The sequence below is a fragment of the Rhinatrema bivittatum genome, chromosome 1 (assembly GCF_901001135.1).
Source record: "Rhinatrema bivittatum chromosome 1, aRhiBiv1.1, whole genome shotgun sequence".
NCBI lineage: Eukaryota > Metazoa > Chordata > Amphibia > Gymnophiona > Rhinatrematidae > Rhinatrema > Rhinatrema bivittatum.
Genome location: NC_042615.1, coordinates 281428364 through 281572542, shown reverse-complemented (window position 1 = coordinate 281572542; position 144179 = coordinate 281428364). Strand labels below are relative to the sequence as shown.

The 144179-nt window shown below is 44.7% G+C and overlaps 1 protein-coding gene across 1 annotated transcript; it reads right to left on the bottom strand.

Annotated features, from left to right (window-relative positions):
* Positions 1-83149: 83149 nt before the first annotated feature.
* On the bottom strand, positions 83150-142369 carry LOC115094627 (kazal-type serine protease inhibitor domain-containing protein 1-like). The gene is made up of 6 exons (XM_029607881.1): positions 142192-142369; positions 135846-136010; positions 118584-119003; positions 112260-112420; positions 89177-89324; positions 83150-83730 (listed from the first exon to the last, which is right to left on the bottom strand). Exons 1-6 carry the CDS (start codon positions 142367-142369, stop codon positions 83612-83614), a joined length of 1191 nt encoding a protein of 396 aa, XP_029463741.1. The 3' UTR covers positions 83150-83611.
* Between the last annotated feature and the right edge of the window lie 1810 nt (positions 142370-144179).

The window sequence follows — 144179 nt, the reverse complement described above, 5'->3', positions numbered from 1 at the left end:
GCGCTTCTCTCCCTCCCCCCCCCCCCCCTAACTGATCAATGCCGGAAATGAATTTCACTTGAGGAGCCTGAATATTTTAACAGGTCTCTGTGCACAGTCATTAAAAGCCCCATTCTCCCAGGGCCCAGCGAAGGAGGCTTTCAAAGGCTAAATCAGGGCAGGAGCAGAGCTGCAACATGAATTATTTATTAAAGAAGGATAAATGAGGAGCTTCTGTAAGAATTAAGCAATCATTAATAAGGCCAGAATATGTTCCAGTTGCCCAACAAAATAAGCCTATTGGTCCAAGCTTGTTACTAGGTGCTCTTCTGCATTCTTTGTATTGTCTTTCCTTATTCAGGATTCATCCACGTTACCCTGCCTGTGACTGTCTCTGCTTACTCGAGGCCACTCCTTATTACGTGGGACTTTTTCTTCTTTCCTGAGAGTCTCCATAATTGGGGCTTTCCGGAGAATAAGTGCAATCTGTATTTCAAGCGGTTTCCCTGCTAATCTTGAATAAGTAAAGCCGTGGACATGTATTGAACAGTTATATATTAAATGTGCCACACATCCCTTTGGCCTGAAATTTATCTACATGTGTGTGTATTTTTACTCCGCGTTTGTGTGGTACTCTCCATAATTGCCCAGGACCCACCCTCCTATCTTGGGAGTCTTACTCATTGTGATTCCTGGTTGAAACCTTATCACCTGGCACCATTCTTCATTACATAAGACCCTCCCTCATTATCTGGACTCATCTTCCATTACCCAGGACTCATATCATCAGCCCTGGAATCATTACTGCTCCCCACTGAAACGCTCCCATTATATTGAAAAAGTTTGCTCTAGCTGGGATAGTCCCACATGACCTAGATTCCTGACCCATTACCTACTGCCACTCTTGGTTACCTGTTACTTCACTCATTATTGCCAGGGTAATATCCTTCATTTCCTGGGACCTACCTATGTTTTAGATTACAACGTCAATGCTTATATATAGAACAGGCAACTTCCCCTCTTAGTGCTGATCATAGGCTGGACATAGCTGGAATATATTCGAAGTGAAGGAGGAATAGGGACTCAATATTCCCGTCTGGGATTGTTTTGTTAAAATTCCAGCCCGGCCGCCTAATGGTCACTTTTCCCAGGTGACTGAGCCAGTTCAGTCTTTTCATAATGAACACTAGTGGAGCTGTATGTGAGGTCTCAGCACTGGAAGAAAAAGGGGAGTGCCGCAGGTCTTTATTGAGATGGTCAGATTGAGCGTAGGGCCTTGGTAAGTGGGACAACAGGAGGCGCTGAAGGTGACCGAGATGCACTGCCAAGACCAAGGTGTGCGGTTCAAACTTCAGAATGGAAAGTCAGCCTGCAGATCAGGAGTAAGATGAACTTCAAGAGCTGTGCCTCTGCAGGGAAGATGCACCTTTCTATGGGTAGCTCATATTTAAAATATTAGTCCCTCATTTTAATAAGCTGTAGGTAAACAAGGCTTTTGTAAGAAAAGATGGAACGAGTAACAAGAAACATGATCCCAGAGATTCTTAGAAATATTAATAAAAATGAGATTTAATAAACACTACAGTCCCTCTCTTTATGTTGGTATTAAAGGCTTTCTATGGATTTCCTGCTCAACGCTGTCATTATTAATCAATTCCTTTGATCCAGTGGACTTGAACTTCTGTAACGGTCAATACAAAATAACCAAGTCAAAATTGGAAACCATTTATTATTAATTAAAAACACTATAGAATAACTGTCCTGCACTTCCCTTTTCCAGATGTGAGGATTAAAGGGATTTGCTTTTCTGGAGGCTCCTATAGTTAGCAGATTATTGTTTGTTTCAATTCTTTATGTTCATCACATTTCACTAATGCAGAGGGACTTGCCAGAAGAAAAAAATAACTTTGCCAATCTAAGTGACTGCCTTGGTCTTTCCTGGAGGGTGCAGACTCTAAGCTGGTGACACATGATGCTCAAATAAGGTTGACTCAGCTCCAGTATATTCAGCGTTCTGATGTAGGACAAGTGGCAAATGACTGAATAAGTGACATTTTTGCGGGTATAAATAAATCAGTTTGAATAAGAGCAAAATTATATAGATAGATAGAGATATGTAGTTATCAAGTTGGAGTGTAACCTCGTGAATTATCTTCTACTGCACTGTGTTCCGAACACTGAAGGCCTTATTTAAATAAGAAATGGTAACAGTGCTGTAGTAAGAATTAAGTCAACTGTACTAGTATTAAAATTATCATTGCATAATGTTTGCATTTAGTACAATCATTTGTCATTCCTTTGGCAGGCGTTAATTTCTGAGAATAAAATGTGCAGCTTGGCCGCACATTTTACTTTCTGTATTGCGGGTGACTAACTAATAGGCACATCAACATGAATTCGCATGTGATGAGCACTATTAGTTTCGGGGGGGTTGGCCGCACGTTTTCCACGTGCTATTACCCCTTACGGTATAAGAGGTAATAATAGCGCATCAAAAACACACGGCCAAACAGGGGCTAAATGGTGCACTCGACTGAGCGCACCGTTCTGTATCAGCCTGTATGTAGAAAAGGTTCCTAGCTAGATCCTGGAGCTAGAATTTTGTAGTTTGCAGACAACCCCTGCAGGCACCTCCACAGCCCAACACGATCGCGTTTCGGACCCCCACCATCGGGGTCCTGCTTCAGGGGAAGAGTCCTTCGCGCTTATTCCGTGACATCCAAAGGGCATTCATCAAGCAAATATTCATAATCGCCAGCAGCAATAATGCAGACGCGGTCCTGATTTGGGACCGTGTCTGCATTGTTGGATTAAAATAGCTGCTGGTGGCGATTATGAATGTGACCTCATTTGTCATAAGCACACTATGTTCTCAGGCCCCCCCTGAAAGGAAGCTACATTTTCATGCTTTAGGGGTCTGATTTACTCCCATCCTGGGTCCATGGGAACAAACGCTTAGTAAATCATTCCTTTAATATAGTTTCTATAAAGGGACTGCAGTAAATTGCTAGCATGCTGATCACCGATTCAGTATAGCAACAGTTCACTAGTGGGGAGGAGGGCAGGAGGCCTTACCCCCTCCCCCATCAATAACAATAGTGTAAAATGTCCTCTTCCCACCCCACTGATCTCCCTACCACATGATCCAAAAAAAAATTGAACTTTCACCTCAATCCCCCATGCCACCCTCCTGATTCTGATGATCAGCTTAGTGGAGAACTAGAATGCCCTGTTTGGACAGCAGATCATACAGAGGTCCATAGCATTTAAGGACGCTACCTGGAGGGTCAATGCAAGGAGCATCTCTGCCTAGGGTTGCACTGGAGATCAGTGGATAATGTACAAAAGCAGATCTGGTACTGGAAGAGGGTTCTGAAAGAGAAAATGGTCCAGATTAGCTTGCACATGTCCCAGAGAGGAGGAGCACCAATAAGTTCCAGATATCTGACTCCAGCTGTGAAGCTGTGAAGGGCTTCCTTGGACCAGAGCGGGAAAAGGGACTTCCAGGAGACGTGGATGTGAGGAAAGGCCGGGTGAGAATGGCAGCTCATTGGTAGATTCTGTGGCAGGAGTTAAGAAATTCTTTAGCAAAGTTTCAGAGATGTTGTGCTATATGTCCATACAGTACATGGCATACATAAACATATTTAAAAATGGAACTTTTATTTTACCTTTTTTTTTCTCAGTCCGGCAGTTTCTGTCTGTTCCTTTGGGATTCCAGCTCAATCAGAAGCAGTTTTTATTGGGCTATGGTGTCATTAACCTTCATTCACAACTACCTGGTGGTTTTTTTTCCACAGTTTATGGCCCTGACCTTTGTCTTTAATGCGATAAATGGCCCAGGATCCTATTTATCTCCAGACCCACATGTATTTCACTCAATCAATAAGAATTTACTTTTCGTCCCATCAGTTAAAAGTGCAAGCATCTTGAGGAGCTTCCTCATGTGTTATGGTTGTGCTTTGCAATGCCTTCCCTGAAGCAGACTAGAGACAATTTCATGGGACAGTGAAAACCTGATTCGTTAAACAAGCCTCTCACTGGTTAACACGTGGAATATAACAATGGGACTTAATCTCATCAAATGCACAATATAATCTTTTATGGCTTTCCTTAGGACTGATGATGTTATATGTTTTGGCATGCATGTCGCGTTGTGATACAATATTTATCTCTGTTACCTGTACACTTTTCTGTGTATATTGTATTTCTATATTGCTTTTAAATATGGTATTTTAAATAATTTAATATGCAATATTTGTTATTGTATTTTTATATTGAATTTGTATCAGAAGAGGAAATAACTACAAGTTTGATCCAGGTAGCAAAAGTTGGGTGGAATATTCTGACTCCTAAGGGAGACAGAGGAAGCCCCTGCTTGTTTGTATGCTCATTGGTTTTGTGATTATATCGATTTTTGTTTCTGTCATGGATAGCACCAAAAGATGGTGAATATTTTGTCAGGTCATATACTTTACTCAAGTATCTCAGCGTAACCCTGTTTCGGTGGATTGACTGCATCCTTATGGTTATTGGTGTTTGGGGGTGGATCCTTGGATGCTGTGGCAGCTGACCACGCCCACAAGGGGCAGTCCCGTGAGGGACCATGGGGTCAGGCTAGACTCTGGGTACACAAACACAGATTGAATCTTTATTTAAACAGTTTTGGAAACCACCAGAGGTGGCAATAGTGAGTAGCAGATGTTGAGCCCGGCTGGGCAAGTATCCCACAGGACGCTGGAACAGCGGATCCTCTGCTTGGCTGTGCTGTAGTGGAAAGAGACTGAGAGTTATAAGTACACAGTGAGAAACATACAGAGTCCCAGGTAGAATTGGTGAAGCTCTGAGACAGGGAGAGCAGGCCCTCGAGGAGCGAGTACCTGATCCCTTAGAGCAGGGAGACTCAGTGGTATTGTACTCACAGAGCGGTTCCACTAGACGAGAGGTCTGGCACCGGAACAGAGGGCAGGCCCTCGAGGAGCGAGTACCTGGTTCCAGGGAAGCAGTACTGTGGAATAGATGGTAGCTGTACTCACAGATGGCTACTGTTAGTGAAATCTTCCAAGTAGAAAGGATTGTAGATGCAGGCAGCGACTCAGGGAACATGGGCCCTCGAGGAGCGAGTACCGGTTTCCTGATAGCACCTGAAAGAAGCAGAAGAGGCCCCCGAGGAGTGGGTATCCCGTTAGCAGTAAGAGTTCCAGATAACACTGGAGTGGCAGAGTAGCTTTGGTATGGAGAGCAAATCCCATCTGTAGTAATCCGAGTTGTTGCTAACTCGATTAGCTAGCAAAAGTTGTAGGCTTAAATATCCGGGCAGCGTGACATCATCTCAGGGGGACGCCCCTGACGTTCGCACCAATGAGGAAATAAAGATGAGGGCAGCGTGCGCGGCGCCCTATGGTACCTTGGAGGAGCATGGCGGGAAGCAGCACCAAAGCCGGTCTGGGGACGCCGGAGAGGTCAGCAGACAGATGTCGCGGCAGCCAGTAGTCCGAGGTGAGTGGGAGGAGCCACAAGAAGAGTAAGGTAGGCGAGGCGAAGCCTTCGTAGACCGACGGTCGCAACAGTCCTAAACGTAAACCGCCCTTCTGAGAAGGGATTTCCCTCCCGCTTTTTGAGGTCCGTAGCCAAGAATGAAATGCAGGGATTCCCTGACAGTGCCCAAAAGAGGTCACTGCAAGAAATGCCCTCTCCTATCGGGTTTGTATAAAAAGGGACCTGAAAACCACCCGATCAGGTTTACTGGTGGTAGGGAGGGAGAGTAGCAATAAAGAAAAGGAAATGGTAACTGGGTGTGTAAATTTATTTATTTATTTGATGAGTTTTATATACCGTTATTCGGGGAGCCATCATAATGGTTTACAAAAGTGTACAATATCTTGTAACTGAGGATTAGTAAGAACAGTAAACAGATTCTTAAATGGGTAATAGTATAGAAACATTTTGAACCATTAAACAGAATCAGGGAGTTGGATATCGAGTCCAGGAAGAAACAATATTAGGATAGAGGGGAGGGGAAGAAGGAAAAGGGAAAAAAAAGGTGAGTCATGGTAGAAAGCAAATCAATTTCTAAAACCAGATATTCTGTCAGTTATTAATTATTTTTATTATATAACTTGAACAATTTCTAATGCTTAACTTCTCTTTTTTTCTATCTCAGAACCTTATAAACTACAGTGGTGAAATTATCAGATAAGAACAACTTTTTGTTTAATGGGGGCCTCGAAAGGCCTTGCATTCTGTTATGTGAGGGGCCTCGAAAGGCCTTGCATTCTGTTAACTGGAGGTGTTTTAGTGTGCCCATGGGCCTCGAACCAACCCCAGGCGGATCCAGGACCGGACCGAGGGTTGACGGCGTGTTCCACCATGGCTGACGGTCTTACCCTCTGCCAGGCCGGCAAGCTCCCATGGCCAACAACATGATGATGTTGGAATGTGAATGGTCCTCCGACCATTCCGAGCCCTTTCGGACCTGCTGCATGGAACAGCATGGAGCAGCAGGCCTGGCCTGAGGTCGAGGGCAGATGGGCCTTGACACGAAGACATGACGGCAGACTCGATGCAACGGCATCGCGGATGAAGACATGACACCAGGATCGATGCAACAGCATCGCGGACGAAGACTTGACATCAAAGCTGATGCGAAGACATCACGGACCAGTGGTTGATGCGACAGCATCCCAGACCAGGGTCGATGCGACGACATCAGGAACAAGACATGATACCAAGAGTGATGCAACGGTATCCAGGACGGGATGAGGAACTGACGAAGTCCAGACGAGATGAGAAGCTGGGTGGAAGGACATTGGCACTGTCTCTCAGGGTGCCCTACTCAGCCCACCCACGGGACTGAGTCGCGGACCACCCTGTCCCACTGCGCGCTCTACACAGCCTGAGGAGGCTGGTCATGGACCACGCTGGGAGCAGGACAAGCGCAGGGAAGGATCCAGTCGAAGCAGAACTCCAATGACGGAGCCGATGTCGTCCGAAGCTCCACCAACGGCTGGCAGGACATGACGGCTCAAGAGCACAAGACACCAGTCCACCTGTAGGCTAGTTCACGCTCAGGCAAGACATCATCCGAGGGATCCCCAGCCTACAGGACCAAAAGGCTCAGGAGCGTTGATGAAACAGCAAAGGGCAGAACATCGAGGAACCAGGAACAACAGGAAGTGGAAGATCACAACAAGACACCAGGACACCTGGACGGGGACCTCAGGCACAAACATGACTTGACATGATGAGACGAAACAACAAGAACTCCATGGAGAAGATGAAGAAGACCTGACGGAGCTCTGGCAGGCAGGAGCCTCCAGGGTGAAGCAATTCCGATGCAAGGCGAAGACTGAATGACGGAGCAGCCCTTTTATAGGGCTTAGCAGGAAGTCTACTCCTGGTTCTAAAAATAGGACTCCTCCATTCCCTATTGCTTGCCTCCCACCCTTCTCCAGGATCTGCCCCCTGGGGGTGTGAGAGTTGGTGTATGGTGGGAGTCTGTGTGTGTGACACACTCTTTCTTAGAACTCATACAAGGGTATTAAATGCCCTAGACAAACCTTACAGCCTTTCAATCCCCTTTGGCCACCCCACCCCATTAAACATTTCTCCAGTGCCCCCTAATGCGGATCCTGAAGACTAAGAACAAAAAAAATAACAGGCTGAAGTACTGAGTGGTTAGAGCAGTGGGCTGCAGACAAGGGAAGCCAGGGTTCAAATCCTATTGGCATTCCTTGTGACTTTGGGCAAGTCACTTCACCCTCCATTGCCTTCCCCCTGCCCTGGCCCTCGGTGATTTCACCTGCACCATGTCATGGGAGGGGGTGCGCCATTTCATCCTTCGCCTCAGGCAGCAGATTGCCTTGAGCCGTCCCTGAGAAGACGGCCTCTCTGCTTCTGTGCGTTGCTGCCGGGAAGCTTCAGTATCTGTGCTTTGCCATGAAGTTTGTGTGGGTTGTCTTTCTGGCCTCCTTACCACATCGGGCATTAAATGAGCTTCATGGAAGGCGTCTGCCACTTCCAGAGCTCTTTTCAATGTGAGCCCTGTGTGTTGTTAGACCCAATTTCACTTAGGCTGGTCAAGCTCATCTAAGAATTGTTCTAGAAGAATTTGTCGGGCTACTCTGAAGTCAGTCTTTGCCTCTGGCTGTAGCCACTTCTAGCTGGCATCCTTCAGGTGATGAAACAGACTTGGGGGCTGTCCTTGGGCTGCAGGAATCCCCGTCAGAACTGCTACTAGTAGGTTTCTGAGGTATACCCAGCTCTCTCCAAGATAGCAGCCTTGCTTCCACATGAGTAGCCGTCCCATCTGGGTTGGCTGCTTGAAAGGCCACTTGACTTCTGCCTGTGTAAGTTAGCCAAATACATATTCCAATTGGCTTCAAGCCAAGCTGAAAAGCGGGCAGTCTTTCAAAGTTTCTCACCTGTCTTGATTTTAAACAGGATGTGAGGTAACAGATTTGCCTGTGTTAAATTGGCCACAGCGGTCTGCACAGCCTGTGCTACCTGAGTTAACACTGTGTTTTCCTGCACAAGTTGTTCTCGCAGTGACTGCTGCTCACCAAGTTCAGTTTGTATGGTGTTCTAAAATTGCTGCTGTCTTGTAGCAAGGATCTGAATCACATGCTCCATCTTCCCCGTTTTCTGAGCCATTTCCCCACTGGTTATCTCTCTGGACAGAAGAGTGAAAAAACAAAATTAGGCAGGGTTTTGTTTTGTTTTATTCTGTTGTGGTTGTGGGCTTTGCCTGTGCTTCTGGCTTAGACGAGTGATCCCACTGCTAACACCATATGTTATGCTGAGCGGTCATGACTGCCAGAAAACACACTCCATGCTGGATTCTGGCAACATTCTCTTCAATTAACTTTATTCTTAAGCAACAATAATCAAAACAGTCGCTGGTTTGAGCAGTTCAACAAAAATATCCTAATTTACAGTTCATATTCTTGAGCTTTCTGTTTCTCTCTCAAGGGACCTCCTGCACCGTTCTAGCCCTGGATTCTTATTCCCACTTGCAGTGCTCTACCCTATCCCAGAATCCCTTGCTGGGTTGGGTCTTAAGGATTACTGTACATATAGCTGTACCCAGTCCTTTAAGGTGTTCTGAGGGAGTTCCTTAGATGCTCCCTTACACTGGGGAAAAAAAAACCTTCTCTTTTCTCTTTGCTTTAGCACTGTAACCTCCTCTTGGTCTGAGCGAAAAAGTACACAGTTCCGCCTGAGCAGGTCAAAAATGTAAAAACCAGAAAAAAACAGCAAAAATCCATATATCACGCTTTCATTCCCTCAAACCCTGAAACAGGAACTGGTAGGGCAGTGTCTTTCCCTTTCTATACTAAGCTGGGGGCCTGACTTGGAAAGCACGCTCAAACAGCTCCTTCTCCTTCAAAATCAAACCTACACTGCTGCACTATAGCCAAGGTTACCCCTCCCCCTTGTGCCTCAGGGGTTCCAGCCTACTTCTGGGCGAGATTCTGTTATGAACGGTAGGCCCCATTTGCAGCTGTCTACCCAAGGGCAGGGAACTGGGCCATAGACCAGGTGGTCTCTACATTAGCAAACGTTTATTTTAGAACAACCCCAACCTTGTATGTTTATGTGATTAAGAACAAGTTGTTTAAGAACTGAAGAGCCCTAAGGGCCCTGGACACTTGTTTTTCAACCCTCCCCTTGCTGAAAGACCCTAGGAGTCTCAGGCCCTTTGCTGGGCCAAGAAGGACCCCAGCTGTCCAAGGGGATTGGGAAGGAGGAAAGAAGCCCTCAGATGACACGGGCAGCCAGCCTGGATTCCCCTCTGATGATGTGGAGCTTCAGAGAGTTCCTGCCGCTACGGCTTGTGGTAAGGACTGCTGGCGCCCCACCCCCCTGATGAAGCGTGCTGGTGCATTATGGGCTTGGTACCCTGGGCAGCTGCCCACCTTGCTTGCCCCTTCTGATGACCCTTGGGAGCCCCATGGGATATTAGATGGCCTCTCAGCTCCCAGTTATGCTTATGAGTCCTCTGAGCAAGTGGAACAAGACTTACACTAACATTTTGTCCATTGGGCAGCACTGTGAACTTTTGTGGGGGGAAAAAAAAAAGCCTGTGGGGTTAGAGTGGAGTAATCATTTGGTGCCAGGAACCTTCATCACTAAGGAACTGAATTCACACCATCACCACACATTCAGGTCCAATACCTCACATAGAAGCAAGTACAACCATTCAGTAATATCTTTTGGATGTGTATCTATGTGAAGTGGAACTCTATACTACCACTGTTACTATTATATTGACCATTATTATTATTACTGTGTTACAGTATAATACAGTCACACTTACAAGACAGACTCCAGATAATGTGATTTACAGCCTCTACAATGCCAAATGAGTGATGTTTACACAAAGAATGCAAATAAGTCATCTATATTCTTGACATACCATAATTCTGTTATGCTACAACATAGGAGGTGTTAGTACCTTTGTAGCCTTGAAAATGGAGGCAATGGCAATAATTTGAGGCATTGATAAGTCAAAAAGAGGAAGTGCCTCCAAATGGAGGTTAACATACCCTGGAGAGTGCAATTAAAGATGCACTTCCATGCTGTTCATACTACGATCACCATCATCATTCTTTTAAGAAATAAGTATAATGGATGCATAGCAGGAGACTGCAGTGACACAGAGGGCTCTGGTGATGTATGAAATGGTTTCTAGTACAGTATGCTTGTTGTAGCTGTGATTGAAATTTGTGCTGTTTAATATACTATAATTCAGATGGGAAGGAAACACCCCATCATTTTAGCATTTCACAATGCCTGGCTCCTCTCGTGTGGCGATGGTGCCGAGAATGAGCAGCTTGTAAGATACTTTCTAAGGACAATTCATATGCAGAGAAATGGAGCCATCTGGTTGGCTAATAGTTGCATTTGGAATGTTTAATTAGAAACATAAACACGACAGGTGCCCATTAAAGAAAATTAAAGAAGTAGAAATTGGATGTGAGCATGATTCATGTCACCTCCGAGTAGAGCGAGCAGTCATCTCCTCTGGTGCTGCTGGAGGTCAAGGATAGGAAAGGGGAAGATAAAGAATGAGTATATAGACTGTCAAAGCCTCTGACAGCTCACAGAATCAGTTCTTTCTCAGAGGATCCCTGACAAGGAAGAGAAGCACATGGAGGGATGGCTCCAGGCAGGGGAGATGCTGGGTAATTGTCAGACTGTGTTTCAATTAAAGATACAAAAGAAAACTGCTGGTGTTCTGCCCCTTCCCTTCACTGTCAGTATCAAAAGAGGCAAAGGAAAGCTTTCATATCTGCTAATTAAAGTCAACATTGCGAAGGGCTGCAGGGGAGGGAAGTAGGAAAGGAGTGGGGGTGATTGGAAGGGAAGGATTGGCAGGGGGTTCTGGAGGACAGCACTGCTGCCCCCAGGCTGCATCATTATTAGAGAAACCTGCTCTGTGAAATCCCTCCTCAGCTCGTCAGCCAGCCACTGCAGAGGGAAAGGAAAAGAGAGAGAGAGAGAGGAGGCAGAGTGGAGAGAAAGAGAGCAAAGCAACTATTCGATTTACTTGATGGGAGGGAGGTTTTTGAGCCAAAATGAACCATAACTAAGACTAGGGTCCTGCACTTCAGAAGGAGGAGTGATAGTGTTAAAAAGGCCCTGAAGAGTATGGAGAAACTTTGGTCAGCAATTAAAGGGAGCAGCAAGAAGGCAACAAATCTCCTTGTAAGGCTGGTTAAGAAATGGAAAAGGAAAAGGAGACAGACATGATTCTTCAAAAATGATCAGAGCAAACAGTGTAGTATTCAAAGCAGAAGCATTGCTAGCTACTTCGAAAGATCAGGGGCTCGGGCCCATTGGTCCTTCTCCCCCCTCCCCCATCCCAAAGTTGTCATCTTTTCCACAGACCACTACCAGACACTTGAACATAGGGCATGAGATACATGACCCTCCCCTCATTTGAATGAATTTGCCACTACTGCTCCGAACTCACCTTCTCTCTCTCTCTCTCATCCCTTTGTTCCTCTATTCTAGCATCCCCAGCACAGTAGCAGTGGACAATCTACCAATGGATCAATAGAACCAGCAGGTCCATCAATGATGCGTGATGCACTCATCAATCAATCTGAAACACTGTAGGAATAATGGAGCATGATCTGCATAGATTCATGCATTCCATTAATTGTGAGCATGCATATGTATTATGGGTGCACTGCTCATTTTTCCCAATGTTATGGAAATATTATGACTACATCCATCATCCATACCTTTCACTGATCTCTTTTCAAGATGCTTTCACAGCTGACTGAGGGAACCAGACACAGCACAGCACACCATACAGCCACATACTTACAGCAGTTGGGTTACAGTATTGTAGATATTTAAAAATTATGCTGTCTTTAATTTGATGTTGAAAACAAACTGACAACAAATCCTATGAAAAAAGTGAATTACAATTACAATATTCTAAACATCCCATATCAAAAGAGCAGTAACTGCTACCACTTAAACAGTAACAACCCTATCTTTGAAAAAGCAACACCACAAATATTTCATGAGGCCGTAAAACATCAATACACTTCCTATAAGGAAAATAGAAAAAGCCAAGTTGCCATAGATCTCTTCACAGAAACTACGTGCTAGCAGACTACCTCACCTCAGCCACACATGCAGAATACAGACAAACCCTCACCATCACAGAATGCAGACCATAAATAGAAACATGTAGACAAACTCAACTAGAAACAGCAGCAAGCCAGACTATAGGCACTGCAACAATGGAGAAAGAGAAACATGACCATTCCACATAATAGTAAAACTATATTCATAAATAGAAAAAATATTTCAAAACAACTGATGAAAAAACATATTCAATAATAAAAACTCATATAAACATTTTTTTCTCAAACACCAATAAAATATTTCAAAATACCAGACGCATCAAACAACACCCAATAATGAAAACAAATAAGGATAAATAAATCCCCTACGCTCCATACCTGGGAACTTTTGATTTTCAGTCACCCTGAGTTTGTTGTGGATTAGTGGGGGACGGGAGATGCATAAACCTTCTCCTGTCTCTCACATACACACATTCTCAAACATATACACACTTGCTTACTCACACATCCTCACACACACATACTCTCTCTTTCCCATATGCTCTCTCAAATATATACACACAGACACAGGCTCTCTCTCTCACACACACGCTCACACACTATCAGAGCACTGTGTGCCGGTAAGGGCAACCCCCAGAGCAGGAGTAGGCTAGATCCAGGAACAGCTGACTAGAGCAGGAACAGGCTGTGCAAGACAGGACTGGCTCGATGACCTAAAATGTTCTGGTGGCCATCAGGACCTCATAGGAAGTGCACTTAGGAACAGGGTACGAAAGGACACCCACTGAAGCCAAGCTGAGCTGCAGGATACTTAGAGATGTCCACAGAAGCCAAGGAACAGGGAGTACGCCACTGGACAGACAGGCAAACAGATAAAATAGAATAAAATCCAGAAGACAAAACTAGGGCCCAAAACAGGGCAATCAGAGGAAAATACAAAACAACAGCAGAAACAGAAAGAACACCAGAAGGCTAAAACTAAGGCCAAACAAGCAGGATACACAAGGCACAAAGACACGGGACAGACAGGAAGCCACGATAATCAGCCAACCACTCAAGCAAGAAAAAGGCAATAACAAGAACTAGGAGAATAAAGCCAGAGCTAGGGTCAAGGTTGACTCCATGCTGAGGCAAAGTACTGTGCGTGAGGCAGGATTTTAAGGATGTGGCAGTGCTGAGTCATGCTGTAAACATGGCTGCCAGCTTGACCTCCAAGTCATGGGGCTTGGAGGACTAACCAGCCAAGACCAAGGCCCACAGAGGGCACCTTGCTGGCAGGAGGGCAGTACCACACACTGATCCCTTACACACACACACACACAGATACACAAACACTCACATTCTCTCACTATCTCCACAGAATGTGCAGGGTGCAGGCAGCAGCAGCTTTCTTTCTTTGGCTGCATGGCTGGCCCACACAGCAGCTGCCTCCTTCCACTGCATGAGCCTGACTGATTGAGAACCAGTGTGAGAGAGAAAGGAGAAAGTTGCAAGCAAACCATCCCTCCTCCTGGTAATTCAAAACAATCTCAGGACACCTGGATATCAAACGTTCTCAGGTATGCAGAGCAAAACATTTTTTGTATCATTTTTCATTATTGGGCCTTTGTGTCTGCTATTTTGAAATATTTTATTGGTATCTAGAAATCTTTTATATGAGTCTTTAATTATTGGATATTCCATTCATCAGGTGTTTTGAAATAATCTGTTCTTTTTGTTAGTATGGTTTTTAGAGATGTGAATCGGAACCGGTATCGGTTCGGTTCCAGTTCCGATTCAAATCGTGCATTTTTTTTGTCCGGCCCGATCATTTTTTTTTTATCGGCTGCGCCCGATCCGATAAACAAGAAACCCACCCGACCCTTTAAAACCGCTCCCTTAGCCTCCACCACCCTCCCGACCCCCCCCCCCCCAAAAAACATTTTAAAATTACCTGGTGGTCCAGTGGGCCCCGGCAGCGATCTCCTGCTCTCGGGCCATTGGCTGCCACTAATAAAAATGGCGCCGGCTGTCCAGAGCTCCTACCATGTGACAGGGGCCGGCCAATGGCATGGTTACCCTGCCACATGGTAAGGGCAAAGGGCCATCGGCACCATTTTTATTAGTGGCAGCCGACGGCCCGAGAGCGGGAGATCGCTCCCGGGGCCCACTGGACCACCAGGTAATTTTAAAATGTTTTTGGGGGGGTCGGGAGGGTGGTGGAGGCTAAGGGAGCGGTTTTAAAGGGTTGGGGTGGGTTTTTAAGTTGTGTCCTAACTCCCGTTAGTGTGCACTAACCCGATTAATGATTTTTTTCACAATAAATCGGTGGAATTTCTATTGTATCGCACTCTTTAACGATTAATGACGATTTAAAAAATATCGGACGATATTTTAAATCATCAAAAAAGGATTCACATCCCTAATGGTTTTGCTGCTATTGATTTTATATTTCTTGATTTGTTTTATAAGGATGGGTGATGTTTCTTTTTTCTTTTGTTACACTGCATACAGAGACTCTGGCTTGTTGCAGTTTCCAATTCAGTTTTTGTCTGCATGCTTATAGTTATGCGTTTTGGTCTCTTTATTCTTTGCTAGGTGAGGGTTAGCACATGTGATTCAGGTGAGGTTTTCTGCTGGCGTGTAGTTTCTGTGTAGGGCTCTATAGTAGCCTGGCTTGTTCCGTTTTCCTAATATGAGGTGTATTGATGTCTTAAGGCCTGGTGTAATATTTTCAGTGTTGCCTTTTCTTAGGTAAGGTGTTTACTGTTTGAGCACTAGAAATTGGTGCTGTTTTGGTGTGGGATGTTTACTATTTATGCAATTTCTGTTCAGACAGAATACATATCTTTTCCTTGTGACATTCTTAACAATAAAAATAATACTGGACCTTTATTTTTTATTTCCGCCGTAACTTGTAATAAGCAGTGTGTCACACATGTGAACGTGGTCTGTCACGATGAGAAAAAGGTTGAGAACCACTGTCATAAGGAACTGGGGAACCTTTTGGGGAAGGGGGAGTCTCTTCCAAAGGGATGGGCTCCACCTTAACCAGGGTGGAACCAGACTGCTGGCGCTAACCTTTAAAAAGGAGATAGAGCAGTTTTTAAACTAGAACAAAGGGGAAAGCCAACAGTCGCTCAGCAGCGCATGGTTCGGAGGGAGATATCTTCAAAGGATACTAATGATGCATTAGAATTAGGGCATCCTGACAGTGAGGTTCCAATAATAAGAAAAGTAGTCCAAGTGCCTGTAACTAAAACATACTCACCTGAGCTAAAAAATTCTAACTTATCCCTATCAATTAAAAAGCAGAATGAAAATACAAACGAAAAACAAACTTTGAAATGTTTGTATGCTAATGCCAGAAGTCTAAGAAGAAAGATGGGAGAATTAGAATGTATAGCAGTGAATGATGGCATAGACTTAATTGGCATCTCAGAGACATGGTGGAAGGAGGATAACCAATAGGACAGTGCTATACCAGGGTACAAATTATATCGCAATGACAGAGAGGAGCACCCGGGAGGCGGTGTGGCGCTTTATATCCAGGATGGCATAGAGTCCAACAGGATAAATATCCTGCATGAGACTAAATGCACAATCGAATCTTTATGGGTAGAAATCCCTTGTGTGTTGGAAAAAAGTATAGTGATAGCATTATACTACCGTCTACCTCGCCAAGATAGTCTGTCAGGTGTGTCACGATAGGAAAAAGGTTGAGAACCACTGCTCTAAGGAATGCATCCTTAAGTTTCTGAAAGGCTAATATGGCCTCGGGTGACCACTGCAAGGGGTTGGCTCCCTTGCAGGTCATGGGTGTGAGAGGGGCAGTCAGTGTGGAATAATGTGGAATGAATGACTGTAGAAAATCCCAGGAATCTACAAAGCCCTTTGAGACCCATTGGTTGGGGCCAATCCTGGATGCTCTTGGTCTTTTGGGGATCCATCTGGAAGCCTTGGCTCAAGACCACGTAACCAAGAAAAGGAACAGTCTCTTGTTCGAAGGAACATTTCTCCAGCGTGGCATACAAATGATTGTCCCTTAGATGCTGAAGAAATTTGCAGACATCTCGGCGATGAATCTTGAGGTCTCATCAGAATACCAAGATGTCATCCAGATAGACTATGACACACTGGTAGAACATATCTCTGAATACCTCATTCATCATATTCTGGAACACTACTGGGGTGTTACAAAAGGCCGAAGGGCATTACCAGGTATTTGAAATGGCCGTCACGGGTGTTAAAAGTGGTTTTCCATTCATCGCCCTGGCATATCCAGACCAAATTGTAGGCCCCTCTCAGGTCCAACTTGGAGAATATTTTGGCCCCTTGGAGCCTGTCAAACAGTTCAGAGATTAGTGGCAAGGGGTATCAGTCCTTCTGGGTAATTTCGTTTAAACTGCAGTAATCTATACATGGCCAGAGGGAATCGTCCTTTTTCCCCATGAAAAAGAATCCCGCTCCAGTGGGAGACTTAGAAATTCGAATGAAGCCTTTTGCCAAATTCTCTTGTATGTAGTCTGACATAGCCTTAGTTTCTGTTAGCGAAAGTGGGTACACCCTTCCGCGAGGAGGCTCTGAATTCGGAAGTAAATTTATCGAACAATCAAATGAGCGATGAGGTGGTAAAGTGTCTGCAGCCTTCTTCGAAAATACATCAGCGTAAGTGGAGTACTGCAGCGGGAGACCAGGGAGAGACATCGTCATGGTTAAGCAAGGCAGGGGTGACACGACCTCCAAGCAATCCTTATGACAGGAGTTGCCCCATTGGGAAAGTTGCAAGGGGCCCCAGTCGAATTGTGGAGTGTGAAGTTTCAACCATGGTAGTCCAAGAACCGCCAGATGAATGGCCAGATGAATGGCCACAAGAAAGAAGATGGTCTCCGTGTGCATGGATCCAGTATGAAGTAGGATGGGAACTGTGGAGCAAGTAACTTCGCCAGGTAGCAGCTCACCATGGATGGAGGAGAGCAATAAAGGCATGGGGGTGTGGACCATGGGAATCCAGAGATGCTCAACCAGCTGTCGGAGGATAAAATTACCACCAGCCCCAGAATCCACTAAGGCTAAGGTGTGAAATTCCAGGGTACCTGAGTTGATGGAAACAAGTAACGTAAATGAAGGAGAGGATGATGTCAGGCCTAGGAGAAGTCCTCCGGCAGAGTGGGCAAGCAGGTACCGCATGTCCGGGTTGACCACAGTACATACATAGCCCTGAACATAGGCGATGACGTTTCTCATTCGAGGATAGGTGGCTGCGACCCATCTGCATAGGTTCCTCTTCATCGGTATTTTGCGGAGCAGCGGTCTTCATGGAAGGTGCTGGGTGGATGCGAAGTGTACCTGTAGCCACCCTCTTGGGTCCTCTGGTCTCTTGCGAGCATTCATGAAAATGGCAGTCAATGCGGCCTGTGAGGTCCACGAGAGTCTCTAGGGTGTCAGGAAGGTCTCGAGTTGCTAGCTCATTTTTGATGCGTGGACTCAGCCCTTCGAGGAAGATCGCACGCAGGCAGCCCAAATCCCAGTGCAGCTCAGACTCAAGAGTCTTAAACTCGATGACGTATTCCGTAAGGGATCTGGAACCTTGATAAAAGTGCAGTAGTGTGGAACCGGCGACAGCCTTATGAGCAGGGTCATCAAAGACAGAGCGGAAGAGGGCAAGGAAGCCCGGCAGATCTTGGAGGATCTGGAAAGAAATACGACGAGTGAGATAATCAAATCTGCAGATGATACAAAATTGTTCAGAGTAGTTAAATCACAAGCAGATTGTGATAAATTGCAGGAAGACCTTGTGAGACTGGAAAATTGGGCATCCAAATGGCAGATGAAATTTAATGTGGATAAGTGCAAGGTGATGCATATAGGGAAAAATAACCCATGCTATAATTACACAATGTTGGGTTCCATATTAGGTGCTACAACCCAAGAAAGAGATCTAGGCGTCATAGTGGATAACACATTGAAATCTTCGGTTCAGTCTGCTATGGCAGTCAAAAAAGCAAACAGAATGTTGGGAATTATTAGAAACGGAATGGTGAATAAAACGGAAACTATCATAATGCCTCTGTATCGCTCCATGGTGAGACCGCACATTGAATACTGTGTACAATTCTGGTCGCTGCATCTCAAAAAAGATATAATTGCGATGGAGAAGGTACAGAGAAGGGCTACCAAAATGATAAGGGGAATGGAACAGCTCCCCTATGAGTAAAGACTAAAGAGGTTAGGACTTTTCAGCTTGGAGAAGAGACGGCTGAGGGGGGATATGATAGAGATGTTTAAAATCATGAGAGGTCTAGAACGGGTAGATGCGAATCAATTATTTACTCTTTCAGATAATAGAAAGACTAGGGGGCACTCCATGAAGTTAGCATGTGGCACATTTAAAACTAATCGGAGAAAGTTCTTTTTCACACAACGCACAATTAAACTCTGGAATTTGTTGTCAGAGGATATGGTTAGTGCAGTTAGTATAGCTGTGTTTAAAAAAGGATTGGAAAAGTTCTTGGAGGAGAAGTCCATTACCTGCTATTAAGTTCACTTAGAGAATAGCCACTGCCATTAGCAATGGTAACATGGAATAGACTTAGTTTTTGGGTACTTGCCAGGTTCTTATTGCCTGGATTGGCCACTGTTGGAAACAGGATGCTGGGCTTGATGGACCCTTGGTCTGACCCAGTATGGCATTTTCTTATGTTTTTATGTCTTCCCCTTCGTGACCGCCCTCCTCAATTTCAATGGTTTAAATATATCAATATATATACACTTCTTGATGTTCCTCCTCAGCCCTCTGGGAATACCCTCTCATAACTCTGTCAATGCCACTAATGCAGAAAGTCCCATGTTCTGTCCAGGACCCTGCCCCGACACACTCTGCTCCTAATGTCGAATCACTGAGGAAGATGATGACGAGGAAGACAAAAAGGAAAAGAAGGATGCCACCACAGTATGCTCCCTGGTCCTCTTCCTCCTTCTGGTGCCCCCTGGTGCCTCACACCCACTTGTGCTCCTCCCCAACATCACCCCTAACAGTCTCACTCTCCACTGGCCTCTGCCTGTCCATCCAGGCTCTGGCATCCATAACAGTCTGCTGACTCTTGCTGCCATCCTTTGCAGCGCCCAGCTGACATTTGGTGTTGTGTGATATAGATGAGGTCCCTGGTGAGAACTCCTACATCCTCCAAGCCTCCTGCCAGGAGGTCCCTGGACATTCATCAACCTCGCTGGAACCTGCAACAACAGAAACAGAACATGTACCAGCACCAGGAGCTAATGCTTCCCTGCCCCTACCCATCCCTTACCTAAGAATCTGCCCCTAACCTCATTCCCTCTGACTCCAGCCTTCCCACCTCCCCTCCCTCAACTCCTCCCATCCTCATCCTCCCAGAGTCTCACATCCCCATCCCCCTAATTAGCCTCATCAACCCCTGCCTGCCACCCTCCCAAGCCCCCTCTCATCCCCAAAACCTCCTCCCCTTCTATTTCATCAGCCAGGGCCTTCAGTAAACCAATCAATGCTGCTCTTTCATGATGAGGGCTGAGGAGTCAAGGAGGATCAGTAGGAATTGTTCTTTGGATGCAAATTTTAGTTACCAATTTAACATTGTATCATTATGAAACTGCTCTTTGTTCCTGTTGTTTTCCATTCCATCCCAAATCATTCTGTTCTTCAAAGCTTTGCTTTTCTACTGCAATTTAGGCTAGAAGGATCAGAGAATATTGAGATGAAAGTTAGAATTAGAACTGGGTGGTTCCTATAGGTCGATGCTTCTAATAAAAACTGATGCTATTAGCAAAGCACTATCCTTCCTGACCTAGTTCACAGGGTCCACACTGAATTCACAAAGGGAATGCAGACCTTAGAAAATGTTTAGAGAGCACTAAAATATTTATCATTCTGCATCAAGTGATGCTCCCTCACTTTTACTTTCCCTAGATGCTGAAAAGGCTTCTAACAGGATAGGGATGGAATTTTTTATGTTATGTTATGTTATTTCATACTTATAGAATGCCTTCCTTGTATTGAAGAACAACTCAAAATGGTTTACAAAAATTAAAAATTCAATAGTCATTACATTAAATACAGTATAAAAAAGAGTATACAGCAAATAAAATACAATAATCAAAACATCAAATAAGTACTCAAATACATACATATTCTGTATTTTTGGAAGCCATATCTTATTCTCACCAGGGATGGGCAAAACCATGGCTCCGACAACTTAAATCTAACATAATATTACTATTCAGTTTATACAAAAGCAAGTCTATCAAATTTCCCCACCATACTATGTAGGAACCCACCTACTGCTATGCATTAAGTTCCCTTAAATCTCCTTTTCCTAGTCTCTCTTGAAGGGGTGGCGCCCTTCGGGAGTGACCCAACCCTCTGGTGGGGTTCAGGTCAATGGAGCCCTGTTAATGATATCAGCCGATCGGGTGGGGCTTCAAAGGCTAATGAGCAAACAGGAAGGCAGGGGCATCATTTGGCTGGGCAGAAAGCAGCCAGAGGACAGGGGGAGTGTTAGGTGGAAACAGTCCCTGTGAGCACCCACATATTCTTCCTCCTGTCTCCTTCAGTCTGTTCAAAACATTTTCAAAGTGCTTAAGAAACTGAATCTTGGCCCTTGGACTTTCAAGCTTGATTAATTTATTATATACAGTTCACCAGATATAGAATAAAATATAAATGGGACGCTCATGAAATCTTTCTCATTGCCCAGAGGCACCGGACAGGGTTGCCTGCTCTCTGCTTTACTATTTGCAAGCTCTCTGGAACCATTAGCTTAATTAATTAGAGATTGCTCAGAAATATTGGGAAAAACAATTAGCAATACAAACCACAAGATTGCCTTTGCATGCTACTGATATCCTGGTCTTTATTTTGTAACCCATCCTCTCTCCTCCCAATTTAATGCAATTATACAAATAATTTAGAACTTGCTTTTGGTTCCAAATTAATGATTCTAAATGAATTAATCTGCCCATAGTAGCACCATAAGACCTAGTAGTAAAACTGAAAGACTCTCTGTTGAAGTGATTGTCAGAGACATTAATCTAATTGGGTAACTAACTCCCATGTAAACTAGTTAATTTCCCCCAGTACAATTGCCCCAACATATTTTACCAGATTATAGAGGCTATATAGTGCTGTGGCGCCTCCATTCCTGTTCCTGCCTAGGCTCTATCAGTGCAAGGCAGATGAATATTTTATCCCATATTCTTTTTTATTTCCATAAGTTGCCTTGCCCTGTCCCAAATGATTCTTTTGCTGACCTGAATATGCAATAAGACAATAAGAGATAAAAGATCCAGATTCAATTATACCTCCTCCATATCCTTAATCTGTAGATAGTTTAGCTCTGTGTTGCGCTGGAGGTGGACCCTTGGCCTGATGCAAGTTTGGTATGGCCCTCTGGTCAGACCCAGAGTGCCTGCCACCAGGAGGCAGAGCACAGGAGGAGACAGAGGCTCGCTGGAGCTTCGCCAATAGCAACCCAGGATTCCCTCAGGTTGAGCCCTTGGTTACCCTGGCCTTCTGATCTTAGGTGGGCCTCTCAGGGTCTCCTAGAGAAGAAGCGCTGGGGAGTGCCCACCATGAACAAGGGTGCGTGGTGGATGTCCAAGCAAGAATATCCAGAGGTCACAGGAGGTCAGAAGAGAGTGTCCGAGTGGATAGCGAGGATCAAGGCCAGGGTATCAGTCCAGAATGGTCAGCCGAAGCAGGGGTCAGTACCTGTAGTCAATCCGGGAGTAGTCAGGTCAGGCAAATATCAAGTTCCAGGCAGTGGTCAGACGAGGTCAGTGGACAGGCAGAAGTCAGTTCCAGGCAGCGGTCAGATGAGGTCAGTGGACAGGCAGAGGTCAGTTCCAGGCAGCGGTCAGACATGGTCAAGAGAAAGCAAAGGCCAGTACCGTGAGATCAGTCTAAAGGGTACTACCAGGAATGGAGAGACGAAGGAACAGGAGATGCTGGAACAGGAGACACTGGAACAGGAGATGCTGGAACAGGAGACACTGGAACAGGAGACACTGGAACAGGCAAACTAGAGAACTCCGGAGTGTACGACCCGATTGCCAAGGCAATGAGCTAGTGCCTGAGCCCTGCATTTATACAGGGTTCAGGTGATGTCAGAGTCAGGCACTGCCCGAGGGTTTCCCGTGCTTGGCCCTTTAAGTTCGCCAGAGATCCGCGTGCGCACTAGGGGGCGGGGCCGACGCCGAGCCCCGGTGCGAGGAGCGTTGCGAGGTGGAAGGCCCAGATGGGCCTCAGAATGCTCGTGGATGCCGCGGTCGAGCAGAGCTGGGATTGAGAAAGGAGCTAGTAGACAGTTGCGCCAGGTGAGCAGTCCCGGTAGCGGCACCAGCGCAGCCGGGAAGCGCAACACTGCCTCATTTAAAATTTACTTTTCGTTAATTTGGGAGCTTTGACATAGTAATGTAGTTTGAATCCACAGAAACATTGACTATTGAAAATTCAATTGTATCATCACATAATTTGGAACATAATAGTTTTCTCACTTTTTGATCATATATTAGGTAAGATATATTTTAGCCTATTCATAAAACATAAGCTTAAAATGTGAGAGAAATCATTGCAGAAAATGGGTTAACTTACTTATCCCCAGTTACTCCTATTGGTAATTTATTATTTCTTCATGGATATGGTGAAATAATCCATTTATAATTGACAAATAATAGCTTTCTCGGAATTAAGGACCTCATCAAAGATAAGGTATTCACCTTTGAGCTCCTGGATGTATCAATAGTCCACTTCTAGCTACTACCTCCATAAATGCTGTTGCATCACTTTTTCCACAAACATAAGCAGCTGATAGTAATATAGATGAATTTAAATGAAAACTGGAAATCACTTTCAGTAAAAAAAACAAAAGAACTGGACAAGTTATTACTGAATTTTGGATAAAATTTAAAAATGAATCCCTACAGGATAGTGGCTAAATCTCTAAAATATGTCTTGCTGATGTTAATGAAACCATTAAGACTGTCTACTGTTAGATCCTTAATAGAGGCTGTGAAGGAATATACAGGAGAAAACCCCCAAAACACCTTAAAGGACCAGATCCAGAGATATGGCCTGGTCCACCTTAAGCCTAAGACAGCATGGAATTCTGCTCCGGGAGGAGGTCCCTGGGAAGATGTATAGCTAGCCAGGCCCAGGAGGGAACAGAGGCCAAGGGAGAGAAGAAAGCCTAGAGAAAGAGAACACTGCTGAATTGTAAGTTAGTAGTCAGTAGCACACCATCGTGTTAAGATCCTTCAAGTGGTTCGTGAGTATATCCTCTTATGAAATCAATGTTGCGAATGGAGGATATCATATAAGTTATTGTCTTCCTGAGGCAGAGAGCCGGGTTCTTGAAACGTTGCACCATCGGGTTATATTGATTCTTTGAACCTACTCCGTTCCAGGATTATATAGACTAGGGATGTGAATCGTGTGATCGATCGTCTTAACGATCGATTGTGGCTGGGGGGGGGAGGGAAATCTGATCGTCATGGTTTTTTTTGTTAAAAAATCGTAAATCGGGGGAGGGCGGGAAAACCGGCACACCAAAACAACCCTAAAACCCACCCCGACCCTTTAAAACAAATCCCCCACCCTCCCGAACCCCCCCAAAATGTTTTAAATTACCTGGGGTCCAGTGGGGGGGGGGGGGTCCCGGCGCGATCTCCCGCTCTCGGGCCATGGCTGCGTTAATAGAAATAGCGCCGGTGGCCCTTTGCCCTTACCATATGACAGGGCAAAGGTAGCGCCGGCGCCATTTTGGTTCCTGTCACCCGACGTCACGAGTGCAGGAGCTCGCTTCCCGCCCCCCACTGGACCCCCAGGGACTTTTGGCCAGCTTGGGGGGGCCTCCTGACCCCCACAAGACTTGCCAAAAGTCCAGCGGGAGTCCGGGAGCGACCTCCTGCACTCGCGCCATATTGCCAATATTCAAAATGGCGCCGGCGCTATTTTTGCCCTCACTATGTCGTATGTCGTATGTCTGAGAGCATTTTCCATATTCTCCATTCTTTTCATAGTTACTACTTCTCCTTGTAATAAATTTGTTTGAACTTCTTGTAAATGCGAAACTTGTGTGTTTAAGTCCTTAATTTTAACATCATGTGAATTAAGTAGTGGTTTCATAGTTTGGATACTTTTTTATAAATCAGTTATAGCCATAGTTAATGAAGAAATTGACTTTTCCAAGGAAATTAAAGCATTCCAGACAGCTTCTAGTGTAATCACTTGGGGTTTAGACAATTTAGAGTTGAAAGCAGTGCTTACCCCACCTGCCCGGCAGACTTCTGGAATCCTTACAGATTCATCTGTTGGTTCTTCTCTCTCCACTCGAATGGTTACCGAGCCACTCAGGTCCAGCTGAGCCTGCTCCTCCGAGTCAGCCCACCTCACCGGTGGGCTGACTCGGAGGCACCGGTGGGCTGACTCGGAGACACCGGTGGGCTGACTCGGAGACAGGATCCGGAGCGCCGTCGGCGCTCCGGATCCTGTCTCTGCAGTTGGCTTCACTTCCATCAGTGACTGCCATGGAGCCCAACCCAGGGCCTGAGCAGGGACATGGAATGGTGGAGAAGGAGTCTCGGGAGCCCCGGGGCTCAAAGATGTTTGTGTGTCCTGCAGGGCCAGGGTGTGTTCCTTCCCCGGCTCCTCTGCAGATCTCCCTCCCGGGGTCGATGCATTCGCCGGAGTAAAGAACCCCTCAGTAGGCTGAGTCGGGGTGGATAAGGTAGGCACAGAGGATTCAAACCGAATCCTACCCTTCCTCTTTGTATGCGGCATGTAATTTAGAAGAAAAAGCAAGTTTTCAGAGAGAGCAAGCTCTAACTCCGTCCTCCCTTCACAGCGTCATCTTGGATCTCTGTCATAGCCTTTCAGTAGTCATTTATTTCATCTAGGAACGTCACCTCTTTAGCATAGCGCTCAATACCAGGGTAATTGAAATCACCCATTATCATTGTTCTGCTAATTTTGTTAGCTTCTTTCATTTTTGCCTGACCCAAGGCACCTATATAAGTTGCAGATAAAGCGGCACTACTTATTTTTGCTGTTTTACCACAAATTTTAATTTAAAACCATTTGGAATTTCCTGCTGCACCACCAATATGTCTTCCATCTGCTATAGGCAAAGAATACTGATGATCAGCATTATCTGACTAACATACAGGCCGATACAGTACAGTGCGTCTGCATCTGGATGCTCGTTTTTGACGCGCTAGCTTTACCCCTTATTCAGTAAGGGGTAATAGCACGTCGAAAACGCGCGTCCAAACCCCCCCCCCCCCCCCGAAACTAATAGCGCCCGCAACATGCAGATGCATGTTGATGGCCCTATTAGTTATTCCTGCGTGATACAGAAAGTAAAATGTGCAGCCAAGCTGCACATTTTACTTTCAGAAATTTACGCCTGCCCAAAGGCTGGTGTTAATTTCTGCCGACACTGGGGAAGTGTACAGAAAAGCAGAAAAAACTGCTTTTCTGTACATCCTCCGACTTAATATCATAGCGATATTAAGTCGGAGGCCCCAAAAGTAAAAAAAAGTAAAAATGTAAAAAACAAAAATGTAAAAATCGGCCCGCAGGTCGGAAGAGGAACGCTCAATTATGCTGGCGTCCGTTTTCCGAACCTGTGGCTGTCAGCGGGTTTGAGAACCGATGCCGGCAAAATTGAGCATCGGCTGTCAAACCCGCTGGCAGCCGCCGCTCCTGTCAAAAAGGAGGCGGTAGGGATGCGCTAGTGTCCCTAGCGCCTCCTTTTGGGCCCTAATTTGCATAGGCCACCCTCCTGAATCGCGCACCCAGGAGAGTGGATAAATTTATCTAGCTAATTTTACTAGCCAGCCAGCAGCAGAAAATGTACCCCTCAGTATAAATATTTTATATATTTTATTCTTATTATATTTATAAACTAGTCTCTTTTTTTCCACATTTAACTGCTCCCAGTAACCCACCTTGTTCTAGTCACAGCCCAAAGTATAGCTCTGAGATCAAAGCCTTTACTAAAGCTAGGGCTCTGCAGAAACCTGCTCTCTGTTATAAAATTAGAATTAATGCTTTAGTATATAACAATTGATTTTGTGCAATTACTTTCTATCTGCAATGCTCTCTTCTGACCACCTTGTCGCCTTAAGAGTATAAGAACTGACATACTGGCTTAGACCAAAGATCCATCAAGCCTAGCATCCTGTTTCCGACAGTGACGAATCCAGGTCACAAGTACCCGGCAGGATCCCAAAGAATAGATTCAATCCATCTTGGTCCTATATAAGTGTTAATTTGCTGCTTGCACTTTGTAATACTCCTACTCACACCAGTGGCAGCTTTATATAGTCTACATAGGGCTGCATATTGATTGAAGTATTCTTTACCCTTAACTCTGAAAGATTTCCAGGGATTAAGGAACACCCTAGATCAATGGTCTTCACTTCGAGTCCTTGAGTGCCATAAATTCATTGGGTTTTCAGCATATCCCTAATTAATATGCATGAGATAGATTTGCATGCATACTACTTCAATTGTATATACATCTCTCTCATGCATATTCATTGGGGATATCCTGAAAACTTGACCAGTTTTTAGACCCAGAGGACTAGAAATGAATACCACTGGTGGCTGGTATAGGTAGAAGACCCCCTAGTCTAGTCTGTCCCTGGAGTCCTGGATTGTTCCCATGGGGGTTCCCCAGCCGAGCTGGGTCTTCAACCCTAACAAAACGCTTGATGGGGCTATCTGTGGGTTACTGAATAATCACAGATGACATCCAGTTTTATATTGAGGTGCAACGTAAATCGACTGATACCAATAAATTGGAAAACATTTGCTTGTCTGCTATTAAATGTTGGCTTTTATTTAATAAAATGGTCCCTAATGTTGCAAAATCAGAAATTATCTAACATCCCAACAGTGGGCGAGTATCATCATCTATTCTTATTGAGGATGTTAAAGTTCAAATGACTTCATGTGTGAAAAGCCTCAGCGTGTGATTGGATTGTAATCTTACTTTTAAGCAAATCATTAAAATAGCAGTAAAATCAGGCTTTTTTTAAAATTATGAGTTTTGCATGGATAAAACCCATGCTTCAATCATGATTTTCGTTCCTTGTGCAGGCAATGTTTCTTCACTTTATTGATTACTGCAATGCTGTGTATATTGGCCTTTCGGCTACATCTTTAAGGGCACTGCAATTGTTGCAGAATTCAACAGTGTGCCTTATTTCAAGAAAATCTTGACAAGAACACATTACACCATTCTTATTTGACCTTCATAATATTGTATCCAATACAAAGTCGTGTTGCTGGTACCCCTATTATTGAGGCTTGATTCTTTTCCCTGTGCTAATGCCATATTAATTGTACCCACTCCCTTGGATTCTCACATCGTGACTTATTGGATGTTCCCTCTGTTAAACAGACCCACCTTGTCGAGGCATGAGAATGATCTTTTTAGATTGCAGCACCAGAATTATGGAATAGTCTTTCTGAAATGATGTGCCTAACGGAATGCTCTAAAACTTTTAAAATGCTGCTGAACACCTTTATATTTAAGCAGCCATGTCATTGATTGGAACTTTTATTTTGTTGTTTTACTGGCAGACCACGGTTGTCATTTTTATGGTCTATATTGTAACTATCTTAAATTTGACATTTTATGAATTTTATCATCTAGTGCCTAAGATAGCAGTGGGATACATGGCATACTGTCTGTATAGGGTAAGGTACAGATGAGGCCTATAGCCAGATTTATTTTTATGCTATGTGAAGTCTTGTTAGCTTTGTTTTATATATTGACTTATGTTTGTTTTCATCTAGTCTCTTGTATGTTTTAACCATTTTATGTTATATTATGTGTTTTTATTTGAAAATCATCTACACAGTAGGTGATTAATACATGCAAGATAAAGATAAAATGGGTTTATTTAATTTGACATCAGCACTTCGTTCCCTGAAAAATGAACAAACTACCACAGACTGATAACTTCAGTCCTTGTTATAGTTGATGGAAGTCTTGATAAAATAGCAAACTATGATGTCATCAGTGATACAATTTGTTCTGTTAGGTCATTCTGAGAGGTTATCTTTAATAAAACAAAAACTAGGCACTCATTTAAAAATATTTAATTATGAGTGAGAAGGAAGGGGGAAGTTGGTTATGATTATTGTTAAATGAGTTTACATCCTTAGGAAAGATAAGATTTTCATGATTTTATCTTTCACTTGTGTAATCCCCATGGATGAGGGCACATAAATATTAAAAGGACCTGGCAAGCTTGTAGGCTGAGAGCCAGTCTCTCAGGATAGGGTTCAACAGGACTTTGGGTCAAACAGATGGTGTAGTGGACCAGGCCCAGAGGCTAAACAGGATAATCTGGCATTTTTCACTTGACAGGGCTCTCGCCCACTGAGGACCCCTCTATGAGCCCCCTGTCTGTAGCCTATTTCATATTTTCCCCTATCTTTCAAATAGCAGACAATGACACTCAATCCAATAGTTTATTCTAAACCAACAAACCTTAAGAACATAAGAAATTGCCATGCTGGGTCAGACCAAGGGTCCATCAAGCCCAGCATCCTGTTTCCAACAGAGGCCAAACCAGGCTACAAGAACCTGGCAATTACCCAAACACTAAGCCAGATTTATTTTTATGATATGTGAAGTCTTTTTTTTTACTGGTGAAACCTGCAGGCAGAGCATAAAATAGTGTAACCCTTGCTGGGGGTTTTAAGTCACAAAGGCGCATGAACTTATTTTTTATCTTCGGGGCATGCATCCGGCTAGCCCTCCTCCCATACATGATGTTCTGTCCCAAGGGTGGATTCTTTTTGTGGGGGGAAACTCTTGCTTATGGCCCAGACAATGCTGTGTTTTTCCCTGTGTTGTGTTAACATGCTGCACCCCCAGGGTGTGAGATGCTGGAACAAACCAGGCAGGACAAGGCACTGGGTGTCAAATTAAATGTTTACTGATTTTGCAATGATTAAATTAAAGTCCATTTCTCAATAAAGATGAAATTATAGCTGACTGATGTACAAAGCTGTTTTTCTCTTCTGGTTAGGTGTCCTTTACCTCTCAGGTATTTGGGCAAAGCCTCCCATGGCGATTTTAAGGTGCACAAAAGCTCACCCAGCAGCTAACAGGATATCCTATTGGAGGGGACCCCCTCAAACCCGGAAAGTCCTAACTGAGTTCAGTTTATTCACAATCACCTAGCCTGTCCTGGTCCCATGGGGTGGAGATCCGATTGGGAACTCCAGAAACTTGATCCTTCTTTTGATGTTGTTACTGGTGACTGGCAGGAGTCTGAGAATGTGGGAACCAGGCTATGCTAGCCCTGGAACCCTGTGGAGAGGGTGAGTCAAAAACCTCCCCGCAACAAAAATCTGAATACTTGCTTTCTGAGAAATCTCTCAGTGGCTAGAGATGTGAATCGTGTGATCGATCATCTTAACGATCGATTTTGGCTGGGGGGGCGGGAGGGAATCGGATCGTTGCGGTTTTGTTTTTGTAAATATCGTGTAAATCGTAAATCGGGGGAGGGCGGGAAAACCGGCACACTAAAACATCCCTAAAACCCACCCCGACCCTTTAAAATAAATCCCCCACCCTCCCGAACCCCCCCAAAATGTCTTAAATTACCTGGGGTCCAGTGGGGGGGTCCCGTTGTGATCTTCCACTCTCGGGCCACGGGTGCGTTGATAGAAATGGCGCCGGCGCTACCTTTGCCCTGTCATATGACAGGGCAAAGGTAACGCCGGCGCCATTTTGGTTCCTGTCCCCCGACGTCACGAGCGTAGGAGATCGCTCCCGGACCCCCGCTGGACCCCAGGGACTTTTGGCCAGCTTGGGGGGGCCTCCTGACCCCCACAAGACTTGCCAAAAGTCCAGCGGGGGTCCGGGAACGACCTCCTGCACTTGAATCGTGTTGCCGTAATGAAAAATGGCACCGGCCATATGGCCGGCGCCATTTTGCAGTACAGCAATATGGCCATATCAATACAGTGCGCTCAGCCAATAATTTATTTTATTGCATGGCGTCCCCCTTGTGAGCACCATGCGTGCGCTAAGAAAGCGGGCACTGAAAAGTCAGTGCCCGCTTTCTGCAAATTTTATTGCATCGGCCCCACTCATACTTGCCCCACCTACGGGCCGATTCAGTAAAGTGCGCTGGGCCGGGCACACTGTATAACAGGGGTTTGGCTGTGTGTTTTTAAGGGGCATCTATTACCCCTTATACTGTAAGGGGTTTAGCGCCTCAAAAAAGTGTGGCCAAACCTCCTGAAAACTAATAGCGCTCATCAGATGCAAATGCAAATGCATGTTGATGAGGCTATTAGTCAGTCATCCAAGTCTTCTCTTCTTTTACCTTTCATCACTCCAAATGACAGTAAATCTTCACTGATCACAACTGTGCTGTTTGTACCTATGTCTGTGCATGTAAAACTGCCCCCCAAAACCTACCCCACCCCCTCAAACCTCACCCTGAGTACATAATGCTCCCTCTTAACAGTGGTATAAAAAGTTAACTTATATGTGAGCCTCCACACAGGCAGGCTCTCTCTCTCTCCCTCTCCCTCTCCCTCCCCCTCTGAACTGAGTCATCTCTTCACTGTTATATTTTTATTTGGCCTCCTCCGTTGTTTTTTCTCCCTTCTTTCCCATAGTTTCTTAGATGTTTTTTGCCCATCAAAAGATTTATTATGTTTTTGGCTTGGCTTCTCAGTCTTGAGAGTTTACCTTGGTGTGGCCTATTTGTGCAGTCTCTACCAAATTTTTCTGCATATTTTTTTCCTTTGACTTCTCTTCAAAGATTTTCCTCACCATTGCTGAGAAGTTCAGCTGCTTCAAACATTGCCCCCGCTGCTCCCACAAGATGGCCAACCCAAAGGGGAAGGAGCATCAGCTGGTCAGGTGAAAGGGGGAAAAGCGGGGACAGCAGATTACTTAAGAATGGTGACTGGCTTTGTCCCCAATCTCACCACTTGCCTCACCGGCAGACCTAGGTCCATCCCTAGCTGCTTCAAGAGAGGTAATCTGGACCCAGCCTGGGGGGGAAAGTTGAGATCTGCCCGGAAGGAAGAGACTGAATGAATGATTTTATCCATGAGGAGGGAGGTATGTATATAGGAAGTGAGTGAGTGGGGGCCTAGAGAGAGGAAATGAGTGGAGATCTGTGAAGTGGGAGTGAGAAGAGCTCTAGGAAGAGAAAGGAGAAGTGATGGGAGGTCTCTGTATAGGGAGGAAGAGTGAATGGGAGTCCTTGAGAGGTGGGAAGGAGTAAATGGCAATTTGCGGGGGAAAGGGCATGAACGGGAGAGGAAGTGAGTAGAGGTCCAGGATGGGAGCTCAGAGTCCAAATGTGAAGTCATTAAATTGTGACTCTTTCTCCTACCCACTATCATGTTACAAGTCACCTAAGAGGAACTACAGCCTTCTCTGCTGCGGGGTCTGTCCCTGGCAGCAGCTGAACCCAGCCCCCCACACCCCACCCATGTGCCTCTGCCATAGCAGAGATCAGCTAAACAGGTGGGGAGAGGAGAGGGAAGTGTGATGGGGGAAGACTACAACATGCGAGCAAAGTGAAGCCCGAGTGATTGGGTTTTCAAGTAAGTAATTCTTTATGGCTGATTGACTTGGTGGTGTCCCATTTCTCTAGATATTGTATTTGTGTTGGCAGATTTCTCTTAGTTTCTCTCTCGGGAGCTGTGATGATACTATATGGAGCACACACAGATCTTTCAGTCATCTGACCTTACAGATTCATCAACTTCATCCTTGATTAGCATCACCCAGTCTTTGCCCTCGGAGATCACCTGACCAACTGCTGGATCCTCTGCCAGCTGTTGCACAAAGAAAACCTTTTTTGGCTCCTCTGAGTTTTTTTTTTTAAACATGGATGCCTAAAATGAAAAGCTCTGAAGAATAATTAGTAGCAACTTTTCAGCAACAAAATATAATGTTTCTTGGTCATTTGGCAAAATTTAGTCCCAGTGGTGGCTGGTGGGTAAAAATAAGTAGGAAGTGTGACAAGTACTGTTCACTCTCCATTTGTCCTCTCCCCCTCTCCCCCTCACCACCAAACCTATTGCCTCTTTCAGTCCTTCATCCCCCATTGCCTCCTCTCTCTGTTATTCTCTGCCATCATATTTCTCGGATACCTTTTTGCATCTCCGGTCCAGTAATTTCTCTTTGGTGGTACAGTTGCACTACTACACCTACATACAAGCTATAATGGATCGGTCCCTTTTCTAGTCTTTGGGCAGAAGTTAAAATTACATGTCTTACGGAAAGAGAACGTATTGTAAGAGAAATAGATGGACGATGTCCTGTTATACTGTTATAACATTATGAGAAAGCCCAGGATGGTAGGTTCCGTGTAATATATATGTAATCCCCTTTCTGGGCATATAAAATGATAGAGTGATGCCTGTTTAGGACCTAAGCAGCAGTCTCTGTGGGTTCAAGAAAATACTGTGGTTGGGTAGATAGTGGAGTGCACCTAGCACAGAGGGAAGGGTTTTATTCTTCAAACTGGATAGGGAAAACACTACAGAACATGCATTTCTCCCACTGTGACTCCCCTGACTGCACCTCATTAGAAACCAAAATCTTCAGACCTCCTTCTTCTATCATTGCAAGATGCCTCTCTTGAAATCACATTTTGGGATAAAGGAAGATCTCACTCACAAAGTATCTTCAAAAAAAACAAAACTTTCATTTCTGGGGTTTCCAGCATACAGAGATGAACAATATTAAAATTCACTGATTAAATCACAGAATTGATCAGTTCACACTGCAGCAACAGCAACAACAAAAACTCTTTTCTAAATCTTCACTTGAACTGCATAGTACATAAATGCCTCTCATTCTTCCTCAGTTCAGAAGAGATTTAGTACTGATATCTTTTAACAGAATTATTTTCCTATCAGTACAGTTCATTCACTTCTCAAAGGTTTTCCACAAGGTTGCTATGGTCCATATCCCTCCCTGGTTGCAACCAGAAACCACCCAGGAGCCTAAAAATGATTTACTGGCCTCCCATGGCTTGGTCTGGCTGGACTGAGTAGACCATCTGCCCTCCAAGGAACTATGAAGCTCCCTGCTCATTTCTCTGACCTCTGCAGCAGGAAGAACAATTTGTATGAGGAACACCACCTTATATTAACTCTAAGGAAGCTTCCCCCTTTGTGGTTGGTTCTCCCTCATAATACTCCCTTAAAGGAATATACCAAAACCTCTGCCACAGTGACTCATCACTATAACCCACAAGTAGAAATTAAGTGACACCCCTGAATGTTTTTAAAGGACCAATTTCTAGTGACCAGGACCTGAGTTAGGGCTCCTACATAAGAACATAAGAAATTGCCATGCTGGGTCAGACCAAGGGGTCCATCAAGTCCAGCATCCTGTTTCCAACAGAGGCCAAACCAGGCCACAAGAACCTGGCAAGTACCCAAACACCAAGAAGATCCCATGCTACTGTTGCAATTAATAGCAATGGCTATTCCCTAAGTAAACTTGATTAATAGCAGTTAATGGACTTCTCCTCCAAGAACTTATCCAACCCTTTTTTTTAACCCAGCTACACTAACTGCACTAACCACATCCTCTGGCAACAAATTCCAGAGTTTAATTATGTGTTGAGTGAAAAAGAATTTTCTCCGATTAGTCTTAAATGTGCTACTTGCTAACTTCATGGAATGCCCCCTAGTCCTTCTATTATCCGAAAGTGTAAATAACTGATTCACATGTACTCATTCAAGACTTCTCATGATCTTAAAGACCTCTATCATATCCCCCCCTCAGCCGTCTCTTCTCCAAGCTGAACAGCCCTAACCTCTTCAGCCTTTCCTCATAGGGGAGCAGTTTCATCCCCTTTATCATTTTGGTTGCCCTTCTCTGTACCTTCTCCATTGCAACTATATCTTTTTTGAGATGCGGTGACCAGAATTGTACACAGTATTCAAGGTGTGGTCTCACCATGGAGCAATACAGAAGCATTATGACATTTTCCGTTTTATTAACCATTCCCTTCCTAATAATTCCTAACATTCTGTCACATATTTGCATATACTCAGGGCCATTGCAAGGAGTGGACAAACAGAGTGACTGCCCTGGGTACCAAGCCGAGGGAGAGTTATGCTCATACCTGGGAACTCTCCGGATTTGACCCTGATACTCTGTAATTCCAAAGGAATTGCCAGGTCTCCAGGTAAACACTACAAATCTCCAGGTTAGGCTGGGGCTCAAGTGTGAGCCCAGAAGAGGAAGTGACCTTGATCCACACAGGCAGGGAAGAAGGCAGAGTATCAGGCACACACTGGAAGAAGGAGCAGGGGGAGTATTTGGAGTGTGGAGCAGGAAAAAGGATGAGGCAGTGTCAGCAACAAGTCCAAATTCACTCTCTCCTGTGTGTGTACTGTTACCAATTGACAGAGTGACCAGAGAGTTGGATCAGGGGAGAGCGCTAGATGTAGTGTTCTTGGATTGCCATAAGGCCTTTGACACAGTTCTGCATAGGCAACTTATAAATAAATTGAGTGCCCTTGATATGGGCCCTAAAGTGACTGACTGGGTTAAAACTGGTTGAGTGGGAGGCAATAAAGGGAAGTGATAAATGGAGTTCACTCCAAGGAGAGGGGTGTTACTAGTGGTGTGCCACAAGGTTTGGTTCTTTACCGGTTCTTTTCAACATTTTTGAATGACACTTCAGAAGGATTATTGGATAAGGCTTGTCTTTTTGTTGATGATAACAAAATCTCCAACAAGATAGACAGCAGGAAGGTTTGGAAAACATGAGGAGAGATCTAGCAAAGCTTGAGAAATGGTCTTGGGTCTAGCAGATGAGATTTAATGTTAAAAAAAAGCAGTTATGCATATAGGATGCAAAAACCCATGGGAGAGGTACAGTATGGGGATGAAATTCTTCTAAGCATGAAAGAAGAGTGGGATCTGAGAGTGATCATATCTGATGATCTTCAGGTGCCAAACAGGTGGATAAGGTAATAGCAAGTGCCAGAAATATGCTTGGCTACATAGGGAGAGGAATGGTCACCAGAAAAAAAGGAGGTGATATTGCTCTAGGATAAATCCCTGGTGAGACCTCCCTGTATACTGTTCTGGAGACTGCATCTTCAAAAGGATATAAACCGGTTAAGTTGGTACAGAGGGTGGCTACTAAAATGGTTAGTGTCTTTCTTTTAAAGCTTATGGTAAAAGATTTAAAGATCTAAACATATATATCCTGGAGGAAAGGAGTGATAGAGGACATATTTCTCTGAAATTGTTTGATGTTATTGTTCCTTTTAAGGAGTCACTTCGAAATTTGGGGGTTATTTTTGATTACTGTTTGTCTTTTTGTCAGCATTTTCAAGACATTTTGAAAATTGATTATTATAAACTACATCTTTTAAGGCATTTGAAATTTGTCTTGAATTAGATCAATTTTAGATCAAATGTTCATGCCTTTGTGGTCAATACTTTAGTTGACATAATTCATTATTTGCTGGTCTTCCTGGTAGTCGATTGCGAGCAGGTTTTACAGAATTCTGCAGTTCGATTAATAGTTGGTTGGAGGAAAAGTCCATTACCTACTATTAATTAAGTTGACTTAGAAAACAGCCACTGCTATTACTAGCAACCGTAACATGGAATAGACTTAGTTTTTGGGTACTTGCCAGGTTCTTATGGCCTGGATTGGCCACTGTTGGAAACAGGATGCTGGGCTTGATGGACCCTTGGTCTGACCCAGCATGGCATGTTCTTATGTTCTTATGTCATCGTCGTGAACACATTCGTCCATTCTTGAAAGAACTTCATTGGTTACCAATCGAGTATTGAATTCAGTTTAAAATCATTACATTAGTATATAAATGTTTGAAGAATGATGCACCAAGTTATTTGTCAAATCTTTTACAGATTTATGTTCCCAAGTGAAAATTAAGGTCTTCAAACCAAAATCTGTTAGCTATTCCAATGATTAAGATGTAACGTTTAAATGAAATGCGTCAAAGATCTTTTTCTGTTTCTGGTTCGATGTTGTAGTACACCTTGCCATTAGAATTGCGCTTGATCGATGATCTGAAACAGTTTAGGAGGCTGTTGAAGGCCAAACTCTTTAGACAGGCTTTTGATATGCTATGATTTGATATGCTATGATGTGATATTATGATTTATGAAGTAGTGTTATTTTTTATTATATTAATGTTTTTAATGTATTGTTAAATTTTATTTTGTTTAATGGTCTAAACTATTGTTTTTATGTTAAGTTGTAATCTGTTTAGCACATTATTTTGATATAAACCAAATATAAAAGATTTTAAATAGATAAATAAATAAATAAATAAATATGATAGAGACATTTAATAAATACCTCCAAGTTTTCCATGTAGAAGGAAGGGTCCTCTTTCAAAAGAAAGGAGGCTCTAGAACAGAGGTCATGGGATGAGGGTGAAAGAGGCTAGACTCAGGAGTAATCTAAGGAAATATTTCTTTACAGAGAGGGTGGTGCAAGGAAGAGTCTCCTCATAGAGGTGGTGGAGACAAAGACAGTATCTGAATTCATAAAGGCATTGGATAAACACTGAGGATCTCTAAGGGAGTGGTAGGGATCATAATAGTTGGTGTGGATGGACAGACTGGAAGGGCCATAATGGTCTTTTTCTACCGTCATTTTTCTATGTTTAAATGAACCCTGTGGTACTTACCATTGGAGGCTTGGATTTTGGAAACACCAGTTAGAATAATCGATCTTCCAAATCTTCAGGGCCATTTTTCAAATCGCATTAGGGCATTATCACATGTGTTACGGCATTATTGCGCACTATAACGCTGTAATGCACACAATAAATAGCGTATCACACATTGCATATGTAAAATAGAAATTAGTATTCAAGTGGGAGAAGTTTGGGTGGGGTTAATGGAAATTGGGGTCTCTAGCACTGGTGTGATACAGTATCACACATTATCGTAGGATTTATCGCTGGAAATAACTACACCTTTTTTGGGGGGCGGTACGATGGAAAAAGTAAATATTGCGTGCGATATCGTGGATCGCGCTATTTTTGCGGCGAATATTGCACACAACAAAAAAAGCTATGATCATGGACACAACTAACAGGCCTTCCTGGCCCAATAAAAATACCTGTTTTTATCTGCTCTATTTTCCTGAAGCCATATTGTTTCTTGGCTCACCACAGATGAAAACATGTGGAACCCAAACAACCTCAAGAATAGCCAAGGCCTGTTCCAAGGCCTCCTAGGGAAGTACCAGCAGCGCAGGCAAAGTCATGGGTCCCGTGGGCTCAGAGTGCGGGCCATGGTCCGGCACACAGGCGGCCACGGTGCAGGAGATACAGGGAGTGTATTTTTCCTCCACAAACATTCTTGCTGGACATGCCAGAGGACTTTGTGCTTAGCAAGTATCAGCTCAGCAATCAGGCAATCCTGGAATTATATGAAGACGTCTGAGGGGATCTGGATCCAGTCAATAAAAGGCCCTACGCTGGGCCTGGCCTCACCAAATTGTTGGCCACCCTGCATTTCACGGCAAGTAGCTCCTTTCAAAACACAGTAGGGGTGGTGGGGGGAATGACCAAAAGCACTTTCTCACACTGTCTCAACCAGGTCATTGAATCAGTAACGGACCACATTCCTCACTACATTAAATTTCCTTGCAACAGGCAGGACTTGATGGACTTGAAGAGAGGGTTTTAAGCCTTCGCACACTTTCCCAATGTTGTCGGAGCAATCAAACTGTACTCATGTGGCCATCATTCCACTCCGTCAGAGGGAGGAGACATACCATAACAGAAAGTTCTTCCACTCCATCAACCTGCAAATAGTCTACGATGCTCAAATGTGCATACTTGACCTCATTCCCAGGTTCCCAGGAGCCGCATATGATTCCTTTATACTTAGCCAATCGGGCCTCTTTGACAATTTTGAGGCTGGCATGTAAGGTGATGCTTGGCTCATAGATAAAGCACACTTTTCCTTCTGTATTCCATTTCTGCCTATGTGTTTGTGGCTAATGGCTCCCAAATGGGTGGTGGCTGCAGGAGAGGAAAGGATCGGTGGCATGACAAGTGGCTTGTACAGTCAAGTATGCAGCCATTGGCCCTGGCCATGACTTTTTATCCCCTTGCTTCAGAGTATGGCAAACTTTGACGCCAACAATGCATGTCACATAAAGCTCGCTGAGTGAGCAGGCACTATATACTTAGAACGTCTTCATAAGCTAAATGGCCCCATTCCTATCCTAACCTTTGGGTGCCATTTTAATGTCACAGATGATTCACAAGCTTCAACTGTCCACACTGGCTACACAGCATCATCACATATGGTCCATTATAGAGGTGTAAAGAAAATTGTCACAGATTATTTCTGTACAGGCTTACACACCTATACTACAAGCAGTGTCCTGTGCATGTTGGGGGCCTGTCATATACCCTGTGTGTGGCCTCTCAATTGTTTTTCTAGGAAAGACAGACTACACATCTGCCACGGACATTTGCATGCACACCATGAGGTATGGCTTTTGCAGGTAACACAAGTGTGGCAGCTCTTATATATCTCCTCAAGGTTGGCAGGCTGCTACACACCAGTAGGCTTTGCTGGGTTGTGAGAGCCTGGCACACAATAGTTCCAATTCCCAAATATGGTGTAGTAGTTGTGAACATCTGACCTCCTTAATGCTACAGCTAGCCTGCACAAATACTGGCCTACAACAATGTGATAGGCACTTAGGCTATAGAAATCACTCTTAAAGGCTCAGCAAAGGTACAGGCTACCTTATACAGTCATACTGGATGCTGTGGTTTGCCACTCACATCCACAAGTGACAATGCTCTGATTGATGCCTTTAATCTGTCATTGCCGCAATAGATTCTGGGTACGGTTGCAGGACTTGGCTTCTCATCCCCGTTGCCATTCCCAACACGCTGGCAGAGAGGAGGTACAACGAGGCCTTATGTGCTACCAAATTTGTCATTGAACGCACCTTCAGACTTCTCAAAAGTTGCTTTCGCTGTTTGGACAAGATGGGTTGAGCTTTAATGTATGCTCCACCCAAAGTGGTAACAATAGTGCTGCTCTACTGTGTATTCCATAATCTCACAATATGACATGGAGTACCAATGGAGATATGTCCAGATCTTCCCCCACATCCATGTCACCCTGTATGACACCAGGAGAGCATGCTGAGGGGCAGCCAGGTTCAGCAAAGCCTTATAGAACACTACTTTGCCTGATAGGCCTCACATACCACTTCCCCTTGCAGGGGAGGTAGTCGAGAAGCATATTCCTCTCTGCGCTGCTATCTTTCTTTCTCACACTGCTTGCATGTGTAGGTCACTGTATAACAGAAAACAAGTATGCCTACTCGGCACTGGTCTTCACAATGCAGCAGTAACTGTACAGGAAAAACTGTGGTGCAAGTAAAGATTACATCAAAGATATGTCGCTGGCACCATGTGTTCTGCCTGATAGTGACACTAAAAGAGGCATGTATTGCGTGACACTTTGTGGGCTACCTAGCAGGATGTGCCTTGCCAGCTCTCTCCAGCGGACTCCATCCTACCACTCACAAATGTGTCACATTGGCTCACCAATGTGCTGCCACTCCAGCTCTTCCTGGAGCATCGAGAGCTCCAGCTATAGAAACACTATAAATGGGAAAGATATAATTGCGATGGAGAAGGTACAGAGAAGGGCAACCAAAATGATAAGGGGAATAGAACAGCTCCCCTATGAGGAAAGACTAACGAGGTTAGGACTTTTCAGCTTGGAGAAGAGACGGCTGAAGGGGGATATGATAGAGGTGTTTAAAATCATGAGAGGTCTAGAATGGGTAGATGTGAATTGGTTATTTAGTCTTTCAGATAATAGAAAGACTAGGGGGCACTCCATGAAGTTAGCATGTGGCACATTTAAAACTAATCGGAGAAAGTTCTTCTTCATTCAACGCTCAATTAAACTCTGGAATTTGTTGCCAGAGGATGTGGTTAGTGCAGTTAGTATAGCTGTGTTTAAAAAAGGATTGGATAAGTTCTTGGAGGAGAAGTCCATTACCTGCTATTAATTAAGTTGACTTAGAAAATAGCCACTGCTATTACTAGCAACGGTAACATGGAATAGACTTGGTTTTTGGGTACTTGCCAGGTTCTTATGGCCTGGATTGGCCACTGTTGGAAACAGGATGCTGGGCTTGATGGACCCTTGGTCTGACCCAGTATGGCTTGTTCTTAAGTTTTAATGCAGCTTGCCATCTTTAGGACAAAGTGTGTTATTTGATATGCATTTAAAATTTTGGATGCTATCTGTGCAGTAATTCATTTACCACATGGTAAATGCTTTTTTTTTTTTTTTTTTTGCATGTGGTAATGCATTACCGCAGCTTAGTAAATAGCTTCCTATTTTTATTCAGGGTAATATAGGGGAAATAAAATTCCCAAGGCTCATGGCCTCGGGATCCCAGTCTTGGTTTTGATTGAACTGGAGGCTCAAAGGAGCAGAAAGAAACTGCCCCCCAAAAAAGTGTGTGTGTGTGTGTGTGGGGGGAGGAGGGCTGGGAGCTTCCACCATAAATTAAAAAATGTGAAAGTTTTGGTTTCATTCTCAAGTTTCTCCTGCTGAATTCTATGGAATATTACAGCATCAGTATTTTTAAGGGCAAATGCTTTAGGCTTCTTGCCCTCAGTTACCCCAATTCCTGATGAGGGGTAATGGCAGGAAAGTGACTTTGCGGATCAAGATTAGGGAATAGGGATAACGAGGCTCATGCATATGACAATGAGGCTGTATGGTATGTATCAGAATGGAGACCAATCTAAAGGATCTCATAAAGATTTATTGGGTTTTCCAGAGACTTGTAGGCTTCTGAATTGCATTTTCTTCCAACAAAGGATGTGAACTTTTTATTTTTAGTTGCTGTAATTTTTTCTATGTTCTCATTTGGGGTGAATTGACCCCCAAGTGAGTGTCCATATCAGAGATGTGCCTATTCTGGTGGCATGGGTCAGGTGAAATTGTGAATTGAGGGCTGTCATATGATATGTGGCCATCAAATGGCTCACGGCCCTTCAACCGGGGCCTTGAATAATAGAAATGATATCAAACCCCCAACTGAGAGCAGATTTGAGTCTAATCCACACAGAAAAAAACAAACAAAAAAACGGCGCTGCAGCACCATTCGCTCCCCCTGCAGTGGCTGCTTATCTGTAGTTACAGGGCAGGCTGGTATCCTGTTGGGATTAAAGAAGACACCGCATACAAAAATCCCAGCGCTCTCAGCTCAGGGTAGAATGCAGCTTCCTCCAAACTATTCCTTTCTCTTACAAGCACGGTTCTAGGACGGGAGACATAGAAAGCTCATTCCAGGGCCAGAACCGTCACAGTGCTTGGACTGTCGAGAGAATGTTTCTTCCTTTTGTTTGGGTTTCAGTATTTCTCTGCTGGCAGAATCCCAGGCCTTCTTTCTCCTCTTCGAAGTCACACTAGGCACCTCGGGGAGGGGAGCAGATTGCCCGGCCGCAGGACTAAAGGCGAACATAAACCTAGGCAAACACCATTTCGCCCTGCCGTGCCTGCTCCTCATCCCACTAAATCAGGCATCAGCTAATCAATTTTGACACAAGGTGGTCTCTCTCTCTCCCCGGGGGGGGGCCTGCTGTTCCCTTTGGCCTTACTAATGCTGGCCCGAGGACAGAGAGTAGGCCCAGCTCCTGAGGAGTTCAGCCTGTTCCCCCCTGCACAGCCCCTTTGTTGCAGTAATGGGATAATGAGGCCTTAATGACTGGCTTTGAAACGTTTATTGACTCGGTGATTAGCTCAGCCTGTCTCTGGAGAAGGAGCGGGTGGGAGGCTTGGGGGTGATATTCCACTGCTGGTCACGTGACTGCCTGCCTGGCGCTTTCTGAACGCGATACATGGAAAAAAGAGACTCATTACTTTTTTTTTTTTTGTGGTTTGTACAGTATTCAAAGCTGCAAGGAAAAATTAGGGTGGCCCAGAGAGCGCCAGATCAAAAAGAAAGAGGTGAGCCAGTCTTGGGTTTCAGATCATCCTTTTATTAATAATAATAATTTTAGCTTACTTGTCTTTCCAAATGATGCTCAAGGCAGCTTACGTTATTATATCTACGACTTGAGCCCTCCTTACCTACCTTCAAAAAAGGCATCAAGACATGGCTCTTCAGGCAAGCCTACCCAGATGTTAATCAAACATAGCCCTCACCCCCCCCTGTACATCTGCTGCCGTCCTCCATCTCATCGCTCCTAACTACCCATTCTCTTTCCTCTCACCCCGTCTTTACGCCCCGTCTGCCTTCGAGGTGTTACCCTTCCATTCTATTTCCTGCTCCACTCCCACCCAGTTCCCTATCTACTGTACTCTGTCCGCCATGGAGACGTCCCAAGGAAATAATATAAATAAGTACTTCGCCTTTTACTTTGTCATTTAAGAAAATAGTTACAGATATGTTGTTTTTCTTACTGTTCATTATTGTTTATTCCTGTCACTTCTCGCTCGCCTGCCCTTTATCCTTCCCGCTGTTCTTGCCCCTTGCCCCCCCTCGCCCCTTTTCTCTCCTGCTCCCCTTACCCCCACTGTGTTCACTGTAATTTCTGCCTGATTCAGTTATTTGTAAACCGGCGTGATGTGTCCTTCGAATGTCGATATAGTAAAAGCTTTCAAATAAATAAATAAATAAATAAATAAATAAATTAGAAATTCAGGTGCAATAAAGTCCCTGTCCCAAAGAACTTACAATCTGTCTACCCAAGGCGACAAGACATAAGGTGAATTGCCCAAGGTCTCAGGGAATATCAATGGGGAAAGAGGATTTGAACCCTGGTTCTCAACCCAATGCTTTAACTGGGAAGCTTTCAAAATGCTTTTTAAATAAGAGCTGGGAAAAAAACCCCCCAGGACTGGCTCAGCCAGGTGATTACCCTATTCAGAGCTGTCAAATGACCCATTCATGGAGGGAGATTTTTTGGCCAGTCCTGGGTTTCTGAACTTACATCCCAATGCATTGTGGTATGTGTAGTCCCTGCTTCTACTTTGAAATCAGTACTGCAGGTACCAGTGTGCATCAGGACAGAGTTGTCAAAGATCCAGTATTGGTCTCATATTTTCCTTTTTGGACTGCACCCCTTGCTATTATGCAATATGGCTGCAGGGAAGCTGTTAAAGTGAGAGGGGACTACAAAATCTTTAAATAGGAATGTCTCATCAGGAATGGAATCAAAATAAGAGCAAGCAAAGGGGAGCTTAATAAATGTAATTACATACTGAGCTATCTAAAGTTTATTTTTAAACTACAGAATGTTTTGTGGGTTCTGTTGCTTTTCTTAAGTGTTCTCTGGCTTCCAGTGAGATACTGTGCAAAATGTGGATGGGGGAAGGGTCCCAAAGTGGAGGATGGTATTTCTCTGCCAGAATCTATATAGATTAGCCTCCAGCTGTTACTGCAATATGTGGATGCAGCTTCTCTGGTAAAAAGCAGAGCACTTTGCTCCATGACCCGCAGCTCCCATTCTGAGGATACTGTACATCTGCAGCTTCCTGTAACTAGCAGATGGAAGAAAGGGGAAAGGTCATGGTGACTGTCATTCAGAAGCTCAGCCTGAAGGCAGCTGAAAACATGAGTAACAACAGAGGACACTGAAAACTTTAGCATGGTGGGATATGCAATTGTAATCCCTCCCCACCCCCTTCCCTTGTGTCCTGCACCAGTGATGGGGTCATTCTGGAGCTTCTGCAATCCAGTACACCTCAATGCAATCCTAGTTTTTTTCCAAACTGGGGAGGGAGGGGGGGGGGGAAGAGACACTTTCTCTCTTAGGGCCTGACTTGTGGATTGATCCTTTACCTTCCAAAATTGAAACCAATGGTTCCCAATCCTCTGCTGGAGGCACACCTAACCAGTCGAGTTTTCATAATGAATATGCTTGAGAAAGATTTCCATTACCTGTCTCTCCCTCCATTAATGAGGCCTTATATAATTGAGATTAATGTGATGGTTTAAGTATCTTGTTGTTCAGATTTTTCTTTGTTAAAAGGATAATGTACATTATTATCTTGTATTATTTTTCTTTCCTTTTGGATATTGAATAAAATGCAATAAAAAATTGAAAAAAGAAAAAAATTTGCATTACCTGGTTCTCCAATGGCAATATGTCCTGCTCGTGAAGCACATGATCCCTAGGGACCAGTGGGTCCCTACAGATTGAAGTAGGACAATGGTGAGCAATCATGACAGGATCTATGAGCTTTGAAGTGCACAAAGATCGGTTCTTCAACAATATACTAAATATAATAATAGGCACTGCTCTTAGGCTCTCATTGTGGCTGTGGAAGAAACTTTAAAATAAGCTTGTTGCCATATAATTCACATCCTGCTGCGCAATCAATATTCCTGAAGCTTTCCTGCCTTTTAATTCATTCTTTTGAAGAAAGTTACAAGGTTCCTGCCTTCAGTCTCAGCTATCTCTCTGCTCCTGTTCCAGTCCTTCCCCTAAACAGCTTGCAGGGAACAGGAGAAGAGGGGGTGAAGCTGAGGCACTGCTCCCTAATTTAGCCCCACTCCTCCCCCACCCTTCCTCCTATCCTGAAGCGAACAGGAGGGGAGGGGTGAAGTTGAAGTAGACGGAGAAAGCAGTCAGAATGTTTGATCACTTAAAGATTTTTTAAATCTAACCAAGGGTTATTTTGATATAATTCCTGGATGGAGTGATGCCCTTTAGAAGAATGTCATTTTCATTTTTATACAAAGATTCTTGGACCTGCACATGTGGGCAACCATACCCAGCTACAAAGACTTGGATCTGTGTTTTGGAAGTCTGCAACTGGGGTGTGCCACAGCTGGAAGACAGGGCATTAACTTAAATTCATAGAATCCTTGATAACCGGTACTACTGCTGACAAACTTGTGTTAATTCAACCCTTCTTTCTGTCTGTTACCAAGTACCCATTATGGGGTGAATTTTAAAAGAGTTGCTCGCATTAAAAGGCCCATATACGTGCACGAGCAACTTATATTTTAAAATGGCCCAATTACTTGTGTGGAAAAAGGGGGGCGGAGCTAGAGCATGTTGGCAGGGCTAACATTTACACACGTAAATCCCACACCCGCAGCGCGCGTCAGGCTGTTACCTGCGCTTATTTACTTCTGCTCTTGATGAGGAGTAAGTCTGAAGAAAACTCGCTGTAGGCCTAAAATGACTGGGTAAAGGGTCTGAGTAAACTGGGGTGAGCGCAGGCTGAAGAACCAGAGGGATCAGGATGACCTACAGATAGACTGGGCAAACCGGCGGACTAAACACTAATAGGGCAAACTGGCATGTTTTAAAATCCGCTTCGTTGCGCGCTTTAAAGCCGACAAATTCCTAAAGAAGATACGCGAATAACATTTGCTTATGTAACCGCATAAAATTAGGAGCACACATTAGCGCATTAGATGGATTTTATATCATACGCTGCACTTGTGCAGATGATTTAAAATTCTAGCATAACTACGCTCATGCACTCATATACATATATGTGGGGGCATGCATGCTCATTTTAAAGTTACCATCCCTATGCGCACATATTTTTCTGTGTAATTATGTGACGTAATTTATGAATGTAAAAGCTGTAATCCCCCTTGGATTTGGAATTGGCGGAATATAAAATGGAATAAATAAATAAATAGCAGAATGACAAACTGCTGATGCTGAGGGCATTTTTAGCATACAGAGTTCACGTGTTCTTAAAGAAGACAAGCACTTTCTCAAGAAAATATAAAAAGGATCATTGCATTATTTCAATTCCAAACAAAAGTTGCATTTTACAGATAAGGGTTTGAAACATAAGTTGCTGATTTTTATTCTAGGTAAATTTTGTATATGAATACGGTTTAAATATTGTTTAAAAGCAAACAGCATGAATGGGTTTAAAAAAAATAGACTTTTTGCATAGTCAGAGGTATGAATCTTTGTGCAACATTATGTAAATCTGGCACAAAATTGATATAGAAATTTGAAAAATCTGCTACATGAAACCGGAGCTCTGGTTATAAATTCAGATTTAGATAATTATGTTGGCATGACAATTTTACACTTGTTGCCTAACATCCATGAGGACAGGGTGGTCAGACAATAGCCTCAGTAGTTTTGATGGCTGTATGTATTATTACAAAACTTGGTGGTAAGACATAGGTAGGAGGCCTGGGTGTTGGATTAAGAATGGGTTGTGTAAAAATAGCAGAAGAAGACAGCAAGGCCTGGAATAGCCTACCAGTGGACGTTGAGAAGCCAGCACTATAAGTGATAGGGATGCACAGGGAAAAAAATTCATTTTCGTTATTTGGTTTGTTTTCGGGAGGTTTTTTCCCCACAAATTTTGGTTCATGGATTGCTTGATTCATTTAATTCATAAGAAAAAAAAAAATCCAAAATGGCCAAATGAAAACTAGGCCTCCCTCCCACCCCTCCAGAAAAGTGCTGGGGTCTGGATTCCCCCCCCCCCCCCCCATCCCTTACCTGGTCCAGTGGAGATCCACTGGTGGTGACTAGCTGAAGCCTCAGACTTGCGTAGGCTTGATGCCCGCCTCAGGATAGGCTTGATGCATAGGATTGGCTTGACGTGCAGCCTGGCCCGGAGACCAGATCCTGATGCCAGGGTCTTAGCCTATGCCTGGACCTAGGCCCGATGCCACAATCTGACCCAGAGGCAATGCTGTACAATGCTGTACATTAAAATGGCGCCATCCGCTGGGGTGAATACACCAGAGTTAATTAACTCTGGCACGACCCCAGCAGATGCCCGTCATTTGGCACTGAAGAGCCGAAGAAGGAAGACAATGGACTGCGGAGCTCCCAGGTCTGGACACTGAGGCCCCACTGTCAGGCCTGAGGCCTGGGCTGAGGTCCCGGCATCGGGAACCAGCCTATGGGCCAGGTTGTGGCATTGGGCCTGGGTCCAAGCCAAGGCCCCGGTATTGGGACCCAGACTTCAAGTCGGGTCAATGTGTCGGGCCTGGCTCTGGGTCGAGACCTCAGAATCGAGACCTGGCCATCGGGTCTGGTCACAGCATCGGGCCTGGTCTCCAGCCCCCAGCTTAGGCTCAGGCTCAGGCTCAGGCATCGGGACCTGGCCTCCGGGTCGGGTTGCGGCATTGGCCTTGTGCTCGTGTCCTGGTGTAGGCCGAGGCCCCATCGTCATGACCCAGCCTCTGGGTCGGGTTGTGGCATTGGTTCTGGTCTTGGGCCCTGGCCAGGGACAAGGCCCCAGCATCAGGACCGAGCCTTCGACAGATACCCGACGGATCAAGTAAGTTTTGTTTTTCAGGGGTCTCAGCTGAGGCGCTGTCTCAGCCCGTGCCTACGCCAAGACCCCAGCATCACGTTTGGGCCTAGGAAGCAGTCCCTGCTTTGGCCTTTGGCCTATGCCCGAGCGCGATTCTGGCACAGGCTTAGACCTAGGCCCAATGCATTTGTTTAAAACAAAACTAACAAATAAGGTTTGTTTCATTGGGGGGGGGGGGCCCAATTCATTTCAGGGTTCCCCAAATGAAACAAATTAGCCTTATTCCTCACGTTTTGCAGTTTTGTTATAAATTAATGCACATCCCTAATAACTGATTTTAAACTTGCTTTAAGGGGCAGTGATAAGAACAGGGTTGGAAAAACTGAGGAAAAAAGACATAGAAGGGAACTGCTGGAATAAGTATGAGGGGTCAATGTAGCAGGGAGCCTATATTGCTCCTTAAATTCTAGAACAGAGATTCCTAACCTGTATTCCGTGACGCCAGAGGTCCACCAGATCATAACAGGGAGTCTGTGGTTTGTGTATCTACTCAGAAAAAATGAGTTCTGCACTAAGATGGCATGAGGAGAGAACAGGAGTGCAGGGAATGCCCCACATCAGAAACTCGGTCCACACTGCTAAGAAGAGGAAGGAGCAGTCCCCATCCTACAATGGTGGCAAAAAAAGAAGCTAGACAGGCCCCTGTGTACCCTATACCATGCCGGTCAAAGAAGACGCCCAGTGGCCCCAGTGGATTCCATCCTGCTGGTGGCTGAAGTTTATGAGTAAGGCCCAGCGACAGCCAGCAGATCCATCCCACTGGCAATTGAAGAAGCCAAAAGATGCCTAGCAGCTGCCAGCAAAGCCCATCCTGCTAGCGGGTTGAAGACATCAAGGGATTGAGAGAGAGGCCCAGTAGAGCCCATGCTACTGGCAACTGAAAGCACCAGGGGAGAGAAGCAGGCCCCAGCATAAGTAAGAGAGTCAGTATGTGTGCATGTGGAATGTAAGTGAGAGGTTGTGGGTGCATTGACATTTCAGTGAGAGGCAGAGAATGCATATGTGTCAGTGACAGGATATGTGATTGACACTATGGGGTAGATTTTATAATTTTGCGCATGCACGTACTTTTGTTTGCGCACCAGGCGCGAACAAAAGTACGCTGGATTTTATAAGATACGCGCGTATCCGCGCGTATCTTATAAAATCCGGGGTCGGCGCGCGCAAGGGGGTGCACATTTGTGCAACCTGCGTGCGCCGAGCCCGGCGCGCGTTGCCTGTTCCCTCCAAGGCCGCTCCGAAATCGGAGCGGCCTCGGAGAGAACTTTCTTTCCACCACCACCCCCCCCCCCGCACCTTCCCCTCCCTTCCCCTACCTAACCCACCCCCCCCAGCCCTATCTAACCTATCTAATGGCAGAAGTCTAAGAAGTAAGATGGAAGAATTAGAGTGTATAGCAGTGAATGATGACATAGAGTTAACTGGCAGCTCAGACATGTTGGAAAGAGGATAACCAATGGGACAGTGCTATACCAGGGTACACATTATATCGCAATGACAGAGAGGAGCATCTTGGTGGTGGGGTGGCACTTTATGTCCAGGATGGCACAGAGTCCAACAGGATAAAGAACTTGCATGAGACTAAATTCACAATCAAATCTTTATGAGTAGAAATCCCTTGCGTGTTGGGGAAGAGTAGAGTGATAGGAGTATATTACCGTCCACCTAGCCAAGATGGTGAGACGGACAGTGAAATGCTAAGAGAAATTAGGGAAGCTAACCAAACTGGTAGTGCAGTAATGGGAGATTTCAATTACCCCAATACTGACTGGGTAAATGTAACATCAGGACATGCTAGAGAGATAAAGTTCCTGGATGGAATAAATAACAGTTTTATGGAGCATCTGGAACTGATGAGAGAGGGAGCAATTTTAGTTCTAGTTCTCAGTGGAGTGCAGGATTTGGTGACTGAGGTAACAGTTGTGGGCCCGCTTGGCAATAGTGATCATAATATGATCAAATTTGAATTAATGACTGGAAGGGGGACAGTAAGTAAATCCATGGCTATAGCACTAATCTTTCAAAAGGGAAACTTTGATAAAGTGAGAAAAATAGTTTAAAAAAATTTGAAAGGTGCAGCTACAAAGGTAAAAAGTGTGCAACAGGCATGGACATTGTTAAAAAATACTACCCTAGAAACACAGTCCATATGTATTCCTCGTATTAAGAAAGGTGGAAGGAAGGTCAAACGATTGCCAGCATGGCTAAAAAGTGATTTGAAACAGATTACTTTAGCCAAAAGTTCTTCATTTTAAAACTTGGAAGAAGGATCCATCAGAAGAAAATAGGATTAAGCATAAGCATTGGCAAGTTAATGTAAGACATTGATAAGACAGGCTAAGAGATCATTTGAAAAGAAATTGGCCATAGAGGCAAAAACTCACAATAAAAATGTTTTAAAATACATCTGAAGCAGAAAGCCTGCAAGGGAATAGGTTGGATCGTTAGATAATAGAGGGTTTAAAGGGGCACTTGGGACAGATAAGGCCATTGTGGAAAAATTAAATGATTTCTTTGCGTCGGAGGTTACAGAAGAGGATGTTGGAGAGATACCCATTCTGGAAAAGGTTTTCATGGGTGATGATTCAGATTAACTGAACCAAATCATGGTGAACCTAGAAGATGTGGTAGGCCTGGTTGGCAAACTGAAGAGTTGTAAATCACCCGGACTGGATGGTATACACCCCAGGATTCTGAAAGAACTAAAAATGAAATTTCAGACCTATTTCAATTAATTTGTAATTATCATTAAAATCATCCGATGTACCTGAAGATTGAAAGATGGCCAATGCATGCTCCTGCTGCTCCTCGTGTGTCTGCCCCATGCTATTCAAAAATCGCAGGGTTAGTGCTTCCTCTATGCGCGAGATCAGCATGGCGTACATACTGGCTGCATGTGGTTTGAAGGCTGGCACACAGAGAAACAGGAGAATGGGCTTCTTCCTCTTCTCATCCGCCGGCAGCCTTCCCGAGCCTGTTACTCTTCTCAGCTGCCAACGACCTCCCAGACCTCTTCTTTCTTCAGCCACCAGTAAAATGGGATCTACCTGTGGCCTCCTGGGCCTCTTCCTGACCTCAGCCGCCAGCAAGATGGTGTCCACCGGCAGCCTTGTGGACCTCTTCCTCTCCTCGGTCGCTGGTGAGATACAGTTTGCCAACGGCCTCCCGGGCCTCTTTCTCTTCACGGCTACCGCTCTCCTGGATGTGCAGGGGGCAGTTTGTGGTGAACAGCACAACCTGTTTCAGAGTTGGTGGTGCCTGTGCAACACTGTCCACTATGGACGCTACGCCCATGCTTTCCTATAGGTTCTGAGTATTTTTTTGTAGGATTTTGATTTATACAATGTTCTTGGTAGTGGAGGGAGTTTGTGTTTCTATTACAGTGAGGTGACACCAGAATCTGAATATTATTTTTCTATGGTGACAGGTAAGGGGAAATGTTCTTGTTCTACTCTGCATCCTTTGTTGGGGGAATATCTGTGAATGCAGGATATTGTAGAACTTGAGGTACAGCTTTTATATTGCAATTCTGTCCTATCCTATATAGATCCCAGACTTCATTCCCATATAGAAGAATTTGTATTGACTGATGCTCTTGAATAATTTTAGTGTGTTTTTTACTAGATGGCTGAAACTGGCCAGGGGTTTCTTTGTTACTTAGAAGGCTCTGCTGTCTAGAGACGCCACTGAAATGCATATCTAGCATCTTGTAACAATGGTGCAAACGTTTTGTAGCAGTGCCTCTTGCTTTATGATTGGGGGTGACTTGACTCTGCATATATGGAGTTTGGTAAGAAGCCGATTTGGAGAGAGCCATTGAACCCTTACCAAGACTGGTGGTTTCTCTGTCACAGGTACCGTAATTTTCTTTAAAAAAATAATAATAATTAAAAACATTTCCTGTGTGTATGGGGGGGGGGGGGGGTGGGGGTTGGGAGGGAAATATGTGCACCAAATCTCTCTCTACCTCTCCCCTTTTCGTGTTGTAGGCCAGTCTCAAACATCCCTCTTTCCCCTTTCCACACCAGTCTCTCATTCTTTCGCTTTGCTCCATAGTCCATTTCAACCAGTCCCCTTTTCTCCTTCCACCGGTCTATCCCTGCAAGTCTCTCTTTCTCCATCCACCAGTCCAGGCCCACTAGTTACTTTCTTTCTCTCTCCACCAGCCCATTCTCGCCAGTCTCTCTGACTCCCTCCATCAATCTGTCCCCTCCAGTTTCTCTCTCCTCCCTCCACCCAGAGCTGTAGCTAGCCCATGGCTGATATGGCCTCAGCCATAGGTGCCTCCTACCAGGGGGCACCATCTCTCTCACAATTTGGTTAAAGAGCTGTTTCCCCTCCACCCGATACAGCTTTTGGGCAAGAACTGCTATGCCTGCTTTTGGTATCCTAACTTCCATCAGAGTTGTTCATGAAAGGTGGGCAGTGGTGGGGGTGGGAGTGGGAAATCACCAGCTGCCCAGCTCAAAAGGAAGCTTTGCAGCCCCTCCCTTTGTCCACGGTCAGAAGCAGAGCACCCATTCAGCTGAAAGAAGAATCATAAGCCTCCCCCCGGTCCCAGCAGTCAGAAAAAGCGCGGCCGTGGAGCCACAGCTAGAAGCAACGGCCTCCCAACCTAACATTCAAAAGGAGAGTGGCCCCTGCTCTCTCTCACATCCTCCCCTCCCCTCTCTCACACCCCTCTCCCTGCTTTCTCACCCTCCCCTCTCCTCTCTCTCACACCCCCTCCCCCTTTCTCACACACACACACATTCACTCTCACCGGGACCTTCATCTCCACCGTGAGCAGAGCATACTCCGTTGGCAGCACACGGGGGCCTTTATTTTCGCCACGAAAGGCGCACATCCCAGAGCACCAGGGGCCTTCATTTTTGCTGTGAATGGCACGCCGGGGCCTTCATCTTCACCACGAGTGGAGTGTGGCCTGCAGGCCGCCGGGGCCTTCATCTTCGTGTGCCACCTTCGCGTGCTCCCTTCGTGGCATACTAAGGTCTCCTTTGCCATTTTCTGCGCAGAATTGCTAAATTCTGCAAAGAAAATGGCAATTCTGCGCAGGGGGGAATTCTGCGCAAATTCTGCGCTCCGCAGTAGCACAGAATTCCCCCAGGACTAATAGTTGCACTGCATAGAGTCTGGCTTGCTGCGATTTCCAGTTCAGTTTATGTCTGCAGATTTCGATTTATACTTTATGGTTTCTTTATTCTGTATTTGGTGAGGGTCTGTCTGTATTCTGCATGTGTGACTGAGGTGAGGTATTCTGCTGGCATGTAGTTTCTGTTTTTTCCGAATAGGACAAAAGCGATTAGAAAAATAAAATGTCTAGACAACAAGGTTAGAAAAAAGTATTTTATATTCAGTTTAGTGAATGGAATTTGCCAACTGTGGGAATGTGCGGCTCATGTTGCTTTATTTTGCACAGGACAGGAGGAAATACATTTCTCATTCTATTTAATAGAAACAGAAATGCATTTCTTAAAATAAAATTCTCTGGATGTTGCATGACATGCAACATCTGACTTCTCGGGGTTTCCAGTTCAGTTTTTGAATGAAGACTCTTGGCGCCAGGATCGTACTTGTTCTGATTGAGCTGGAAGCTCAAAGGAGCAGGAGAAAACTGCTAGGGGGAAAATAAAAATTAAAGCCCCTACATTTAACGATCTCCCAGCTCATGGCTTCATATGTTCATGGTGAGGGTGTGTTTTTTTCACTTGGCCATAGGTGCCAAATGGCCTGGCTACGGCTCTGCCTTCACCAATCCATCCCCACAAGTGTTCTCTCTATTTCCCTCCATCAATAAGAAATCCCAGTACTGGGATAGGTTAGGCTGGTAGGCAAGATCAAAGGGCACAGGCTGGGATGAAAGAGGAATAAAGAAGAAGGTAGCCAGCTTAAACACTTTATTGCATTAAGCAGCATCTTCCTGTTGTAAACAGTTCTTCTGTGTGTATTAATTGGGTATCAGCTTAATACTTTGTCAGAAAAGCCTCATGACAATGATATCCCTGGAAGGAAAAGGATTAGATAACAGAGCCCTGGAAATGCAATCAGCAGTGCTTTAAACTCTGTGACTCCTGATTGTTTTGCTGGAATTAGCAGCGTGAAAGTGCCAAAGGGGCTCAGCGGTGGGGATGCGGTCCCCAGACTCATCTGGTTCTGTAAGAAAAAAAGCCTTTTAGCCTGAATGTTATCACCTCCTTGATCATTTTTACTGTAAGTAGGATCGTTCAAACTAGTGTATTTCAACAATAATCTGCTTTATCGTTTGTTTGGGGGGTTTTTTCTGCTCTAATGTCACTTTTCAGTCTCTAACCAGGCCCTTTCTTGAGCTGAAATTAAAATGCTTTCTTTGAAGAAATAGTAAATCTGTGCACTGCCTCCGACATTAGCATGTTTATTTTTCTTTCATTATCCTTCATGTATGTCTCGGATATCCCTTCCTTTCATCAGGACATGGTGTTTCCACTTATTCCTTCCCAGACAGAGAATCATTGCACACATCTTCTCTCCTTGCTCCTTCCAATCCATTTCTCAGTGAGGAGTCATCATCCATAACCTCTCTCGTTTTACAGCCCCCCAGCAGAGTGCCAGCATCAGGGTAGGGAACCAGACGCACCATCCTATGCAGCTCTCCTTCCTTGAAGTTCAGTATTCTGACCACCAGACCATGCTTATCTCCCATGCTGTTCTCCGTTTCTCCATGCTTCCTTCTCAAGCTTTGCCACCCTGGATTTTAACCCCTATCCTCAACATCGATCAGCAGTCCCTTGGCAAACTACTGGGACACTATGGGGTAGATTTTATAAAACTACGCCCATGCGTACTTTTGTTCGCACACCAGGCGCAAACAAAAGTATGCCGGATTTTATAAGATACGCATGTAGCTGCGCGTATCTTATAAAATCCGGGGTCGGCGCGCGCAAGGGGGTGCACATATGTGCACCTTGCGCGCGCCAAGCCCTGCGTGCGCTGCCCGTTCCCTCCGAGGCCGCTCCGAAATCAGAGCGGCCTCGGAGGGAACTTTCCTTCGGCCTCCCCCTACCTTCCCCTCCCTAACCCACCCCCCCAGCCCTATCTACACCCCCCTACCTTTATTGCGAAAGTTACGCCTGCCCCAGGCAGGCACAACTCGCATGCGCTGGCAGGCTGCCGCCGCACGATTCCTCAGCCCGGAAGCAATTTCGGAGGCCTAGGTCATGCCCCTGGAACGCCCCCGAATGACACGCCCCCGACACGCCCCCACAGGAAAGCCCCAGGACTTACATACGTCCCGGGGCTTGCATGCACCACCGAGCCTATGCAAAATAGGCTCGGTGCGCACAGGGGGGTTTTGAAAGGGTTACGTGCATAACTTATGCGCGTAACCCTTTTAAAATCTACCCCTGTATGTAACATCAGCTATTTACTGCAGACACTCCAGATCCTGGGGTTTCTTGTAGCCTAGTAACAGAGCAGGAGTACTTGGGTGGCCTGAACAAATGCAGCTCTCTCTATAGCAGTGCTCAAAGCAGAGAGGATATGTTTCCTGTCACCTTAGCATTGACGCTATTGTCCTGAAAATGTCACCTTTCCTGTCTGAGGGGGAAGTATAATGATCATGTAGGGCCCCACTGGGATCCCTACAAAGCTGTGACTTTGTTTAGAAAGGCTATGCTTTTCAGCGAAGAAGATGCCTTCTCTGTCACAGCACCTGCTGTATCGGGCAGAGGTCCCTCGAGGAGTTGTGGATTTTTCTGTTGAATATCAGAGTGAGAGGATTCTTCTCTTTCCCTGGAAACTCCTGGTCCCCAGTCAGTGGTACAAGGAAATTTTGGAGATGTGAGAGAATTTCTGATTATGTTACCTTTGAGGTAAGAAAAGTTTCTTCTTTTAGAAATTTCAATTGAAAGAAAGATTTGTCATCCTTCCTTTCTCTTTTATTTGGGAACATTTCTCAGCCCGAGAGGTGCTGAGAAATGCCCACTTGGCAGAATTCTTGAAAGAGGTAAGGATTCTTATCCAGTATCCACTGGAAGTAGAAATAAGAGAGAGGAGATCCCGTGGTACCCATCCAGTTGTCAAATATGCAGTAGGGGCTAAGTGCCTATTATCCAGGGCTTCTTCCCCTACTGCCCAACACTACAGCCATTACTCAGAAGCGAGCCTAGACCCACCAGGAGAGCAGCTCAGCAGGCTCTTCCCTCAGCCTCTGACACCGTCATTAAAGGCTGTCCAGAGAGCTGCGTGGGACCAGATGTGCAGCAGGGGTGAGTGAATGCCTTCTCCTACGCTGCCTAATACCTCAGCCACGATCCAGGAGAGCAGCCAAGCAAGCTCCTTCTTTACACGCTGATGTTACTAACTGGCACCTGGCCCTTAAAGGCCAGTCAGAGATGGGCCTGACACTAAAGGGCTACTTCGAAAGGCATGACCCTCCAGACCACTGCACCACCGCTGACCCAGTATTTCTCCTTATCCCGACATGAGGTAAGGACTCCTTCCAGAGAAACCCAGATTCCAGATGCCATGTGCCTCATATCTCACCTATCCCCTTCCCCTTGCCATCCCCCAAAGTCACAATAACTGGCCAAAGCCATTAATCTCTACATCTTACAAGTCCCCCACACAAGCAAAAAAGACCCAAGAGGTCCATCATCGTACCCTGGGAACTCTCTGGATTTCGCCTGGAGACTCGGAGAATTGGTATCAATTGCTGGGTTTCTGGGAAAGTACTACAAAGCTTTGGGGCTCTCTGTTTACAGCTCCTGCCACTCCCCCTTCAAGAAGCCTGCAGGGAACAGAAGAGGAGGGAGTTAGCCTGGAGCATACACACTGCAATTAGCACGTGTGTGGAGAAACAGGAAAGAGACTGCACAACTTAGCCTGCAATTGTGATTCCAGGTCTTGGGACTCAGCTGAGGGTAGAGTGAGGATGCACAAGGCAGGGAGCTGTGACTTATGGGGGCAGTGGGTGCTAAGAGCTCTCTCTTAGCAGGGAGCTGTGACTTATGGGGGCAGTGGGAGCTAAGAGCATTCTGGAGGGTTGAAGGGGAAGAATGTGGGGATCCTCCCTGGAGGGCGGAAAGTGGTGGTGTTGGCAGAGAGACTGTGGATTAGCAGGAAAAAGCTCAAATAGAGAAAGTTGATGATACGTATTATTCATTTCTCCCCCCCCCCCCCCCACACTCACCTAATCAATAGCAATCTCAGGATGACCTCAACTCAAAAGTTCCCTGGTATGACTATCATCTACCCACAAAGAATGACACTCTACAAACACCCACCAAAAGACTCCTCATAATCTACTTCTCATCAATACAAAGTCCATTCACACCAAACTGGACCTGTACGCGATCTAGTTATTGACAACCCTGCAACCATTATGTGCCTGAAAGAGACCTGTCAACATGAAAGCAACTCCTCCCAGTTTCTCCATATCTTCCCCCAAGTCTACACTTATGCTCACTCACTAACCTATTCATCCACGCAGAAACCTGATAGAATTGAATCCATCTTCCTACATACCAACACTCATTCCAAATGGAGTTTCTTCTTAATATACCACCTACCACTGATCAACAACAAATGTTAAAACCCTCCTTCTAGCTATCATAGCAGAAACACTACTTGAGCACCCAAAAACCCTTTTCCTTGGTGATTTCAACATCCATGTTGAGCTGGCCACAACCTTGTCTTGATAATCACACTGTATAAACTACTTTAAGAGCTACAGATCAGTAACACCTAAACCATTCCATTTTCCTAGTCATATTGCCATCTAATTATCCTTGAGATGCAACTCCTGCCAACCAGAAAACTTGCATTGATGGTAACCATCAAGCTAGTCAGGCCAAACTTGCACTTCAGACCCGAAAACCTCTTATAAACCCTCCAGGATATGAGACCAGGTGACCCACTCACAACTGCCAAGACTAGCTCTGAAACCCCAATCACCACACTGGTTGACTTCTGGAATTCTGACCTAACAAAAATCATTGACAAATTCACCCCCAATAAAATCATCCATGTCAAGAATCCTGGACCCACTCCTTGATTCTCACCAGAACGAAAACAAATGGGATGGAAACTTGAGTGACAATGGTGAAAATCAAGTTCTGAAACTAACAAAACCAACCGAAGGAGACAGCAGGCACCTATCGCAAGGCCATTGCAGAAGCCAAAACTGAAATTCTTCACCAAAACAATAGTCCAAGTGAAAAATTCACCATGAGAACTTTTATTTACAGTCAATAAACTACTGGGACTCACCACTCTAATACCCTCCTCCCTTATGACAGAATCCAGCTGCAATAATCTAGCCAAATTTCTCACTTAGCCTCATAAGAACAGAATTAGACTCTGTCGCCACCCCCCCCCCCCCCCCCCCCCAGCCATTTCAATTTACACCCTTCCACTTCTTCATTGCTTTCCATCTCCTTACTGTTGAAGAAGTGGACCTCTTCCTCCCCAGCCCAAGTCCACAATATGCTTGGAAGATCCCTGTCCCTCCCGGCTCATCAGACAAGCCACACCTGGACTACTGAATGGTTTCCGACTCATCATCAACACTTTTCTTTCCTTATGTTCCATCTTTTGTAACATTTCAAAGTGGATTACATTCAGGGACTGTAGGGATTTCTCTATTCCTAGAGGGCTTACTAAGGGGGTTAGTTACTAAAGGTTATCTTCCATTTGTGCCTATAGGAAGATTACTCGAAAATAGGGCCGCACGTTTGTACCCGAGGCAATGGAGGATGAAGGGACTTGCCCAAGGTCATAAAGTATGCCAGAAAGCCACCTACCAAAATGCCTAAAAAAAGCTGTGGTTAGACCCACTCTGAAGACATCAAGATTAGATCCACATAACCTGAGCAACTACCACCTAGTCTCTAATGCTGACTGTCCTACTTACACCTGACCTCTTCACCTTTAGGAGTGACTGAAAACCTGGCTATTTGGAGCAGACTTCGGCTCACAGCCAGAAATGCAAAGCCCAACTAGACTTCCTCATTCATAATCCCAATCTCCCATGTCCTGACCAAGCTAAACAAAGACTCACTCACCACCACCCTCTTAAATCTGGGGTGCTTCGCTCACTGATTTGTTGTCATACTCTACTCTTACTGCTTAGCCTATACTTATTTGTTTATTTAAATAAGTATGTTTTCTCTGTGATCCACCAAGATTTGCGGATTGGTGGACTATAAATTTTGTAAGTGAATAAATAAACCATTTGTTACCTGCCCTTCCTCGGTTCAGGGTCGATTACAAATATCTGTTTTTATTAACTTATACTGTGAACTGAAGCATTTCCTGTATGTCTATTCTAAAACATTTTTACTTGTATGCTGTAACCTATACTTGCTGAATTTTTGTTGATAACTGTACCCTTTACTCACTCTAAAAACTGGCTAGAAAGTATGATATAAATAAACAGTGATGATCATGATGACCCCACCAGCTGTACCCATCCAGTACAACAGCATCAGAAAAAAAGAGGAGAATCACATAATTTGATATATCAAGCAAAAGGATCCAAGGCATTTAACCTTACCATTTATAATAATCCAGGGAAGCTTCACATTTCTAATCCAGAATAAAGAGGGGATCCCGAGTATTGATTTAAGGAAGTAAAGAACCACAAATTCACATATTTACCACATGGCCTTGTTTTATGTGAGTAATCAAAAGAGATGTGTTCAGAGTACTATGCTACTACCCTTTAACCATTAAGCCTTCTGATTCACCTTTGATGTAACTCCAACATTACTCTCTGCATCAATGGCAGGGGATGGCAGGAAATTTGAATCAAACAGTTACCAACAAGGGCCCTGAACTTGGTGGTTGATGAAACAGATAAGTATGGGAAAATAAATGTGGGAGCTTGCTGGGCAGACTGGATGGGCTGTTTGGTCTTTTTCTGCCGTCATTTCTATGTATCTCATTTACCAGTAAAGTTGTATTGGAAAACCAACTTTATATCTATTCTAGTTATTGGCATCTAGTAAAGAAGCAGCAAATTAATGCCCCAGGGCCATCTGGTTGTCTTCTGCCGTCATCGCTAAAGGGAATTCTCTCCTCCTTTAGAGAATCCTTTAGATATGGAACTGAAGAAATTGAGTAAAGTAGGAAGGACACTTAGCCCCAGTTATTCAGCGTGTGCCCTGTGGACTCCCAGAAGGGATCCCAGTTCAGAGATACATTCAGTTAAAGGCTGTGTTGATAAAGTCGTTAGCAAAGATCATGAAGCACCAGGCTTTGTGCTGGGAAATAGAAAAGAAGTTTACTGTTCCATAAGAACATAAGAAAATGCCATACTGGGTCAGATCAAGGGTCCATCAAGCCCAGTATCCTGTTTCCAACAGTGGCCAATCCAAGTCACAAGTACCTGGCAGGAACTTAAACATTAGATAAAATCACAAACTGTGATTTCGCCGAGGCTGATTGTGATGTGACCTACCTAGACATAAATAATCAGTATATAACCATTTTAAGAATGTGACACATAGTTCTGTCATTGCTTTGTTCTAATTTATAGCTCATTTTTTGTACCTAAGATCTTTTATTTCTTCTGTTTTTGCATTTTTAAACTAAAAGGTTTTGGCACTTTTTGTCCTGGCTACAGTCATGGCTACTGGTCAATCTGAGCAGAGAGATCCAAGCTTAGTTTTGTCCCATTAAGAACATAAGAACATAAGAACATGCCATACTGGGTCAGACCAAGGGTCCATCAAGCCCAGCATCCTGTTTCCAACAGTGGCCAATCCAGGCCATAAGAACCTGGCAAGTACCCAAAAACTAAGTCTATTCAATGTTACCGTTACTAGTAATAGCAGTGGTTATTTTCTAAGTCAGCTTAATTAATAGCAGGTAATGGACTTCTCTTCCAAGAACTTATCCAATCCGTTTTTTAAACACAGTTATACTAACTGCACTAATCACATCCTCTGGCAACAAATTCCAGAGTTTAATTGTGCCTTGAGTGAAAAAGAACTTTCTCCGATTAGTTTTAAATGTGCCACATGCTAACTTCGTGGAGTGCCCCCTAGTCTTTCTATTATCCGAAAGAGTAAATAACCGATTCACATCTACCCGTTCTAGACCTCTCATGATTTTAAACACCTCTATCATATCCCCCCTCAGTCGTCTCTTCTCCAAGCTGAAAAGTCCTAACCTCTTTAGTCTTTCCTCATAGGGGAGCTGTTCCATTCCCCCTTATCATTTTGGTAGCCCTTCTCTGTACCTTCTCCATCGCAATTGCAATCAGTTGTACATGTGATTTCACATTTCTTAGCGGAATCACAAGTACAATTTCCTGCCTGCAATGGAGCAAAACCAGGCCTGATTGACCCTGTTTGAGTTGACCTGAGTGAGATGGTAACCATACTTATTAGGGATGTTCATTCATTTCTGAGTTATGCATGTAATTTGCGAACTTTATAGTACACACATAACGGATAGTATGCATGTACTTTTTAGTAGCTCAAGTTATGTGCATACTATCCATTTTTTATTTGTGTGCTAAAAAGTCTAAGAGTTATGCGCTGTTTAAATAGCTAACATCAAAGCCTTCTTGTGAATGTTTTAAAGAAGAAGCATAGTCCCCAAACAGGACCTAAGTATGACAAGGCTGCATGACTGTCCTCAGAAAGGGAAAATTGATTTTCTGCTTTCCAGTTGGATCAGCATGGGCTGCCAGAGCTGAAAATAAAATAAAATAATTGGATGTCCTTTAGTGTCATTTAATTACATTCTGCTTGTATATGGGGAAAGCAGGAGAGTGACAGGCAGTGAGACCTGCAATAATTAAAGAGGGAATTAAATTTCATATGATTGTCCCCGGCCCGGGACTGGTGTCAGGGGCCGTCGCTGGTGAATTTGAACTTTTATTACCTGTCAGGTGAGTGTACTATGTTGAGTTCTGCATGGGGATTGTAATCAGGGGATTGGAAATGAAAGAGGAAATATGAAAATCTCAGCACTGGTTCTCTGATGCTGTGCAATGTGCCAAAAGCTTGCAAAATTTGCAGGGGCCTATAAACCCAAATCTGGCAGGATTTGGAACAAATAAGGCTGCATGCACTAAGAAAGCGGCAAGGAGAGGGGGAAGTGGTTCCAGCTGACAGGGAGAATAAGAAAAAATGATGTGCTGTTTTGGCCAACAAATGAATTTGCAGGATATTCTCTTTTGATTTTCTATGCTGTCCAATTTTCATGGAGAAGTATAAAGCTGCATGTTTGTTATAGTCTCAAATGCTGAGTTTCATGGGTTCAGTTATTAATTTCAGTAGCTACTGATTTTCTTTATTTATGGTAAAAATGTAATAAACAAGGTGAAACATCAGGTCTTTATTACATAGGATCTCATGTGTTAACAGCACACTATTTTTAATGCTTACTGTGTACGCTAAAACCTACACAGCATACTGAGGGGTCAATTTTCAAAGAGTTACATATGTAAAAATTAGCATATGCGTACGTAAGAAGCCTGTACTCGCGTAAACAGTATTTTAGAAAAGTTGAATGTAAGTGCGTACTTTACGTTTTACACACAAATATACGTGCGTAAAAAAGGGGTGGTCTATTGGCATTCCAGGACAGGGCCAACAGTTATGCGCGTAAGTTTCTAATTTAAATGATACGTGCAAACATTTGGCAACTTGCTCATGGAATTTTACCCCTGTAATTGATATTAGACTTGTTTATTGTCTCCTACAGTATTTAATTGGTGGGAGGTCTGGCTGAACTAGGGGGAGTTCAGGATGAAGAACCCGTCCCCTGAAATCTGGAGGATTGAGCAAACTGGTGGTGTAATTGGTAAACTTGTTAGTTTCAATTACGTGCGTATATTTTAAAATATGCTGACTTTCATGCGTAAATCTGGTTTTATGCAAGTAATTTCAATTTTTTTTTGTGCGTAAAATATACTTGTGTATTAGGGATGTGTATTCGTTTGCGACAAAATAGGAAATAGAGACGATATTTCCTATTTCACCGCGTTTTGGTAGGGCACCGAAACAATAAGAAAACCCACGAAATTTGTATGGTTTTCTTATCGTATTTCGGGGGGGGGGGGGGGGAGAAAGGGCACATTAAAAAAACAAACAAACCCAAACCCACCCCAACCCTTCAAATTTAATTAATTGCAACCCTCCCAAACCCACCCCAAGACTTACTGAAAGTCCCTGGTGGTCCAGCGGGGTCCCGGGAGCGTTCTCCCCCTCTCAGGCCATCGACTGCCACTAATCAAAATGGCACCGATGGCGGGCCATCCATTGCTCCTACCATGTCACAGGGACATGACCAATGGCACCGATAGCCCTTGTCACATGGTAAGGGCAAAGGGCATTCGGCGCCATTTTGATTACTGGCAGCCGACGGCCCGATAGCGGGATATCGCTCCCGGGATCCCCGCTGGACCACCAGGGACTTTCAGTAAGCCTTGGGGGGGGTCGGTCGGGCAAGTCTTGGGGGGTCGGGAGGGTGGGGGGTTGCAATTAATTAAATTTGAGGGGTTGGGGTGGGTTTGGGCTTTTTTTTTTTTTTTTTTACAACCCCCCCTCGTCTGCCCCCATGGGTTTCGGGCTTTGTTTCGAAGGGCAGATGAAATAAAATCGGCCCGAACTGCGGGAAAACGAAATTTCCCACGGCGGGACGATAACAAAGGCCGAACAAAAATGTTCGGCCAAATCACATCTCTATTGTGTATAGGAAAAGTACGCATGTTCAATGCAATGAAATACTCGCTTTCAATGCATTACATGTGCAACCCTTTGGTTGGGAGTTCTGCTTCCCAAGGGCACTCAAACAAATTTTATCTCTGGTGCTTTTCCCTCCTCTGTTCATCCCCAAGGGATGGGTCCTTTTTGTGGAGAAAACCTTAAGCTTGTAGCCCAGGTGGTGGTGTGTTTTTCAAGCACTTTCTTCCTTAGTAACTTTAATGCTGTTCCTGGGACAAACAGGCAGGATAAGATACTGGGTATGATTTTTTTAAAGATAAATTAAAGTCTTATTTCTCTAATAGGTGAATGTACCAGCTGAGATGTTTACAGATGTCTCTCTTAACTGGGTAGAAACATAAGAACATAAGAAATTGCCTTGCTGGATCAGACCCAGGGGTCTATCTAGCCTACCATCCTGTTTCCAACAGTAGCCAATCCAGTCTACAAGAACCTGGCAAGTACCCAAACACTAAGAAGATCCCATGCTACTGATGCCAGTAATAGCAGAGGCCATTAATAGCAGTTAATGGACTTCTCCTCCAAGAACTTATCCAAACCTTTTTTAATCCCAGCTACACTAACTGCACTAACCACATCCTCTGGCAACAAATTCCAGAGCTTAATTGTGTGTTGAGTGAAAAAGAATTTTCTCCGATTAATCTTAAATGTGCTACTTGCTAACTTCAGGTAGTGCCCCCTAGTCCTTCTATTATCCGAAAGAGTAAATAACTGATTCACACTTACCCATTCTAGACCTCTCATGATTTTAAAGGCCTCTATCATATCCCCCCTCAGCTGTCTCATCTCCAAGCTGAACAGCCCTAACCTTTCTCTCTTGCTCCTGGGGTTTTAGCTTACCACTTTTACCCTTAAGTGTATAAACTGTCCCAGCGCTATATGGAAATCCTACAGGGAGTGGAATCCCCTATCCTACCTTGGTTGCAGATGTTTATAGCTGGTTACCCAGCCTGTGTTCTGGTCCCTTGGGGTGGAGATCCTATGGGGGGGTCTCCATGATCTTGGTCAGCCTCTCACACATTTCAATAGAGGTGCATTCTCATAAGAGCTAGACTAGCCTAGTTCCCATGTGAGGAGGGATGGATCAAAAAATCTCCACACAAACAAAATTGGAATATTTTGTTTCAAAAATCTCTCTGTGGCTGATATTATGCCGTCACTGGTTCCTGTGGTTGCCTTCTCCAAAAGGGTTCAAGGTTTAATCAACAGTCCCAATAGCAAAACAGTATACATTCTACAATCCCACGCTAGGTAGTGATGTCACTGGTGCTTGCCTTCCCTAGCAGTAGAAGAATGGCTTACAGTTCCTGGTCCCGGGATTGGGGACCAAGGTTTTCCCCAAAATGAAAATCCAGAAAGGAATCCTGCAAAGATCTATCTCTCTTCCATATGTAGGCAGGACCTCTCAGACAGGGAGTGTTCTGAGGGGAACCTCCTGGGAAAAAATCTTCAAATGGTCAGAGGGCCCAGCTTAAATAGAAGAACCAAAGCGCTTTTGCCTCTATCCACAGGCTAACTGCAGATGACCACACTGTTCTTTCTGATCACCTCCCTAAGTACACTGAGACAACCAGTCATAGCCCTCCAGCTTGAGAGGTGCTGAAAAGGAATGGAAGTCTCACTAAGCTATGTTTTCTTGATAAAGGATCTAGGGCCATCTGGTGGCGGACCAGAGGATCTGCCACACATGTATTCGCGCATAAGCAATCATACACACGCATGTTCTAGAGTAAAGATACGTGTATTTTATAATTCGCACATATATGATAAGCGCAGGTAATAAAATACTATCATAGATCTACACGCGGCCATATACGTGCATATATGCTGCCGCACATAGTTGTTTGAAAGCTGCCCTCTAAGCCCTTACTGCAGAGATAAAAACGTGATGTGTAGCATAAATGGAGCTAAGGTAAAAATGACCATGCCCGCTAATGCAAAAATGTCAGTGGCATAGTAGGGACCTATTTAATTATGATCTTGCTATTTCCTAAAAACACAATTAACTGGAGCTAAGTAAATTTACAGTGGAAAATTTTGATCCCAGACAGGGGCTGTAAATAAATGCTAGCATACTGACTCTGCACGGCAGGGTCAGCACACAGTGTTCTGTGCACCCTCCCCCCCGATCCACAATAAAAAGCCTACCCAAATCCCAGAATGACCATGCCAACCCCCCCCCACCTTTGCCCGGTCCAGCATTAAGAACCAACACTGTCTCTCCCTTGCTGTTTGACTGAAGCACTTTGTCTGAAGCCAGAGGTAAGCTTTCCTCCTGCCCGCAGGGACAGAGGGGATCTGGGGTGGGTTCTTAATGTTGGATTGAAACAGGGTGGGGTTTTATTGTGAATTGAAGAGAAGGTTGGGATGCAAAAGAGATATATACCTGTTTTTTGGGTTTTTTTTGAGAGGGCAGAGGTTACTACTGACCTATGAAGCGGTCTTCTTTATTAGCAGAACTTGCATTAAGGACCAGTCCAAAATGATGGGGGGAAAGGCATTTATGAGCATATATTCATATTCCCGAGCTCCCCTAGCTCCTGGGTTGTGATGGATTTAGGTTTTTGTCACTCCCACCCTGCTTTTAGTAATGTTGGACAACAGGGAATTGAAGGTCTGAGGCACAGCCCTACAGATTCTGGGTACATTCTGTGGCAGAGATTAAAAAATGTTGATGCACATTAGCAAACATGTCCATCTTTTATATTATGTTATAAAAATAAAGTAGTTTCCCAAGCTTGCTTGTGTCTGTATAATTTATATTTTGATTTTATTGGGTGAGGAAAAAAGATCTCAGGTATCAGTACAGGAGGGAGATCTTGGGGATGGGGAGAAGAGAAGGAGAGGGTGAGAGGACCAGGAATAGGTAGAGGAGAGGGAGGAGGACTAGGAGTAGGATGATGAGAGGATTGGGGATGGAGGGAGGAGATAGCAAGAGGATCATGATAACATAGTAACAAAGTAATGATGGCAGAAAAAGACCAAATGATCCATCCAGTCTACCCAGCAGGCTTCTTATGGTAATAACTGCTGCTCCATGCAGGTTACCTTCAAGCCTTAAGTTGAGGGTAGTAATATAAAAAATCAAAACCAAGCAACTGTCAAACCCATAACAAAATTACTAGCAACATTTTACAGGGTGAGCAGCCTTCTTGGTCATTCATACAATGCTGCTGTTTGAACATGCTTTGCTTTTGGTCTTGGCAGTCCTGAGCTTTTTCCCTAATGTCTGCATGTCAGTACCCTAGACCGTAAATGTTAGAGCCCAACATTGGTTGTCATCTGAATCCAATTCCCATTCCCGCCCCCCCCCCCCCCCCCGCCTGCTGTCAAAACAGAGGGCGATGCTGCAATTGTGTCAAAATCATTGGTTAAGAATAGTAATCCCTATGACTTCAGCAGGTAAGCCACCGTACACTCTTTTCTTAATTTCGAACTCTAGCCTTTAGGGATCTACAGTGTTAACCCATGCCCTTTTGAATTCATTTACTGTTTTTGCTTCATCAGTTCTTCCGGAAGGGCATTCCAGGCATCCATCACTCTCTTTGTGAAGAAATATTTCCTGACGTTGCTTCTGAGTCATATCCCCTGAAGTTTCATATCGTGAACCATAGTTCAACTATTTGCTTTACTCTGGAAACTAGAGATGTGAATCGTGTCCTCGATCGTCTTAACGATCGATTTCGGCTGGGAGGGGGAGGGAATCGTATTGTTGCCGTTTGGGTGTGTAAAGTATCGTGAAAATCGTTAAAATCGTGAGCCGGCACACTAAAACCCCCTAAAACCCACCCCCGACCCTTTAAAATAAATCCCCTACCCTCCCGAACCCCCCCCAAATGCTTTAAATTACCTGGGGATCCAGCGGCGGTCCGGAACGGCGGCGGTCTTATTTCTTGCTCTACTTAATTTTTTCCCTAATATATTTCATTAGCTTAGCTCCAGCTGAGTTTGCCCAAAGGTGGCTAACTGCACTGTTTGTTAAGACAGGTTTATCCAACTCCCGTGTCCCGCTTCTCTTAAGGAAATCAAAGCTGCATCTGTGCTTTAAATTACCTGGGGATCCAGCGACGGTCCGGAACGGCAGCGGTCCGGAACGGCCCCCTCAATTGAATCGTGTTGTCTTCAGCCGGCGCCATTTTCCAAAATGGCGGCGCAAAATGGCGGCGGCCATAGACCAACACGATTCGACTGCAGGAGGTCGTTCAGGACCCCCGCTGGACTTTTGGCAAGTCTTGTGGGGGTCAGGAGGCCCCCCCAAGCTGGCCAAAAGTTCCTGGGGGTCCAGCGGGGGTCCGGGAGCGATTTCCTGCTGCGAATCGTTTTCCGTACGGAAAATGGCGCTGGCAGGAGATCGACTGCAGGAGGTCGTTCAGCGGCGGTCCGGAACCCTCCATTTAGGGGAAAAAGTCAGCAGTATTGGTCCTCCCATCAACTCCTCCGAGTGAAGAGCAGCATTCAGTATTCCCCAAGGCCAACTATTGTGGGAACCCCAAATGCCGGAGTCCAATATGTCATGTGAGCGCTCTTCAGCCTGTAGGAAATCAGCGAGCATGGCACTAAAAAGGAGGCTCAAGATTTCACAATGTCTTGTTCTCACAATCCTACCAAGTGTCGCCGGCTCAATGTATCTCAAAACATGCAGCAGGCTATGAGGCTTCAGCCTCCACTTAGGTGTGCAGCACCCATGGACTCACTCAGTCACTCACCTGCAATTACAGGCCAAACTAATGTGCTCACTGCTTTAAATACATGTCTAGATACATTTACAAAGAAATCAGAAATATGTTGAAAGTCAACTCTTTTATAAGATCCTCTCAGGAAGTTAATCGAGGCATAATTGCATCTTATGAGATGAGAACCCATAAGAATTAGACTTCGACTGCAAACAGAGAATCACACATCTGACCTCTGAAGCACTTGTAAAGATTCCTTTGCCTCCTTGGCCGAATCAAACATTTTAATGTATAATGAAAAAAGTCCCAGATAGGAAATACTAATAAATCAAAATAAACAAAAACCTTCCTTCAAATTTTTAACCTGGAATTATCTTGAACAATAAAAATCAATAAGAGATGGATAAGGCATGACCATCATATCACCAGGCTTAATGCTGCAATATTTCCTGCAACTTTTTTCATTGCCTGATTTATAATTTAATTGTTGGTCTATGCCTCCTTCCACCTTATTATATTTTGGGAAATTAGTGAAAACTGTGGAAAACTTATCTTAAACAATTGTCATGGATGCCCATCTGAATGTCATGATGAATTTCCAAAAGAAAGAAGACCAACTCGGAGGTCACCAGGCTTCCTACCTCAGGGAACAGTCTGTTTCTTTCCATTCAAATAATAAATTGTCCAAACTTTTTGTGTAGCATTCACCTCGTCAAAAAGACACTTCATGAAGGCATAATGTCCAATAATGTTCACCTCTTCATAGCGCCGAATATATCACGTCCTCATCATAGAGCTGGGTGTACCATCACTAGCCCATATTTTCAGTCAGGCAAGATACAAAACCTCAGACTGGATCTAATGATTGACAAGATCAGTACATACAGGCATGAATTCTCCCTATAGCAACAACACTCTCGTTGAAAAATCCTGGAAAATGAAAAGCCATTGTCCTTCATATCTGAGCTATTTTTTCTTATGGTACACTTGTAAATAAGGGCTTTGTGAGCATAATTGAGGATTTTAGCGACCACAACTCTTGGTCTATTTCTGCCCACCAGCAGTGTGCCCACCCACAGGTCGATACAGTAAAGTGTGCTCCGTCGGAGCGCACTGTCAGCCCTGCTCTGGACGCGTGTTTTCCCTTACCCCTTATTCAGTAAGGGGAGGAAAACACGCGGCCCACCCGCGGCACCTAATAGCGCCCTCAACTATGCCTGTGAGCATGTTTCACCTTGGTATGGCCTACCAGGTCATTTAGGCCCAGCTCTATGTGGAGCCATTTCTCAATCACCTTTTGCAATTTAACATCTGTTATACTATCTGCAAAGCCCACAAGTCATTGATTTTGGCATCTTGTGAACTCACAAGTTTCTCCAATTTGGCAATTTTGATATTCAAAATCATAGTATCATTTCCACTACGCCAACTTGTCCTTCCTCAGTTTCCAGTCGAGAATGATAATCTGACAAGGACGCTTTCATCTATTTGCATTGAAAGCTCATCGAATCAGGAGTTCAAAGCTGCCACAACCCCTGCCATGAGATCAGAGACCACAGTATAGTTAAGAATGACAGCAAGAGCAGAATCTTTAGCGGTAGCCATCTGACAAATGTAGTTTTTCCTTCTCCTTTTTCGCCAGATGCGTGGATATGTCTTTGTATGGGTAAATAACCATGACAGCTCTCCCTGAACTGAGATAATCTCACCTTAGTAGTAAAATCTGCAATTAAACCCTCTCCCCATCCAGAAGGATTTGGATTTTTAGGGGGAGGCACCCAGAACTCAGGGATGCTCGTCTTCCCCTGCTCACTGCATCACGTGATCTCCGGTAATTTTTATTTTTTTTAATAGAACTCCTAACCTTCTTCTTGCTGCAGAGGATTTCATGCCTATTCAGGCCAGATTTTTCCTCTTCAGTGCCCCTATGCATAGGGTTAGGGAAAGGTCGCTCTCCACAATTGTAGGGCCAGTGGTGGTAGGGTCTTTTCTCCAAATACGCCCTGCAGTAAAAGAGGGGCCTCCTGCTCTGTCTTGGTGGCACCTTCGCATGCTCAGTCTGAGCAGTAGATTACCCATCAGACCCGCTCCTTTAAAGGTGCAGGTCTGGGCCAGCTGCAATTCTATTTAACAGTGCTTATGGCATTTGGAGCCACTCAGGCTGATTGGTGCTTGGGAGACAGTGGCTCTGGAACAGAGATGGAGGCTCCTACTTTGCCTAATTGGAAATCTGTGCTTGTGCACTGGCACTGTACACTGGTGCCAGGATTCACACTTCTAGCATCTAGGTGTAACTGAGTACACATGCAGAGATCCTCCTAGATCTCTAAAAGAACTCGAGCTCTACTAGATCTAGATTTCTGTCAGAAGAAATATTCCATTGATATAGGGAAGAAATGGAGATGTAGTTAGAGTGGGTGTGTAGGTCCCCCACGAGGAGCCTGGAATGGTGTGCTCTTATAAAACCCTGCCACAATTTTAGGGTGTGGAATTTTCACTTGACCCTTCCAGGGACAGCATGTCCATGGTTGTTCACTAGTTTTGTTTATTTTAATGTGAACAACCCTTCGGTTTGTCACTAGATGGCTCTAGGTCCCTTACCATCTGGACTAGTATCATCATGGGATTTTCCATTCTCCACTGATCTGACTGGATTGGCTATCACAGGAGCATAAGGCAGAGTTAGAGAAGTATAGAGTGTGGTCATTTGGCCTCTCTCCCTGAGAGGTCCTTCAAAGTTACACCAACAAGCCTTGGGAGGCTCCCAATCGGATCTCCACCCCAAAGGGATTGGGACACAGGCTGTGGGCATCAGACTGATCTTTGGACTTGGGTATGATCTTTTTGTGGTGTAGGGCCTCTCACTAGGATTCTCTCTCTACTGGACTTTCCACATATGAATAGGCAGTGGCAAGCTCCCTCCAGGAGCTGGTGAGATGGACACCAGCACCCCCACAGAGACAGTGTGTAAATAGTTCAACTGTACAGTTTCATTTGCTAAATGTTTGTGAGACAGTTATTGACCTTTGGGAATTAATCAGTAAATATGATTTGAACACCCAGTCTGAGTTCAGTCTGTCTGTCCTTGAGGATAACACCACACCAGAAATATATACACAGGAGGGACACTTCATCACCTGGGTCAAAGGGGTTTTCCTCTCCCCACACAGAAAGAGCTCACTCCCTAGGAAGTTCAGGAAGGAGAGGAAGGATGGCAAGAGCAGCCCTGTCCTGACTTATAAATACTTTTATGGTCCTAGGGGAATCACCAACACCCCAGCAAAGGGTTACATGAAGGAGGAAGGCCATTGAGGTTTCTGGATTGAGATCTGGGTTCGGAAAAGGAGACAGAGAGCTTTCACCTTTTTGAAGGACTGTGTCTGGAATAGTGCAGACCATATCTGGAAACCTGCTGATGTTTTGTGTTTCCTGAGACAGGACTTTTTCCACCCACCTTATTTCTTATCTTGGTTTTCCCTTTTTGAAACATTTATTTTAAACCATACTTGAGTCCTCACCAGAAGCCTCAGTGTGTGTAACCTAAGGGAGTGGTATTTCTCATCCAGAGATCATGGGTGGACAATGAGGAGTACTGAAGAGGAGTGGGAAGGAGTGAAGGGGAGTGAAGGGACCTAGTAGTAGGTTCACCTATCATCTCAAAGAGATTCAAGCAGAAAAGGCATATAAAGGTGCTCATCAAGTATCATAAGTAAAGAGAAGGAAGGAGAACGTCAGGAGAGGTAGGAGGAATTTGGATTTTCCTGTATGGACTTTGACTAAATTGGACACTTATGGTACACTTGTAAAATAAGGGCTTTGTGAGCATAATTGAGATTTTTAGTGACCATAACTCTTGGTCTATTTCTGCCCACCAGCAGTGTGCCCACCCAGTGAGCATGTTTCACCTTGGTACGGCCTACCAACTGCATCTAGGTGTAAAACTGCCTTACAAACTGCCCTGATTGATTACATGGAAGAGACTTTAAATGTATTCATCAGCATGGGAAGTGATCTATTAATATCAATCGGTTTGGAAAGAGAGGTCACTAATTTACTTGAAGACTTTAATCAGTACCATCGTATAGTAAAACAACTAAAGCTGTAAAGAATTTTCAGCAGTTTCACCATTCATCAGTAAAAGTTATATTGTTATATTGGAAATCATATAAGCTTCCCATTTCATTATCGCTGCTGAAATCATTAGTGCTGTTTAAATTAACTATAATTTAGATTTGACTTTAAAGAATGCACAAGGCCTAAGAGAATTCCACCCTCACCCCCGGCTCAAAGAATCATGGACATTCAGATAATGAAACAGTTGGGAAGATAGGCTTTAAGAGTTTTGTGTTTGAGGTATGGTTCCAGGGCCTGTATCTGGGACTATCAGCCCAGGGGTCACACACACATTCACATCAGTTGAGACTTCATATTGAGGGGAGTTTTCCTAGCAGGTTGCAGTAGATCTTTAAGGTTTATGGTTCTTTCCTGCCAGCTGTGTCACTATTTTAATGCTCTCCATCCCATTGGGGGTGTTCTTTGATAAATAATCTCAGCTGCAGGTCACAATTCTGCTGCCCTCCACTTATCATAAGTGCTTCTGAAGAGGGAACGAGCACTAAATCAATACAGAATATGTTCTGCCAGAGCAAAGCAGCTTTGAAGTTGCCATTTGAGTTCAGCTTTATTTACACCTCCCTTGCAGGAAGGAAGGATGCAGCAGCATATTCAGAGCTTATCAGTTAGTGTCTTCTGTGATGAAAATGAATGTATGTATCAGAGGTACCTGTAGTTACTTGAAAACTCCCAGGTCACTGCTGCTTAGGGATGTGCATTTGATTATAATGCATGCCAAAAATGTAACAAATGAAGCAATTTTTGGCTCATTCTGAATGGAACAAATAAAAAACAATCTTCTTCATGGCATTTAAAGAAAAAATAGGTATCCAGCCCATCTAACTGGCCCTCCCCAGTCAAAAAACTATCTAGTGCCCTGCGCTGAGGCATAGGCTGGGGCTGACCCCTTTGCCTCAAGGCCTAGGACCAGTACCATGGCCTTGATCCGAGGTGAAGGCCTAGCCCTGGGCCGGTCCAGAGCAGTGACCTAGCCCTGAGATGGGTCTAGAACAAAAGCCTAGCCCTGGGCTGTGCTCGGTACTGAGGCCTAGGCCCTGGCCAGACCTGGTGCTGAGGACTAGCTCCAGGCTGGGCCCAGTGCCAAAGCATAGGCCTGGTTTGGATCTAACACCAAGGCCTAGCTTCAGGCTAATACCTGGCACTGAGTCCTAGTCCTGATTTGGACCCATCTCTGAGGCCTAGGCCCATGACATCACTCTTTCCTGGATCCTAGTACTTTAAAAACAGTGCTATCTCCCTGAAAGATGGTGCTAAGTTGATGTCACTTTGGTGCCTTCCACCAGTATGGCTAGCAACATTTTAATCTACAGCCGCACATTTCTATGATCATACATCAAAATGGTGCCAGCCGCATTAGAAACATAGAAACATGAAGGCAGTAAAAGATCATCAATCCATCTAGTCATTCATCCATTCAATTTATGTAGCCCTTATAATTCCCATCACTTTCTCAGAAATCCCATATATTTATCCCTTGCTTTCCTGAATTCAGATACTATTTTTGTGTACACCACCTCCACTGGGAATCTCTTCCATGCATCCGCTCTATAAAGAAATATTTCCTACGATTAGTCTTTAGGTTACCACCTTTCACCTGTATCCCATGACTCTTTTTATCCTTTTGCAGATTTTTGTATCATTGGCAAAAAAATCTTTCCTGATAATCCTTTTGCTATGTCACACATGAAAATGTTGAAAAGTATCCAATACTTATAATACTGAGTATCCAATACTTATAATCTCCTAATTTCTAATTTTGTTATGTTCTTGGTTATTTGCCTCCTTCTACTCTTTTTTCTGGCTACCTATGCCTCCAAGTTTATCCACCTTGTTGATTATAACTTTGCTCCTTTTGTTAAATGATTGTTTATTGTTAAAGTTTCTTACCCCGTTCTACGTAAACCGATTTGATATGGTTATTACCATGAAGGTCGGTATAGAAAAGTGTTAAATAAATAAAAAGAACCAGTCCCAGGACTGATCCCTGTGGCGCACCACTAGTAATGCCTCCTCCTCCAAGTAAACTCCATTTACCACTACCCTTTGTCGCTTCTAACCCAGCCAGACACTAGGTTCCATACCAAGAGTGCTCAATTTATTTATAAGTCTCCTGTATGGAACCATGTAAAAGGCCTTATGGAAATCCAAGTACACTACCCCTAGCGCTCTCCCTTGATCCAACTCTTTGGTCACCCAATCAAAGAAATTGATTATATTAATCTGACAAGATTTACCTTTAGTAAAACCATGCTGACTCAGATCATACAATCCACTGGATTCCAGAAACTGTAGTATCCTCTATTTTAGCAGCGATTCCATTAAGGTGCTCACCACAGAGGTCAGATTAACCAGCCTGTAGTTCCCAGCCTCCTCTTGCTTCTACTTTTATGAATAGGAACCACATCTGCCCCTCTCCTCTGCTAGGACGTCTCTAAGTTCCCTCAATACTCTTGGATATTTCCCAATTGGTTTCATCACCTTATCTACTTTAAGTTTAGTTAGTTCATCACAAACATACTGTTCTGAAAATTGATTGAGGTTTACCTCACTGCCAATATTATTTTTGTTCATTTTTTTGTGGTCTTATTCTAGGCCCTTCCACAGTGAACACCAGATAGAAATATTTGTTAAGCAATTTTGCTTTTCCTCATCAACCTCTACATATTCCTCCCCTTCACCTCTGAGTCTTTTCCACTTCCATCACTAACATATCTTAAAAAAGTCTTATCTCCCCATTTTACCGAATTTGCTATTTTTCTTCCATTTGAATTTCTGCATTCTTAACTACTTTCCCAGCTTCTCTTAACTTTTCTTGTCTTCCATTTTCTGTGATCTTCGATGGTTTAAAATGTGATGGAACAACACCTTGGGCAAGTGATAAATTAATAATGGCCGTGATAACATCTTGAAAATGAGATAATAAGCTAATGATTAGACCTACTGGGCAAGGATCCAGTGGACAATGCAAAGCTCTAAGTGTCCTTACAGTCCCTTTGACCTCCATACTGGCAATTACCTCTAACTGGGACCAAAGGGACGGCTGGACCTCCGAGTCTGATGACAAGTGCCCTTGTCCAAACTATAAGTGACAAAAAGTTTGCAGTCTAGACCACTACTAGTAGAAGTATTAGAGCCTGAGCAAAGCAAACTATTGACAATTTCAAAGAGTTTCTTTGGACAATTGAGAGAAAACTGCAAATAGGTAGTATAATATGATTTTTTAGAAGAAATAAAACTAGCCCTATACTGAGAATGAATTAAAATAAACTCAGCTTTAGTAGATTCAGTTCTCTCTTCTCATATTCCTTTTGAGGCCAATAAGCTCCTCAGTAAACCTGGGACACACTTTTTAACCAAGGAGGATTTGGTTGTCCTCAGTGGAGCTACGTTACCTAAAACATTTAACAGATCCTCATTGAAAGAGACAACCATGTGAATGACATCACCAGACAATAAATCAATGCTACCAAATCCCATTTATTAACAAACTTATCTAAATCAATGGGACTTTGAAAAGATTTATTAGCCCCACCAATAAAAGAAGGTTTGATACAGATAGTATCAAATGAGAAATTGATTAAACGATGATCAGATCACAAAATAGACATTATGTGAAAATCTTTAACTCTCCCTTCAGATACTCAGGTTTTGGGTGCCCCTATTAGGTCTAAAATGTAACCAGCATGATGTGTTGGACCAGGAATCAACTCTGTTAATTCCAGAGAGATTAATATTGACCAGAATTCTTCTAAATGTTATTTGAGATGTTTCCTTCATGCATATTAAAATCCACCAGTAAAATAAAATAAAGATAATTTATACTTAACAAAGAGAGAGACTTTGCAAGCTTCAGAGGCTCAATACCATTAGAATTTGGGGGCTGATAAGCTAAAGCAAGGACCCAAGTATTTAGTCTAACAATCAAACTTTCACAACCTTCTTCATAGTCCTATAGAAGAGCTTTCCAAAGTGTGTGTCACCTGCAGTGTGCCGGTGTGTCGCGCAAGCCCGGTCCTATAGTAAAAGCTACTGCACAAGATCATCTTTATAAATAACAGCTATACTCCCACTCTTTTTCAATATTCTGGGCTTGTGTGTGAAAGTATAACCCGGTGGACATAACTGTTGTACAAGAACATTAGCAGTCATAGAGAGCCAACTCTCTGTGATGCAAAACAAATCAGGCAGTGAATCTTGAATAAGTGCAAATAGTAAGTCATATTCCTCCTGCACAGTCTGTTCATTAACATAAAAAATGTCAGCCATTTACGTTCAGTTCTAGGGCCTAGGGAGGGGACATCTCAGCTGCAGTGTCTTTTAGAAGCAAGGAGATCCTGGATTCTTTGCAAGGAAAATTGTTCTGTTGACTGGTAAAAGACCCACATGAGAGGAAGCAATACTGGACCTGGTGCTTACCAATGGGGAGCATATCTCTGATGTTGTGGTTGATGAACATCTGGGATCAGTGATCACCAGATGGTGTGATTCAGTATTAGAGTACAAGAGATGAAGGTTAATTCATAGGTAGGAAACCAAGGGGGTCATTTTGTAAGCGTATCGCATGTGAAAAGGGACTTTTCGCACGCAATAGCTAAATAGGGGAGGAGTCGGGGCGGTGTCGGCATTTCACGGTGGCGCTATTGGGTGCAAAAGCTGGCAGCGATATCACCGCGGTGGTACGATCGCTGCCAGCTTTCGCAGGCCTGATCCCCACTTTGCCCCTCCACCCCCCGTTACCGCGGGATTCAGAGAGGTGCGTGAAGATAGAAAATCCAGGCCTAGTTTTGTTAAAATGGGGAAGTACCTCAAGAGGACATTAGCTGGTAGGGAAAATCTAGGGGAAGTAGAAGAGCAGTGGGCAAAACTAAAAGGAGACATTATAAGGGCAACTAACCTTTTTGTTAGGAAAGTAAATAAAGAAAAGAGGAAAAAGAGGCCACTATAGTTTTGTAAAGAAGTAGCTGAAAAGGTAAGGGAGAAAAGGTTAGCATTCATAAACTACAAAAGATCACAGAAAGTGAAAGACAGAAAAAGCTAAGAGAAGCCGGGAAAGTAGTCAGGAGCACTGCTGCCCTCCACTGCTGCCTTCCATATTGACCTCTGCTATGAACCCTGACCACTTTTTGATTGCTGCCTGCCCCGACTCTCGGCCTGGACCTGGTTACTGTCTGCTCCCTGTTAACCCTAACCTAAGCCTATACTTGGATCCTCTCTCTCGCCGACTGCTCTTAAGGGACATTGACTTAAGTCCTGCTGGCACCTGGAACCCAAGGGCTCAACCTGTGGAGAACAGGCTGATATAAGTGAAGCTCCTGCTCAGTCCCAGCAAGGGCATGTCTGCCAGCTGTCAGCATGGGTCTGGTAAGTTCGCATATTAGGCTGCAACAACCATGACACAACCTAAGGGCTCACAATTATGACAGTGGCCATGGTTACACCAGGTCTAAAAAAGGCCAACTTACCTTCTGACTTTATTTCAAGTTATAGACTCATCTCAAATCTTCGCACTATGACTACTCACAGCTTACAGATTTTATTCATGAGAATACAATTTTACATGATGTTCAGTGTGATTTCCGTCCCAATCATAGTACAGAAACCCTGTTGCTGTCCTTAACTGATTATTTCTTGGTTCAGCTGGATCAGGATGTCTTTAATTTTGCTTTCTCTTGACATTGGCTAAATACACTGGGTATTGGAGGCATAGTGCTGTCTTCATTTTAGTCTGTTTTATTGTCATGACAATTTTCTGTGAGGACAAAGAAGCAGAACACCTCTCTAATATAATCAAAAACTGACAAAGAGAGGGAAAAGGATCAAAAGTCCAATCCACAAATCTCAACCCAATTAATGGCAAATGACAATATCATAAAAATCTTTGCTTTGGAATTTCAATCTGCAGCCTCTCGCCTCGCAATGGGCCGCAAGCTTCAATCAGCTTACAAAGCAAAATATAATATTTAATCATTTATTGTCATTTTGCTCATACCAGTATTAAACTTTATTCAAACAACTTGGTTTCTTACCACTAATTTTTACCACTAATTTTGATTTCCAATCACCCCTAAAAAAGGTGTATCAATATGAAAAAGATCTATACTTCTCACCACTAATTTAAAATTTTTTAACCACAAATGTTGAAAAGAGGAATACTTAGCCCATCCATTATGAAATATAAATTAAATCATTCCCGACATGAATCATGTTTCGATTGTAGAAAACAATCTTCTTCAGGGGATATTTCTCAATATTTTTTGCATAAGACGGCCAATATTCTTCAATACCCGGACAAACGCTGCCTCAACCTATGATTTCAAATATGGCGCCTTGGTACTGACCTCGGCCTGTTCTTGACTACGGTGATCGCTGCCTGCCCCTGACCTTCTGCCTTTTTCCATGACCACATCTGCACACTGCCTGATAACTGACCACGTCTGCATACTGCCTGGAACTGACCTCTGCCTGAACTCGACCACGTCTGACTGTCTCCTGGAACCTGATCTCTGCTTTGGCTGACTACCCATGGACTGACTACTGGTATTTGACCCTTGCTTTGCCTGACTATCCACGGACTGATTACTGGCTCTGACCCTTGCATTGGCTGACCACGCTTCCTTAAATCTGGCCTTGATCCTTGCCATACATTCAGAGACTCTCTTTTCGCCTTCTCGGGCATCCCGGACATCTGGCCTGAATATCGACCGCGCACCCTTGATCGTGGTGGGCACACTTCTGAACTTTCTATCTAGGAGATCCTGAGAGGCCCACCTAAGACAAGGTAGTCCGGGTACCCAAGGGCTCAACCCGAGGAAACGCCGGGTTGCTAGTGGCAAAGCTCCAGCTAGCCTCTGTCTCCTCTTGTACGCTGCCTCCTGGTGGCAGGCGCTCTCTGGGTCCGAGCAGGGAGCCTACCAATCCTGCAGTAGGCCAAGGGTCCACCTCCTGGCGCAACAAATGGTTCTAGTGTGGGTATCTCCCCAACATCCTTTGCAATGAAGATCAAAGTAAACAACATTCAATTAGTTTTTCTGCTATGGCTGTAGTCTTTCTGAGTGTCCCTTTTACCTCACTCATCTGACAATCCAACTGACTCCCTTATAGGCTTCTTTTTTAACTACTTGAAAATATTTTTATTATTAATTTTTACGTCTTTGACAATTTCACCTCAAATTCTTGTGTGGCCTGGCTTATAATGTTTTACATCTAATTTACCAGGAATTATGCTTTTTTTCTATTTTCCATATTAGGAACTGCTTTTCATTTTTTTAAAGAATGCCTTTTTGGCTTTAATAGCTTCTTTCATTGTATTATTTAGCCATACTGGCAGTCCCTGTTGAATGCAAACTGCCTTTACATTATAAGTACTATTCCAGGGTTTTTATTACAATCCATGAATTCTCTACACACAATTATTGTGTGTAGAAACAGGACATTATGATCCATGGAAAGATCAAAACCAAGGTCAGAAAGGATTTAGATCAAGAAAATGATCCTAAAAGCCCCAAAACTTTATTGACATAAAACGTTGGGAAAAAAATGTGACTAATCAAAAGAGCAGCTAGAGACAGATCTTAGCAGCATCTGGTTAGAGATTATGTCACTTCTTCAGGTCGTAACATTTGCCTGGATGCGGGATGTCCCCACGACCAGCCGCAGTCACCCTGGATGCTGCCTGACTTGCGGATAGGCAGGAACAGTGCCATTGTATCTGCCACTGGTCACACCACACTGACTCCTAAGGCATGCATGCATGCGCTCCTGCGCAGCTCTTAAAGGACCTGTGGCAGGAACCAGGACTCAGCGCTCCCTGATGACGTCAGGCCCTCTGGGCCATTTAAACCCAGCTGGAGCCCTGGATCATTGCCTCAGCAACAGGTCCTCTTGCCTAGCAGCGCGTAATGCTTCTTCCTGTGCTCGTCTTGTTGTTTCCGTGCTTTGTTGTTTATGTCTGTGTGCCTGCTGTTTGCTTTGCCTGGTTGTGCCCTTGCCTTATCCTCTGTACCTTGTCCTTTCCCTGCCATGCCCCGTTTCTCATTGCCTTGGGGCATGGGATAAACACTGTGGGTCCCTAAAGACTAGTGGATGGAAATGAAAAATAGGGTGCATGAGGGTAATCCGCTCAGTGTGATACCTACTACCCTTAGCAGAAGCAAGTCAAGCAGCTCCTCATCCAGTAAAATGTTGCTAACAGTCATTTTTTATGGGTTTTACAGTTGCTTGGTCTTTGATTGTAAATATTACTACCTTCATCATAAGACTTGGGGATAACTGCACAGATTGCCCTTAAGAGAAACTTGGGGGTAACCTGCACAGCTCGACAGATATTACCATAAGAATCTTGTTGGGCAGATTGGATGGACCATTTGGTACATTTCTGCTATCATTGGCATATATATATATATATATATATATATATATATATATATATATATATATATATATATATGCCTTGTCCTTACTGTTCTGTCCTGTCCTGCCACTCGGTGTTCCATCTCGGTCCATCCTGTCTGTCTTGGCCTGACTTCCTGGTTTTGACCCCTGCTTGGATACTGATTATTCTCTGCTCACTGCTTGCCCTGACCCTTGGCCTGGACCCGGACTCCATCTTCTCACTGCCTGCTTTGCCCTTTAGACTGAACCCAGATATTCTCTGCTCATTGCCAGCCCTGACCACTGTCTATACCCAAAGTCTCTCTGACTGCTCCTTGAAAGGGCATTCTCCTAAGCCCTGCCGACCCCTGGAACTCAAAGGCTCAACTCACGGGGAATGGGGCTGGTATAGGTGAAGCCCCTGCCCCTTTCCCAGCAATGGCATGTTCATCATGGGCCTAGAGGGTTCGCCTACTATAGAGCTGGTGCAAGGGTATTAGGTGCCCTAGGCAAACCTTCTGCCTTGAACTCGCCCCACTCCCTCAGTCTAGGCCCCAGCTCCAACCTCATTCACTCAGACAGGCTCCCTCTCTTACACCCGCTTAGGTTCCTTGTCTCATTCACACACCCACCCTTACACAGGCTCCCTCCCTCTCTCTCACTAATACCATTGCTCTCTCATACACACAAAATCCCTGTCTCACACACACACACACACACAAACAAAGGTGCCATTCGTGGTCCGCCGAGACTCTGCTTCTCACAGGATGGGTGCTGCTCGTGGCCCATCAAGTTTCTGCTTTTCTCGGCCTAATGCAGGATGGGAGCTGTTCGCAGCCCGCTGAGTCTCTGCTTCTCTCAGCTGCGAGCAGAATGGGCACAGATCACAGACCGCCAAGTTATCTGCATTTCTCAGCTGTGAACAGGATGGGTGCTGCTCGCAGCTCACTGAGTCTCTGCTGCTCATGACCTGCCGAGCCTCTACTCCTCTTGGCTGTGAGTGGGATGGACTCCGCTCATGGCCCACGTGGCTGCTCTTTGCCACCCCCTAATGGCTGGTGCCCTAGATGACCGCTTAGTTCATCCATTAAGATAAACCAGCCCTGGCCTACTAGGCTATGTCAACCATCCTACAGCCTAAGGGCTCACAGGGTCAACTTGTCAAATCAGATACAAGCAATCAGTGTTATTCCAGCCTGGGAATTGCACCTAGGTCTTCCATTTTGCTGGGATATTAAGTGTAGGTCAGAACCTAAGGCAATCAGTTACAGAGCAGGGAAACTTCTTTCCATTTTGCAGTGTTTTTCAATCGACTCCCCATTGCAGGGCTTATTGTCTTTATATTCTAAGAATTGTTCCAGAGCTCATATGTTCCTGAATTCCCTCACACAAAAATTCTGCAGTTAAATGTACCGCCCAGCATTCTAGATTCACCTCTTGGTTATTGACTTACAGCAACTTGTGCACTGTGGGGAGTGTCAAAGGTTTTGGAAAATGCACCTGAACCATGACTACTCCATTCTTCCAAATCATCCTCCTTGTTTGTAGAACACCTGCTTAGAAATGTGACTCTTTATACATCTCAGACAGTGCATCCTTTAAAGATGGTCAGACCAGTGCTGAAAGGTGGCAATGCCTGTTTGCTTTTTTTTAAAATCTGAGTTCATCAGTAAAACATTTCACATTACCCAAGAATATGTGACAAAGCCCGCCCAGTACAACTGTCATACACTTTTCATATATATCAACATTTAAAAAGCTATAATGAAATCCCCACCTAAACTGTAACAATCTTAAACTGGTTGCATCAACTTTAGAAGAAAATCAATCATTTTGTATTTCTGGAAACACATTGACCTTCAAATACTTATCACAGAAGCCTGAGACTCTTCAGTCAGATAAACAAAAGAGATGATGCACTTTCCATATAAAAATGAGGTTTCAAATTTTGAGATGTGTTAAAATAGCTAAAAATACCCAGAACCTTTGCAAATCAAAAGCAAGGCTTTTGATTTGCAAAAATACCATAGTACGAAAAGTTGCAGTGGGGTGAACCAGCCCTTGCTCTCGTTCATGCTCCCATTTACTAACAAACTCTCCAATCTATGCTTTCAACTTGTCACATTCTAAGTGGGCCAAGAACAAGACCAAGCAAAACAAGAAACCAAAGAAGCGGAAAGAAACTAAGAATTTCAAGATTTTCAAAGAATATTTTTTAAAAACAATAAAAAATTTTGAGATGTTGAATATATATCATGAAAATGAAGAGCTGCAGAACTGCATAAAAAAAAGAGAAAATGTATTCTAAGATAAAGGTCAAATCTAGTGCACTATTTATTTGACTTTTATATTGATCTGTTTGGCTGGTAGTTAGACTGTTGAACTAATTGGCTACTGGTTATTTAGATAGTTGGCTAGTTAGCTTATTGACTGGCAGGTCAGTTGAGTGACAGGTTGATTGACTCTAGATCTGGATTGGCTGATGTAGTATTTGGCTAGTAAGTTATTGGATTGGTTCGTTGACTGGTTGGATTTGCTAATTACCTTGTTGTTTGGTTGGTAACCTCTGTTACTCCAGAAGATAACAGTTTAAGATGAGGATTTGAACATACTTGCTTCTGGCACAGTTCTGAATAGGGATGGAAGCTAAGAACTAGATAGAATAGTTTGTGGAAGTCTCCCAAGTTCAAACATATGCATTGTCCATAACAGGCAAAACAATCAGAGCTGAGTATATATTTATGTCAGCATCTGCGAGAATGTTCCCATTGTATTTAAATCTTTCATTCTTTCTGCTTTGGTTCAATATCTGTAGAACCTTCCTCCAGTTCCTCCTCTTCATCATCCTCAGTATCAAAGATTCCAACATGACGAGTCTGAACATACACAGCTAGAGGAGAATCTGTAAAGAAAGAAAGAGAAATTAAGGCTATGAAAGGCTAACCATTAACATTTAATCATGTTTCTGGATCTATAATTAGAATTAAGGACTCTGGTGCAGCCTGCTTTTTGGAACATAAAGTTGTGATGACAGAAATAGTTCTTGTTCAAATTCCAACTCCCCCACTTACATGAACATTGATGGTTTACTTAACCTTCCTCTGCTAAACTATTCTTTCTCTGGATTTAATATCTTTTACTTAGTCTATAAGTGCTTTAAACTACAGACATTTTAAATTTCATCTGTTATGTAGTTCTACAACCCTATGAACATGGATGGTGCATTATAAATAGTCATTGATTTGTGGCTACACATCAATATAGGAAGCTAGTGCTTTGTAAATAATAAAAATTACTCTGTCAATGCAAACACAGTGGTCTTGCTTTGTAATAGCAATCCCAATGGAGGGTTTATAAGGGTATTCGTATTTTTATTATTGTTTTTAAATTGGGGGGTTTTTCGGTATAGGGGGTTTGGGAATGAGTTGGGATTATACTGAAATTGAAGATATTTCAGTAGTTTTGGGGAAGGGTAGATATGGGGAGTTGTCAAGGGTGGGTTTTAAGAAGGATGGTCCTAGGGTTCAATGTTTAAGAGTTGTAAATTGTGTACATGATTTAAATTTGGGAACACAGTGACAGATGAAGGTTTCCTTTAATTGTCATTTACTGAATGTATGATCAATAAGTCACAAATCTGTTTATATACATGATTTTGTTCAGCAACATAATTTGGATTATTTATTTTTATCAGAAACATGGCTGTCAGAGCTGAGTGAGGTATGTATAACCCAAATGTGCCCTGTGGGATACTCTTTTTCTTCAGGAAGGAAGAAGGAAGGGTGGGGTGGGTTGTATATTCAGTTTAACAACTTCCTTATGTGGAGGTATCAATTCTTGAATGCCTCTTCTTGAGGTTAAATGTAGAAGTATCTGTTGGTATTTTAGTACTTTATTGCCCACCCTCTCTGGAGGTATCTGCTATGACAGAACTTCATGAATTGATAGTGGAAGTTAGCTCTCAACTTCCTTCCTTGTTGATTGTTGGGAGATTTTAACATCAATTTTGATGATATTATTTGTGTGAAAACTCAGAATTTAAGACATTTGTTAGATTATTGAGGTCCAATGCAGGTAGTGGCTGCTCAAAGCCATGATGTAAGAACATAAGAAAATGCCATACTGGGTCAGACCAAGGGTCCATCAAGCCCAGCATCCTCTTTCCAACAGTGGCCAAACCAGGCCACAAGAACCTGGCAAGTTCCCAAAAACTAAGTCTATTCCATGTTAACATTGTTAATGGCAGTGGCTATTCTCTAAGGGGTAGATTTTAAAAATTTGCGCGATCGCGTACTTTTGTTCGCGCACCAGGTGCGAACAAAAGTACGCTGGATTTTATAAGATAGGCGCGTAGCCACGCCTATCTTATAAAATCCGGGGTCAGCGCGCGCAAGGGGGTGCACATTTGTGCAACCTGCGCGCGCCGAGCCCAGCGCGCGCTGCCTGTTCCCTCCGAGGCCGCTCCGATTTCGGAGCGGCCTCGGAGGGAACTTTCCTTCGCCCTACCCCCACCTTACCTTTGTTTCATGATTTACGCCTGCTAAAAGCAGATGTAAATCTATGCGCGCCGGATTTACGCGGCCGGATTTACGCGCGCAGGGCATTTAAAATCCGCCCGTAAGTGAACTTAATAGCAGGTAATGGACTTCTCCTCCAAGAACTTATCCAATCCTTTTTTAAACACAACTATTCTAATTGCACTAACCACATCCTCTGGCAACAAATTCCAGAGTTTAATTGTGCGTTGAGTAAAAAAGAACTTTCTCCGATTAGTTTTAAATGTGCCCCATGCTAACTTCATGGAGTGCCCCCTAGTCTTTCTACTTGGTCCTAGGATCAGATCAACTTCTTTTTTCTCATACATTATGTTGGACGACTGCGGACTTATTCCCTTATTCTGATCATAGGGCAGTATTTTTTCTTTTAATGGGCTGAGGAAGAGCAGAGAGGGGGTTAAAAGTGTGAAGGAGTATTGGAGCGGGGGAGGGTAAACAGGGCAGTTTTTAGCTCCTGCTTAAAGGAACAAATAGGGTGGAGGGGTGTTTGGAAGATCAGTTTATAGATTGGAATAATAAAGTTAGTTCAGTACTGGATGAGATGCACCTAAGAAATGGATTAGAAAAAATTCTCACCTGAATAAGCAGTTTTGAGTGTCTGTGTAAGGAGCATAGTAAAGCTAGGGCTTTGGAGAGAAGGGGAAAGAGGATTAGATCTGTTCAAACATTTAAGGACTGGAGAAAGTCTGTTAATGATTATAGAAGTTTGATCGTGTCTAGGAAAAAGGAGGTTCTTTCAGGATTTACAAAATCAGCAAATAATGCTACTAGGGGACTTTTTAGTGTTGTGGATAGACTTTTGAGTCAGCAGAAAAGGGAGTTACAAATTTTGCAGATTATTTTCAGGATAAGGTACATGTTTTGTAGAAAATGTTGGATGACAGGCAAATTGAATGAATGGGAATTTTGACCAGGGAAGACTGGAGGATTTTTCTGCAAGTTCTGTAATTACTTTGAAGCTTTTTTTGAGAGATATATATCCATCGTGTAATTCTTTGGGTCCTCCAGGTTTGGTTAAGTTTTTGGGTCAAAGTGGTTAGAATGGTTGGTAGATATGGTTAATACTTCATTGCAAGAGGGTTTTTTTCCCCTAGGATCCTTAAGTGCGCAGTAATTACCCTTTTGTTGAAGAAACCGCAGCTTAATTTGACATGTTGTGAGAACTATCTTCCTATAGCCCATTTGTTGTTTATGTCTAAGATCGTTGAGAAGGTACTAATTTTGCAGGTTTCAAATGTTTTGGAAAATAATGGGGGTTTAGTAGATTTTCAATCTGGTTTTAGACCAGGTCACAATATTGAGGGGGCATTAGTGTCCCTTTTGGATTATGTGTTGAGACAATTAGATGTGGGAAATTCTGTGGGGTTGTTTCTTTCTTTTTTTTGTACTGTTAGACCTTTCCTATGCTTTTAATCTGGTAGATTCTGATATTTTGGTTGATAAATGTCTACAAGTGGATATGGGGGGTAAAGTGTTGGACTGGATCCACTCTTTCTTAAGTGGTCGTGTTCAGTGGATTCTGATAGGAGAGGAATGTTCCTTGGAGGAACCAGTGAGGATTGTGGTGCCACAAGGCTCATGTCTATCATCCTTGCTTTTTAACAATTTTATGCGACCACTGATGAGTTTGTTTCAGGCATTGGATGTCAGAGGCTATGTATATGACGATGACATCCAGCTCCTGATTCCGGTGGATCAAAGTTTTGAGGAAGTAGTTTTTGAACTAAATATCTGTTTGGATAGGATTTCAAGTTGACTAAAGGTTAGTCATTTAGTGTTAAATAAATAGCAAATGAAGATTTGGGGTATTAGGAACATCTTTAAGGATGCTGTACTGTTGCCAATTAAGCCATCTTTGGGGGATTTTGAAATTTCTATTTCATTTAAAGTTATAATTCTTCAGATCACTTTAAACTCCGTTTTTTCATTGCATGCTTTTGTAGGCCAGACCTGTAAGAAGGCATGTTTTAAATTAAAGAGGATTTTAGTTCTTGCTCTTGGTATTTGGGAGTTGGATTATTGCAATGCTCATACTTGGGAGCTTTTGAGTTGTGGTCATCCTGAGATTGCTGTTGATTAGCAAAGGGTGGAAGGAATGGGATACTATGTATCAGCTTTCTCTCTTCCACTGCCCCCACCCAATTAATCCACACTTTCTTTTTCTCCCACCCATTACTATCACCTGTCCTCCCTCCCGAGATGACCCAGCGTACTTCCCCTTCACCTCTCTCTTTGCTCCCTCCCCCTATAATTCTCAGCTCCGTGACTTCTGCATCCTCACTCTACCCTTAGCTGACTGATTCCAAAGTCCTGGAATCACAGCTGCAGACTGAGTTTTGTGTACATTTCAGCCCCTCTCCAGTTTCTCCCCACATGCTGCTTGCAGTGTTTACTCCAGGCTCACCCCACTTCTCCTGTTCCCTGCAGGTTTACTGAGGAAGGGGAGGGGCTGAGCTGTAAACAGAGAGGCCCTGAGATTTCTAGTGTTTTCCCCGAGACCCTGCAATTGATGCAAATTCCCTGAATCTCAGGGTGAAATCCTGAGAGTTCCCAGCTATGGTTCTGCCCTTTTGGTAGGCTGCCTATGCCTAATACTTTGGTAAGGAAATTACAACTCATTCAGAATTAGTGCTGCTAGAATGGCATGTGTGAAGTCTAGGTGGGAGAAAGTGTCCCCCCTGACAGCATATATGCACTGGCTTCCAGTTGCAGAACAGGCTCAATTTAAATTATTATCACTTACTTTTCAGTTTATGAGGGTGGATGGAGAGAAGTGTTTGTCTGCAAAACTGACATGGCATAAGCCTGATCAGGCCTTTAGAGTATCTAAAGGGGCACAACTAGATTTTTCATATGGGCACACGTTTAAATCTGGTAATGGATGGAAGCAGACCTTTTTCATCAGTACCGCCTCAGGTCTGGAACTCCCTTCTGATTTTATTAGAAGCAAGGTTAATTATTTTAAGTGTAGGAGGATGGTTAAAATGTTCTTTTTCAGTCTTAATGTGGAGAGTTAGGATGTTACCGAGGCTGTGACTTGACAGGGGAAGGTGGTAAAAGGCAGTTTTGTATTTGTTGGTGTCTTGTTGGTTGTATTGTTTTTATTAATTATGTAGGTAAAGTTCTGAACTGTTTTTAATTGTGCCTGTACTGATTATATACATTTTTTAAATAAATAAACAATAGTCATTGCTGAGGATGCATAGAACTGTGTACACTGCTTACTACATTCATGGATAAATCACTGCTCAGTCACTCTGCAGCGCTGTGTATGCAGATGTCATTTTTATAAGGAATAATTAAGATTATGTCTCCCCTATAGCTATCCGATCTCTCTCGACCACTAACGCCACTTGAATATGGTGGTGCAACTGTTGCTGCTTCCCACCCCGAAAGTGACTGAACATTCAAAGTAGCACTGTGCCAAATGCCCAGCTTTGTTTCACCAGTAGCTTCAGTATTCAAGATTTCTGAATGTGTTCTTGAAAGGCTTCAAGGTTTTAAGCAGCTGCATGTTTACAAGATTTTCCTTCTGGCACCCCCTAGTGCTGGAAAATAACTAAGCTAAGACAAACTGAAGGCAGAATATGGGAGCATATCCCTCCTCTTACTTATCCTAAATTAAAAAAAAAATGTCAGATTAATCATTTTTGTAATGTTTCATCAGTCATATTACATTCACCGATAACTGTAACTGCTTCCACCGGGATGGCTGAACAGTGGGGAAAAATGTGTAGTGCTATAATAGCAATAATGCTGTCATTACATGAGACGATCCCCCCCCCCCCTCACCTGGAGGGACGACCCAGAGCCGGGCAGAGGCTGAGGCCTGCCCAAACTCATTACGGGAATAACAGGTATATAGGCCCTCGTCCTGCTTCTGAATCTCCTGGATTTGGAGCCAGCCGGTGATTGCGTAGCGCTGTGGTCCCCCACGGGCCTGGCAGGGTAAAAAAAAAAAGAGAAGAAGAAAAAGGTGAGAACTGGCATAGTGCTGCCAAATGAAGGCACAAAGGCAAAGTCCACAAAAAATAGAGAAAGATCTAAAGCCAAAATAAAGATCTAAGGCCTGTAATAATTTCATATGGAAAATATGCACATCACAGGTTTGCTGTGGTTTTACGTAGCCTCTTACATTTACATAGGGTTTACAGTACAAAATAGGGGCAAAAACTTAAAAGCTTATGAGGATGATTTTGATGAAAGGAAGAGAGAAAAATCTTAATAAACAGTCGACTTGTACTGGGAGTCAGGTATTTTCTAGAAGGAAACCAGGGGAAAATGATCAAATGTTTTTTCAAAGCAGCCTTGTTTTATCCTAATGTTTGTTTTCTATATTTACATTTTATTTTAATTTTTTTGGAATAGCATATATATTTTTTTATTCTGACAATTTCAAAATATCTCTTTCACTGAATCCAGTCTTCAGTTGTTCCTTCTAAGATGGTAACTTTCAAACTGCCTCACGTGTGCAACTGTTATAAAACCAGCTACCTGCGCGCACATGCACGCATGATTTTATATCGACGCGCGCATGTGTACGCGAATCCCGTCTCGAGCGCGTAAAGGCGGGGAATTTTAGTAGGCACGCGTGGTGACGCGATAGGCCTATTTCCCAGTTCCCTCCCAGTTCTCCCCAGTAAAGCAGCAGACTTCCGAAACCCCAACCTAACTTGCCTCCCTTTTATCCTACTAGCCCAGACCCCTAAAACCCCGCTGACCATCCTTTTGTTATTTAACTACTTGCACGCTGTCCATAGCAGAAGCAAGTTAAGCGGTCGTGGGATCCTGGCGCGCGCTAGTGCGCGTAACTGACTTCATGGGTGCAGGCCCGGCCCACCCACGCCCCACCCAGATCCCGCCCCTTTTTCGCCAAACCTTTTTTTATCCGTGTACCAGGAGATACGCATGTGGCCGTGGGCCTCTTAAAATCCGCGCATCCCAGTCACGTGTGTATCTCCCGGATATGCCGCACATAGGGCTTTTAAAATTTGCCCTTAAATTTATAGTCTACGGTGTGTTGGTTTGACGGTTGTAGCATGGAGGTCCTATGAGGTTTGGCAGCCTGATGTACTTAGATCCATAATGATAGGGAAGGAGCTTTCAAAGAACATTAAACACTAATATTGACTCAGGCATTTTAAATCTTGCAACAAACAATGATTTTAATTCATTTTAACTGTCAACTGAATTATTTAAAAATAACTTTGCTTATGTTGCTGCTTTCAGAGACACAGAGGGTAACGTACAAACAAATGTGTGCGGCGGCATATACGTGTGTATATGGTCACTAGCAGATCTATACTAGTATTTTATAACCTATGTGTACAGTATACAAGTGTTTAATAAAATATGTGTATCTCTTTCCCATAACATACACACTTATGTAGGTTTATGCATGAAATAGTGCAGTGCATTTGAAAGAACGTATTTCAAACTAACTGAATCCATATAATTTTCCAATCTATTTTGAAAATATATGCACGTATATTTTATTCACAGATATAAAATAGGAATTACTCACATAAATCGGTGTACTTTAAAAAAAATGCAGTGTTACCAATTAGTTCACCAGTTTGCCCAGTCAGTCTCTATGTCGTCGAGACCCTCCTGGTTCTTCAGCCTGATCCCCTCCCCCCTCCCAATCACCAGGCTTCCCACCCAGTCAGTACGACACAATAAATATGTTTAATATCACTTACACCACATAATTAGCAGGTGTAAAATTATGCAAGTTGGCAAATCTACGTGACGAAGTGTCTTTTAAAATGGCAAAATGCACATAATCATTGGCCCCCACTCCAGAATATCCCTAGACGCCCCTTTTTTGCACGTGTATATATGCACACGAAAGTGAAAATATGTGCGTATTTTCAACTTTTATAAAATATGGATTACATAAGTAGAGGCTACTTGCAAGTGTTTTTATGTGATTAACATTTTGAAAATTCCCCTTACAGAAGATAGATTCAGTTTGAGGGGCTATAGAACAACTTTACTATAGTATGGGATATGTATGGGGGATTCTTATTTGCAAACAAGTGAAGGATTAATTAGCAGCCAGGTCTGTCGGGCAGGCTGCAAGTACAGTAATTAGAAGTCAGAGTGGAAATGCAAGTGTTTGCATAGTCTGGTCTGTCTGACAGGCAAATGAATAGCGGACCTGAAATTGGGTGAATTTTCAATTGAAAGCTTAAAGGTGAATTTTAAAGCCCGACGCGGGCCAGAACCAGGAGATACGTGAATATTTTGAGCCGGTGTGTGTTGAGCGGATTTTAAAAGCCGCACAGCGGGAGATACATATGTATCTCCCGCTGTGCGCACAAAAATTGTTTTCCAAAAAAGGGGTGGAACATGGGCATTGTCTGGACAGGGCATGGACGTTCCTGGATTTTACATTGAAACTAGCGTGTAAATACTTAGGCGGACAAGGTCATGCTGGGGTCCCCTGCCACGTAACTTTACTTCTGCTAGGAATGGCTGCCGGACGCCAGCGTCAGTTTTCGTGACCGGCATACGGCAGTCACGTGAACAGTTACACTTCTAGCATTACGTATTAGAGATGTGAATCGTGTCCTCGATCGTCTTAACGATCGATTTCGGCTGGGAGGGGGAGGGAATCGTATTGTTGCCGTTTGGGGGGGTAAAATATCGTGAAAAATCGTAAAATCGTGAGCCGGCACATTAAAACCCCCTAAAACCCACCCCCGACCCTTTAAATTAAATCTCCCACCCTCCCGAACCCCCCCCCCAAATGACTTAAATAACCTGGGTGTCCAGCGGCGGTCCGGAACGGCAGCGGTCCGGAACGGGCTCCTGCTATTGAATCTTGTTGTCTTCAGCCGGCGCCATTTTCCAAAATGGCGCCGAAAAATGGCGGCGGCCATAGACCAACACGATTCCACGGCAGGAGGTCCTTCCGGACCCCCGCTGGACTTTTGGCAAGTCTTGTGGGGGTCAGGAGGCCCCCCCCAAGCTGGCCAAAAGTTCCTGGAGGTCCAGCGGGGGTCAGGGAGCGATTTCCCGCCGCGAATCGTTTTCCGTACGGAAAATGGCGCCGGCAGGAGATCGACTGCAGGAGGTCGTTCAGCGAGGGTTCCGGCGCCTCGCTGAACGACCTCCTGCAGTCGATCTCCTGCCGGCGCCATTTTCCATACGGAAAACGATTCGCGGCGGGAAATCGCTCCCTGACCCCCGCTGGACCTCCAGGAACTTTTGGCCAGCTTGGGGGGGGCCTCCTGACCCCCACAAGACTTGCCAAAAGTCCAGCGGGGGTCCGGAAGGACCTCCTGCCGTGGAATCGTGTTGGTCTATGGCCGCCGCCATTTTTCGGCGCCATTTTGGAAAATGGCGCCGGCTGAAGACAACAAGATTCAATAGCAGGAGCCCGTTCCGGACCGCTGCCGTTCCGGACCGCCGCTGGACACCAGGTTATTTAAGTCATTGGGGGGGGGGGTTCGGGAGGGTCGGGGGTGGGTTTTAGGGGGTTTTAGTGTGCCGGCTCACGATTCTAACGATTTATAACGATAAATCGTTAGAATCTCTATTGTATTGTGTTCCATAACGGTTTAAGACGATATTAAAATTATCGGACGATAATTTTAATCGTCGAAAAACGATTCACATCCCTATTACGTATATACAGGGAGCTGTGTTTCAGCCTGGCTCTTGTTGCTGCCGTTTCCTTTGAAGTTCTCAGGGATTGGTGAGTGACTTTTCTTCCAGTCTCTTAGCAGCTGCTTGAAATGCACGTCCTGGGGTGGGGTGATTTTCCCTTTTGGTAGTCCCTGAGATCCTGTTTCATTTCTGGTTCACTCCTCCTGCTGTTTAACAGCTACAAGTTAGATTGTGTCTCTGTTCCGCCCCTGAAGTTTTAGTCAACCACCGCCGGGTTTATCGGCGTCGGTTTCCCTTACTGCCATACGGTGGTCACGAAAACCGACGCAGGGTTTTAAGCGGCGTCGGTTTTCGTGACCGGCGTACGGCAGTCACGAAAACCGACGCCGATAAACCCAGCGTCGGTTTTTGTGATGGGTCTGACTGTCACATTTTTTTTTCTTTTATTTCTTTTCTTTTTCTTCTTTTTTCGATGCGTGCATCTATTAAAGCCTGCTCCTGGCAGGCGTTAATAAATGACAGTTAAATGTGCGTCGGGTAGCGCGCGCACCATATGTACGCCCACATGCAACCTTTTAAAATCTATACCTATGGTTTTAGGAATATAGACTAGATAAGAACAGGTGTTTTTACTGGGCCAGGAAGACTTGCTAGGTGTGTCCCTTACAATTCCTCTTTTTATTGCGCGCAGTAATCGCTGTGATAATAGCTGCGATCCGCGATATCGTCCGCAATAAATACTTTTTACACCGTACCACAAAAAAATAGGTGTAGTTATTTCCCATGTTAAATCCTGCGATAGTGTGTGTAACTGTATCGCACGCCACGCTAGCACACCCTCATTTCCATTTACCCTGCCCAGACTCCTCCCTCTTGAATTCTAATTTTTCATTTGCATAGGCATAGGCATGCGGTAATTATTGCTTGCATTAGGGCCTTATCGCGCGTGTTAGGGTCCTAATGCACGTGATAAGGCCCTAACGCAATTTGATAAATGACCCTGTTGGGTACTTAAATGTAGGTGAATACAGAGGAGGCTTAAATGTAGGCACTTCAGTTTTAAGCACCCAAGTTAAGAACATTTTCATCACAAAACTCAGGAATCTAAATTGGACTGAAGTTTCAGCTAACTATAGGAACCCAAGTCAGGCACTTGGTTTGGTTTGAAAATTGACCTGTTGGCCTCTATTCTGCAAAATTCCTGAGACTTATAAATGGCAACAGATGTGGTCCCTTATGTCTTTGCTAGCAGAGGAGTTTAATCCAATGGGAATTCTGCTGAGTGACTTTACATTCATAGGACCAGATATAAGCACTGGCCAAAATATTCATATGCACACACACACACACACACACACACACACACACACACACATACAAACTGCAAGTATTATATGTTGGAAATTAATGTGGCTTGGCACTAAGTTTAAAGTTTATACCAAAATTCTTGCTGTTTCTACCACCATGCCCATACAAAAAATATTGTTCCAATAGCTGTAAAAATTCCACAAAGCATTAATGTTTGCAATTTTAATAGTACATACGTATTTGCCCAAAGCACAGGTTTAAATCAAGGCAAACACACACACACACACAAATGGGCACACCAAAAGATGCACAAATAATACTACATAGCTTTTGCCCTGTGCTTAAAAACTTGGCTAATTATGTACAAAGGATCCCTCATCATCCCAGCAGGTGGCATTAACTTCTTAGCTTGACAGGAAAGAAGCGATGAGAGGAAAATAAGAATATATGTTGATGACAGTTAAGTCTTTCTTTTGTTAAGAGTAGATCACAAAGATAAATAAACATTTTTTAATGAAAAGTTTCAGGTGGACAAAGAATAGTACAGTAAAGGGTAAGACTGCACTGTGTCTGCAAATGGTTATAGCACACCGATATGCTGGGAGTTACTTTTCAAGCGGCTTTCGCATGTTCAGCTGCATGCAATGAGGCACGCTCATAATTCTCCCTCCAGTATATCATTGGTACAGGGGGGTGGCATACTTCCTCTATTGAACAGATAACAGTCAGGTGGGCCTGCCATTCAGCAGAGGCCAAGACCCCTAATCACACTGCGTTGGCTGCCTCATGCAATGATTTCAGTATGTGCACATCTCATTCCAAGGACAAAATTACATAAGAACATAAGAACATGCCATACTGGGTCAGACCAAAGGTCCATCAAGCCCAGCATCCTGTTTCCAACAGTGGACAATCCAGGCCATAGGAACTTGGCAAGTACCAAAAAACTAAGTCTATTTCATGTTACCGTTGCTAGTAATAGCAGTGGCTATTTTCTAAGTCAACTTAATTAATAGCAAGTAATGGACGTCTCCTCCAAGAACTTATCCAATCCTTTTATAAACACAGCTATACTAACTGCACTAACCACATCCTATGGCAACAAATTCCAGAGTTTAATTGTGCGTTGAGTGAAAAAGAAATTTCTCCGACTAGTTTTAAATGTGCCACATGCTAACTTCATGGAGTGCCCCCTAGTCTTTCTATTATCTGAAAGACTAAATAACCGATTCACATCTACCCGTTCTAGACCTCTCATGATTTTAAACACCTCTATCATATTCCCCCTCAGCTGTCTCTTCTCCAAGCTGAAAAGTCCTAACCTCTTTAGTCTTTCCTCATAGGGGAGTTGTTCCATTCCCCTTATCATTTTGGTCACCCTTCTCTGTACCTTCTCCATCACAATTATATCTTTTTTGAGATGCGGCGACCAGAATTGTACACAGTATTCAAGGTGCGGTCTCACCATGGAGCGATACAGAGGCATTATGACATTTTCCGTTTTATTCACCATTCCCCTTACTAATAACTCCTAACATTCTGTTTGCTTTTTTGACTGCCGCAGCACACTGAACCGATGATTTCAATGTGTTATCTACTATGGCGCCTACAAGTGTCATCTATGTAAATTCTATACAGTTCTCAACTGGGCGGCTCAAGGCAATCTGTTCTCTGAAGCAAGAAATGAAGAGGTGTTTCCACCCTCCCCCCTCCCCCAAGTTCAGAGGGCGGGGGAACTGTGTGTGTGTGTGTGGGGGGGGGGGGGGCAGGAGGGATATCCCTGGAGTCTGGTGCTTTCTGTGATTTGAAATGCTCAGGAGGGGGAGGCAGGGGCCTGTATTCCCAGAGGAGTGGCAGACAGAATATCACTGATAATATTTCTGGTAAGCTGGTACCCCTGCCACACTCCTGGAAACCCCTCCACCTGCATCCCACTTTTCCCCAGCATTTACCCCCTGGGGACATGGGAGATGGGTTTGGTGGGAAGTATGTGTGTGGTGCACTCTCTCAGGGCTGGGGCAAGGATATTAGGCACTCTTAAGTGAACCTACAGCCTTGCCCTATCCCTCTCTCGGCCCTCACTATACACTATTAAAATTTATGAGGACAAAATTCAAAGCTGTTTAGCCAGATAACTCACAAGTTATCCAGCTACTTGGTGAGTTACCCATCTTAACATTAGCTGGAAAGTCATAATATGGCAAGCTTTAGCTAAATAAGAAAGGGTCATGTTGGGGCATTACTGGGTGGGGATACATTTTTTTTTTAATTTATATCCTGCCTTTCACCAGTTCGAAGCAGGTTACAGAAATACATACATAAAATTTAAAACCATAACATAAACCATAAAATAACAAATAAAACATGAAAAACTAATTAGATAAATATAGATAAAACAAACACAAAGAGAGGCTTAATTAAGAACATAAGAACATTCCATACTGGGTGTCCATCAAGCCCATCATCCTGTTTCCAACAGAGGCCAATCCAGGTTACATGTACCTGGCAAGTACCCAAACATTAAATAGATCAAATGTTACTAAAGCTAGTAATAAGCAGTGGCTATTCCCTAAATCAACTTGATTAATAGCAGTTTATGGACTTCTCCTCCAGGAACTTGTCCAAACCTTTTTTAAACACAGATAAGTTAACTGCCTTAACCACATCATCTGGTAATGAATTCCAGAGCTGAATTGTGCATTGAGTGAAAAATAATTTTTTCTATTTGTTTTAAATGATCTCTTTCTAACTTCATAACATGCTTCATGTGCTTGTATTATCTGAAAGAGTAAACAACCAATTTACATTAACTTATTTTAGTCCTCTCAGGATTTTATAGACTTCTATCATATCCCCCGTCAGCCGTTTCTTCTCCAAGCTGAACAGTCTTAACCTCTTTAGCCTTTCCTCATAGGGAAGCTGTTCTATCCCCTTTATCATTTTTGTCGCCTTTTTTTGTAACTTCTTCAGTGCAACTATATCTTGAGATGCAGCAGCCAGAACTGAACACAGTACTTGACGTAAGGTCTCACTATGGAGCGATACAGAGGCATTATGACATTCACTGTTTTATTCACCATTCCCTTTCTAATAATTCCCAACATTCTGTTTGCTTTTTGATTGCCGCAGCACACTGAACCGACGATTTCAATGTGTTATCCACTATGATGCCTAGATCTCTTGCCTGGGTTGTAATTCCTAAGATGAAACCTAACATCGTGTAACTGCAGCATGGGTTATTTTTCCCTATATACATCACCTTGCACTTGTCCACATTAAATTTCATCTGCCATTTGGATATCCAATCTTCCAATCTCACAAGGTCCTCCTGCAATGTATCACTATCAAGCTGTGATTTAATTACGCTGAATAATTTTGTGTCATTTGAAATTGTGATTACATTTGACAAAGGAACAATCTTACCCTAAATAACTCATCTCAACCTTAAGAATAAACCTTGCAAAACAGTGCTACAAGTCATTGCATACCTGGGAACAGATGTTAGAATAGAGACTAGACTGGAAAAACTTGCATGAAGAGATAAGCCTTCAATAGTTTCTGAAACCTAACAATGGAGATTTTAGTTTTAAGCTCTTCCAGCAAGGAATTCCACCATTACAGGCCCATGACACCTACAAAAAATGTTCCATGGATTCCTCCAGTCCCCAATAGTTGGAGTTAGCCAAATAAGATATTCAGCTATCTCTAGATGTGCCTGAGAGCAGGTCTAAAGTTATCTGGCCTCATGAAAAACAAAAAGAAGATCACAGGCCTATCATTGCTCCCCCTGCCCCCCCAGCACACAGAAGTTCAAAATCCAGGCCCTGCCAAACTGAGCCTGCAGCCCCCCCCCCCCCCCAAACTAATCTGTAAAAAGGTAATTTCAAAGGGCCAGGGTCGGCCTCCCTCTCCCCTCTTCTGATATCCAGTCCTGACAAAATTAAATCAAAAATTTCCATCCTGGGCCCCTCCCCCCCCCCCCCCCAACCCCAATTCTAACCCTCCTTCCATCCCTGTACCTTATAATTGTCCATCTTCAGCCTAGATCATGGAAGCAGCCTTCCATGACCCGGGCCAAGCGCTTTCAGCTTTGCTATTACTAGGGGAGATATACTAGAAGCTTAAGCTACTGTGCTGCGTGATCTAGGCTGAAGAGGGACAATTTTAAGAAACCAGGAGGGTTTGAGGGTTAGGGCTGGAATGGGGGGAGGGGGGTAGTGGGGGGGAGGAGAGCCTGGGAGGGCAAAATATTTGTTTATTTTTGGCAGGATCAAGGAGAGAGAGGCGGCTGGACGGGTCCTTTAAAATTAGCTTTTTAGAGATGATTTGGTCGGCTAACAGGGCCCTGGATTTTGAGCTCATATTTGTGTGGGGACAGTGATAGGGCTACTAAGCCCTTGACTTTCATTTTTCTTTTAAAACTGCAGCTCTGTGTAACTGGCTATATTCTATGGAATGCAGCCAGTTAAGCTAAAGTTATCAGCCACATGGGACAGGATAACTTTAAAACTAATTGGCGGCATTCAAAAGATATCTGGTTAGATTTCAAGTTTTCTGGTTAAAAATAGCCAGATAACTTTAATCAGGGATATTCACTGGGACATTTACCCCACTGAATATCCCTACTGAATATCCAGGATAAATTATCTGGCTAATTGTAGTCAGGTAACTTGTCCACTTGCCGGTTTACTGAATATTGGGCCCTATGCATTTACAATAACAGATTTTACATGAAAAAGTACATTCAAAGTAGTCTTTTGAGGTAAAAGTATCACTTACAACAACATGTATGTTATACTTCTATGCACTGTGGTGGTGCCAACTAGAAACCCTGGGAAAAAAAGACATTTAGAACCCATATTGTTGTGTTCCACGGCAGTGGCGCCCCACGGCCGCAGCCCCCTACCTTGTCCGCTCCCCCCTCACGGCGTCCAGCGGCGTGTCTCCGGTGTCTCTCCTCCACGGGGCTGCGCCTGCTCCACTGATTTAAAGGATCCTGATCCCTTTAACAAGCCTCACCTGTTCCTCAGCAGCCTAAGCAGGGGAAGTATATAAGGAGACTTCCTCTGCTCGTCCAGTGACTTGGCAATGTCCTCCAGCGCTGTCTAGTCTGCTTGCTTCGGTGAGTCTCCTGAGCTTTGGATCCTGTTCCGTCTTGGTGTTCCCGGTTCCTGACTTCGGATTGGCTTATGGTGATTCTCTGGTGTACGACTTCGGATTGGCAAGCGGTGATTCTCTGGTGCACGACTTCGGACTGGTGAGCGACGACCCTCTGGCACTCGACCTAGGACTCCTTCAAGACTACCGTCTCCAAGGGCCCACCTAAGTCCCAGCGGCCCGGGTCCCTACGGCTCTTCCCGGGGGGGCCGCGGGCTTCCAGGGCGAAGCTCCAGTCAGCCCTTGCACCGACACCTGACCTCTCAAAGGTCCACCTAAGTCCCAGTGGTCTGGGTCCCTACGGGCTCCTCCTGGGGGGACCACAGACTTCCAGGGGTGAAGACACAGCTCCTCTTCTCGTCTCTTCATCCGTCTCCGCAGCCGCCCTAGTTCCCAGTGCCAAGGGTCAGCTGGTCCCGTCTTCTGCTCTGCCTCGCCTCCCGACGAGAGAACCTACGGATCCTCCAAACGGTATACCATCCTCCTGTCAGCCAAGGGTTCACAATCTTGAGCATTACCCATATAGTACTAAACCTATTGTAAAGTATGTCGAGTATGGACTTGGCTATCAGAAAGCCATGAGTAAACTGAATTACAATTACAATATAGCAAACCTCCACACCAAAACAGCACTGACTGCCAGCACTCAAACAATAACAACTCTATTTATGAAAATGCAACACCAGGCCTTAAAACACCAAACACCTCCTATTAGGAAAACAGAACAAACCAGGTTGCTATAGATCCCTACAGCGAAACTACACATTAGCAGAATACCTCACCTCAGTCACAAATGCAGAACACAGACCGAACCCCACAAATACAGAATAAATAGACCGTAAAGTATAAACAGAAAATATGCTGACAAAATCTGAACTGGAAAACACATCAAGCCAGACTGTGTACACAATACAACAATGGAAAAAACAGAAACATTACCATTCTTCATAAAACAATAAAATCAACATCAATCACAATAGTAAATTCATACTAATAAAAAAAAATACTTTAAAACAGCTGATGAATAGAATATCCAAAAATTAAAACTCATATAGTAATTTTTTATGAATTTCCCAAGCACCAATAAAATATTTTAAAACAGTAGACACATCAAATAATTCCCGATAATTAAAAACTTAGAGGATAAAAAAAAAATGTCTGCTCTCCATAACTGGGAACTTTTGATTTCCAATTTCCCTGAGATTGTGCTGAATTAGTTGGGGGAGAGGGTGCACAAACTTTGTCTTCCTTCATGTACACACACACTCTAATACATATATGTTCATTCTCTCATATGCACTCTCTCTCACACACACACACACATGCTCACTCATTCACGCACTCACACACATTCTCTTTCCCCTCCCAGAATGCACAAGTGGCAGTAGCCTTCAACTTCAGCCCACACAATGGGACTACTTCTCTTTCCTCCCAGGGCACGGGCTGATACTGCTCTTGCTCCTCTCTTCTGGCCAAACAGGCCAACTCTGCTCCTACCTGCTCCTTCCGGACACAACGACTGAACCTCCTTCTTTCCATCTGCACAGGCCCATGTGAAACAACTTCCTCTTCCTGGCCCACTCAGGCAGGAAAAACAAGGAGTTGCAATTGACATGGTCATGCCACTACTGAGCTGCTTCCAAAATTGTGGTGCTTTCGACAGCCACCTAGTACACATAGGGGTAGATTTTTAAACTTGGATGCGCGCATGTTATAAAATCCGGGGTCACACATACATGCGCGCCAGATTTTATAATCCATGCGTGCATGTGCGGGTGGTGCGCCCGGGGGGGGGGGGGGGGGGGGTCTTATGCAATTTTCGCTCAGCAACGCATCCCAGCCTTCCCCAGTTCCCTCCCAGTCCGCCTTCCTCTGGGCCCGGCACTTATTTGCGTACTGGGGTTTACATGCATGGTCAGGCCCATTTGAAAATTCATCCGGCACGCCGGGCATTTAAAATCATTTCTTTGGGCACACAGCACACACAGTGAAGAGAAATCACCCCTCTCCCAGGGACAGTCAGAAGGAAATTAGTCACCCCTGCACTTGGCCCTGAAAGTTAACTCTTTGCCCCCATAAAAAGGATCTTCTCCCTGGGGAAGGAATCGGATAGAAGAGCTAGCCAGTGTCCCTGCCCCAAAGAACTTCAAAATTCTTTAATGGCCCCCCTCGTGAAGGCAAGGCACACTGGGGTGGGGTTACACGTGGACCCTGGCAGGCAATTTTCAAAGAAAAACTGTACGCTAGAACAGTGTGCAGTGTACAGACTGGAAATCAGCTGAAAAGAAAATGGCCTTAACCAAACCAAATGGTTTTTTCCCTGCAAATCCCTATCATTCAGATATTCAATGAAGTGTGAACCCTCATCACAACTGTAAACTGTCTATTGTCCAGTGAGGAGTTAAAAAAAAATTTTCAGGGTCCATTTTCTGCTGCCAGCCAGCTAGCAAAGGCTTGGATTTATCAAAATGCAGTAAATATCGCATGCGATGGGAAAAGGGGCATGTTTTATGTTAATAGGGAATTTATCACAATTTGTGCTAATACCTATGTGAAGAGCTAAATTACTGCAAATTGCGATAACTTTTTCACACTTTGACATAAGTGCCAGAATGTGGTATGTGTTGCAAACTGTTGCGGACTGGACAGTGGACCCTTGGGCCGACCTGGTGGAGGAAGATGGTTGGAAGAGAGAGCTCCGTGGAGATGGGCCAGGCCGGGAGGCAGTACTAAGATGAACACAGGAACAGAATCTTCACCCTGGAGATCCGAGATCCCCCCAGGAGGAGCCAGTAAGGACCCGGACTGCTGGGACTTAGAAGGCAGTAGCGAATCCTGAAGAAAAAATGGAATCTTCACCCTGGAAATCCAAGATCCCCCCAGGAGGAGCCCTTGAGGATCTGGACCACTGGGACTTAGGCGGCAGCAGCGAGACCAAAGCGAGGACGGAGCAGAAGTCGAGACAGGTGACAGACACGGAGTATAAGAGGTGAACCGGGATCAGGAACCAAGGAGACAAACCGAGAAGAATCCGGAAGATGAGCAGGATCAGGAACACAGCAGGACCAGGATCAGGAACACAGCAGGACCAGGATCAGAAACACAGCAAGTGGTGCCTCCAAGGAGAGAACCTCATTGCTAGGCAACCTCCTTAGCCAGACGCCAGGCTTAAATACCTTGCCAGCGTCTGACATCATCAAGGAGGTGGGCCGGAACTTCCTGCAGTTGAATCTTTAAAATAGTCTCCCTCGTGCGAGAGAGGAAGGTAAGGACCCGGTCGCGAGTCTAGCGACCAGGACCGCAACAGTATCCACCCTCTTGTACCCCCTCTTCAAGGGACCCGGTTTACCAGGATGGTCTTGATGGAACTGTTGCAGGAGAGGTTTGTCCAGGATGTTGCGAGCAGGTTCCCAGGTGTTCTCCTCCTCACCGCAGCCCTCCCAAGCCAACAGGTACTCCCAGCGGCGGTGGAGGAATCGGACATCAAGGACCTCCTGAACCTGGTATGTGGGATCAGCAGCAGCGGGGGTATCCGCAGGGTCTGGAGGTCTTCGATGAAACCTAGAAGAACAACTGGTTTGAGAAGAGAGACATGAAATACATTGTGAATACATAAGGAAGTGGGCAACCGTAAGCAATAGGAAACCATTCCAACTCTCTCAGCAATTCGGAATGGACTGCAGAACTTAGGAGCCAATTTCTTCGAAGGCAATCTAAGGTGAATGTTCTTTCTGCTTAACCAAACTTTGTCTCCTAGAAGAAACACTGGTGCAGGTCGACGATGCCGATCGGCATGCCTCTTGGCAGAGCTTTCTGATGCAGTTAATCTGGTTTGGATGGAATTCCAGAGATTATGCAATTGCTGAGCAGAGACCTGGGCTGCCGGTGACGGAACAGTCAGAGGCAGGGGTAGCGGTGGTTTAAGTTGCTTACCATACACAATTTGAAAGGGTGACTTCCCCATGGCTGAGTGAATCTGAGTATTGTAAGAGAATTCGGCCGGCCCATAGTAGTAACTCTACCCAGTTGTCTTGTCTCTCATTGGTAAAGGCGCGAAGAAATGTTTTTAAGGAACGGTCCATGCACTCAGTCTGGCCGTTACTCTGGGGATGAAAGGCAGTAGAGAAACTGAGTTGAACCCCAAACTTCTTGCACAGGGCTTTCCAATAACGGGCCGTAAACTGGGGGCCCCGGTCAGAAACAATGTCCTGTGGAAGTCCATGAATCCGGAAGATGTGCTGAGTGAAAAGCAGAGCTAACTCTGGTGCAGATGGCAATTTGGCCAATGGAACAAAATGGGCCATCTTGGAAAAGCGATCCACCGTTATCCAAACAACTGACTTCCCGTTCGACAAAGGTAGATCCACATTGAAGTCCGTGGCAATATGAGTCCATGGTTCCATGGGAACAGGCAGTGGTTGCAGCAACCCCTAAGGTTGGCCAATACGAGGCTTTTGTCTAGCGCAAGTGGGGCAGGAACTTACGTAGCTTCGAACGTCAGTTCTCACATTTGGCCACCAATAATAACGGTTTAGCAAGTCTAACGTTCTTTCTCGGCCAGCATGACCACCAGAAAGGGAGTCATGGGCCCACCTTAATACCTCCTTTCGGAGATGCTTTGGGACTACCGTCCTTCCTAGTGGGCTTACTGTCACTGCCGCTATGTTGATTCTTGCTGGATCCAAGATGCACTGGGGAAGCTCTCCCTCTTCTTCTAGTTCCATAGTTCATGACAAGGCGTCCGCACGAGTATTCTTGGCCGCTGGACGATACCGAAGTGTAAACTCAAAGCAATTGAAGAAGAGGGACCACCGGGCTTGTCTAGGGTTTAACCGCTGGGCTTGGCACAAGAATTCTAAATTCTTATGATCGGTGTATATCGTAATCGGGTGTGCTGCACCCTCCAGCCATTGCCTCCATTCTTCAAATGCTAACTTGATTGCTAGGAGTTCCTTGTCTCCTATACTGTAGTTACACTCGGCTGCTGAAAACTTTTTGGAAAAGTAAGAACATGGAAGTAGTTTACCTGAGCAAGAATGTTGACTTAAGATTGCCCCTTCTGCAATGCTGGAGGCATCCACTTCTACAACGAAAGGACGATGCAGATCTGAATGATATAAAAAAGTGTCCAACAAGAATGCTTGTTTCAGATCCTCAAAAGCTTGACAGGCTGCTTTGGGCCAAACTTTAGCATCTGCCCCCTTTTTGGTTAGCGCAGTAAGAGGTGCGACTCTGAGGGAATAATTAGGAATAAACTGTCTGTAGAAGTTTGCAAATCCAAGAAAATGTTGTAACGCCTTCACCCCCTAGGGCGAGGCCAGTCCTTTATAGCGGACACCTTCTCCGGGTCCATGTGGAACTCGGTAGATAAAACGATATATCCCAGGAAGGAGAGTGACTCACATTCAAACATACACTTTTCTAGTTTCGCATACAATTGATTGTCTTTGAGAACTTGCAGTACTTGTTTAACGTGTTGACGATGGGACTTCAGATCTGGTGAATAAATCAAAACATCATCAAGATATACTATTACATAGGAGTGTAGCATTTCACGCAACACCTCATTCATGAGGTTTTGGAAGACTGCCGGAGCGTTACATAGGCCAAAGGGCATCACTAAATATTCGTAATGCCCATCTCTCATGTTGAAGGCAGTCTTCCATTCGTCCCTGGGGAGGATTCGAACTAGGTTGTAGGCCCCTCGTAGATCAAGTTTGGTAAAAACCTTGGCCCCTTGCAATCTGTCCAGAAGTTCTGGGATTAATGGCAGCGGGTACCGATCTCGCTTGGTTATGGCATTAAGACCCCTGTAATCAATGCAAGGTCTGAGCGAGCCATCTTTCTTTCCCACCAGCTGGAGATCGAGAGGTCTGATAAAACCTTTAGCGAGATTCTCAGAGATGTACTCAGACATAGCGCGTGTCTCTGGCAAGGATAGAGGGTATACCCTCCCACGCGGTGGAATGGTTCCCGGTAAAAGGTCTATTGTGCAATCAAAGGGGCGGCGCTGAGGCAAAATATCCGCTTTCTTCTTGAAGAAGACTTCTGCAAATTCAGAGTAAGATGCAGGTGGCAATACGGAAGTAGTCAACAAGGACACAGACGGTGGACCCGGAACCTGGAGACAGTGTTCAAAACAAAAGGGACTCCAACGGACGATTTCTAACGAGTCCCAATGGATCATGGGCGAATGGCATTGTAGCCTTGGTAATCCCAATACTACCGGGTGAACCGCTTTCTCCAGGATCAAAAAGGAAATTTCCTCAGAAATTAGCACTCCGGTCCGGAGATTAAGCGGAGCCGTGGAGTTAGAAATACTACCAGGCAACACTGTCCCTTGGATAGACGTAATCCTAAGAGGAGGAGTCCAAGGACGAGTAAATAATTGAAGTTGCTGTACCAAATCGGAAAGAATAAAATTCCCACCTGCTCCGGAGTCAATAAAGGCGAGTTTGTTGAAAGACCCTCCAGGATATTCTAGTGACACTGGTACAGTACATTGAGGAGCAGCATTAGCACAGCTTAGAAGTAGCTCCTCAGTTTTGCCTAGGCCTTGGTGTTTCCTGGACGCTATTTGCATTGGGCTAGGAAGTGACCCTTGCTGCCACAGTATAAACATAGGCCCAAGGCCCGACGCCTTCGCCTTTCCTCCACAGTTAAAGGCGTGCAACCCAACAGCATAAGTTCCTCTGTAGAAGAGTCAGAGTGTGTCGCCCCAGGACTTGACGAGGTTGTCAAGGATCTAGTGAAGACAGGTGCCAAGGATATGGATCGACGTGGCAAACGTCCCTCCCTTAATCTTTGCTGAATTCGACGGTCGATCCGGCCAGCAAGGTCAATTACTCCATTGAGGTCATCCGGAATGTCCCTAGCCGCCAACTCGTCCTTAATGCGCGGTGACAGACCCTCCAGAAAAACTCCCCGGAGACTGTCTTCACGCCACCCTACCTCCACAGCGAGGGTGCGAAATTCAATTGCATAGTCTGACAGGGAGCGAGCTCCCTGTCTCAGCTGTAATAATTCTGATGTAGAAGTGGGCAAGCGTGCGGGGTCATCAAATGCTTGCTTGAAATTAAGGACGAACTGCTGCAGATTACTTAAGGGATCCTGGCGCTCCCACATTGGTGATGCCCAGCTTAATGCCTTCCCTTCCAAAAGTGATAAGATATAGGCTATTTTCACAGAGTCCGAGGGGAACTGACCAGGGAGTAGAGAGAACCTGATGTAGCACTGGTTCAAAGATCCCTGGCAGCCTTTGGCCTCTCCTGCCTGCCGTGAGGGCGCGGGCAATTGAGTGGGAGCAGTAATGTTCACAGTAGGAGCCGGAGGCAGTAATGGTGGTGGCTCTAGCGGAGAGGTATCCAGGCGATTCGCCAGCCTCTCAACGGTGGCAGCCAGAACGTCGAAACAATGTTGCTGCTGATGCAAGCATTGGACCATTCCCGGAATGGCTTGCAGACGAGAGATATCCGCCGGGTCCATGACCTAGGAAACTGTTGCAAACTGTTGCGGACTGGACAGTGGACCCTTGGGTCGATCTGGTGGAGGAAGATGGTTGGAAGAGAGAGTTCCATGGAGATGGGCCAGGCCGGGAGGTGGTACTAAGATGAATGCAGGAACACAATCTTCACCCTGGAGATACGAGATCCCCCCGGGAGGAGCCAGTAAGGACCCGGACCGCTGGGACTTAGAAGGCAGTAGCGAATCCTGAAGAGAAGATGGAATCTTCACCCTGGAGATCTGAGATCTCCCCAGGAGGAGCCCTTGAGGATTCGGACCGCTGGGACTTAGGCGGCAGCAGTGAGACCAAAGCGAGGGCGGAGCAGAAGTTGAGACAGGTGACAGACACAGAGTATCAGAGGTGAACCGGGATCAGGAACCAAGGAGACAAACCGAGAAGAATCCGGAAGATGAGCAGGATCAGGAACACAGCAGGACCAGGATCAGGAACACATCAGGATCAGAAACACAGCAGGACTAGATCAGAAACACAGTAACTGGTGCCTCCAAGGAGAGAACCTCATTGCTAGGCAACCTCCTTAGCCAGACGCCAGGCTTAAATACCTTGCCGGCATCTGACATCATCAAGGAGGTGGGCCGGAACTTCCTGCAGTTGAATCTTTAAAACAGTCTCCCTCGCGCGAGAGAGGAAGGTAAGGACCCAGTTGCGAGTCTAGCAACCGGGACCGCAACAGTATGACCATGTTTACAAAAGAGAGAGAGAGAACCAACATAATGTCACCACTCTAGATAAGTATTTATATCTCTGTGGGAGGCCCACCTAGTACCTCAAGGTGAGGTTTAGGTATTAGTGTAGGGGTTAGGGGCCACTTTGACATTCAATGTGAGATGTACAAACAGAACAGTGCTCTCTTGTGAAGATTTGATGACCTTCAGAGTGAAGAAACTCACCCAAAGATGAGATTTGTGCAATGTTCTCTCAACCTAGCTTGATGGACTCTCTACCTGGGTAACATCAAGCTAGGTTGAGAGAACATTGCACAAGTCTCATCTTTGGGTGAGTTTCCTCACTCCGAGGGTCATCAAATGTTTACAAGAGAGCAATGTTCTGTAAAAAGGGTTGGTGAACCTTTGTGACAACCGGAGAACTACATGAAGCTGGTGAAGAATAGGGTTGGTGAACCTAGAATGAAATAAGTTGCTAAATTTATGGCTTTAAGAGAATAGGTGGTGAAGATTGGTGTATTTGTTGATAAGTGAAGTTGGAGATTCCCTATATATGTGAGAAGAAAGGATAATACAAATGTTTTGAACCCCTGACGAAACCTTTGGGTGAAACAAGAGCTTCTTGTCGGGAGTATAGGAAGGAGTACAAGAGTACGTTGAATCAACAACATCGGGAGTATAAAATAAATTATAGGAGGGTTTTTTAAATTAATAAAACTTTGTATTGGGGAGCTTTTGGAATGAATATAAGGGAAAGTTTTAGCAATAATTAACAAATAGTCAGGAACAAAGAGTAACATATAAAGTGATCTCTTTAATTATATAGTTGGTAATTCAAGTGCAATATTGATAAATATAACAAAGAATTTTTTGTATTTTAATTGATGTACAATATTTGTTGTTATATGTATTAACATTGTTGGTATGAATGTGGAGGATGAATGGTTGAGATATATAATATGGTGTAATGTATGTTAAACAATATTAATGTTTTTAATTTCTGTCATAAATAAATTTTGAAGATATAATACGGGTATGTTTTTGATATTATCTATGTAATGAGATAATACCTGTTTAATTTACCCTTACATGTATGGATGACAAAGTTAGCCAGATAAGTTTATCTGGCTAACTTTAGGACTGCTGTCTGACAGTCCTAAAATTATCTAGCTGCATTAGCTGGATACTGCTGAAAATTGTTTTTTTATCCTGTTAATTTTGACAGATAAATGGCCCTGCCTCAACCCTTACTTATCCGGCTAACTTTTTAGCAGAATATAAAATTAGCTTGTTAAGTCTAGGGCATTCAGACCAGTAGGATTTAAAAATCTCATGGTTTGTCCAGGGATAGTAGGTTGCCCATACGGTACAGAGATCTCGTGAGGTGGGCAGCTATGCTGGGAAAGGTTTGTTGGTCAGCATTTGAGGTGTTGTTGTTTCAACTAGCCTTTTCATGGGCGTTTTTCGGGGCGATGAGAGTGAGCGAGTTGGTGGTGGCGTCCAGGAATAGCGAAGATGGTAGAGGTCTGCTATGGAACTGCGTGAGGATAGGCGATAATGCGGTACAGCTGTTTCTGATCCGGTCAAAGACGGATCAGAGTGGACATGGATTTACCATCACGTTGTTACCGGCAGAATGCTCGTGGGTGTGTCCAGTCAGGGTGGCTCAGGCCTATATGAGGGTGCAGCCACAAGTTTTCAGTGCGTTTTTAGTTCATGAGGATGGGTCGGCGTTAATGAAGTATCAGTTTTCGGCGGTGCTGCGGAAGGTGGCTGAGTTGGAGAGTAGGGATGCTAGACAGTTCAATTCGCATTCCTTCAGGATTGGGGCTGCGACGTCGGCAGCGGAAGCGGGGTTGGGCGGTGGAAGCATTCAGAGGATAGGTAGATGGAAGTCAAGAGTTTTTAAGAGATACATCCGTTCGGGGGATGGAGAATAAAAAAAAAAAAAAAAGACTGGGGGGGAACGGAAGAGATTAAAGGAGGTTGGGAAGGGTGGAGGGGATGTTTAATGTGATGTGTTTTCTCATTTCAGAGCTAGTTGGGTTGCGGAGAGGGTCTGGATGTGCCTGGATTGTGGGCCATTCTTACATTCACAGAGCGCAGAGGAGAGCATTGAGGCACCCATATGGTGAAGACCTGGAAATGGAGAGACTGGGATGGCAACTGGCTTGGTTTAGTCGAAGGGGAATGTTATGGGACGAGTTGTTGCCTTTCCTGCAAGAACGAATAGAGATGTGGGGAGTTCCGAATGTATTATTAATTCATTTGGGGGGCAATGACGTGGGGGGGATTCCCTGTCACAGGTTGTTGACCAATATGAAGAAGGACATAGCGCAGATCATGATCAGGTGGCCAAGCATATGGGTGGGATGGTCTGACATCATTATACGGCTCAGAAACAAATCAGAAACCTTGTGGCAAGTTGGTGTGAAGAAGGTGAACAGGCAGTTAGGAAAATGGATGGGTTGGGAAGGAGGTTTCTGGGTTCGGCACCAGTGGGCGTGGGGAGTGGAGCCGGGGTTGTTTAGCGGGGACGGGGTTCATCTGTCGGAGGTGGGAATGGACTTATTTAACAATAGCCTGCAGGAGGGTTTAGAAAAGGTAATTGCTAGTGGGAAATAGAGCCGCAGTTGGGGGGGGTACAAGCCGGAAAGGGCTTGTCCTGTGGCGGAACACCCGAGCCTGGTTGGATGTATTGGGAGGAGGGGGAGTTGGAGGGGGTGGAGGAGGAGGACCCTGTGTAGCTGGAGGGGCTGCTGCATGGGAAGACCTGAGAACCAGGGAGTACCGGTTCTAGGTGGAGCTTGCTCTCGTGGGGAGAGGCGGAGCGAGCAGAAGTGGGGGTGGGTCATCTCCACCATTAGGATCAAGGTGGTGGAGGAGAAGGGGGGAGGAAAAAGGGGGGGATAGTTATAGGATGACACGTTTGCTAACTGTTTGATGATATGAAGGCTCGGGTGAGGGGAATAATAAACTGCGGCCTATTTAACACCATTGCGGTGTCTGAGTGTTTATTGGGAGGGGGATGCAAGGTGAGAACGAGCCCAAGTCTTTTCTCCCTGTGTTATGTGAAATACATACACATCCTGCTGAGGGTTCTGCATGGGAGCTGCAAGCCAGGAGGCACCGGAAGCACCAGTGACCCTTTGTGCTGGATGTAGTATGTTCAAATCCCCTAAGAAACAGACCCAGTGGATGCTGGAATGTGACGCAGCAAGCCAGCTGACTAGCCATAAATTCCTGGAAGGAATAGGCTGTTTGCCTTGAGTTATCTGAGGATCTAGGGAGCTAAAACAGAATCCTGAGCTTGGAGCAGGCTCAGAGACACTGTAAGCATTTTACAATCTTGGATGACCTTCTTTGGTTGATCACAGAGCAAAACTTATTACAGATTAGGTATTCTCCACAGAGAGGGAATGAAATGGGAGGCGAAAGTGAAAGAGATGATAGTCAAGAAATAGTGTTGGGAGAACTAGAAGCAGACAGGAAGAGAATAAAGAGAGGACAAAATATGTGCTGTGCTACTGAGGAACTGATTTGGAAGCAAATAGTTCTAAAGCCTGTTTGCAGTCACTGTCACAGCCACTGTATCCCTTGCTTGTCACTGCAGATTCATGCTGCTGCATGCTGCTTGTGTCGTGCTTCACTCTCTGCTTCCCTAATAGGAAATGAACTAATTATATGTGACTAGCTGTTAAGTCAGTAACAATGGGCTACATTAAAAAAAAAAATTTCGGTCCATTTCCTTCTCCCTCCCCCCTCCCCCTCATTCTCCCCTCCCCCTCTATTCTCCCTCCCACCTCCCCCCTCTAGTCTCCCTCCCTCTCTCCTCCCCCCTCCCCTCAGTTACTCCCTCCTCCCCTCAGTCACTCCCTCCCCTCTCCCCCTCCCCTCAGTCACCCCTCCTCCCCTCAGTCACTCCCTCCCCTCTCCCCCCCTCAGTCACTCCCTCCTCCCTCCCCCCTCCTCTCTCCCTCCCCCCTCAGTCACTCCCTCCTCCCTCCCCCCTCAGTCACTCCCCCCTCCTTCCCCTCAGTCACTCCCCCTCTCTCAGCTCATTCACAACCCCTTCGGATGGCACAAATGGAAGATCTCTGGGGAAGGTCCGTCCCTCCCTCGCGCGCGCCGCTACTGCTCCTCACCGCCGCCGCTACCGCTCCTCGCCGCCATGTTTTCAAAGAGTTGACACCCTGCTCTGACCGACGTGTTCGCCCGCACATGCGCAGTAGAGCTGCTCTCTACTGCGCATTTGCAGCACGTCAGTCAAGCCTCATTTATCTAATAGATTCCTTGCTGTGTTATATGTGATTCCTTGCTGTGGAGAGGTACAGCTGGGAATCCATGGGTGAGTGTCCAGGCCAGTGTAGCTATGCTACAGAGATGATGAGCTCAGGTCCCAGAGGGGAGGATACCTGCTGCAGCTCTATACTGACAAAAGTGGTGCTCAGAGGCTCAGTCTCAGAGGAGACCTGCTCTAGGCAAGGGGACTTGTATCACCTGAGCAGGTGTCCTGAGAGAAGAGGAAAAAAAAAAAGGCCAACGAACAGAGGTAGTGGGGGAGCAACGCAAAGTGTGATAGGGCCGGATAATTCTTTTGTACCTGAATGGCAATGTGAGAGTCATCTCCGGGTAAGAACCCGCTGCCTCCTTCTTTCCTCCATCTCAGGAATGCTACTGGGTACGAGGAGACTTCACAGCCAAAAATGATGTCGTGTCCTTCCAGGGTTACGATATCCTGAGGTGGCGAGACAATGACAGGAGCTGCGAAACACACAACAGAAGAGAGCTCGATGCCAGCATCTTCTGGCAGAGGTGCACCTCCCTGACCCCTCGCCTTCCTGCTCCCCACCACCAACACCACCACCACCGCTTTCTCCTGGTGCGCACAGTCTCAGCACTTCACTGGCGTGAAACCCCTCCCCATTTCAAGAGTGAGAGAAAACAAATGCAGCATGCTACGAGAGCACAGGATTCACATCATTACATAACCAATCAAAATAATATAGAAATTCACTTTTAGCAAATTACTCTTTAGTTTTAACGAAACTTAAATTCTATAAATTATGTTTGAAAACCTGGTAGGGGTACAAGTGTTTTTCTATTTTTTTTTTCAAAAGAACAAAATAATGAAGATGGGTCTATTGCCCTGGAGGAGAGAATAACTCTCCTGTGCTGTTTCTGATTTGTCTGGAATATTGTGAGAAAGCTATGTCCTTGATTGATTTATATTCTTCTTTTTAAATGCTTTCAAAGAAGATTACGTGCAGGTGCTACAGGCATTTTCCTGTCCCCATAATCTAAGTTTTTTTTGTGCCGAAGGCAGTGGAGGGTGAAGTGACTTGCTCAAGGTCTGAAGGAGCAGCAGGGGTATTTGTATCCTGGTTTCCCTATTTAGTAGCCCACTGCAGTTTGGACTGTACTGTATCGGCCTGCTATTTAGTAGCCCACTGCAGTAACCACTAGACTATTCCTCCACCCCAAAATCAGTACCAGAACCCAAAAGTAACCTCATCTGGAGACTCTACGCTGAGGGAAGGAGGAATAAGCACATAAAAACACAGAAACATGATGGCAGAGGAAGACCATGCAGGCTATCTAGTCTGCCCATTCACATCAACTGCTCAGCTCTACAATCCCTACGACTCCTTCAGAGGCTAGGAGTGTGCAAGCCAAAAAAATGTCGTTTTGTTTCGCTGAGGGGAGATTGAAGGGAAGCAATGTTGCAGATGGCGTCACGGCGGCATACCTGCCTCTTCGGAGGCCGTCGGCATCCTGCGGTGAGTGCTACCAGTTGCAGGATGACCCCCGTGACTGGCAAATGTTACACTGAGAATATTGCTTCTACAGCATTTTCAGCCTGGGAGAGTGGAAGACTTGCTCTGGGAATTATGCCCAGGTCTGTTTGCATGAGCTACCAGGCCAGCCCTAGCTTTTTGTTGTTCTAAAACCATCCTTTACAAATCCTGTCATAAAGGTACAGATAATGAGTGCAGATAAAAACCCTCACATCCATCTTCTCTGTCCATTCTGCTTTCCCGCTGCAATACTGCAGACACTTGACTCAAGTTTTATCCGTCTAAACCAGGAGTCAGGCTACTTACTCTAATCTACCATTAGAATTCCTCATTTAGTAGCATAGGCACATCTGGTTTGGGAACTTGGATGCATGTGACAGGGAAGGGCTTATTACTGTTGTTCTTTTTATTACCTGGCACCTTCTACTCAATGTAGGGCTGTCCAACTTCGGGTGCCATGAGCTTTCCTTTACCAGCTGCAGTATTTTCATGTAATTTTGTACACCACTCTGGGCAAGCATTAATTTGGTGAGCAGCATACAATATAAATATCTGCAAATAAATAGATGCTAGGCATTTTTCCCTTACTACATCCCCTTCCCTTCTTAACCTGGCTGTCCCAGTGATGGTCCTTGGCTGTATGCTGAGGCACAGACCATGGTTCCCTTTCATGTAAAGTGGCTCTGCTCTGGCAAGTATATATTGGTGTTGCATGACTGCCAGGCAGCCTCCCTCTCTTGGGACCGTGGATGCTGCTACCACAGCACACCTAGGTCCATCTAGCCCAAGGATCAGAAGCTAAGTTTGGAAATTTATTTAGTGTATTTAGCTCACACCTTTTCACTGTTGCTAAAGACAAGGCACATCCAAGTACAGTAGATATTTTCCCTGTTTCCAAAGGGCTCACAATCTAAGGGGCCGATGCAATACAGTGCGCTCAGCTGAGCGCACTGTTTAACCCGCTGTCGGACGCAGGTTAAATAGGCGTTAATCCACCCCCTAATGCAATGGGGGGATTAGAGCCTATTTAACGCGCGTCCGACGCAGAGTGAATGAGTTAGCGTTCATTAGGGGTGTGCATTCGGATTGACCGCATTAGTAAAACGCAACTCATATTTTTTTTTTACTTAAAAAATTGATTCGACATAAACGATCGGATTTCCCACATATCGAACATAGATATGTTCGATATGTGGGAAATCGCGATTGTTGAGCCAAAATAAAAATATAAACCCCCTCACCCTCCTTAATCCCCCCCCCCCGACTTACCACAACTCCCTGGTGATGGAGCGAGGAGTGAGGACGCCATTTCTGCAATCCTTGGCGAGAAGCATGTGACGTCGGCGGCACGTCGAGTGACGCCGGCGTCACGTGATTCCCGGCTCGTTCGCGCCGGACGGCTCGTTCGGCCCAAAAAGAACTTTTGGCCAGCTTGGGGGGGCCTCCTGACCCCCCCAAGCTGGCCAAAAGTTCTTTTTGGGCCGAACGAGCCATCCGGCGCGAACGAGCCGGGAATCACGTGGCGCCGCGTCACTCAGACGCGACGTCACGTGATTCCCGGCAAGTTCGCGCCGGACGGCTCGTTCGGCGCGAACAAGCCGGGAATCACGTGACGCCGACGTCACGTGATTCCCGGCAAGTTCGCGCCGGACGGCTCGTTCGGCCCAAAAAGAACTTTTGGCCAGCTTGAGGGGGTCAGGAGGCCCCCCCAAGCTGGCCAAAAGTTCTTTTTGGGCCGAACGAGCCGTCCGGCGCGAACTTGCCGGGAATCACGTGACGTCGCGTCTGAGTGACGCGGCGCCACGTGATTCCCGGCTCGTTCGCGCCGGACGGCTCGTTCGGCCCAAAAAGAACTTTTGGCCAGCTTGGGGGGGTCAGGAGGCCCCCTCAAGCTGGCCAAAAGTTCTTTTTGGGCCGAACGAGCCGTCCGGCGCGAACGAGCCGGGAATCACGTGACGCCGCGTCACTCGACGTGCCACCGACGTCACATGCTTCTCGCCAAGGATTGCAGAAATGACGTCCTCACTCCTCGCTCGATCACCAGGGAGTTGTGGTAAGTCTGGGGGGGGGATTAAGGAGGGTGAGGGGGTTTAATTTTTTTTTTGCACATATGTACATATACCCAACTCATTGGATTTTTTTTATGTCCATATTGGCCGCAAGTGGGACCCCCTTTCGGACATAAAAAATATGAACATAAAATTTTGCTCTGCACATCCCTAGCGTTCATCACATGCAAATGCATGTGAATGAGGCTATTACTCATTCACTCCAAAAGAAAAAAAATAAATGTGCGTCTCAGACGCACATTTATCGCTCAGCTATTAACGCCTGCCTGGAGCAGGCGTTAATAGCTGGGCGCACTGAAAAAAAGCACAGAAAAACAGAAAAAACTGCTTTTCTGTACTTTTTTTAAAAGTAAAAAAATAAAGAAAAACAAAATCTCTGCCAGCTGCATTGAAGACCGACGCCGATATGCTCGGCGTCGGTTTTCATAACCGGCCGGCTGCAGTAATGAAAACCGACGCCGACCCTCTAATTTGCGTATTCCATGGCGCCCCCCTTTGCGGGTGCCATGCGTGTGTAAAGAAAGCAGGAGCTGAAAAGTCAGCGCTTGCTTTCCGCGAATAATACTGCATCGGCCTCTAAGTTTGTACCTGAGGCAATGGAGCGTGAAGTGACTTGCCTGCTCTTCTAGCCACTAGAGACTACTCCTAACCACAAGACTATTCCTCTGAGAGTGCTTGTACCTGGAGGGGAGTGAAAGGCTGGGCATCACTTTGGTAAGGAGATTCCTACCTTGCAAATGGATATGGGAACTGCAAAAACCTGTTACAGGCAATCTAGCAGCTGATCACCTTGTCCCCTTCCCCCTGCCCACCTTCTTTCTCTCCCTCCTTCCTCTCCCCCGCTCCCCGTTCTCCCACCCCCACCCAACACACACACACACACACACACATAGTCCCATACTGTTGCAGAGCAAACAGAAAGAGCTAGGAGTTCAGGGGAGGAAATAGCAGTAGAAGAGGTGGGGGAGGGGCATTTGTTCCCTTTGTTGGTTTGATTACACTCTGGCTTTGTGGACGGGATGATAGTTGTGCATCCAAAGGATCTTTTTCAAAAGCAACATTTCTGCATTCTGCACCAACTGTTTAGGTAAAACTAGGAGCTCAAGAATCGTCCATCACCCTTACCTGTGATCAGCAGGGTAGCCATTATCTTAGAAATCTGACAGAGCAAGGAACTTGTGAGGTGCCAGGGAATGGATTGGAATCTGTGGTGGGGGGGGGGGGGGGGGAGAGAAAAGGAGGGGGAAAAATCTGAGGGAAGGGGTAAAGAGGAGCCTGTTAGGAAAGTGTAAGTTAGTGAGGAGAGAGGGAAGGGAAGGTGATGGGGTGGAGGAAGGGAAGGCGATGGGGTGGAAATGTGATAAGAAAGGAGGGACATTGGGGGAAGAGAGGCAGGTGAGAATGTGAGAATGGAGGGAGATGGAGGGGGACAATAATTGAACAAGTGATGGGGTAAAGACAGATAAGAGTGAAAGATACTGCAGCTCAAGATATGTGTAAGGTTAATAGCATGGAGGATGGGAACCGAGAGATTGGAGGTCTGAAAAGATGGAGAGTGTTCTCACTTTTTCTTTACACATCGACCCTCTGAATAAAACCAAGACTAATTCAGCCTGTCAATTAAAATACTGGAAGGCATGACAGCAGGAGGTAGCTTGATGGATTTAAGGAATGGTAATAACTGCATGGGTCATAGACGAATGAGAGTGCAAGATAAGTGGCAGCAAGACACAGAAACACAGAAATATGACAGCAGAAAAAGACCATATGGCCCATCTAGTTTGTCCATCCATCTAATTTATCTAGCCCTTACAATTTCCATCACTCCCTCAGGGATCCCCTGTATTTATCCCATGCTTTCCTGAATTCAGATACTGCTTTTGCCTTCACCACCTCCATGCGTCCACCACCCTCTTTGTAAAGAAATATTTCCTAAGATTACTCCTGCGTCTGCTCCCTTTCACCTTCATCTCATGACCCCTTGTTCTAGATCCTCTGAAACCTTTGAGATATCTCCCATATCTCGCCATTCCTCTAGGGTGTACATGTTTAGATCTTTAAGTCTATCCCCATATGCTTTAGAAAGAAGACCCCTGACCATTTTAGTAGCCACCCTCTGGACCGACTCCATCCTGCTTACATCCTTTTGAAGGTGCGGTCTCCAGAATTGTACACAGTATTCCAAATGAGGTCTCCCCAGGGATCGAAACAGGGGCAATATCACCTCCCTTTTCTGCTGACCATTCCTCTCCCTATGCAGCCAAGCATCTTTCAAGTTTTTACTGTTGCTTTATCCATCTGTTTGGCCACCTTAAGGTCATCAAATACAATTACTCATAGTTCCTGCTCTTCCTTTGTGCTTAGAAGAATTTCACCTCTAATATTATACCTTTTTCTTGGGTTTTTGCAGCCCAAATAGGTTTGAATAAGAGAAGCAGAAATGTGAACATTTTAAAAAATATGGGTTCTATAGCGTTTTTGTTTGTTTTTTTTCAGAAATACAGGGGGAGAAAACAAAATTACATGTCTTAGTTCTTCTCACTTCTGAAATGTTTTTATGGTGAACAAAATGATAACATTTACGCTTAAAATTAAGGTGGGGTTTTGTTTTTTTTGGTCTGACTCACCTTCCTTCAATCCAATCAGAACCTGCCTCCAACCCCACTTAATGCCATTTATGACAAGCAGGGAGTATCAGAAGCTGAGGTGTCATGTGGCCTCTTTCATGGCCATCATGGGTTATTCCCCAATTAAGCCACGATCTCCTGCTTCAATAAGCTGCTCAGCACAGCAACAGACCACAGCTCCCTTCAGAATTCAGCACATGTGCAGCCTGAATCCCACCTGTAGGTGCTGCTGTTCTGCAATGGTTGGCGATGCCCTATTTACTATAACACTCGCCTCGCCCACCACCACCACCTATGCCAGGGGCTGTGAACACTACTTCTGCAGCATCCCCTGCCTCTCCCCAGGAGCACAGAATTAGCTGGAACTTGGGACTCGGCGTGCCTCTGGTCCCCTTTTCAACATAACCAACTCTTTACGAATGCAACACTTTACCTTTATTGCAGGGGCCCATGTGGGCAACGGCAAGGTTCTGCTTCCTCCCACTGCCGGCAGCCTCTCGGAAGTGGCAGCTGTTCCTGTAGGTGTTCCGGTCTGTGCCGCAGAGCGGCTGACGGCTGCTGCAGACGCAGGAGGGCGCTGGGAGCCTGGCAGAGCCTGCGAGCTCCCCCTCAGGCGCCAGGCATTCCATCCCATCTCCACACCGCCCGTACACGTGCCTCCCCTGGGGCAGGTCGCAGGGCTGACCCTCCCCGGCAGCACATGCCCAGCAGCAGCCGCAGCGCCCCCGAACTCTGCCAGCCAGGCAGGAAGGGGGCAAGGGGGGGCACAGCTCCTCCTGGCACAGGGGGCACTTCTCAGTACCCGGCAACTGGTTTTGCCATTCCTGGAGGTGCAGCTTCCTGGGGAAAGAGACTGCGAAAAGAGGAAGAAGCAGCACCAGAAAGAACAGCCAAAGAGATTCCATAGCACTGCTGGAACTATTTCCCTTCTCTCTGGAGAGAAACATTCTCCCGATTGTATATTTTTTGTTTTTCCAGTTGCAAAAATATATTTGTGAGTTGCGCGGACCTGGAGTATATCTGTGCTCTCTATACTCCTGAGAATCAATTGCTTGGATCCTTTTGTGAAAGCAATAACCCGTGTGTAGGGTCAGGAATGAATGACGAGAAAGCTTTTCAAATGCCGTCCAGAAATGCATATAAATAATAAAACAGCAAAAACCTTCATAAAGTCCAGTCAAATGTCACCTTAGTATGACAAAAACCCACTAGTAACATAAGAGAGAAAAATCAAAGTGCATAGAATTCAGGATTCCTTGTAGAGGTCCCCAGAAATAATAATAAAAAAAAATGTTCCTGGGAATCATGAAAGAAGCCCTTATGCCTCTCTCCTTTTTAAGAAAGGGTCAGGGACTGAGAACGGTTTGCTACCTGGGGAGGTTTATACAGAACAAACACTACAGTAGGAGGAGGAGTTCCTGGGGCTGAAATTACCACCTCCCTCTTTCTTCATCCTTCTATTCCACCTCCCTGTCTTTCTTTTCTTGTCCCACCTTCCCAGCCCTTTCCCCCTTGGCGCACTCCCTTTGCCCTCATAGGAACCAGCTTTTAATAGGTGCCCGGCCTTCCTTCTCTCTCTCTCTCTCTCTCACCCTCCCCCACCACCAAAGTGTGCCTATCAGCGATGTACTTTAGATCACTTGAAGTGTAAGCCAATACCTGTCCCAAATACTTCTGCTTATCCATGCCAGTTGTACCTGTACCTCTCTGTTCCTCCCTGTGCTTTCTTGTACTTACATGTGAATGACGGCAGATAGAGACCAAAATAGTCCCTCTGCCCAGCATGTTTTTCTTTTTAATTTAATTTTTAATTCTATTTTAATTTGTAAGGGTAGTAGCAACTGCTGCACTATGCAGGCTACCTACCCCCAAGCGTTCTGTTAAAAGTAAACTATTGGAGTAATAGTAAAGTTACCCAGTTTGTTTATTTCCATTCTCTAGCCGGCAGAGATCCTCTGTGTTTGCCCCACGCCTTTTGGAATTCCATTACCATTCTTGTCTTCACCTCTTCCGGGAGTGCCTTCCATGCATCCAACATCCTTTCCGTGAAGAAATATTTCCTGACATTGTTCCTCAATCTTCCTCCTTGGAGTTTCATATTCTGACTCCTACTTTTGCAGCTTCCTTTCCATCATAAAAGATTTTATTTTTGTGCATCGTTAATTCTTTTCAGATATCTGAAGGTCTGTATCATATCTCCCCTGTCTCTTCTCTTTTCCAGGTATACATATTAAGGTCCTTCGGTCTCATCTCATATGGCTTTCTGTACAGACCCTGCACCATTTTGGTTGCTTTTGTCTGGACCGCTTTCATTCTGTGCTTATCTTTTTTGAGATGAAGTTTCCAGAACTGAACACAGTATTCCAGGTGAGACTTCACCAGGGACCTGTCCAGGGATATTATCACTTCCTTTTTCCTGCTTGTTATGCCTCTCTCTATGCAGCCCAGCATACCTCTGACCTTCACCACAGCTTTGTCACATTGCTTCGACTCCTTCAGATCATCAGATACTAGCACCCCAAGGAGGTCTCTCTCCCAGTTAATGCTCATCAGTCTCTTGCCACCCAACTAATGGGCCGATTAGCTCCCATTTGGCTGCGCTATTTTTACCCCTTATACAGTAAGGGGTAATAGAATGTGGAAAATGCGTGGCCAACCCCCCTGAAACTAATAGTGCCCACAACATGCAAATGCATGTTGATGGGCCTATTAGTCATTCCCACACGATACAGAAAATAAAATGTGCAGCGAAGCCTCACATTTTACTTTCAGAAATTAACGCCTGCCTTTGGCAGGCGTTAATTTCAGCCAGCACCGGGAAAGTGTACAGAAAAGCAGAAAAAACTGCTTTTCTGTACGCCCTCTGACTTAATATCATAGTGATATTAATATGGCAATAGTTCAGATTTACATTCCACCTTTTATCCAAATAGGTCCCAGTGAACTTTACTGTTTAATGCATCAGCTACCTCTATGGTGGATTGACATGGTAGAGTATTTCTTGTGTCCGTATGACAAGAAAATTGGGCAAGGCAGAAGGTAGAAACAATATTAATATTACCCAATTACACATATTACTCAGGGTCCCACATGGTAGCAGCAGCGGGGATCTGTACCTGTGTTGCAGGATTTCTCATGTCAGCATGCTTCCTTCCCTCTTCATGCATTCCCCCTCCAGGATCGGGCCTGTAATAAATTGCCGCCTCCTGCAGAGAGTCACAATGCTTGTAATTATGGCTCTTGAGACCTGTCCTTGTCCTGCTGAGACTGCAAATGGCCCTGAAAGAATGGAACAAAGTGAGCAAACAGGGAGTGTTACCTCCTATAAATCCCATTTGGCCTGTTGCCTGCTTTTCTGTTTATGCATTTTTTAGGGACTTGCTGTGCTTTTAATAGTAATATGCTTTACTGTCTTTCAACCTCTTCAGTATGCTGATTGCTTCTTGTTCCTGTACCCTTCTTTCTTATCTTTGTTCTTTTACCCTTCTTATCTTTTGGTAAATCTCCCTCATTAGTGATACTAATTAGGATGCATTACATTTAACAATCCAGGTGTCTTCAGCTGGAAGTTCAGCGCATAGACCCTCCCCCTCCCTGCCACTGTGCTGTAATCCCAAAGCATGATATTCCACAGGTAAATATGTACTCACTGATCTAGATCTTAAGTCTTGCTTATGTTAGCAAACAGAAGTTAACAGCTGGAAATGAAATAAGCAAGCTGTGCTGGATAGTAATTAATGACTTATAATTAGTAACCTTACCAAAATGGCTGAGTAAAAGCATTATTTCAGCTGAGGAACAACTTGAGCCAGTAATTGTTAAAATGCTCCAAGACAAAAACGTTCTTTATAATTTAATACTACAGCCTACGCATGCAATCACCTTAGGGTTGGATAGAGACAGCACTTCTGATATTGCACACAGTTGCAGTGATGGGCGATCTTCCTAGTAGATGTGACTGCTGCACCAGTCAGTTCCAATTATTATGGTTATTCAATTATACAGCTACAGGCGCCGCTGCAGTAATCTGGGTGTTAAGGAACTGTGCACTGGATTTCAACACACATTTTTAATGCCCAGATTAATTTTTTTTAACTCCCGATGCAGTAAGCCAATGCTATGCAAATGCATTGCTTTTTGAAGTGTTTTAAGTGCTAGTGCGATAATGCTGGAAACTTAATTCCATCTTGACCAGCTCTAGGAAAGACTATCAGGCCAATGCAGAAAGAAACGGGGAGAGCGGGCGCTCGCCCGCTCTCCCGGCGCACGCACAGGCCAGTGACCTGGGCGCGCGATCCAGTAAATAAAAGTATGCTAATTAGGGCCCGCGGTAAAAGGAGCGGCGGCTGTCAGCGGGTTTGACAGCCAACGCTCAATTTTGCCGGCGTTGGTTCTCGAGCCCGCTGACAGCCACAGGTTCGGAAACCGGACGCCGGCAAAATTGAGCGTCTGGTTTTCAACCCGCGAGCCACGGGCTGATTTAAAATTTTTTTTTTTTATTATTTTTTACTTTTGGGACCTCCGACTTAATATCCAACTTAATGGTGCCAGCAGAAATTAATGCGCTAATTTCTGAAAGTAAAATGTGCGGCTTGGCTGCACATTTTACTTACTGAATCGCGTGGGAATGACTAATAGGGCCATGAACATGCATTTGCATGTTGCGGGTGCTATTAGTTTCGGGGGGGTTGGACGTGCGTTTTCGACGCGCTATTACCCCTTACTGAATAAGGGGTAAAGCTAGTGCGTCGAAAACGCGCGTCCAAATGTGGGATAACAGTGCGCTCCGCCGGAGCGCACTGTACTGTATCGGCCTGTGAGTTTGGCCAGTTCACCTCTCTGCTTCGGGGAGTACTGGTTAATGTCCTCATTTTTATGGGAATTCCATGTGAGGGTACTAACAGGGCCGCTGCAAGGGCATTAGGAGCCCTAGGCAAACTTTCTGCCTTTCACCTGCCCCCCCCCCCCGTCCCCCCTGGTCCAGGCCCTGGCTCCAGCCCTGACCTCATTCACTCAGACAGGCTCCCTCTTTTACACACACACTTAGGTTCCTTGTTTCATTCACATACACACCCTTACACAGGCTCCTTCCCTCTCTCTCATTAACTCCATTTCTCTCTTGTACACTCACAATTCCTCTCACTCACACACACACACACACACACACACACACACACATGCACACACAAGCAAAGGCACCGCTCGTGGCCCTCCGAGACTCTGCATCTCTCAGCCGGGAGAAGGATGGGCACTGCTCCTGGCTCGCTGAGTGTCTGCTTCTCTCGGCCACAAGCAAGATGGGCTCCACCTGCGGCCCACCGAGTCTCTACTCCTCACTGCCGTGAGTGGGATGAACTCCACTTGCGACCCCATATGGCTGCTTTTTGCAGCCCCCTAATGGCTGGTGCCTTAGGCAACTGCATAGTTTGCCTAATGGGACACGCTAGCCCTGGGTGCTAAGCAGTACTTATATTTTGCAATGTACATTTTCTGCATGCAAAATTTCTTGCTGCATCGGCAGTAAATTTTGCTTGCAAAAAATATGCATTAAAGTGCATGCAGAAAAGCTCATTCAACTGAACGCGCCTTTTTGCATTAGCCCCATAGTGGGGGAAAAGAGAGGCAGAGGATGTGATAACAGATGGGAACCATTAGGCCCATCTATTCTGCCAATTTCATTTTTAGTTCATGTCATAGACAGCAGTTGATCTTTGGCTTTCCCGCCACTTCCTCACAACTGAGGGTCATTGCTGTTTATCCCATACTTTTTACAATTCTGTTACTATTTTTGACTCTATTACCTCTCCTGGGAGGGCCTTTCCATGTATCCACCACCCTTTCTGTGCAGAAATATTTCTGCCATTCTTCCTGAGTCTATCCCCCCCTTGGAGCCTCATGCTGTGACATTGTATTCCAGAGCATTCTTGCCTTTAAAAAAGATTTGCTTCTCATGCACTTATCCTGTTGAGGTATTTGAATGTCTATTTGTCTGACATGGTCTTCTTTTGGTCATGTAAAGAGGGTGCCCCTTTTAACCTTAGGAAAGCATCCCTACCCTTTACAAGCATGCAGTATTTGGCTTCAGCTGGTCTGAATGCCCTTAGTGTGACAGAGGTCTCACCAGACCATGGCTATTGGTGAAGTTAGAAGAATGGTAGGAGTGGTAAGAAGGAGCACCATTCTCCAATAGGAGGGAAAACGTAGTATTACAAAAACCTCTGCTCCCTCGTGCGAGCGAGAGAGTCATTGTGGGTGGATTACTGAGAGTGAGCAGGAGTAGGATTCCAAGCTGAGGGGTCCTGGTATTCTTAGAGCCCTTTCTCACTGAGGGGCTCCATAGGAACTAGGGATGTGAATCGTTTTTGAACGATTAAAATTATCGTCAGATAATTTTAAAATCGTCGAAAATCGTTAGAGTGCACGATACAATACAAACGCTCCCGGACCCCCGCTGGACTTTTGGCAAGTCTTGTGGGGGTCAGGAGGCCCCCCCAAGCTGGCCAAAAGTCCCTGGGGGTCCAGCGGGGGTCCGGGAGCGATCTCCTGCACACGTGACGTCGGGAGCCAGGAACCAAAATGGCGCCGGCGCTACCTTTGCCCTGTCACATGATAAGGGTATTCACTGTGGAGCAGCCTGCGTGAGGCAGTATTTCTCCGCAGGATGGGAGGGACTAGAATGTTAGATACCATCTGACAGAAAGAAGGAAGGATCAGTGCTGCTTAATGCCAATAAATACAGCACTGCAGATAGAGCCAGATCCAGAAGGCAGAGGGACAGTGGAGACCAGAGGAAGTCAGAATTCATCGCCGTCTCAAGTCTTCAGTTGTTACTACTACAGCAAACCAAAACAAATTCTCCAGTCTTAAAGAGTGCCCTTCATTTAAATCATATTTTTTATGCCCTTATGATTTGAACCACAGTCCCATTGTAACCTCTACTGGTTTAAACATTCTGTGGGGCTTTAAGGAGCCAGAGCGAGCCTCCTGAAAAGCTATGGGGCTGATGCGATAAGACACGCCCGTTTTTCTAACACTCCCACAGCCATGTCTCCTGGGCGCCCGATGCAGTATGGTGATGAGGTGCTGCGCTAAAAAGGATGCACTGGGATCAATTGTGCGTCCCTAGCTCGTCCTTGGCATCGGGTACCCAGGAAACGTGGCTATATGCACAGCCATGGGTTAGGGAAACAGACGCTGGTAAATTGAGCGTCCACCATCAAGACTTTTATTTTTCATGTTGCAGCTTTCTGTGGTTCCTCCTACTTAGTATTGCAATGATGCTAAAAGTAGAAGGAACCACAGAAAGCAGGATTTTGTTTGGTTTTTAGTGAGCCCTTGACGTGCAGCAAGACTTAATGCCAGCTCTGGGGCTGGCATTAAATTTGCCATGTTAGAAAGTGTGCATCGGGTGCATGGCAATTGTTTTGCATCAGGGGTAAGAGCTAATAGCCTCTTCTACTTGACATTTACATGTGATGAGCGCTATTAGCTACGTATGAGTTTGGAAGCGTGCTTTGGACACGCTAATCCCCTTATTGCATTGGGTGTTAGCCAAGCACTTCCAAAACGCATATCCAATCGATGGTTAAGCTGTGAGCTAGCCTGAGGTCGATGCAAGATATTGCATCGACCCCTTTGTGACGCTGCAAGATACGTAGATGAATAAATAGGTGGCTATATGGAGAGATGTATAACCAGGTGGATAAACAGCTATATGGTTGATGGATGGAGAGATGGAGAGATACATAGAAGCACTTGTTTAGAAAGAGAATTTTTGACAGTGCAGGTCTGCAAAAATGCTGGAGGTTTTTGGTGGCATGGCATCAACAGCACTGGCCCTTATTTAAAAAGAACTCTCCCACCCCACCCAAAATTCAGTATCTATGGAAAGAAATCATTATTGAATAAAATCCATTGACATGGATAGTACTAATCAGGAGTTATCATAGCATCCCCAGCATGCTGACACAACCCTTCTAGGTTATGGGAAGTGTACAGAACATGGAGATGTACATAGATAAGCAAAGAGATGACAGATAAGATTACAATAGATCTGTACAGATGACAGATATACAGGTGATGGTTGAGGTGCAGCAGGCAGAAGGACATAAACAGAGACAAAGAGAAAGAGAGTACCAGCCAGAGGGTGAGCTAGAGACTGCCTGTGTTTCCCATCAGAAAGCCCCTCCAGTTCATGACACTTGCCTTCTCTCCCTCCACCAGCCGCTCTTTCCCTCCCTAGGCAGCGCTTGATGTATTTTACTAAGTACTGAAGCACTAATAACAACAATAACAAGACTTTATAGCTTTTAACAGCTTCTGCTTTGAATTATCTCCGAACATTCCTTCCCCTTTCAATGACGTTATCAAATAGAAGGCCATTATTCTGGCTCCATAAAACCTCAGCACTAATTCAGTTTCCATTGGAAAACTTTCAAGCCGGCTTCCGCCTTTTCTTTTCTCTCACTCCCAGTCTTTCGCTCTGTCTCTGTCTCGCTTCCGCTTCCTCAGCCTGCCTCTTCTTTATCTCATTCCCCATTTCATGGTTCTTCCCTCTCCCTCTCCCCCTTCTCACTTCTCCATCTCACCCCCCCCCTCCCCTTATTCTTCCATTCCCATTTCTGTCCTCTGTCTCCTAATGTCTAGGGAAGTGTTTTTTTTCTCAAAGTGACACAGAAAACAAATGAAATGTCTTGTTTTATTTTGGGTCAATTTCAAAACAAAATGAAAAAACAACCACCAAAATTTCACTTTTTTTCATTTTATTTTTCTATTTTAGTACACTTTAAAACCATTTAGTGTCGGTAACTTTAAAACAAGCGTGTGGGTGCCCATACCCGTGTGTATAGGCGCGCGAGCGTACATTACATTACGCTGGAATTTTAAATCATCCATGCATTTATGCATGGTTGATTTAAAATATGTCTACCGCGCATATGTATGCTCCTAACTTTAAGCGGTTATTTGAGCAAATGTATTTCATGTATCTTCCTTAGGACTTTTTTGGCTTTAAAGGACGCAGGTAACTGCATTTTAAAACAGGCTCGAGTGAAGGGCAATCCCAGTTTTACCAATGACTCCAGCAGTTTGTCCAGTCTGTCTTGAGGTCATCCATTCCAGTCCCCTCTGATTCTCCAGCCTGCACTCCTCCCTCCCCCCCCCCCCCTCGTTGATCCACACCCCTCACCCAGTCATTTCATCCTAAAAAGTGATTTCCGCAGACCTATACCTCATCAGGAGCAGCGGTAAAAATATGCTGTTAGCAACCCGCCACACACTGTGGCTGCCAGATTTAAAACATGCACTTACGTGCATAACTGTTAACCCCGCCCCAGAATCCTCATGCCACACCCCCTTTTTTTGCTCAAACATGCGCATATATGCGCGCAATTACCAGCTTTCAAAATACGCGTTGCTCATGTGCGGCCCATGTTCTCACGTATATGGGCCTTTCAGCACAAGAAACAGTTTAAAATTTTTCCCCTAAATGTTTTTAGCATGTGCTAAATGATTTTAACATGCACTAAACTACGTGTTAAAACAATTTAACATGCACTAAAATGGAAAAAGGAAAGCAAATAATAAAAACAAAATGAAAACTCTCAACCAACAAAACAAAAACGAGAGAACAAAAGCTCCTACTAATCTCTTCTCCTCTTCAAGCTTTCTCTCTATCCCTTTTTCCCCTGTCGTTTCTCTCACAGAGTGTTTCGGTTGCCGTCCTCACTTTCATTTTCTCTCTCCCACCCTGTTCCCTTGCCTTTCCTTCTCTCTTTCTTCTCTCACTCCCTGACTTCATTAATACCTTTCTTCCTTCCCTGCCTTAGATTCAGGAAATTATATTGGCCCGGCAATTTGTGTACAGTATGTATTGCCAAAATAATAATAAAATGGCGTAAATTTCATAGCCATTCCCACAGTGAAACAGTTCTTTACTAGAGATGTGCATTTGTTTTTAATTAAATTGAATCCAACAATAAAATTGTCTCTTTTTGACGATTAGTGTTGCACTTGTGCCTTTGACTGTGTCTGGCTGGCAGGCTAGCAAAGCAGGCAGACGGACGGTAAGGTAGTGATCATTCAGTGACTCACTGGTGGTCACAGTGAGTGCCATCTGACCACTTTCACTAACTCTGTGTGTGTGTACAGCCAACTTGAGCATTAGAGATGGTCTCTGTAGTGCACTCATTGGTTAAGTGTATTTTTGAATTGGCCAGTTATGGGCCGGATTTTAAGAGGTATGCACGGGTGTAGATTTGTGTCCGCAACCCGGCACGCACAAATCTATGCCCGATTTTATAACATGCACACGCAGCCGCGCGCATGTTATAAAATCCGGGTTCGGCGTGCGCCCAGCCCTAGGGGATCCCCGATGGCTTTCCCGTTTCCCTCCGAGGCCGCTCTGAACCTTCCGCCCTCCCCCCCACCTTCCCTTACCTAACCCACCCCCCAGCCCTACCTAAACCCCCCCTGACCTTTGTTTTTAAAGTTGCACCTGCCTCTGGGCAGGCATAGATTGTGCGCGCCGGCCAAGTGCCGGAGCGCGATCCCCCGTCACGGCTGCTGTGCTGGGGGCCTCGGTCCCGCCCCCGCCCCACCCCCTCACCACCCCTTTTTTCAAGCCCCGGGACATACGCACGTCCCGGGGCTTCCACTCATCGCTGGGCCTATGCAAAATAGGCTCGGCGCGCGCAGGAGCGGGTACTCGCGATTACACGCGTAACCCTTTTAAAATCTGCCCCTATATGTTTATTCCCCCTCCTACTTTTACTCAATAACTAGATAATATATAATAAGGGATTCTCTCTGCTTGTGTTCTGCTTTGTTTTGTGGGATTGGAGATGAAATAATAGCTCTTTATTCATTCATTTGCTTTTCTAGAGCAGAAAAATTATATTTAAATCAATCAATTAGCTGTAGCTGGTGTTTGATTTAGTATAACAGTCTTGAGGGGTAACTAGCTACTAGGCTAGCAATAGCTACTAGTGCTGTTGCTAGTACTACTAGCCAGTAGTTTAGCCTAGCCACGAGTGCCAGACCACCAGTGCTTGTAAGGTAGGCACTTTCTGTGCAGTGCAGTAATACTGATCTCTGATCTGTGATCTCAGTGAGTGAGAGCTGCAGAGACTTGGTGCAGAGTTAATATCTTTCAGGCATTAGTGCGCTGGACTGGAGGTGCTAGTAGAAGCCTAGTCACTAGCCACACAGTATCTATCTAACTTGTTATTATGCTGTCCTGTGGCCTGGGCACTGCAATCTGTCAAGTTGCCACTGGTCTGAGGCATCTGGACCAATAACATCAGTGCCAGATTTTCAAATTTAATAAAACATTTTAAGAGCAGCAACTCAAGTGTTATTGTACAGTAGTCTCTTTTTGGAGGTTTGACCTGCAGCCTGGAGGTGTATATAAATTTTGCTCCCCCAGGAGGATCAGCTGTGCCAGGAGGTCCACATCAGCCTCTGTGAAGCAGGGCTTCCTGGACCGAGAAGTGCTGTCCTCTGCTGCCACCTTCGAGGACGATGGTTGCAGATAAAATAAAAAAGCAGATGAGGAAAAGTATGTGGTGTAGGACGGAGGATGGATAGTGGGGGAGGGGAGGAGGGGAGGAAAGGTGACTGGCGAGGCAGTCCCCTGTGTGTTGAGGGCTTACTGTTAAGACTGTGTCAGCAGCACAGCATTGGTCAGACCATCATGCAGGGGTTGCCTCACCTGTCACAAACCACCTCCCACCCAACCGCACACACACCATTCACTGACTGGTATATGGGGGAGGGGACAAGGAGTGACTGGCGAGGCAGCCCCCTGTATGTGGAGGGCTGACTATTAGGGATGTGAATCGGTACCGGACTCGTTTCCGGTATCAAGTTCGGGTAAAAACCGCAGGAAATTTGTTTTTATCGGCTGTGTCTGCCGAAAAAACCCCCCAAACACCCCGACCCTTTAAATTTAATTCTTTCGCATCACCCACCATCCCGACACCCCCCCCAAAATTTTTTTTTAAGTACCTGGTGGTCCAGCGGGGGTCCCGGGAGCGATCTCCCACTCTCGGGCTGTCGGCTGCCACTAATTAAAATGGCGCCGATGGCCCTTTGCCCTTAGCATGTGACAGGGTATCCGTGCCATTGGCCGGCCCCTGTCACAAGGTAGGAGCAATGGATGGCCCGCGCCATATCTTCCGATATTTTCAATCGTCAGAAAAACGATTCACATTCCTACTGATTATTAAGAAGGTGTCAGCAGGACAGTATCAGTCATTCATCCACATACAGGGTGCTGCCTCACCTGTCACCCCAGCCACTGAATGGTGTGGGGGTGTGTGTGAGAGGAAGGGGGAGTGACTGGCAAGGCAGCCTCCTGTGTGTGGAGGGCTGACTGTTAAGACTGTGTCAGCAGCACAGCATCGGTCAGACCTTCACGCAGGGGTCTGCCTCACCTGTCACAAACCGCTCCCCTCACATGCACACAAACCATTCACTGGCTGGTAAAAGGGGGAGGAGAGGGGGTGTCTGGTGCGGCAGCCCCCTGAAGAGAGCTAACTTTTTAATTGCTGCAGTGTGAATGTACCAGTAACTAACTACTAGTGGCTGAATGTGGGAGGGAAGTGGGAATTAAAACATTATTTAAAATTAAAATACTGCTTTATTTCATTTTACTTTATGCTACCTTAATGTAAAAAAAAAGGTTTAAAACACAAACTATGTTTACATTAAAGAAAGTGCCATAATAAAGTAAAATTAAAGCAAAGCTTAAACTTACAGCCAGGTGCTACTTGAAGTAATGATTGAATATAAAATTATAAATGGATGTGCTCCTGCCTTTATAAAGATTCAAAGAAGCCCTAAATAGCGTCGGGGAACACCAATGAGCATGCTCAAGTTAGTGCGCAGTAAATTCAAGTTAATGCGCACTAACTCCTAGTTAGTGAACATTATCCGAATGTTAGTGCACACTAACTCCGAAATTGAAAAAAAATGAAACAAGACCTTCCCGACCCATTTTAACCACGAACTGGACTAAAAATGAAACAACCTGAAAACGATATGAAAAAAAAAATGCTGTACATCCTTATTCTTTACAAGTGGAAATGAGCTTTGAAAAAAAAATTGTCCTCTTGATATGCATTTAAAAGTACACACATATGGCCTGCATGTGCATACTTTTACTCATAATTTGAAGAGGCGTTCTTGTGGGTGGTGATTGGAATTAAATGCATTTTCAAATATACATGTGTCTTTTTTCCCCTGGAAAATATCTGTGGACAACTGAGCAGCTACAAATGTTTTGGTGGAATATTTTAGAGGGAGAGGAAAGTATGTGCATACTGTCCCTTTCAAAATTGGTGTAAAATCTTTGGGTAAAAGAAAAAATGCAGGGGTATCATTAGCATTAGGCACATAGGGCAGAAGAGGCCATGGAGGGCTGCCGGCGTTTCCTGGAGAGAAAGAGGACCTATGGGCCCACTGGCATTTTCTTCAGCTAGCCGCTTAAGAGGAGGTCCTGTGGGGCTACCGACATTTTCTGCTGAGGAAGAGGACCTGTAGAGTTACTGGCATTTGCTGCAGCCCATGGCTGAGGAAGAGGAAGACGTCCAGAAAGTGCCTCTGTGAGAGAGTGTGAGAGAGTATGCCTGTATGAGTATGAGAGAGCGAGCCTGCGTGGGTGTGTGTACATTACAGAGAAAGAGTGCCTCTGAATGTGTGAGAGAGAGAGAGGGAGAGTGTGTCTCCCTCTCTCTCTCACACATTCAGAGGCACTCTGAATGTGTGAGAGTATGTTTATCAGAATGTCTGTGAGAATGCCTCTGTGTGTATGAGTGTGTGTGTCTGTGTATGTGTGCATGTCAGAGAGTGTGTATGTTTCTGTGTGTGAGATTGAGAGAGAGTGCCTGTGTATGAGTGCCTCTGTATGTGGGTGAGAGAGAGAAAGTGTTTCTCTGTGTGTGTGTAAGACAGTGAGAGTGCCTCTGTGTGTGTGAGCCTGTGTGGTGTGACAGGGTGTGTGTAATGCAAAGTGTCTGTATATGAGAGAGATTGCTCTGTGTGTTTGAGAGTATTTGTGTGTGTGTGTGTGAGAATGAAGTGAGAGTTCCTGTGTGCACTTGTGTGTGAGAATGAAAGAGAGAGAGCAAATGTGTTCCTGTCTGTGTCTGTGTATAAGAGAGAGAGACATTGCCTATGTGAGTTTGAGAGTGAAAGAGAGAGCCTGTGTATGTGTGTAAGAGTGTATATATGAATGAGAGAGAGGTTAAAGTTTATATGCCCCTGTCCAATTACAACAATCTCAAGGTGACTGGAAATCTAAAGTTCCCAGATATGCAAGTGACCACTCAGTTGATCAATATGGCGATTCCAGAGCTGTCCATCAATAGATGGGTCTTGTATGACAGAGGTCTACTGATCTCCATATGGGCCAATTCTGTAACATGTGCTTGGCTGAGCACACTGTTTAACACACGGTTGGCCGCGCGTTTTCGACGCGCATCTATTACCCTTTATACTGTAAAGGGCCGCATCGAAAACGTGTGGCCAATCCCCCTGGAAACTAATAGCGCTCATCACATGCAAATGCATGTGATGAGGCTATTAGTTAGCCACCCAGGGATACTGAAAGTAAAATGTACAGCCAATTTTACACACATTTTACACTCAGAAATTAATTCCTATCAAGGGCAGGCGTTAATTTATGAGCAGTCCAAAAAAGTGTACAGAAAAGCAGAAAATGCTGCTTTTCTGTAACCCTCCGACTTAATATCCTAGCAATATTAAGTCGGAGGAACTATAAATGTAAAAAAAAAAATTTTTTTAAAGAATATAAAAAAAAATGTGCCAGCTGGTCCGGTTAGGAGAACGGACGCTCAATTTTATCAGCATCTGATTTCCTAACTGATGGCTGTCAGCGGGTTCGGAAAACCAATGCTTGTAAAATTGAATGTTAGTTTCCCGAACCCACTGACAGAGTCATCTCTCCTAGACCAAGGAGGTGCTAGGGGCACCTCCTTGGTCTAGGCGCTAGGGCTAATTGGCCCTAGCGCCTCCTTTTATTGTGACCTCTCATTTAAATACTGGATCGCGTGCCCAGGAGAGGTAGCTGGGCGCGCATTGGGAGAGCAGGCGCTGAACACGGAGCACTTGTACTTGCGCTTTTCTTACTGAATTGGCCTGATCGTTGGGCAAGGTGTGATGTGTTGCAAGATGAGAAATTGGGTAAGCCTAGAGAAGTGGAGGACTAACATAGTAGTTAGAGTAGCAGGCTGCTAGCCAGGGATTAAATCGAGCCATTGCTTCCTGTGACCTTGGGCAAGTCACTTCATCCTCTATTGCCTTGGAATCAAATTTATAGGGAGATTTATCAATCTGCAATATTTTATTGGTGGATGTCCCTGCAATATTGTGCCGCTCCAGGAGAAAATATAGGAGCAGTATTCTTGTGTTATTTTTTTCTTGCGGAAAAACTCCATGCGAAAAAAACAACACAGTGGGTCTCTAAAAAAGTGTCATGGCAGTCTACTTCGAATGGAGCTGCCATCATTTTAAACGGCCCCAAAGCCAATAACTACACTCCACAAAGTTAAAATTTTCCCCCTATTCCAACCAAATCCCCCCTTTCAAATATACCCCCGGCCTCCCTGGTCCCCCCCTTCCCAAAACAGACCAGAATGCATGCTGCCTAGTGGGCCCCCTCCATCCCTCCTTACATTAAAAAAGGACTTGGTGGTTTAGGCAGGCCTAAACCCACAGCCCCCATCACTTTGAAAAGTCATTGGTGGCCCAGCTGCAGTCCAGAGCACCCCCTAGCTTTTGCCCACATGATGGAGCAAAAGCCAGTTGGCACTATTTTGAAAGATGGCCTTCTCCAGAATCTTGGACAAAAATGGGAAGTTTGAAATAGGGCGATAAATAGGGCGATAATTGATTAATTCATTAACATTTAGATTTCCTTTTTTGAGCATGTCTCATAGAAGAAAGCTTGAGAAAACAGGAACATGGCCTTCTCTGAATGAAAAATTAATCAATTTGAGACATATGCTATATTGGTCTTAATACATTTCAAAGATGCATTTGAACACTCAATCACAGGAAAGAAATTAGTTTTGAGATTGCTAAATCAGCTGCATTATTTTATTAGCATAGAATTAGATATGCATTAGCTGCTTTGCATGGATTTGTAAAATTCATGCTTACAAATTTATTTATTTATTTATTTATACATTTTTATATACCAACATTAGATCAGTGATGTCACATCGGTTTACAGATAACGGAAGGAAAATAAGTGGGGGTATGTATTTCTTACAGTGAAACATATCTCAAACATGCCCTTATTTCAATTAGCATGCAAAGCATGCAAAGCATGCAAAGCAGCTAATTGAAATAAGGGCATGTTTTAATCCTAAATACCATGCGATTGTTGCGCTGGAGGTGGATTCTTGGGCTGAGGTGGGGTTGACGCAACCTGCAGACAAGGGCCTACGGGTCCCCACCGTCAGCAGGTGGAATGAGCTGAAGTTAGAGGCCACTGGAGCTTCACCTATACCAGCCCACATTCCCCTCGGGTTGAGCCTTTGGGTGCTGGGGCTGGCAGGACTTAGGCAGGCCTTGAGATAGAACAATGAAGGCGAACAGTTCAGCTCAGAGACAGCAGACAGCAGTGGCTGTCCCAGTACAGGAACCCATGCACCAAGGAAGGAGGCTTGACTGAAGATGCTTGAGCAGAGAAAGGCCAAAGCATTATGAGTCCAAGTCCAGAGAATAGGAACAGAGGCATCACTGTCAAACTCGGATGAGAGCTGGCGGCGACGGAAGGTGTAGCAAGCAACGTAGAATTCTGGACACAAAGGAGTCTGTAGTATAGTCGTTCATAGCACTGGTCAGAGCACGGAGAAGGCAGGCGTAGTCAGACGAAGCAATGGTCAAGGCACGGAGAAGGCAGGCGTAGTCAGACGTAGCAGTGGTCAAGCTTGGAGAAGGCAGGCGTGGTCAGACGTAGCAGAGGTCAGGCTTGGAGAAGGCAGGCAAGGTTGGACGTAGCAGAGGTCGTCACCAGGAGGTCAGTTGAAGTACAAACAAGACGAATGAAGACAAGGGAACTGGAAGACACTCATGAACTCGGAACACAGAGGCAGCGAGTACTCAGAACCAAACAGGGAACCGAGAAGACCTGTTGCAAAGGCAAAGTTTCTGTGCAAGGCTTGAGCTTATATACGCTGAAGGATCTGACGTCAGCATCCGGGTCCGTGGCCAGGTTCCCGCCGCGGGCCCTTTAATGGTGGCATCTCTCCGCGAACCCCGTGGAGAGGCCCGATGGCTGGAGGCATCCTGGCTGGAAGTCCCAGGAAGCGAAGCAGTACTGGAGGCACTGGCAGGGGCCCGAGGTTGGAGCCGGTGGCCCACTGCCGCGAGCGACAGGGAGCTGGAGCCTGGAAGTTGCATAATCCACGATAAGGCATGTTATAGCCTTATCGTGGATTAGTAAATCTTTGCATCAAATTAAAAACCCTCTGGGGATAGAAATATATCTAAAGTACCTAAATGTAATCTGCTTTGAATTGTCTGAAAGGCAGAATATAAATAAATAGTAAGTCAGTCTCCTCCAATTATTCTATTTAATGTACTTTTGTTGACTGCACCATCCACTCTGGCAGACCATTTGCCAGGGGCTGGCAAGGTGTAATGGTGACAGCTCTAATAAGATTACCTTGCACAGAGTTCTTGAAGTCATCAAATGTAGAATCAGACCTGTTGTTTGACACAATCGTGTCTGGTAGCCCATGAACTGCAAACAGCTGTTGAAGCACTGTAATTATTGCACCAAATGTTTGTAAGAATACTGTGATCACCTCGAGCCATATTGAATAAGAATCTGCCACAACAAGGAAGGTTTTCACTTAAATTGGACCTGCATAGTCAAGTGAAACCTTGACCATAGTTTCTTAGTCACTTCCCAAAGGAAAATGGGGGCTTTTGGTGAGTTGTTTCTAGACATCTGGCATGTATCACTCTCTTTAACAACCATTTTTAAGAACATAAGATATGCCATACTGGGTCAGACCAAAGGTCCATCAAACCCAGTATCCTGTTTCCAACAGTGGCCAGTCCAAGTCACAAGTACCTGGAAAACATTAAATACCGGTAGATCCCATGCTACAAATGCCAGCAACAAGCAGTGGCTTTTCCCTATTGATTAAGAGCAGTTTATGGACTTCTCCGCCAAACCTTTTTTAAACCCAGTTACACTAACTGCCTTAACCACATCCTCTAGCAATGAATTCCAGAGCTTAATTGTACAGTAAGGGGTAGATTTCCAAAGGGTTACGTGCGTAATATATGCGCGTAGCCCTTTAAACCCCCCCCCCTGTGCGCCGAGCCTATTTTGCATAGGCTCGGCGGCGCGCACAAGCCCCGGGACGCGCGGATGTCCCGGGGCTTTGTAAAAGGGGCGGGAAGGGGGCAGGGCCGGGGGTGGTCCCGAGACCTCCGGCACATCGGCTGTGCTGGGGGATGGCGCGCCGGCAGCTGGCCGGTGTGCGCAAGTAACACCTGCCTCAGGCAGGCATAATTTAGACAACAAAGGTAGGGGGGGGGATTTAGGTAGGCCTGGGGAGTGGGTTAGATAGGGGAAGGGAGGGGAAGGTGAGGGGGAGTGGAGGAAAAGTTCCCTCCGAGGCCGCTCCGATTTCGGAGCGGCCTCGGAGGGAACGGGGAAAGCCATCGGGCCTCCCCTTGGGCTTGGCGCGTGCAAGGTGCACAAGTGTGCACCCCCTTGTGCATGCCGACCCTGGATTTTATAAAATGCGCGCAGCAGCGCACACATATAAAATTTGGTGTACATTTGTGCGTGCCAGGTAGCACGCACAAATGTACCCCACGCGCGCTTCTTTTAAGAACATAAGAACATAAGAAAATGCCATACTGGGTCAGACCAAGGGTCCATCAAGCCCAGCATCCTGTTTCCAACAGTGGCCAATCCAGGCCATAAGAACCTGGCAAGTACCCAAAAACTAAGTCTATTCCATGTAACCATTGCTAATGGCAGTGGCTATTCTCTAAGTGAACTTAATAGCAGGTAATGGACTTCTCCTCCAAGAACTTATCCAATCCTTTTTTAAACACAGCTATACTAACTGCACGAACCACATTCTCTGGCAACAAATTCCAGAGTTTAAGATCTACCCCTAAGTGAAAAATAATTTTCTCTGATTTGTTTTAAATGTGCTACTTGCTAACTGATTCACATCCACCTGTTCAAACTCTTTCATGATTTTATAGACCTCTATCATATCCCCCTTCAGCTGTCTCTTCCCCAAGCTGAACAGCCCTAACCTATTTAGCCTTTCCTCATAAGGGAGCCATTCCATGTCCTTTATCATTTTCATCGCCCTTCTCTGTACTTTCTCCAGTGCAACTGTATTTTTTTGAGATGTAGCAATCAGAATTTCACACAGTATTCAAGGTGTGGTCTCACCATGGAGCAATATAGAGGCATTATGACATCCTCTGTTTTATTCACCATTCCCTTCCTAATAATTCCTAACATTCTGCTTGCTTTTTTGAACACCAAAGCACACTGAGCTGATGATTTCAATGTAATAACTATGATGCACAGATCTTTTTCCTGAGTGATAACTCCCAATATGAAACCTAAAATCATGTAACTACAGGATGAGTTTCTTTTCCCTATATGCATCACCTTGCTCTTGTCCACATTATATTTCATCTGCCATATGGATGCCCAATATCCCAGTCACACAAGGTCTTCCTGCAATTTATCAAAATCCACTTGTGATTTAACTACTTGAATAATTTTGTGTCATCTGCAAATTTGACCACCTCACTCATTGTACCCCTTTCCAGATTATTTATAAATATATTAAAAAGCACCAGTCCAGGTACAGATCCTGAGGCACTCCACTGTTTAATTGTTCCACTGTGAAAACAGAGGAACAATTAATCTGATTCTCTGTTTCCTGTCTTTTAACCAGTTTGCAATCCACAAAAGGATATCTCCTATCCCATGACTTTTTAGTTTTCTTAGAAGCCTCTCATGAAGGACTTTGTCCAATACCTTCTGAAAATCCAAATACACCACATCTACCGGTTCACCTTTATCCACATGTTTATTCATCCCTTTAAAAAAATGTAGGAGATTAGTGAGGCAAGACTTCCCTTGGGTAAATCCTTGCTGGCTGTGTCCCATCAAGCCATGTCTATCTCCATCCCTCGATCAACAAAATAGCTCATACTACTCGAATACCTAAGATAATATGCAATTGTCCTCACATCGTATATATAACAACCTCTTAAGTATATCTTGGACTTTTAAACACCTGTTGTTACGGACCCAACTGTATAACTCATCCAACCTATACACATTCCTTTCTACCTCACTTATTAACCCCATGCTGTATGTAGCAACATTTTGTATGTAATAACTTTGTTGTATGTAATAACAATTTTTATATGTAATAACAATTTTTATATGTAATCAACTAACACACAAGATCCCAAAACTATAATCCAACTTCATGACAATTTGTGTGATGATGTTTATCTAACCTTGTTTCATGATTACTGTAAACCCTTCTGATGGTGAAATAAATAAATAAATAAATGTTTGTGATTTTATTCTTTATAATATTTTCCATGATTTTTCCAGCACTGAAGTCAGGCTCGCCAGTCTATAGTTTCCCAATCACATCTGGAGCCCTTTTTATATATTGGAGTTACAATGGCCACCTTCCAGTCTTCAGGTACAATAGATGATTTTAATGATAGATTAAAAATTACTTGTAATAGATCTGAAATTTCGTTTTTGAGTTCTTTAAGAACACTGGGGGTTATATATCATCTGATCCAAGTGATTTGGTACTCTTCAGTTTGTGAAACTGGCCTACTACATTTTCCATGTTCACTGTAATTTGGTTCAGTTCATCTGAATCGTCACACTTGAAAACTGTCTCTCGAACGGTATCTCCCCAACATCCTCTTCAGTAAACATTGAAGCAAAGAATTTGTTTAGTCTTTCCACGATGGCCTTATCTTCCTTAAGTGCCCCTTTAACCTCTCGATCATCTAACGGTTCAACCGACTCCCTCACAGGCTTTCTGCTTCAGATATATTTTTAAATGTTTTTATTATGCGTTTTTGCCTCTATGGCCAACTTCTTTTCAAATTCTCTTTTAGCCTGTCTTATCAATCTTTTACATTTAACTTGTCAATATTTTCACTTTTTCCTATTTTCTTCAGATGGACCCTTCTTCCAGTTTTTGAGGGAAGATCCTTTGGCTGAAATAGCCTCTTTCACCTCACCTTTTAACCATACTAGCAATTGTTTGGCCTTCCTTCCACCTTTCTTAAAGTGTGGAATACATCTGGACTGTGCTTCTAGGATGGTATTTTTTTTAAATGTCCAGCTAACCATTGTAGCTGCACTTTTCAGTTTTTTTTCTAAATATTTTTCTGATTTTATCAAAGTTTCCCTGTTGAAAGTTTAGTGCTAGAACCAAGGATTTACTTATTGTCCCTCTTGCAATCAATAATCAAATTTGATCATGTTATGATCACTATTGCTAAGCGCATCCACCACCATTAGCTCTTTCACTAAATCCTGCGCTCCACTAAGAATTAGATCTAAAATAGCTCCCTCTCTCATCAGTCCTGAACCAATTGCTCCATAAAACTGTCTTTTATTCCATCCAGGAACTTCATCTCTCTAATATGTCCTGATGTTACATTTACCCGGTCAATATTGGGGTAATTGAAATTTCCCATTATTACTGCATTACCCATAGAATTAAGGCTCCAGAAAGATTTAAAAGCATTTAAGAAAGCACTAAAAACATGGCTTTTTGCACAAGCATTCCAATTAGAAGTCAGTCAGTAATTCTCAAATTTTTATATGTTGATGCTTTCTTTTAATTATTTTTTATGTTAATGGGTATGTTTTAATGCGATTATTTTTTCTTCTAATTTCTAATATTTATTTTATGATTTGATTCATTTATATAATTTTAAGAGTGCTTTAAACTTACATTTACTTGTTTGATTGGTTTAAATTTTTTTATTGTATTTTTATGATTTTTAGTTACAAAAACATTGTAAACTGGTGTGAAGGTAAATACCATCAGTACAGAAAATTAAATAAGTAAGTAAATAAATAAACAAAAAAAAAAAAATAAAATACCACTTTGGTTAGCTTCCCTAATTTTTCTTAGCATTTTATCATCCTTCTTAACATTTTAGCCAGGTGGATAGTAGTATACTCCTGTTGCTATACTCTTCCCCAACACATAACCCTCCCATGACAGGAGTTATTCCCATACTCTTCCTCTCTTTCTCACATCAAGGATAGCGTCTACCTTGTATTCGATGTCTTCTTCTGCATCAATAGGTGTAGGTTCAGGTGTCTTGGTTGAGAACTCACTAAGGACTAAAGGTTTCAATAGTGAGACATGGAACGCATTATGAATCTTCATTGCTGTTCCTGAGCCTCTTATTTCTTATTTATCGGTTGTCCGCATCCCCCTCCCCTGTTCTTTATACTTTCCACCTTTTTGTTAAAATGTAAACCGATATGTTGTGTATTTTAATGTCGGTATAGAAAAGCTGTTAAATAAATAAATAAATAAAATGCTGGCGGAAGTTTCAGACTGTATGTAAGAGTACCTAGTTGTCGGAGAATGGGAAAGGGTCCGACGAAGCGTGGAGCAAAACGAGCTGAAGGTAATTTGAGTCTTAAATGTTTTGTAGATAGCCAGACTTTATCACCAGGCTGGAATACTGGAGCCTTGTCATGATGAGCATCATAACATTTCTTTGCTCGTTGTCCTGCTTTACGAAGCTTCTCTTTAGTTTTAGTCCAAAGCTGTTGAATATCTTTGGCAGTAGATTGAGCTTCTGGGGACTACACTGAAAGTGGAAGTGGTAAGGGTGGTACTGGTAGTCGTCCATAGACCACCTCAAATGGTATCGATCCAGTAGATGTTGCTGGATGAGAGTTGATGGCGAATTCAGCCCAGGGCAACAGTTCAGCCCAGTCATTTTGGTGAGTACCCACATAGGCACAAATGAACTGCTTGAGTGTCCTATTCATTCTCTCCGTTTGCCCATTAGACTGAGGATGGTATGCAGAGGTGACGTCGAGAGAGATATCAAACTTCTTGCACAATGCCTACCAGAACTTAGCTGTGTACTGGGTTTCTCTGTCAGAGACGATGTGCTTTGGCATGCCATGTAGGCGAAAGATGTGAGTGATGAAAAGCTTTGCAAGCTCCATGGCTATGGGCAAGCCAGGGAGAGCCACGAAGTGAGCCATCTTTGAGCAATGATCTACTGTTACCCAGATAGTATTGTTTCCTCCTGAGAGTGGTAAGTCTACCACAAATTCTGTAGTGATGTGTGTCCAGGGCTCATCTGGCACTAGCAAGGGTTGGAGTAGGCCCCAAGGACGACCGGGCGGCAGTTTCTGTCTGGCAAAATTAGAGCAAGAAGCAATGTAGGAGAACGTGTCTTCCTTCATCGTGGGCCACCAGTAGTATTTCTGTAGTTTTGCCAGAATTCTGCATTGACCAGGGTGTCCAGCCAGTTTAGAGTCATGAGCCCAAGCTAACAACTTCTTTCTTAGGTCTTGGGTACAAGGGTCTTACCCACAGATACTGGGTGAGTAGCTGATAATATAACTCTTTTTGGGTTGATGATTTGTTGGGGTTCATCAGGTACATCCTCAGAGAGGAATGAGCGAGATAGGGCATCTGCTCTGACATTCTTATCTCCAGGGCAATATTTCAGCACAAAGTCAGATCTGTTGAAGAACAGGGACCATCTCACCTGCCTATGGTTTAGGCTCTGTGCGTGGCGGAGGTACTCCAGATTTTTATGATCTGTAAAGACTGTGATCTGATGTTGTACACCTTCAAGGCAAGGGCGCCACTCCTCGAATGGCATCTTTATTGCCAGGAGTTCTTTATCTCTTATGCCATAGTTCTTCTCCGCTGGCAAGAAGCGATGGGAGAAAAATGAGCATGAGTGTAAGGTCTTAGAGTCACCGGCCTGGCTTATCACGGCCTCTATTCCTACATCTGAGGCATCGACCTCTACGATGAAGGCCCTGGTTGGATCCGGATGACGGAGGCATGGCTTGCTCAATAAGCCGTCTTTCAGTTTCTGGAATGCTGTTACAGCCTCTGAAGACCAATTGGCGACGTTGGCACCTTTCTTAGTCATAGCTGTAAGCGGAACAGTGAGTGAGGAGTAGTTCTTGATGAATGTTCTGTAGTAGTTGGTAAATCCCAGAAATCTTCTAAGAGCCTTTAGACCTGTGGGTTGTGTCCATTTCTTAATGCTCTCCAGCTTCTCTGGGTCCATCTGGAAACCTTGATTGGAAACAATGTACCCTAAGAAAGGCACTGATTCCTTATGAAACTCTCACTTAGACAACTTGGCATATAGACGATTCTCGCGGAGTTTTTGCAGCACTCCTTTGACATCTTCCAGATGAGTGTTCATGTCCTGGGAAAATATCAAGATGTCATCTAAATACACAACACATTTGTAGAGTAGATCATGCAGAATGTCGTTTATCATGTTTTAGAAGACAGCCGGGGTGTTACACTGGCCAAAGGGCATCACTAGATATTCAAAGTGCCCATCCTGGGTATTGAAGGCTGTCTTCCATTCATCGCCAGTGCGGATGCGAACTAGGTTATAGGCTCCCTTGAGATCAAGCTTGGAGAATATTTTGGCTCCCTGTAGTCTGTCAAATAGCTCTGAGATGAGTGGTAAGGGATAACGGTCTTTCACAGTGATCTCGTTTAGACCTCTGTAGTCAATACATGGACACAATGTTCTGTCCTTCTTCCCCACAAAGAAGAAGCCTGCACCGGCAGGAGACTGGGAGGGTCTTATGAAGCCTTTCTGAAGGTTCTCCTGTATGTATTCAGACAATGCTTTATTTTCTACTATGGAGAGAAGATAAACCCTTCCTTTGGGTGGTACAGTGTTAGGCTTCAAATTGATGGCACAGTCGTAGGATCTGTGTGGAGGGAGTACATCTGCAGCTTCCTTGGAAAATACATCTTGAAAAGATGCACACTGAGGCGGCAACCCAGGCATCAATGGGGTAGTTGGCATGCAGGGTATAGGAGCGACCTCCATTAGACATTTACCATGGCAATCTGGACCCCAACGTGAAAGTTCCAGATTGGCCCAATTGAATTGAGGCATATGCTGCTGCAGCCACGGTATCCCCAATACTATAGCATGCATGGCCTTTTCTAGGACAAAGAAGGAGATAATCTCTGAATGGAGAGCACTGGTCCGTAAACTTACGGGTTCAATGTGCTGGGTTACTTCTCCTGGTAAGGGCTCCCCATGAATTGAAGACAGGAGTAGTGGAGTCATCATGGCGGTGGTAGGGATCTGCAAGTGCTCCACTAATCATTTCAAAATAAAATTGCCTCCTGCCCCTGAGTCCACTAGGGCAAGAGTCTGGTATTCTAAGGGTCCGTAGATCAAGGATACAGGAAGAGAGAGTGGAGGAGAAGGTGCAGTTAGACCTAAAAAGAGTCCTCCTGCAGGACTTAGGTCTGCCAGTTTCCTGGAAATATAGGGCATGTTTGTACAGCATGGCCAGCTTGTCCACAATACATACAGAGGCCCAACCTCTTTCGCGTTCTTCTCTCTTTTGACGTCTGGTGACTGTGGCCTAATTGCATAGGTTCTTCTTCGCCAGCAACTGGACCCAAGGGAACAGGCCTGGGTGTTGTCTTAAATCGAGTTTCACCCAGAAGGGGTCTTCTGGGAGTTTTGGTCTTTTGAACCTTGTCACGAAGTCGGCGATCAATCCTTGCTGCCAACTTCACCAGTTCTGCCAAGGTCTCAGGCATCTCACGAGCTTCCAGCTCATCTTTCAAACGAGAGTTCAACCCCTCAAAGAAGTGGGTCCTCATGCATTTAGGGTCCCAATGTAATTCAGACGCCAGTGTCTTGAATTCTATGGCGAAGTCTGATAAAGGTTTACTACATTGCTTCAGGT

Coding starts and splice junctions, on each gene's coding strand:
- LOC115094627 (XM_029607881.1), bottom strand. CDS start 142,369: ATGACTAAGAAAGGTGCCAACGTCGCCAATTGGTCTTCAGAGGCTGTA. Junction 119,004..135,845: donor CTTCAAGAACTCTGTGCAAG/GTAATCTTATTA, acceptor CTCTTTTCGCAG/TCTCTTTCCCCAGGAAGCTG. Junction 83,731..89,176: donor GCTCTGGGTCGTCCCTCCAG/GTGAGGGGGGGG, acceptor CTTTCTTTACAG/ATTCTCCTCTAGCTGTGTAT.